Here is a 105,487-nt window from a genome sequence, read left to right on the forward strand (position 1 = left end):
AGCTGACAGGAATTAAGTTGAAAGGAGAGACATTGAGAAAGGGGTACTTAAGACAGTAAAGAGGAGGAGGAGCTTTTGGCTTCTTCCATCTGGTACAGGAGCTGAGTAAGAAAGGCTCTTTCCTCTGGGGTGTGAGCTGAGGGAAAAGGTGAGCTGGGTGCTTCTCTGCCTCTCTGAGCTAGTAGGCTTTCACCCCAGCATCTGGCTCTGAGACTTTATTGGTAAAATAAAATGATTGAGATCTTTCTTTAAAATAACAGCTCTCTGCAATAAAGAGGAGCCAGCTACCTAGGGCTAGATGCAAGGGCCGCTCTAAGGAGCTCTTGTTGCTGAAGGTGGCATTGATCCCCGCTGAGGGCTGGCCGAAGGCATTAGACAAATTCCTAGCTCTTGCTCTTGTTTTGGGAGACCAACTGACACCAGAGTCCCACAACACCAAGGGAAGGGAGTCATTGGTCCCAAGTTGCTGAAGAGCAAAGAGTGACTGAGACAGCAAAGGTGTGATTCTGAGAGGGCCATAGAGAGTAGCAGGGGTCCACTCAGTGCATTGGCTCTGGTTGTTGTAGACAAACAGCTCCTGTTGAAGTAACACCCTCCTCCATCCATGGGGCACGAAAACCATGCTGTCACATGCCAGCTGCTCCGTTCACAATGGGCTCTGGAATCATCGCCATGTGAGCCCCCACATGGTCCCATATTTTAAAAAAAGAAAAAAGGAAAAAAAAAAAAAACCAGGCCAGACACACAGAATAGCTTGCTCTTGGAACCAGCATACATTTCCAACAAATTCATGGGCACGGAGCTAAACCCTGTGACCATACTACACTTTAAGGAAGCCAGCGATTGGGGAAGGAGGCATTCAGGTGGTGTGGTCCTATCGAAGATTCAGGAGAACTGGGACCTGGCTGAGACCGAGTCCTTGGTGCCAGCTGATTGTCATTGAGAGAGAGTGATTCTTGGAATTGCATAGAGAGACTGTTCTGCGAACTAAGTGGCTTCGCTGTGACTTGATTGTGCTGACGCTGTTCAGAAGACTGGATCCTTGCTTTTCGTCTCCCACCTGAGAAAAGACAGGTGGGTGAGTGATGGGCCCCTGAGCCAAGCACACTTACCCATTGCTTGCCCGTATGTTCCTCCCTCTGCCCAAGGTGCAAATGCAGTCACTAGCCCCTACTGTGTAGTTAACTCTTCACGTGTCATCCCAGAGCAGCCAACGGGTACCCACCTCATAAAGAGAGAAATGGCCTCACAGATGTTAAACAACTTGATCCTCGAGACAGAGGAAGCTTGGTCAGGGTATTGCATACCTTTTTAACCAGCTGTTCTGACCTCGGCAACCATGCCCAGTGTTCAGAAGGCTCTTACAGAGCTGTCAGTGGTCATCCTTTCTAAGCTCGGCTCTGCTGGTTCTGTTGGACAGTGTGTTCTACACAGAAGACTACTTCCAGAAGCTCTTCACTGTGTGCTAGCTGGACACGTGTAATGGAGATTGGTTCTCACAGGGATGTTTCCGATCTGGCCCCAGAGAGCAGTTGTGCTCACCACAGCAGGGCGAAAGAGCCCAAGTTCATTTCTATAGATGGAAGGCCCCTCTGTAGATGGAAGCCTACAGGCTCTGCTGATGTCTGTCCAGGGGAGGTCACTAAGAGATAAGACTGGCCTTTTACTTGCTCCATGAGCCCCTCAACTCCAGCTAACGTGAACATCCTGTTTTCTGCAGAAGCTGCAGGTCTTGCCCCTGGGGAACATTTGTGACCACTTCTCTATGTGGCATATTCTTCCTCTCCATCGCTCCTGGCCATACCTTGTAACATATGCCCAGGGTCTGCTTGACCTAGTGGCCTGCATTGCTCAGCCCTATTGCCAGGAACACTGGAGAGGGCACCAGGCCCCACTGAGAAGAGAGACACACACAATGTAGTGCCACTGTGGAATCCAGAGAAGATACAACATGGTCTGCAGGGCTCTGACACAGCACAAATGGATTCTCCCTTCAGGACCCAATTCCTGATCAGGGTTTCCCCCTCTTCTTTAATTAGATCTTGGAGGCAGCTTCCCGGGATAAACATCGTGGGGCTGTTGAGGATGCCCTCTTTCAGCCCATGTGTATGCTCACAGAGCAGAAAGGTCACCGTGTTTCCCTCCTTGCAGAGAAGTGTCCTACGTGATGGTCTTTTACACGCACACATATGTCTGTGTCTAGATCCAGACAGAACATTCTGAGGAAGGAGGGTGACCCTGTAGCCTGTTCCAGGCCATAGCAGCATCAGTTAGCCTCTTCCCAACACCGAGAACTCAGCCAGGCATGCGGTTCACGTCTGTAATCCCAACACTTGGGAGACAGAGGCCTGAGGCTCAGGTGTACAAAGCCAGCCTCAGCTATATAGCAAGTTCAAGGTCAGACCAGACTATGTGAGACCATGACTAAAAATAGGAAAGTAAACTGGAGAGCTTGGAGCCATTTGTAATAGAAGTTTTGGCTTCTTTGTAAACTCAGTTATGTTTTGGAAATGTGTTTTTGTTTTAATCCCATATGTGGGATTTTACTTTGGGCTTTAGTATGCCCACAGCTGATAATTGCCTCTTTCAGGACATGGTCTTTGCTAGCTGGTAACAGCCTGCCTCATGGGACATGGAGAGGGGCGTGGTCTAGGAGGCTAAGGGAAATAAATAGGAGATCCCAGAGAAAGAAGGTGTGGTGTGTGGCGTGTAGCCAGAAACACATAGTGTGGTGGTTTGAATAGACAGAGAGAAACATTTCAAGGCAGAGGCTCAGAGGAGACTGCTTGCTGTGTTTGCTGTTGCTGGAGGTTGGCATTGCCCCCAAAAGAACCCATCGACCCTAAGCAGCCCGGAGAAGTAGAGCGGTCTACTTCTCTCTCTCTAACGTTCTTTCTCATACCCAGGATTAAGGGCTTTCTCCTTCCTTAAGAAGCCAAAGCCAGCTTTGGCCTGAGGCTGCAATTATGGAGATTACATATTCTGAACAGAGCATAGACTTGCTGCTGAATGCTCTGTGAGGTTAGAAGGTATCAGAGTGGAAACTTTAGGCTCATGCCATCATTTCTAAGGCTCATAAGGAATTGAGACGTGCACAGCCATTTCTGCTAGACCACACAATCAGAAATAGCTATGAAGCTGTGTCCATATTACTCATAGAAATTAAAGACAAAATGTACTCACAACATATGTCAGGACCACTTAACAACAAAAGAATATAAAATATCAAAATGTGTGCCTATCGTCTTCACATTCTAGTCCTGTTACTCTTCTAAGCCAGCTTGAGAAATGCCCTTAGAACCCCTCTTGTGATAGCTTCTAGGCCTCTTTTTATCACTAGGTGAAGCGAGGTCCTAGAGCCAAGCGGTGGTACTCTGTCCATGGCCCTAAGGCTCACAGCAGGAGCTCTTCTGGCAGTGCCTCTCAGTCACAGGGAAATGGCACCAGCTTGAACTGCGGTCATGTATGCTACTTATTCCCGCATAAGGCTGTTGACGCTTGTTTTTAAACCTTATTTTATTTGGGATACTGACACCTCTACCTCCCTTCCACCAACCCCCTTAACCCTGGGTACGAGAAGAAGGTTAGTAAAAAGAGGGGGCGCAGACCCCTTCACTTCTCCCGGCTGTTTAGGGTCAGTTGGGTTCTTTCGAGGCAATACCAATCTCCATCAACAGCAAACGCAGCAAACGGTCTCCATCCGCCAGCACCCCACACTCAAACCTAGAGCCCAGGTATCCTGAGTTCCAGATTTACGCCAGACCCGTGCTGAGTCCTGGCTTCCTACGCCAGAAAATACGACTATGAGTACCGAACCAGAAGATGGCGCTAAAGATGCCAAGTGGGCCAGAGCTCTGCCTGCCAGCAGTACCAGGAGGCTCGGCTCAGGGAGGTACTATCTTACCAGCTGCAGGCTTCGGAGCTGGAAGAGGAGGCAACTCAAAGTAAAGCGGCGGCTTCTTGTACAGCTCGAAGTCCAGACGGCGCTGGCTCCAGCTCCACCTTTCCCGGTCCAACACGGGCTTCAGCACATTAGTAAACAGAGCGTTTTCTTGCCACTCCTAAAGAAGGGGAGCAAGTAAGCAAGGTGGAAAGACATCCCCAAGGACCCTCCCACTTGAGGCCCGGCTCCTCCCTGAAGACCTCATTTTTCTCTCTGATGGGTGGCAGTATAAGATCCCGCTGGTGGCTTCCAATGGCACTCTGAAGACCCCACACTTGGAACCCACCGACTGTGAGCCAGGCCTCGTGGGATTTCTTCTGAGCTTTCTTCTCCTCTTCCTTCGGGTCCTGGGGATCCACCATCGCTGAGAGGTAATTCTGGGAATATGTGAATCTCTTCCATGGCTCCTAGAAGTGAAGAGACAAACTTCTACTCAGAGCAGCGTTATGTCGAGCTCGATAGCCATCAAGCTTCCAAGCAGGTATCAGAAACATCTGGGGACATAAGTGCCACAGGAGCTTGACACTATAATGCGCTCAAATTAAGTAAAATGTTTAAGGCAGCCCTGTGAGGGTCACGCACGTCATTGTCTCCTTTGACAGAGCAATTCATTGTCTACGTGTAATGGGTGCTAAAAGCCAAAGCCAAGAATTTCCTGTTAGCCAGCTGCCTTGTCTCTCACCTTGCCCATCTCTTTAAACATCTCCTTCTTCGCAAGCTCGGCAGAATTCAGGGTCTGGATACTGTAGTTGTGGACAGCTTTGTTCTCAGGAATGGCGATTCGAACTGTCTTCACCAATGGCTTCGGAGACTTCTTGGTGAACTGGTAGGCTTCTGTAATGTTTTTCTGAAGAGAGAGATGGCAGCTGTTACCCATACCAGGCCCTTCTGTGTGGACAGTAGATGTTCTCTGGCACAGAAACACTGTACAGAAACTGATCGAAACCCTTGAATACCAATGGGCGTCACCATCACACAGACATGACAAAAGGCCATCTGGTCCAACATGCCCACTGTCCATTAGGAAACTTCCCAATGACACTGACTACATCACACACCAAGCTACTATTCCTCCATCCACCTAGTAGTAAAGATGAAAACTGACAGTTCCGATGGTCAGAAGTGACGGGCACTTTCATGGGATGGGCAGGAGACACTGTGTCCCAAGGCTGCAGGGACAAACATCATTAACCGTACTGACTCTCAGTGTTGTGTTACAGGACATACAGTGTAGTGGAACTGTTGGTGTCTTTAAAAACTCAGCTATATGCCAGGTGGGGCTGGTGCACACCTTTAATCCCAGCACTCACGAGGTAGAGGCAAGACAAGCTCTGTGAATTCAAGGCCAGCCTGGTCTACAAAGCAAGTCCAGGACAGCCATGGCTACATAGAGAAACTCTGTCTTGAAAAACCAAACCAAGCCAAATAAACAAACAAAAACAAACCCAAAACAAACAAACAAAACCCCTCAGTTATGTTATGTAAACATGTTGTTGTTTTAATCCCAGGTATGGGAGGGATATGGTGCTGCTTCAAACTAAAATGCTATCTAAACATGGGCAAAATAATCAAGAAATGTATGGAGAGATATTAAGCTTCATCAGGAAACAGTACAACTTAAAACCTCTATGGAAAGGTTGGGCGTAATGGCGCACACCTTTAACCCAGCACTTGGGAGGCAGAGGCAGGCGGATCCCTGTGAGTTCGAGGCCAGCCTGGTTTACAAAGCGAGTCCAGGACAGCCAGGGCTACACTGAGAAACCCTGTCTCGGAAAACCAAAAAGAACAAAAACCAAAACAAACAAACAAAAACCTCTGTGGAAAACTGTTAAACATCAGAAATTAAACATCTCAAAGTCTGACTTGTAGCACATAACATGGCTGTGCAATATGGGATTTCCCACACAAGACAAGGCTGTGTTTATTGACTTAGTCCTTTGGAAAGTAACGCATAATCTAAACAATGGAGCCGAGCATTCAGCAATTCTAGCTCTATGTGTAGATCCTAAAACAAAACAAAACAAACAAAACCACACACACACAATTTTATCAGGAAATGTATTGGCATATCGTTAGAAGTCCTTCAAATTGCAAAGAATAAGAAACAATACAAGGGGCTGGAGAGATGGCTCAGAGGTTAAGAGCAGTGTCTGCTCTTCCAGAGGCCCTGAGTTCAAATCCCAGCAACCACATGGTGCCTCATAACCGTCTATAATGAGATCCAATGCCCTCTTCTGGTGTGCAGCCATACATACAGGCAGAACACTGTATATGTAATAATTAAATAAATCTTAAAAATAAAAAAAATCTTTAAAAAAAAAAAAAAGAAAGAAACAGTACAAATGGCTACCAATAGGCAGATAACAGTGCCAGCACAGAAGAAAGGGAGACAGTGAGGTCGAGGGTGGGGAAGGCTTCACGAAGAGAGAGAGATCCGGAGCAGACAGACTCAAGTCACACTTGAGATGTTTGCATTTCCAAGATGTTGGGGCTGGCTTGGGGTTAAGGCACGAACCTTGGTCATCCAGGCCACACACCTCCCATCACCTCACTAGCTTCTCCGTCTTCTATTTTCTCCTCTTCGTGGTTTCTCTTCCGGTCCCATGTACTTCTATGCTGCTTAGACAGCTTATGATACTCATGGCCCTTAGCAGCTTAAGCGAGATCTTATACCCATAACAGTTCTTCTAAAATTAAACACTGAGACTGTGCCCTATGCCTAAGCTCACTCCCCCTCACATTTAAGGACAGCCAAGATAAGTGGGACTAGAAACAAATGCTTTGGCATCATCCAGCCCTGCCTCCCAAACTGTTGGGCCTGTCCAGCCCAGCATCCTAAACCTGAGGAGCAAGCATCTCTTTTACTGGGTACCAGAAACCCCAGTGGATTCTGGGAGCCCCAGCATGGAGGGAAGAGAGAACACCCACCTGGATAACGCTATCCCTATGGATTTGGTTCTTCAGCAGCATGTTGCTCCGCCACTGCAGATACTTCTCCTGGTGGGTCTGGATCTCAAGTGGGAGGGTAGAAACCCGATGTTGGAATTTCTCATCTTTGGGAGCAAGCTGGGGTGATGCAGCCAACAGCTTCTTATCTGTGAGTTCTTCCTGAGAAATGGGCATCCCAAACTCCAGGCTCAGGTCTTTAACCATAGAGGCGGAAGGCAGCAGATCTCTCATAATGACCTCCTTGAGCCTGGTGCTGCTGTGGCAGATGTCGTGGATCCTGTAAATGAAGAGCAGCCAGCTTCTCAGCCTCGCCTGCGTAACCATCTCACGTCACAGCAGACATGCGGTGCCGGGTCGGGGCTAGTTCAGTTGTCTGGGCAGGACTCCTGACTTATGCCTCATCCTCCTCTCCTCTAAGCCTGCTAAAGTTAGGGGCTGACCACAATCTGCAACTGAGTGTCTTTTTTTTTTTTTTCTTTCCTGTGACTCTGGCTTTATCCATGGTCTTCGTCAGCCCCACACCCCACTAGGGAGCCACCCCAGCATGTTAGTTAGCCCTCAGCAGGGACATCTCAGGGTCTTCCTGCACCAGAAAGGATGATGCGATCACAGCTCACTCCTGTACAGAGCTCGAGGCCTGAGTGGTAGTCCTACCTCCCGAGCCCCAGGACTTCTTGTTGGTAGTAGTGGATAACACCCAGATGGGCCTGAAGAGGACCCAGGATCTGCACTGACGCTGTCTGGGAACCTCTGTGTGGTACTCGCTGACCTCCCCCCACTGTCTGAAGCGAGATCTGTTACTAAGTCAGTGGACTCTCTTTTACTTGGCCTTTCTGAACCTCTGCTCTCTCTCAACTCTCTGAAACAAAGAAAAGACACAGTCACTGTGGCTGTAGCACTAGATTAGTCACTTCTCTCGTTGCTATTAGCAAATACCTAACAAGAAGCAACTGAAAAGCAGAGGGTTTGGTTTGCAGGGGGATACATCCCTCGTGGCCGGGAAGGCGTGGCTAGCAGGAGCATAAGGTAGCTGGTCACGCTGCATCCAAGGGGCAGGAAGCAGAAAGAAATGAACTGTGGTACAAATTTTCTCTCTTGTTATTCAGTCCACGGCCCCAGCCCATGGGGTGGTGCCATGCACGCTCAGGGCAAATCTTCCCTGCTCAGTTAAATATTTCTGGAGATGCCCTCACAAGCACACTGAAAGATGTTCCCCTGAGGGCTCTCAATACCGTTACACTGACAATCAAAATTAGCTGTCACAAGTCCAAGCCCTGTAAACCCGACTGCTAAAAGCATCATTTAGAAATTATAACAATCCACCCCTTGATCCTAAAGTCTTATTTTTATCTCACCATCCAAAATACATTTAGTTCAACTCTAAAAGTCTCCATAGTGGTTTAACAGTTTTAGAATTGCTTAAAAGTCCAAATTCCAAAGCCTTTTCTGAGACTTGAGGCAATCTCAGCTGTGAGCTCCTTAAAAACAAACAAGTTCGAGGCCAACCTGGTCTACAAAGCGAGTCCAGGACAGGCAAGGCTACACAGAGAAACCCTGTCTCAAAAAAACCAACCAACCAAACAAACAAAAAACAAGTTACATGACTCAAATATATAACGACACAGAATAATATTGACATTCCAAAAGGATGGCACCACACCAAAGCCAGCCCAAATCTAACAGAAAAACAAAAACAAAAACAAACAAACACCATCAAATTCTGAAGCTCGAGCATCTGAAACTTGTAACAGATTCATCCGGGCGTCAAAGCCTCCGGCCGCACCCGAGCACCTTAGAGTGCCTGGGCAGACCCCACCTGTAACTTTCTTAGCCAATATTCTGTGGCCTTGACATCTCCAATATCCCAAGATCTCCACTGAAACCTAGACTTTACCTTTCCAGTCTCATGCAGCAGCCTTTCGGGATCTCTTTGCAGCAACTCCAAACCTGCCACATACTGTCTGGCCTTCAAGAATCTCAGCATAAGCCTCCTTGTCTCCCTTACTCTTGTGTCTTTAATGCCTGCAAATCCAGGACCACATGGACCGTGCTGCCAAGTTCTCCTGCCAGCTCAAGACATAGCCTGCGCCACTTGGACCACAATTGCACCGGCCCCTGTTTGTTGACTCTGGTGGGCAAAGCTACCCCAACGTCCTTCAGTGGCATTCTCAGATTAGGATCCTGCCCTTCAAATGACTTTGCATTTCCAAAAGATGAACCTTCCCCAGGTTGGGTCTGGCTTTTGGGTACTTTTCCTGTTGAAAACAGGGTTTCCCTGTTAACAGAGCTCATCTTCAACATTTACAGCTATCTTCCCAGCCACTCTGCCTGCCGTTTAAAAGTAGTTCCTTTCCCAAACCAAATAGCGCATTTTCATCTTTCTGCCCAACTTACTGCTCTTCCTGGATGTGTGACCCACACGTCCATCCATATCACAGCAATAGCCTCGCTTCTCAGTACCTGACTTTTTCCCATTGCTGTGATCAACTCCTGACAAGAATTAATTTAAGGGAGGGAGAGTGGGTTTGGCTTACACTTCAAGGGGATAGGGTCCACCATGGCAAGGAGACTGGCCATGTCATGTCCACAGTCAGGAAGCAGAGAATAAAAAATGCTGGTACTCAACCCACTTTCTCCTCTCTATTCAGTCCCAGACCGCAACTATGAGGTGGTCCAGGCCACATTCACGATGTGTTTTCCTTGATCAGGTAACCTATCTGGATACCTTAGGAGACAAACCCAGAAGTGTTTCCATGGTGATTCTAGGTCTCATTAGAGATGGTTGTGAGACACTATGTGGTTGCTGGGAATTGAGCTCAGTACCTCTGGAAGAGCAGCCAGTGCTTTTAACCTCTGAGCCATCTCTCCAGCTCCGTGGTGATTCTAAATTTCATCAAGTTGATAATTAAGATCAGCAATCACATGGCAAATGCCTTTAATCCCAGTACTTAGAAAGCAGGGACAAGAGGATCTCTGTGAGTTCTAAGCCAGCCTGGTCTACATAGTAAGTTTTAGGATAGTGAGGGCTACAGAGAATCCCTGTCTCAAAAGAAATAATTAAATAAAATAAAAATAAAAATAAATTAATTAATCATCACAAGCACCTAATACAAAAAGTATTTTCTGATCAGTGGTTCCCTCCAAATATAGATTTCCCCAACTCTATTGCATCATCTGCCAAAATAGACAGCCTAGCTTCGCCTCTAACGCCCAAATGCGTGAGAAGCAAGTGAAAGCCTTCTCTGCCCTGAGCTCTTGTTCCATCATGTCTCTTCCTCCTGAACTTGTACTTCCTTAACTTTTTACTGCCCCTTCTGCTTCCCTAGCTCCGTAGCACTAACTGAGCTCAGAGATTCTTAAAAGGAAGAAGGTAGGACTCACAGCCTACCCCCTGCCTAGGAGAAGCTGTAGGGTAAATGGCCTGGCCTACTGCCTGTACAGCACCACTCCCCCACCCTGCCGCCAAGGCCAAGGCCAGTCTGCAGAGGGATGGCGAGGCCCTTGGGATCCCAGGAACAAGGCAAGGCTGATAGGCAGGCCATAGCAAAGGGGACACTTACTGCAAGAGCTGGCTCTTTAGCCACAGGCCTTCTCTGCGATAGAGGGGGGAGTGCGGGATGGGCTCAGGGTAGAAGTAAAGGAAAGCTCTGGGTCAAAGGAAAGTCTGTGGCTGATACAGCACCTTGCAGGCTTCAGTTCTCACTAGAAATTATGCTTTGACTGCTGCTTTCCTCTTCGGGTCCTTCTAGAACATTCCCCCAGGGGAGCAGACTAAGCAGAGTTGCTCAGTCAGATGTCTAGTCCTCTTTCAGCTAACACGTTTTGATACATTTCAGGAGAAGCTGCATCAGACTCTCCTGGAACATGCAGGACATTCTTGTCTGCTGACCCTGTTGCCCACACGGCCTCCAGATAGTGGGATGTCCCATCCACACTCACCTGGTCAGTGCCTGGAAGGCCATGCGTGGCACAGCCCCGCGGATATAGAGCGCTGGGTACCGTAGGAGCATGGACACAGGCCTGAACAGATGTACACGGTACAGGATGGTCTCCAGGTCGGCATACAGGCGGTTGCGGAAAAGCATCCTAGAGTCATACAGTGCCTTCCAGGCGTCACGACTGGAGTTAGCCACCCTAGAGGCAAGGACGACTCGTCAAGCCCATGGGTCCTGGGAATACTTGGTAGCTTTGCTCTCTCTAGCAGGGGGCTTATTTTAGTCTTGTTTGTTTAAAAAGCAATGAATAAAATGAAATGGTACTAAATGCACTTGGTAGACCCAACCTACGATCCTGAAAGCAGAGCGGTGGCTGTCTCCCTCCCTGTTCCTTTGTCCCTCCTGACCTGGGATTAGCCTTGGCACTCTAGCAGTAGCAACCTGAGAGGGTGCCTAGCTACAGCCCACCTATGACGCGTTGGGTGCTGCTCTCATACCGTGAAACCTGGTGGGACCTGTGCCCACTTCCTGTTCCCTTAGCAACCTCTCCTTGATCGCTGTAGTTCCTCCTTTGTGCAGTAAGCATTCAGGTCATTTGCCAAGCTTCCACTCCAATGTTTGTATTGTCGTCAAATTGTTCAGAAAACTGTCCTTTACGGTCTCTCTTGGCAGCTCAGGATGGCTTCACAGTGATTCCGTGTTACAGCCCCCTCCTGAGTGCTGGACCACAGGCCATGCGCACACCATGCTCAACAAGGGTTTTTTGTTGTTTTTGTTTTGTTTTTTAATGCAGCCAAGATTGCCAACTTTGTTCCATACATTGCAAATATTTTCTGTCTGTTGCTTGTATTTTCACATTTTTATGGTGTTAGCCAAGTGTGGTGGTGCACACCTTTAATCCCAGCACTCAGGGAGGCAGAGATAGGTGGATTGCTGTGAGTTCAAGGCCACCCTAGTCTACAAAGCAAGTTGAGGACAGACAAGGCTACACAGGGAAACCCTGTCTCAAAAAAAAAAAAAAAAAAAAAAAAAAAAAAAAAAAAAAAAACGGTGTTTTGTTGAACAAAAAGTATTCCTTTTAATGTAGCCCCAAAATGGGTCATTCCCTCTCTTAACTCTTTGCATCTCATTGGAGAAATTTTCCTCTAGTCTGATTTCATGAGCACATTTTCTTAATTGTTAGCTAGAATTTTGATATTTTTGCTTCTCAAAAATAGATTTAAAAAAATATATTAGCCTAGTGGTTCACATCTGCAACCCCAGAACTCAGGAAGCTGAGACAGGGGAATTGATGCAGATGTAAAGACAGCCTAAGCTGCTAAATTCTAGAACAATTGCAAAGTGAAACTTTCTCTCTCTCTTCTCTCTCTCTCTCTCTCTCTCTCTCTCTCTCTCTCTCTCTCTCTCTCTCTCTCTCTCAAAAAAAAAAATAGATTTTTTTTTTTTTTAAATCCCAGCACTCAGGAGGCAGAGGCAGGTGGATCCTGCAAGCTCGAGGTCATCCTGGTCTACAATGTGAGTCTAGGACAGCCAAGGCTACCCAGAGAAACCATGTCTCAAAAAACAAAAACAAACAAAAAGATCAGACCATTGTAGTCTAACTAGTTGTGCTTTATCAATCAATAAAGCATTGGAGTTATAGGGCTGGAGAGATGGCTCAGCTGTTAAGAGCACTGGCTGCTCTTCCAGAGGTCCTGAGTTCAATTCCCAGCAGCCACATGGTAGCTCATAACCATCTATAATGTGATCTGATGCCCTCTTCTGGCCTGCAGGTGTACATGCAGGCAGAGCACTGTATACATAATAAATAAATAAATCTTTAAAGAAGAAAAGGAGGAGGAGGGAAGGGAGGAGGGAAGGGAGGAGGGGGAGGAGGAAGTTGTTCTTTAGTCGGCCTGCAGCTGATTTTCATGAAGTGTGTGAACGAGCACACTGGGAAGCCCTGCGTACATCAGGAATGGCGAGACGCTCCCTCCAACTGACAGATGCCCAAGTCTGGACATCACATGTAATAGAGAAAGATGAAATGCCTTCTGCCAGTGAACAACAAGACGAGGCTGTCCACACTCACCGTCCACAGAAAACAGCTGCAAACCCTGCCCAGCTCACCCAGAAACAAAAGCATGCAGACTGAAAGAGGAGAGGTCACCTCTCTTTACATGGTGGCCTGTGTAGAAAACACCAAAGAATTTACCAAAATAAAGGAAAGCAACTCGTTCACTCAACAAGTTGGTCTATGGCCTTATGAAAAATCAGCTATGCTTCTGCAAACCATCAAAGAATACTTGGCACCTGAAATTTAATTGTATTTTCAAAATAATAAAAGTATAGAATGGAACAAATTAGCGATTGCTGGAAATTCAGGACAGTTAAGGAGGGTGGGCTTGGTTACTCTGGCAGCAGGAGGAAAATCTTTGAGGTGACATAAATAATTCTGAATCTTAATTACAGTCGCTGCATAATTCATATGTGACAGTCTTCACACACAGCATGCCCACGTGGCACTGTCAGAAGCGTGGGTTATATGTCACATCAGAAGGGAGCTTGTAAGCGGTAACAGGGACCTCTCGGTCATATTTTTTGAGTGTCTTGTTAGTGTGTAATTATCTCAAAACCAACGTTTAAAAGCTACATAGAGGCTGTAGAGATGGCTCCGCGGTTCAGAGCACTTACTGATCTTGCAGAGGACCAGGGTTTGGTTCCCAGTGCCCACATGACGACTCACAGCCACCTGGAAACTTCTGGCCTCTTGCTCTTAGCACATGAGGTCTGGGCCCCTGAAATGTGCCCTCCTACTAAAAGAGGAGCTTACCCCTTAAGCAGGTTAGACCTAACGCGCACATGGAGCCCTCTCTTGGTACCATGTTCTAAGTCAACCCTAAACTTGTTTCAATTAGAAATGCTTATGCATGGTGATGATGATGATGATGATGATGAAGGTGGTGGTGATGCTGAGGGTGCATGGAGGTCAGATGATAACTTTGCAGAGTCAACTCTTTCCATTCACTATTATGTGAGTTCTGTGGATTTAATCTGGGAAACCATGGCAACACGGAAAGCACCTATAGCTACAGCACTATCTCACTCGCCCAGCCCTAAATTTCCCCTTCCTGCTAAGACAGCCAGGTCTGTCTGCTGTCGGCGTCTAGTGGACACGTGAAGCCGGCCCTGGCTTTGAGAGGCCTGCTCCATTTGGCCCTGTATCCAGAGTGCCGAGGCTGGCAGGGTCTACCTACCGGCTCTGGTAACTCTCCCACAGCCGCCTCAAGCCGTGGTCCGCCAAGCCTTCCAGAATGATAAGGTGGATCTTTCCATCCAGGAGATGGAACCCGGTGAGCACATCCAGGTCCTGCTGTTCTTGCATCTTCACGCGCACTCTGAAGGCCGACAGGACCTGCTGGATGTTCTCAATGGGATGAGCGTCCAGATCCAGGGCTTTGGCGTTGATCTCGGTGATGTCCTGCAGCAGGCTCTGTAGGAGGGGCGGCTTCTTGGTGTGGAACACAAAAATGATGCGACCGAACTGGGTAGTCGTGAGGTCGAGCTCGAGCTCGGGCACTGCACACCAAGTACTCAGGGGCACTGCGATGTCCACTCGGAGCTTGAGCAGGGAGTTGGCCTCTAGGTAGTTAGCTATGGGCATCGGGATGTGCTGGAGGACATCCGCGGGGGCCCAGAAGCCCACAGTCTTCCTGTTCCTGATATCCTGGCTCTGGTTGGCAGACTTTGGCTCACAGTTGTGGATGGGGACAATCAGGTTCAAGTACTTATAGCCAAGGAGGAGGTCAGCAAAACTGACCCGGGCAACCCCGTAAGGGTCCCATATCTTGTTCTGGGACTCAAAGGGGTTATTCTCTGTGTCTTTGGGAGAGATGAAAGGCTGGATGTTGAAGCATGAATCCACGGGGTCCTCTCCAAACAAGGTAGGCTTCCGGGAATGCTCCTCCAACTTCCGGTCCCTGTCATGGACTTCAACCACCATGGGGGGCCCCTCCAGGTACTCTCTCAGGTCACCGGGGTGCATGGCCCCAAGGAAAATGACATTGACATCCTGGAAAAACACATGAGTCCCATGGGGCTCTCTCTTGGTCTCGTGAACTGGGGTCCTGTGGAACTGGTATCTACAGTACACAGGGCTGCACAGCCTCTACGAGAGAACAGGGACAGCAGGTCACACTCTGCCTGTGTGCACAGCATAGCACACTCACTGCCCAAAGCCCCAAAGCCTGAGTTTCCCCTTTCATCAGACATGCCAAGGAAGCCCCCGCTGTGAGGTCAGCAGAAGCCCACAGGCTGTATACATGGACAGGACATGGGCATCACAAGATGCAGGCTTAAGGACTGGTGATCTCCACCCCCTCCCTCCCCAAACAGCAAGTGCCATGAAGACACAGGCCGAATGCTTCTGTAGACACCTGTTTCTAATTCCGGTCCTAATGCTAAGGACAGACAGGGTAAAGAAAAGCAGATTTTAGCAAGGGTGATCCTACTGGGGTGTGACTAAATGGTAGAACAGGCTGCTGTGGTCAAGCAGACTTAGGAGTGGCTTTGGTAATGCTGAGGTTCCCGCTCCCCTTACTCCCTGACCCCCAATTCCCCCACCACCCCTCTGCCACCTCCCACCCCCATAGCCTCCCACCTCCTGTGCAAAGATGTCCAGTTTCTGGCCTGGGAGAACACGAACAAAGCAAAGGCTAAAGCTTAAGAAAAGTGCGAAGAGATGCCTGGATCCTACCTTTCACTCCTTTGGGTTTTGCTTCCGCTATGCTGAGAGTCAAAGCCAGGACATTCTGTGTGCTAGAGCGCCCACAAAAAGGAGAGCAAATCAAGCCAGAGAAAGCCCACAAGGATAAAGAAAGTAGGAGAGGCATCAGAGGAAAAGGTGGAGAGCTGAGCAGGCAAGGAGCTGTGTTCAGAAAGCTGCAGAGCAAGCGTGCAGAGGCAAAGGGCATGCGAAGCCTGTGCCTTCTCCAGAACTCCAGCTCAGCGCTAGGTACTTGGAAGACCTAGAAGACCTCACAGAAAGAAACCAGAGGCCCCATCCAGATCCAGCCAATGGACAGCACGCTCTCCACAGTTGTGTGGAGAGCGGGGACTGACTCTGACATGAACTCTAGTGCCCCCTATTTGACCAGGTCCCCTTGGTGGGGAGGCCTGGTGGCACTCTGAGGAAAGGAAAGCAGGCTATCTGGATGAGACCTGATAGGCTGTGATCATATGGTGGAGGAGAGGTCCCCTTCTGTCACAGACCTAGGGGAGGGGAATAGGGTGAAAGAGAGAGGGGGGTGGGGAACGGGAAGATGCGAGTGAGGGGATAACAACTGTTATGTAATCTGAATAAATTACTTAAATAAATAAAGAAAACAATTTTTAAAATAAAATAAAAAATAAAAAAAGAAAGAAAGAAAGAAGCCAGAGGAGGATGGCTGAAGACAGGAGCATTAGTAAGGGCTGAGTAGGGCCTTCCTGTCTGAGATCTGGTGCTCTGACAGGTGACTGCTCTTTCCTGCATGACTCTGCAGCTGGAGTCTGGAAGTCTAGGACATGGGCCACTCCCACCTCGTCCCCACAAACTCTCTATGCTGTATCTAGACTTCTTCTTCCTCAGGCCAAAAAAAAAAGGGGGGGGGGGTTGTTCTTAGAAAAGGATTTATAGAAGTGAGTTAGCAGTAAAGCCTCTGCTATGAAAAGCCCCCAAATGGCCATGTGCGTGAAGTGGATGGAAAGTTCCAGTTGATGGCTTTTCCCTTAGTTTTGAGTCAGCACCTTACTGTGTACTCCAGGCTGGCCCAGAACGCGTGATCTTCCTGTGTCCGTCTTGAAAGTAGTAGTATGACAGGCCTGTGCCGCCAAGCCACTCTCCATCAACTTCTTTCATTTTAATTATGTGTGTGCATGTGTGTCCAAGTGATGCCCATGGAGGTGTGCAGAAGGCTAGGAACCAAATTCAACACATATACAAATACACACACACATACACAAGCACAAATACACACACACATAACAAGAACACAGACACACAAATACACACACATACACAAACACACACATACATATACACAAGCACACAAAAATATACACACATACACAAACCCAAATATATACACACATAAACAAGAACAGACACACAATTACACACGCAGACACAAAGACAAATCTACATGCACATAAATAAGAACACAGAGACAAATGCACACACAAATATACACAAAAAGACATATATACATACACACACATAAACACAGACACACAAATACACACATGCATATACAAACACATACACAAATATATACACACATAAACAAACATACACAAATATATATACACATACAAATATAAACACATACACAAATACACACACTGATAATTGCTTATCTACTAAGCCATTTCTCCAGCCCCACCTCTGACAACTAACTTTTTAAAAAACCATTTTTAAGAGGCTGGCAAGATGGCTCAGCAGGTAAATCCCTCACCACACAAGCCTAGGACCTGAGTCCAATCCCCAGCAGACACATAAAGGTGGAAGGAAAGAACCAACTACAGGAAGCTGTTCTCTGACTTCCACTTATGCACTGTAGCGTGTGCATAGCCTCCCACTGCAATCACACACTAATAATAAATAAGAAAAGTATATGTTTTTATTAGGAAAAAACAAAGGTGGAATACTTGAAAAACTTGCCTGAGACCCTGGCATGGGTTCAGTCCTTAGCATGGGAAGGAGGGAGAGAAGAAAGAGGGGAGGGAGGGAGAAGGAACAAAGGGAGGGGGAAGGACAGGGGACAGGGTAGCCTGGTGGTGTCTAGTAGGTACCTGATGGATGGAACGGATGAAACATGCGTGGCAATAGCCTTGAGCTAGAAGTTGACATGAGGAGGGACCCAGGACCCTGGGTTTCAGAGGACACAAAAGGGAGGCAGAGTAGGTGACACAAAGGTGGGAAGCTGGAAGCTGGGCACCTGCAGTCAGCCTTGGGTCAAAGATTTGACATCATCATCTGAGCCTTCACACACCTGCGGTCTAACTCACTGTCCACGTGTACAGCCATGGCAACCAGGAACTACGGACCTATTTTAGGATAATTATGATTGCAAGTGATCACAGGTCCCCTGCGGGAATTAGAAACTCTCTCTGAAGGAATTACTTTAAGACCTCAAAGAAGTTCCCCCGCCCCCAGGAACACCAGATCATAGTAAGCACCACATATGCCGACGGCATCAGAATAGACAAACAAATGTGCCATGAAGTATAACAATGATCAGACAGAAACATAAGCATGTTTGATAATTTAAGTAAATAGAACAGTATCATTAAAATCTATTATCATTCTGCTTACTGACAAGGAATAATTTTAATGCGGGTTTTAAAACTGTTATTTGCTTTCAGGCAGGGTATGATAGCATACACGCACACTCACCACAAATTTCTTTGTATCCCACTCAAAAAATTTTGTATATAGAAGACACCAGATTAGGAAAATTTTATAAGACTTTTAGTGAAATAGAAAATAGAGCTGGCCAGGTTACCTGTGTTCGGTTTTTAAAAAAAAATTTTTTTTAAGCAACTTAAAATATGACGAGGACAAGGAGGAGGAGAGGAGGAGGAGGAGGAAGAGGAGAAGAAGAAGAAGAAGAAGAAGAAGAAGAAGAAGAAGAAGAAGAAGAAGAAGAAGAAGAAGAAGAAGAAGAAGAAAGCATGGAGGTGAGTGCAAAAAGACTTAACACATGGAGTTAGTTACAGACACCAACTACAAACAGACCTGAAGGGAGGTAAAATAAAAAGATAACAACAAAGGCCTTTCTTGAAACAGAGTTTCACTCTGTGGCCCTCAATGGCCTCAAACCTCACAGAGCTCTGCCTGCCTTTGCCTCTAGCACACTAGGATTGAAGGTGTGCCCCATACCCAGCTGGACAAAGTATTTTAGGAACATGGCAAAACATGACTCCTTAGACAGAAGAAATGAGCTTTGAGAGAAGTCAGTCTTAACTGAGAAAGAATCTCCATCAGAGTGCCTGTAGGCAAGTCTACAGCCAATTTCCCTGATTAATGATTAATGTGGGTGAGCCCATCTCAGGGGAGTTGAGGAGTGTTGCTCCTGAGCGGGTGATCTGAGCAAGCCGTGAGGAGCAGGGCAGTAAGTAAGCACTCCTCCATGGCATCTGCTTTGGTTCCTGACTCCAGTTTTGTTGTTGTTGTTTGTTTGTTTGTTTGTTTGTTTTTCTAGACAGGGTTTCTCTGTGTAGCCTAGACTGTTCTGGACTTGCTTTGTAGACCAGGCTGGCCTCGAACTTACGGAGATCCATCTGCTTCTGCTTCCCTGCGTGCTGGGATTACAAGCCTGGGCCACATGCCCGGCTCCTGCCTCCAGATTTCTGGCCTTGAGTTCCTACCCTGACTTTCCTCACTGAAGGAGTATAACTTGAGAGCTGTAGGGTGAAATAAACTCTTTCCCAAGTTGCTTTTGGTCATGATGTTTTATCATAGGGAAAAAAATATCTAAGACAGACATGCATATTATTAAATGAGAGAGGGTCCTGAAAGGCTAGGTACTGGATGAATACAGACACATGGCATTCTGGGAAAGAGAAAATAGTTCTGTGAGTGCTCTGCTCCTGTGTGCTCATCTGCAGAGTAGCAGAGAGGCGATCCTGATGCCTTGTGGCTTCTAATGGCCTCGTTCTAACTCACTTGCCTCCACAAAGACCCCTATCCAAATAAGCTCACCTTATGGGGGTACTTGGGATTGGGGGTTCAGTGTATTTTTTTTAAAGGGAACCAATTTAATCCAGAATATTCCAAAATTGGCAGAATTTTTTATAAATGCAAACCAAACTGATGATGAGAGACAGACGTGAGGAACTGTGCTTCTTGATGCTGATGATGCACGCTGCGGCTTTTGTGCAGTGACAGTGCAGCTCACTGACACATGGTAAGGTGCCACATCCTGATTTTGATATTGTGCTTTGAATCTGTACTAGGGAGAACACGTGACTATACATGGGCCTTCCTGGGAGTCCTGACAACTTCTTGTCAAGTGCTATGTCAAAATAAAAGTATAATGTATGTGCTATGTATGTGTGTGTGTGTGTGTGTGTGTGTGTGAATCTACTCACACTAAGATACATAACATATTAGCTAATTTTCTGTTGCTGTGAGAAAATATCATGAGTAAGGCAACTTTTAGAAAGAATTACTTATTTGCAATTACAGCTCCAGGTGGATAGGAACCCATTTAGGGAAGTTTGCCATGGGGCAGGCATGGCGGCTGAAACAGGAGGCTGGGAGCGTGGATTTAAACCACAAGCAGGAAGCAGAAGTGGTGTCTGGAAATGGCAGGGAGTCTTTAGACTCTCAAAGCCCGCCTCCATGCCCCCCCCAGCTCCCCCCCTCCCGCCCGTGACATACTTCCTCTGAGAAGGCCACGTCTCCACAAGCCGGGAACCACACATTCAACTGCAGGAAGACTATGGAAGACGGTTGTTCAAATCACCACACACAATAGTTTCAGAAGACAAAAAGAAGACTCTGCAGTCTTTGAGGGAAGCAACAATGCTTTCAAAACACTGAAGCAACGTTTTTTAACCAAGACGTCTAAACCCAACTGTGCTGGCTAGCTGTTTTCACTTTGGTTGGTTGGTTGGTTGGTTGATTGGTTGGTTTGGTTTGGTTTCTTTTGGGTTTAGCCAAATTGACACAAGCTGCTGCGGTGACAGGGAAGCCCACACACCTCTGAACAGGCCGGTGACCTCCATTTGTAGCACACTTAGGGAGTGGTGAACACCCTCGGGTTTCGTGCCTCCTACTCTTGAGAACCTCGTTCTTTCATGTCTCCCTACAGAACCCTAAACGATAAGCTGTGGTGATCGCCACCCGGGCAGGATAAGGTGGCACTCTTACTGGGGAAGGCAGGGGTTCCATCTTACCTCCAGGTCATGGATGGACAAAGGCTGGGTTGGAAGGCAGGAGGCACACCTGATCTTTATGGTCAGAGGGTTCAGTTCTTGTTTTTGCTCTTCGGTCATGATGGGACCTTCCATTTTGAGAGTCAGAAAGCAATCTAAAATGTTGGCAGACTTTTCGCTGCCACGGCTGATCACCGTTTGCCAGCCTAGAAAGAAGCATATAGAACGTTAGCCCCCGTTACCCACGGCAGTCCAGTCAGAAGCTGCGTCACATCCAAAACCTGAGGAGCGCTGATGATAAAGCTGCGACCACACGGGGTGCTTCGGTACAGGAAGATACTCTTCGGGCTACCCAAGGAGGAACATAAGCACTGACACATCTATAACACCTTTGATTTACAATGGTGTCCTGGCCTGGTGTGGTGGCGCACGCCTTTAATCCCAACACTCAGGAGGCAGAGGCAGGTGGATCACTGTGAGTTCGAGGCCAGCCTGGTCTATAAAGCGAGTCCAGGACGGCCAAGGCTACACGGAGAAACCCTGTCTCGAAAAACAAAAAATAAATAACAAATAATAAACAAGTACAATGGTGTCCTGCCTGCAAGACGCGCTAGTGCAATGGTGGCCCAAATCTTGTAGGAGTCACCAACCAACAGCTGACTTGAAGTAAGGTCCACTCCAGGAGATGGAGCCCAGACCCAATGCTTCTTGGGTAGCCAAGAATCTGAAACTAGCTAGATCGGGGACGTGGGATAAAACCAAATGCTAGTGTTCTAGCACTCCTTCCCAGAGACCCAGCAAACATTCTGTGAACTGGAGGCTCTGGCACCACCCCCCACCCCTCGGGCTTCTGATGCCCTTCAGCCAACAGGCTAAGGAGGAATAACTGTGTTAGGAGGGACGACTGGTCTAGATTATTAAGGGGAGATTGGATTGCTTCCCCACAATGGAGGTAAGGAAGATTATGTCTGAAGTGGAGGAGAGCCTTTCAGGCAGAGCCAATGGGGAACTACAACAGCCTAATCCAGGCGGGATGGCAAAGGGCACAGATGTGCTTCAGGAGTGAAGGTGTGACTCACTCCTCCAGGTAAAGAGTCCAGAGCTGCAGGGTGCTTGCTGAGGGTGGAGGGAACACAGAGCGGGTAGTGCAGGGAGATGGTTATAAGTACCAGCTGGGGCCACTGGCCAGTTGCAGAAATGAGGGTTAAGTATCTGATTTCTTTTCCTCAATTTCTTTATCATGCAATGTAATACCAATTAAGAGAATTGTTGTTCATACTTAAGTTTGCGGCACCAAAAGAATTGCCCTCAAGGGACATTGCCACCTATTCTAAATTTATACTGTTTTGCATTTGTGTGAGGGATAGCTACATCATGTTAGGCATAATTATGACCTGGTTAAATATATACTGTGTTTGCAGTTGTACATGGTGTTTGCAGTTGAACATGTGATAGTTACATGATGTTATGTGGAATTATGTTTTTATTGTTATGTGGAATAGATTTGTCATGTTAGGCATAATTACGATCCAGTTATTGTTTTCACCTGGAAACGCAGCATAAGGCGATGTGGTTGCGTGTCAGTTGGCGAGCGGTGGCCTGTGGTGACCGCTCTTGATTGTCAGCTTGAGCACGTCTAGAATTGACTAAACTCACGTGCCTGGCACAGTTACAAAGGGTTTTTAAATTTTTGTTTATTTTTGGTTTTGTTTGTTGTTTTTCTAGACTGGAATGGACTCTGTAGACCAGGCTGGCTGAAAGCTCCCCTCCAAGGCTGGACAGCAGCCACCACCGGTGGCGGGGACCAGGGCATGGGGAGGCCCGAGTGATGGAGCTTCGGCTACTGGGTAATATGTCCTGCCCACTTTGCATGCTCCCCAGAATTTTTTATTAATTAAATCATTCAAAGTGGGAAGACCCACTGGTCTTTGAGGTGGTGAGATACATAGGCTACAGATTCTACTGGCAGCCTATATAAAGGACACGGAAGAAGGAAGCTCTCTCTCTCCTCTCTCCTGTCTCCATCTCTGTCTCTATCATCTATCTATCTATCTATCTATCTATCTATCTATCTATCTATCATCTATCTATCATCTGTCTATCTATCTATCTATCATCTATCTATCTACCTCATCCCTCCCTCCAGATCAGGGTGTAGCTCTCAGTTATGGCTCCAGCACCACACCTGCCTGCCACCTTGTTCCCTGCCATGATGATGACAATGGACTAAACCTGTGGAACTGTAGGCAAGTCCCCAGTTAAATGCTTTCTTTTTTTAACTTTTTTAACTTTTTTAATAACTTATTTTATTTGCATTTGTTTTTTGCCTACATGGATGTCTGTGAGAGGGTGTCAGATCCTCTGGAACTGAAGTTACAGGCAGTTCTGAGCTACCATGTGGGTGCTGGGAATTGAACTCAGGACCTCTGGAAGAATAGCCAGTGCTCTTAACCTCTGAGCCATCTCTCCAGCCCCCAAATGCTTTCTTTTATAAGAGTTGCCTTGGTCTGAATGCATTTTGTATTATGATATGGCTACAAGCCTTGGGAGGGGACAAGGAATGAAGTGTGGGGGGTTGAATAAGAATGGCGCCCATGGGTGCATCTATTTTATTTGAGTGCTTAATCACCAGGGAGTAGCACTGTTTACCAAGGATTAGGAGGTGTGGCCTTGCTGGAGAAAGTGTGACACTGCTGCGGATGGGCTTAAAAGCCCATCCCAGCCCCAGTCTCTCTCTCTCTCTCTCTCTCTCTCTCTCTCTCTCTCTCTCTCTCTCTCTCTCTCAGTCAGGATGCAGCTCTTAGCTACTTCTCCAGCACCATGCCTGCCTGCCACTATGCTCCCGCCATGATAATGAATTAAGCCTCTGAAACTGTTGGTGAGCCCTAGCTAATGTGACTCCATTTTGTCAGCAGGCGCCATCTTGAGCCTGTCCCTAAGTTCGCCTCTATTGCTGGAAAACTACAAACTGTTCTAGGAAAGAATCACCCTAGGCTAGAACCAATCAAGTACCTACTGTCCCCAGAGGTTACAGATAGGTTGCTTAAGCGCTTCGAGGTCAGGCTCGACCAATGCCCTAGCGCCAACCCAACCTTGCTAAATGCCAACCAATTCTGTAACTGCCAAATGGAAAGTTCCGTTCCTTGCTGTAACCACAATAAAAACCCTGCCTAACATGGTTCGGGGATCCTGCTATACTGATCAGCTGCTTTGGTAAAAACATATGGGTGCACAGGTGCCACTCACACAGAGATAACTGGCCCCATGTGTGGCTTCTACACAGTTAAGTGACTATACAGCCACTGTTTTAGACCTGTACCACCACAGAGGTACCCGCCATCCATGTGGGGCCATTGCAACTTTAGGAAGAGTTACAGGCAGTTCCTTCTCCATACTGGCCCCATATAGCTTAGTGCCTATGCGGCTATGAGCTAGCAGACATGGCCTGACCTTCACTGCAATAGGCATGCTGCAGTAGGCAACTAAATCGACACAAAACACCAGTGAAGGCAACTGATGTCCACGTAGGTGCCTGGAGCTCACGGGTAGGCATCTCTTTAACTGTGGTCCTTAAACAGGTATCTGGAGAGACCATGACTGGCCCCTGTGGGGAGCACCCTACCTCCTCTCCCATGCGGTGCATATGAAGCAGCATCCCTAGTGGGTGTCAGTAGCATCCTGCTCCCAGTCATAATGACCAAAAAACGCTCCCACCCTCACCAAGTCACCCACCCCCATGAGACAACAATTCCCCAGAAGAAAAGCCCTGCTGCTACGTGAAGGAAGGAGAAGTGAGCTCTTATAAATGCCAGCCCTAAATAGAAATCTTTGACCTCTTACCCTTGAGACATTCTCCCGAGGTTGCTGTGCGCTTCACACATGTTAAGTAATCATTCAAGGTCTCTGAATTCTCACACTGTACAGCCAGCAACATGGCCTGGCTGCTCACTCACCCCAGCCCTCCACACATGATCCCCTCCTTTAATGCAACAGTTCACTCCTAAGATCGCGGTCTTCCAACAGTCCCACTGGGACACAAGCCAACTGACATCTCCTATGATGGTATAGAAAACCTACAGCCTAACCTGAAATGGGAGAGGTTTATCAAGCAAAATGGTGCATGTTCTAGAATGGATAATCTCAAGCCATGACTTTATGGTGAAAGTAGCCAGCCCCAAGTCAGGGCCATTCTAATCTACTGCCGCCACCTGCAGTTTCTGTTAGGGGTCATCTCTGCTTTCCTGGAACCACCATCAGCCAATATCTGCTCTCCCAGTAATCTAGCTGTCATCTCTTGCCGGCCATTCTGAGTCCCTCTGTTGCCAAGATCCTGCACTGAGCACTTACACACAGTGTCTTCTATGACACTTAGACTTGATGGGCAGGTGGGCTGATGCCTTCTCAGAACAGAGCCCTGCAATTTTGCAAAGTAGCCAGTAGAGGGCGCACACGCCTGAGTGTGAGAAGCCAGAAAAAGTTTGGAAAGGATTTCCGAATTATACTCTCTAAATGGGGGTGGGGGCGTGGGGGTGGAGACTGTTCTCCCCATTACTCTTTTTTTTTTAATTACATAATTTAATCTAAAATGTATCCTTATCAAAATACACGAATATGATAAACATCTGTTCATTGTGAGAAAGTAAAAGCATAATTCATAAAACATGGAAACTCTAAGGAGTCAAAACAATCCCAATCCTTGCTCCACTACTGACCTGGAAGCACTGGGCAAGTTTCTTAGCATGACTTTTCTTCGCTGGAAAACAATGGTGACAAAACAAAACGAAACGAAACAAAACCTGCCTGCAACACCACCCCAAGTTCACTGAGCCTACGGGGACACAAGCCTGTCATGAGAAGTAAATGACAGGACATGATGGAACGTAAGTGGTCCATATAAACCACATCCCTCCATTCCCTTTGCCGGATGCTTCGGCGAGAACCTGTCGGAAAGCAGCCACTAAAAGCCAGCACCAACAAAACCGTGACCGTTATGGTCTCACGAGTGTCCTTGCACTCTGGAGTCAGATCCTGGCACTACACTTGTAAGGTGTGCGAGATCTCTCCGGGCCTGCATTTCTTTCTCTATACAATTGAGGCATTCCTGAAGTGACAGCCAGGATGCAGCGAGGGACAGAGCAAGAGCTCCTTCGCCACAGACGGCTCACGTGTGAACGTTCTGAGCGCGTGCGCGGTAGCTACCGGCGAGGAGCGGCATGACGGACAGCTGAATGGAGAAGACGCTCTGCTTCCAGGTGGCAGCGGACAGCTTCGCTTCCGGTTCCTCTTCCGTCTGATATTTCTTCACTTTTTTGGGGTTTTTCTTCTTCCCCTCCAGATCTTTCCCTTTAACTTTGGGACCGAATGAAATAAATGTTAAGAAGGAATTTGCCATGCTTGCTTTTCCACCGGTGCCCCGGTTCCCAAAATAACGACTGCAAGACTTTATTACTTATGAACAAATGCCTAGGCTGTAAGCTTTGGCTCATTCCCCGACTAGATCGCAACTTATTTCAACTGATTCTATTCTACTTGTGTCACGTGGCTGGAGAAGAAAGCTCTCTTCTGTTTCATGCATCCATCTTCCTCAGATTTCCCTGTGAACTCTCAGCCATAAGCCTTTTTTTGACAGGTGATGCTTCCACACAGTACACAGAAGCTTCTCTCTATGCTTAGATACATGCATCAGGAAAGTTCTGGAAGCTCCAAGAAATCAGGGGCTATCTTTATACTGCTGTCTCCTCCTAACTACCAGAGAGGTAGCTAGGCTTTAGGTGACACGCGGTTGTCAGCTACAGACATGTATAGACTAAAGGTGTCCCCAACTCCTCGGAGACTGAGGTCACCATGCTGGTGACACTGTACTGCGGTCCAGCTAATGAAGCCACTTGGTCACAGAGTAGCACTGCGCTAGGGCTATGGGGCTGAGCTAAGCTCCAAGGCCAGTTCCACTTTCCTATAGGGCGGGAGGCATTGACCCTAGACTCCCCACCTGTCTAAGGGCATCAGGGTGACTGAGAAGAGAACAGGAGCAAAGAGTAAAATACTCAGCTCAGCTAGACATGGTGGTGCATGCCTTTAACCTTAGCACTTTTGGGGGTGGGGGGAGAGAGACAGACGCAGGAGGACTCTTTACAGAGTGAGCTCCAGGCCAGCCAAGACTACATAATAAGATCTTATCTTAAAAAAAATAAATAAATAAGATGCTTAGCTCAGGTTGATCCCAGCTGTTAGTTTGGGGAGCATGAAGGCCAGTGGAAGAGTCTAGAAAGTACAGGCTCGGGTACATGGGAGAGTTGATCAGAGCCAGGGGTGGCATTTTAAAAGCAGAAAAGCAGGGACTTCCAGCAAGCTGCAGAGACTAACCATTTTAAGCAAATGAAATTGCAGGGCTACCCAATCCAGCCTCTGAAATAAACTCTGGACTAGACTTCAGAACCACCAAACAGATCTCCTGAGCTGCACTGGCATCATCTGCGGGCTTTCCCCAGTGACAACTGGAGTATAAGCTGGAAAGAGGCAGTAAAATGGCTCATACACAAAGCAAGCCACCGCAGGGGAAGTCCAAGGATGTGACACTCCTCTCTAGGACGGGCCGTCCACCACTAACACCCATAATTAGCAGACCGTGGTGTGGGAACACAGTGGCCACTGCAGTGGTGTCAGGGGCAGCAAGCCATAGGGAAATTCAAGTGTCCCTTGACAGGATGGGCTGAAGAACAGAGGTACAGCTATCTGACGGGGTGCTCCGCAATAGTCAGAGTAACGGGAACATCCTTACATACATGGGCATGAGGAAAGCGCAGAAATGAAGTTGAGCCCAGAGAGCAAGGCAGCAGGGGTGGGGTGGGGAGGGGAGGGGAGGGAGTGGGGACAGATGAATGGATGTGTGCAAGAGTGAAAATGTTTATAGTACGGTGTGATGTCTCACATTTAGTCAGATATCAAACAATCTTACTAAAATGCCTTAAACGTAAACACTTTGTAGCTTTTCAAGTCTCGTTGTGTCCAAAAACAGCAAACGCCATCTTAACTTACTTTGAGACTTTTGCTTCTCTATCATGTTTGTTAAGCTGCTCAGCGATGTCTTCTCAATGAGCTCCTTGATCTCCATCATGGCCGTTCCACACAATGAAACAGGCGTCTTTGCAGTGCCCCGTCTAGAAAGTCCTCACAGAGACAGGAGAGTAAAGAGAGAGCATACAGGTGCCGCAGCCTGAGACTCTGCACACTCTGTCTTCCGTCTTAAAGCGGTACACATGGGAAATGGCCTAGGGGTTTTGTCAAGTGCGGATGCTGCCTGCCTTGGGGAGCCCGGAGCAGCTTGAGGCTCTTTGAGTCTACCAATGTCTCCAGGAACGGTAGTTACAGTGGGCACAACCAGGGGGTCAAACCAACTAGAAAAGGTGAAGAAAGAGAATACATCCTGAAAGGAGCTAAAACTATGACTCATCTAAGGACCCACAGGAATTATTCACAACAACTCCAGCAAGTAAATATTACCTCCACTTAAATCTGCAAAGGAGAGCACATGTTAAGTAAAAGGCTATGCCTTGATGGGGGCAGGCTGCGGGGGGGGGGGGCGGACTGCGGGGGGGCGGCGAGAATGGCAAATAAAGGTCACTTTTTCTCAAATTAAAATGCAAATTCAATTAAAAACAACATTTGAAAATCAAAACTGTTAGCTAGGCATGATTGCGTACACCTCTAGTCCTAAGCTCAGGAGGTTTAGGCAGGAGAATGGTTTGAGTTTGGAGGCCTGAGCCTAGCCTGAGCAGTGGCGAGACTCTCCAGAGAAGAAGAGGAAACCAACACTGCCTACAGCGGTCCTGGCTCTTCTTGCCACGCCACAGACCCACAGCTGTGTTTCCGTTCTCCATCCCTGCTTCTCCAGAACCAAGCTGGCTATCTGAGTTCCGGCGGGGCGACAACTTTCTGGAAGCCCTCGCCCAGGCTCCACAGGCTGAGACTGCGGGCTGGAACCCTGGCTGCCCTCAAATTACAGCTTCCTGGCTCTGCGAGACTCCCTGAAGGCACTCATCGCCTCGTGCAGAAAGCGGAGCCTCACAGTCACACCACCAAACACTTGCGGGTCAGCCAGAGGTATAGCACTTCCTGCAGTGAGGGGGTGCCTAGCGCAGCCCGCAGCACCAGCCCGCATTCCTTCCTTGATCTTTCCTAGGTCCTATGGTTGCTTCAGCTCCGCTTTAACGGAGACCAGCAAAAAAAGTGTCCAGTGACTCAGAGCAGGGCCCATGAGGAGGGGGCTCGCCCCGACCCCAAGTAAGCAGCCAGTCCTTACCTAGAATCTTCCATCTTCAGTGACCTCTCACATTCCTCGCTGTTCTTAGGAGGGGTCTCAGGCTCTGCTTGGGGAGAACCAGACATTACCAAGAGCCTGCAAGCTTCGCTCCGCGATAGTTCACAGCAAACGATGCCCCTGCCCATTTCTGTGACACCTCTGCTGGTAAAGGCCCTGACGCGGCAGCCAGCGGCGTTCAGAAAGAAGGGCTTGTTAATGAACGAAAGATACACACGGGGTTGATTCCAAGCGATGGGCAAATGAAGGCAAGTGGCGCCCTGTCTGCCAGGGAGGAGGAGGAAGGGCTACTAAAGGTCAAAGTGTCCACTTCAGCCCTGCTTATGGATATATGTTAACGGGATGCTGAAAGCACTCCGGGAGTCCCAGCTGTAGGGAACGGCTAGCCAAACTACAGTCTTACTAGATAGAAATGCTACGGAGCCACCACAGATGAAGTTTCTAGACAGTTCTTAAGGACACAAGAGATGCTTGGGATGGTGTACAAACCCTCTCAGAAGGCAGAAGTGCTGTCTGTATGTTGGCTAAACCCACAAGCTGAAAACAAAAACAATGTGAGTCCTAGAATAAAAACAGAGCAATTTGATATAACAGGACAACCAAATTGTCTCATTAACTGCAGTGGGCGGTGGGGGTTATAGAAAATACCCTCACTTTTTCTTCTTTTCTTTAAGTGACTGAGTTTTCTTTTAAAATTAACTTGCAAAGCTCAAAACTGTTCCTATTGGTGTGTGTGTGTGTGTGTGTGTGTGCGTGTGTGTGTGTGTGTGTGTGTGTGTGTGTGTTTTACGTCGTGAAACAAATACCCATTCAATCAGCCGCATGCTGGCTCACAACTTCAATTCCAGCATTTAGGAGGTTTACTTCAGATTCAAGGCCAGCCAGGCCTACTGGTCTACATAGTGAGTTCTAGGCCAGCCAGGGCAGCTTAGGGAGACCCTGGCTCAAAAAAAAAAAAAAAAAAGAAAAACAGGAAATGAAAGAGAAGGAAGTACAAGGTGGGGGGGGGGGGGGCACCGGAGCAATGGCTGGACAGGCCATGGGGTGCTGGGCGGGGTGCACATTGAGCTGGTCTCCCAGCACAGTGCTGAATTCAGGCATCCACGGCTCTCCCTCCTCACCTTGTGGAGACTTCAAATGTTTTTCTGCCTTTTCTTGGTCACCTGGTAAGTTCTCCTCTTTCAAGGCCTCGGGGACAGTGTTGGCTCTTTCATTGATACTTGTCGCCAGACTTTTCTGACTCAAAACCAGAAGTCTCACTTCCTCTAGAACGGAAAGGAAAAGAATTTGTCAGTCCAAAATGCTTCCTGGACACCTGCCACACCCAGTCTTCTGACGGACACAGCAGAGGGCAAGAGGAAAATCTGAAACTCAGTCACACGTCTGTTTGGGCCAGGTGGTTTGTACCTCAGTTTCCCCTAAGCGCTACATTTCACTGTGAGGAAGGAGTTGCCATATCCCCATCTCTACAGGAGAACTCTGATGCAGAAGTAACTCATCTATGTCGGGGTCCTTAGAACAGCAGCTCCCAACCTGGGAGTCATGACCCCTTTGCAGGAGCGGGTAGGGGCGTCACATATCAAGGATCCTGCACATCAGATATTTATTTATACTATAATTCATAACATAAGCAGAATTACACTTAGGAATTAGCCAGAAAATAATCTTACAGTTGGAGGTCATCCCAACATGGAGAGCAGTATTAAAGGGTCACAGCATCAGGACCGTTGAGAACCACTGCCCTAGAGGAACCAGGTCCACAAGCCAGAGATTTGCGCCCACAGGTCAGCCTCTCTCTCTCGGCATGGAGCCTCCCACACATGACAGTGTCAAGCATTCTACAAATACATGGAATAAGTGAAGACCACGGAAACTTCAAGAAAGAAGAGAAAAAGAAGTTAAATTTGCCTCATTAAGGGGCAGATAAAGCCAGGCGTGGTGGCACACACCTTTAATCCCAGCACTCAGGAGGCAGAGGCAGAGGCAGGTGGATCACTGTGAGTTCCAGGCAGGCCTGGTCTGCAAAGCAAGTCTAGGATAGCCAAGGCTACACAGAGAAACCGTGTCTCAAAAAACCAAAATAATAATAATAATAATAATAATAATAATAATAATAATAATAATAATAATAATCAGATAAAATTTTTGGAGACTGCAATGAGAATGACAGCCCCTCAAGATGTAGCCAGCAGCCAGAAGGCCATCCTGTCAGAAGCCCAGTGGCCTGAGTGAGAGGTGGGCACCCCAGAAGAACGGAACCACAAGGCCTTCAGTGAAACACCGGGGCCAGGGTTTGGGGATGGGGAGAAAGATGCTGAGAGAGTGGGAACTGAGGCAACTGCCACAGGGCAGAGCCCTGGAGCAAGCAGGTGCCTGGAGACCAGGGTCTGGTAGAGAGAGCATGGGAGGGGCCCCCACAGCATCCGTAGACCCCAAGAATGATGCTGTCTTCACCCAGCACTGAATGCCCACACAGCAGAGCACGAGGGGGCACAAAGGCTAGGCTAGGTCTGCGACAGATGTCCCGTCAAGACCACTGGCCTCTAGCACGTGATTTGCCAAACGAATGTCCTTCCTTCTACAATACAGGACAGGCCTCTTGGGGCATTTCTATACTCCCAGGAAATGAGGTGACTACTACCTATCTGTAAATGACAAGAGACAGATCCACAGGCAGGGTCCTGATAACGGCCACCTCTGGACAGACACTGTGTGGTTTTTCAGTCATTCCTTCTTTTTCCTACACATTTCTGAATGGGTTTTATATAGTGAGTCTACAGTTCCTTTAACGGAAAAAAAATGTACTTAAAATAAGAGTCAGGGACAGTAGTGTGGGACAGAGCCCAAGGAAGAGCTATTGCTGTGGTTCCAAGCACCCCGGGTAGATGCCATGGGCCCTCCCTGCAGGGTCCGGCTCTAAGCACCCTGGTAGATGCCATGGGCCCTCCCTGCAGGGTCCAGACCTTCTCTTCTGGTCTACTGAATCCCAGGGCCTTTCCACCAGGCTATGCAGAAGCCACTGTCCCAACACTTGCTCCCATGGCAGGCAGACATGGACCAGAAATTCAGGTCCAGGCCAGGCCCTGGAGCCCACAGGGACACCTGTGAGTAGCCCATAGCCAGAGGACAAAAATCTTTCCTTTGGTCCGAGTGACAAAAGTTATATATTGGTCCCGTTTTCTCCCATAGAAATCCTACGATTATTAGTTTAGATTTAAATCAGTGACTCTCGATGGGTGGTGTACTGAATCCACTGAGGACACCTGGCAGTATATGAAGGGATTCTTTTTTAATTTAATTTAATTTTATTTTATTTTATTTTTTGGTTTTTCGAGACAGAGTTTTGCTGTGTAGCCTTGGCTGTCCTGGACTCACTTTGTAGATCAGGCTGGCCTCAAAATCACAGCAATCCGCCTGCCTCTGCCTCCTGAGTGCTGGGATTAAAGGTGTGCACCACCACGCCCGGCTTATGAAGGGATTCTTCAGCCTAGGGTGCTAACCGTTCTTTCACTTTCATTTCTAAACCCACAACCAGGGGGCACCAGGCACAAAATGTCAACAAGGATCATAGTACCAGTGAAAGATTACAGGCTGCCAAGACCCAAGACCGAGATGTCAAAACGGCCCTCAAGAAGTTTCCCAGGGACACAAAGCTGGTGTGTGCTTCTGCCACTCCCGTTTCTCTCCAAAGGTGGTCTCAGCTCACTGTAAAGTGGGGTGACTACACTTACCTGAAAACCAACAGCAAAAGCAGCACATACCCCCAAAGATTCCATTTCTCTAACTCATCAGAAAGAGTCTCAGAATCTGCACCCAGCCCCGGCTCCTGAGCTGCGTTCCAGTCATGCTCTCCTATTGCTTGAGTCCCAGGAGGCCACGCTCACCATCCTTGGCTGTAGGCATGAAGGTGGAGTAGCTACTAATTTCTCTCTCTTTTTTTTTAACAGGTGAGAGGGGAGTTCCGGAAGCTCCCTACAGCCTGAAGCTAGAATGAAGAGGAGGAGATGGGACGAGATGGCAATGTCGTCACCGTGGGCGTCTCCCTGCGTTGCTTGCTGCTTCAGAGAGGTTCAGAAGAGTCTAGTGAAGGTGTCTTCACAAAAGTAAACGTCTATGTTGCGATGCATCGCCCTGCAATCCCAGCACTAGGGAGGCTGAGGCAGAAGGAGCACAAGCCCCAGGCCAGCCTGGGCAACTTCCTAATAGCTTGTCTCAAATTAAACTTGGGAGAGGGGTACAAAAAACGTTGTGGTGGGAGCTCACAGGTAGAGGTTCGCCTAGCATGTACAAGACTCTGGTTTCCACTACCACCACCACCACCACCACCACCACCACCACCACAACAACAACAACAACAACAACACTCTCTGAAATGGGTTGCGTACAAATGTCAGCAATGCTGCCCTGGAGAGGTAGGACTTGTGTATATGTGTGTTTGGAAGTGAGAGTGCATGCAGAGGTCGGAGGTCGAAGTTGAGTCCCTTCCTCCATCACAGTCTACCCTGGATGTTGAAATAGTCTTTCACTAATCCTCAAGCTCAGCAGTTTAGTTGGACTGATGGTTTCAAGTCCCAGGGACCTCTTATCTCTACATCCCCAAAACTGTCATTACAGGCATGTGTCACCACATCCATCTTTTCCACATGAGATTTGAGTCCTCATATTTTTGTGTGGCAAGCATTTTATCACCTGAGCTGTCATCCCAGCCAGAGGAGGCAGGATTTTTTTTTTTCAATTTCTTTTTTTTTTGGTTTTATGAGACAGAGTTTCTCTGTGTAGCTTGGCTGTCCTGGACTCGCTTTGTAGACCAGGCTGGCCTCGAACTCACAGCCATCAGCCTGCCTCTGCCTCCCTGAGTGCTGGGATTAAAGGATTAAAGCCACCATGCCCAGCTTTAATAATTTTTTAAAAAATTATTCATTTTTATTTTGTGTGCATTGGTGTTTTGTCTGCATGTATGTCTGTATGAGGGTGTCAGATCCTGGAGTTACAGGCAGTTTTGAGCTACCATGCGGGTGCTGGGAACTGAACCCCGGTCCTCTGGAAAACAGTCAATGTTCTTAACCACTGAACCATCATCTCTCCAGCCCTAGGAGGCAGAATTTTAAACAGTCTGCTTCTTTTTCCTAGTACTACAAAAGAACCCAGGAATTCATACATACCACCCATGCCCGGTACCACTGAGATGTACGCGCGAACCAAACCTTTTGTGTATGTCTTAGTATACCTATTTAATTTTGAGTAAAAATACAATATCAGTTGGAGAGACAGGGCAGTGATGGAAACTCTAGAACTGACAGAGCTGCTCTAGACCAAAGGTCACCAAAGAGAAGGGCGGTGCATAGACACCCAAGGACACAGACACACCGTGACTCCCCAGGTGTGACTGGCTGCATGGTGTACCCCAAGACAGAAAGCAGTGTGTGCACCAGGCCACTCCAATGCAGACACAAAGGAACGCTGCCTTTTACTCTGATGGTAGAAATCTAAAATCCCCTATTTTTTTTTATTTCCATAAAATTTAATTTTTTTACTCTGATGGTAGAAATCTAAAATCCCCTACTTTTTCATTTATTTCCATAAAATTTACTTTTTATACATTATTTTTTTAATTTTTTAAAATATTTTATTAATGTATTCATATTACATATTAATTGTTATCCCATCCCTTGTATCCTTCCATTCCTCTCTCCCTCCCATTTTCCCCTTACTCCCCTCCCCTATGACTGTGACTGAGGGGGACCTCCTCCCTCTGTATATGCTCATAGGGTATCAAGTCTCTTCTTGAAATCCCCTGTTTTAAATGCTTGGGACTTGGAACTTTTTCCAGATTTTGGAATATTTCCATATGCAAATGAAGCATCTTTGGGGAAGGAGCTCAACTCTAAACAAGAGATTTTTCATGCGGTGTAAATGATCCATTCATAGCCCTGAGGAGATGCTATAAGGCAGGAGTCCCTAACCTGTGGCTCGCAACCCCTTTGAGGGTCAAATGACCCTCTCACAGGGGTCACGGGAGACCATCAGAAAATACAGATATTTATACTACAATCCATAACAGTAACAAAATCACAGTTATGAAGTAGCAACAAAAATAATCTATGGTTGAGGGCCACCACAACATGGGGGCGCAGCATTGGGAAGGTTGAGAACCACTCTGCTACAAGGTATTTTGATGAGCCTCTGTTTTGACCTGGCCAGCATCACATGATCTGTGATTTGACTTCAGCCACAGAGTTTCCCATAGCTACTGTGTCATTGCTCAGAAAGCATCAAACCTGATACCACTTCAGACTTTAAATTTCTGAACTAAGAATGTTCAACCTGTAGTGAGAAAACAGAAGTCTCCAGAAACATCTAAAACATAAGGAAAAACACCTGACTTACCGAAATTTTCCGGGTCTTCTACATATCCCGTTGTCTTCACCCGGTGGTACTTGGCTTTTTTGGAAACTTTGTCCCTGGTGTCCCAAAGCCTCAAAGTGATTTTGTGGAAGTTCATTTTCTTTAACAAGTCCTTTGTCATGTTGATGTTAAAAGTTTGGCTCCAGGACACCCAGATTTTGTCATCATCTTTCCACGGCTTCACGGTCTGTGTAAAACACCATGCAGAGGCTGTGGGAACTGGGGAGCCGTCCTACAGACTAGGCACCCCCCACCGGCCTCACTCCATCAGCCACACAGCAGGCGTGGCACCCTCTGTCTCACCGCTTTCTGTGCCTGCCTCTCTCCTGCCTGCCAATCACAGGGAAGTGAGTCCTGTGGACTGGACCCTGTCTGGTCACCAGTTTCTTGAAAACTAAAATCCAAGCAGATGCACGCATAATACCCTCCATGGTCACTTCCAAGCAATGACTCAGAGCCAAAGACTGTGGGAGTCCTCATGTGCGCATGCTTCTTGAACTAGACCTTGCACAAGAATGAACAGTGTGTGTGTGTGTGTGCGTGTGTGTGTATGTGCGCACATGGTAGGAGAGAACCTTCAGAGCTTTGCTCCGTGAATGATGTTCGGTACTTAAAAAAGAAAACAAAAACTTCGTTTGATGAAACATTCTTCTTCTTGCTCATTAGTTCTGAGGTGGCCCCAGGATCCCACATATATAGAAAGCGCCACTGTTGGGGTCAGCTGCAGGTCAGTGGGATCACATTCTGCACCCTGAATTATGACGCTCCGTGCAAACACACACACCACACACGCACAGCACCTCACCTTTATTCCTGACTCCAGAAACACTTTGGCCACACCAGGAAACACCACAACATCAACTTTTTGGGGCTCTATGTCGTCAGGCAGGAAAAAATACTCGATGTGGTAGAATCGACGATTCTTTGCAACCCGGCTGTCCACTCTGGCGAATTTTTTTTTATCGGTGAAATTTGAGCCTTTTCCCTTTTGTCCTACAAGACACAAGTTGAGTGAGCGTTGGCAACATTGTTACGGCTCAGGAACTTCTCCAAAAGCCTGATGCCATTCTTGGGGGGGGGGGGTAGAAACCAAGAGTTGGGCTCCATAAGAGATTATATCAGTGGGAGCACCTCGCCAGAGGGGTCTGGTTTTGCCTCTACCCCACCTCCACCCCACCATGGCTGACATGAGAGGTACAGTTTCCTCCCCAGGCACTCCCACCATAATGTCCTGTTTCCTGACAGGCCCCTAAAGTCACCATGACCCAAGTAATCACGGTCTGAAACAGTGAGCCAAAACAAGGCTTTCCTCATTATAAACTGAGTATCTCTGGTAGTTTTCAGTGACAAAGCTGACTGACGCAAAGAGCTGTGGGAACTGTGCATCATGTTGCTTGGAGAGAAGGTTCAGGCCCAGGCCAGTAGAGGAACAGTGTCTGGCACAAATGCATTTAAAACTAAGTGTGGGGAAAAAAAAAAAAAAAAAACTGAGTGGCTACTCCTTAAGACTTTGTGTTAGCCACCTTGTTTTTCCCACTCCAGGCCCAGCCTTAAAAAGAAGGTCAAAATCAGACACACACACCCCAAAATCTCAGGACAATGGGACTGTATGGCAGGATGAGCAGGGTTCTGAGGTACAACAGGGTGCTAGGAGCAACACCTCCCTGGGAACCTGCCTCCCAGGAGCCCTCAGCAGAGTCTTGTAGGAGCAAAGAGGGCAGCAGACATCCAGACAGAGGAAACAGCCTAGCAAAAACCTCATGAGCGAGGCTGTCCCTGTCAAGTAGACAGGCTGATGAGATAAAAAAAAGTAAGGCTGGATCCAGCCAGAGGCCAAAACCTGAGGGACCAGCAGAGTCTGCCACAAGCTTAAGTGAACCTCTTAGGTTCAGTCCTTTCCTAACATAAGAAGGCACTTAGGAACGCCAGCCACATGTATCTGAGAATCATCTGCTCAGTTGGCTGGGTTTGTTTTGAGACAAGATCTCAGCAGGGTTCCCAGGCTAGTCTGAGGTTCTCGGCCCCATGTGATGCCTCCCAAGTAGTTTAACTACAAACCCAAATATCACAGTTATCTTTAAAATACAAAAGAAAAGAAAAAACAAAAAGAACAAAGATTTTTTTTAAAGATTTATTTGTTATTATATATACAGTGTTCTGCCTGCATGTACACTCGCAGGCCAGAAGAGGGCATCAGTTCACATCATAGATGGTTGTGAGCCACCATTTGGCTGCTGGGAATTGAACTCAGGACCTCTGGAAGGGCAGACAGTGCTCTTAACCTCTGAGCCATCTCTCCAGCCCCAAAGATTTTCAATATGATAGCTTCTCATCTATTTCCTCTATCTCTTTGAGAGAGGGTATCACTATGTTGTCTTGGCTGGCCTGGAACTCACTAGGTAGACCAGGCTAGCCTCAAACTCATAGAGATCCACGTGCCTCTGCCTCCCAACTGCTGGGACTAAAGGCGTATGCCATCACCTGAAGCTTAAAATATGACTACCTTTAAAGCTATCCTTCTTCCCTTTATTTTTTGTTTCTGGTTCCTGGGTATTTGTTTGTTTGTTTGTTTGTTTCTCTTTTTGCATTTGGGTGGTGTTTGTTTGTTTCCAGTTTGGGCTGGTTTGCCTTGTTTTGCAGCACTGGGGATAGGGCCCAGGCTAGACACTCTACTACTGTAGTTCTGTGACTTCAGGTCTCTATCCCAGCCAGCAGTTACTGCTTCACGCCTGTGTGGCACAGTAGTTATCATTAAGCAGTTTGGAATAGCGAGCCACCAGCCAATTCCTGTAGGCGTTAGGATCGCCTGTAAAGGTACACGTACCGGCTAGTTTTCTATTAACTTGAAACACGCTGGAGGCAGCTGAGACGAGGGACCCTCAATGGAACAAATGCCTTCATAAGATCCAGCTGCGGGCAAGCCTGTAGGGCATTTTCTTATTCAGTGTTTGGCATAGAAGGACCCAGCCCATTGTGAGTGGGGCCACTCCTGGGCTGATGGTTCTGGGTTCTGTAAGCAGGCTGAGCAAGCCATGAGGAGCAAGCCAGTAAGCAGCACCCCTCCATGGCCTCTGCATCAGCTCCTGCTTCCAGGTTCCTGCTGTTTGAGTTCCTGTCCTCACTGCCTTCAATGATGAAGAGTGTTATGGAAGGTGCAAGGCAAGTAAAACCGCTCCTCCACAAGTTGCTGTTGGTCCTGGTGTTTCATTGCAGCAAGTCAAACTCTGACTAGGACAGTACACCTGCCCAGAGAGCTTGTTCTAATCCAATCAAGGTAAATTAAAAAAACGAACAAATAGCCAGATACGGTGGTGCACACTTGTGGTGGTTTGAATACAAATGGCCCCTGTAGACTCTTGTGTTTGAATGCTTGGCCCATAGGGGGCGGCACTATTAGGAGGTGTGGCCTGTTGGAGTGGGTGTGGCCCTGTTGAAAGAAACGGTGCCACATCCGGGTGGGCTCTGAGGGCTCAGATGCTTGAGCCCAGGCTCAGTAGCTCACAGTTCTTTTTCTGCTGCCTTCAGACCAAGATGGAGAACTTTCACCTCCTTCTCCAGCACCGCGTCTGCCTGCGTGACACCATGCTTTCCGGCATGATATGAAGGACTAAGCCTCTGGACTACAAGCCAGCCCCAGTTAAATGTTTTCCTTTTTAAGAGTTGTCACTGTCATGGTGTCCCTTCGCAGCAATAGAAATCCTAAAGCAACACCTTGAATCCCAGCATTTGGGAGACAGAGGCGAGCTGATGTCTGTTAGTCTGAGGCCAGCCTGGTCTAGTGAGCAAGTTTCGGGCTGGCCAGAGCTACACAATGAGACCCTATCTCAAAAGAAAGAGGGGGTGGGTGGTGGAAGGAGAAGAAAAGAAATAAAGAAGAAATGAGCAAATAGAGTCCTTCTTTTTCTGTTACCGGGAGGGCAAATTATTATAACCCTTTTAAGGGCAATTTGACAACAGCTATCAAACAATTAAGTGCACACATTCAAAACAACAATTCTACTTTTTAGAATTAGGGGTAGAGGAGTTAAGGGACTCTGGAAAGCTCTGGCCCCATTCCCTCTGCCTTGCTAAAAAAAAAACAAAAAACAAAAACAAAAACAAAAAACAAACAAACAAACAAAAACCTGTTAGAGTACATTCCTAAAGCTAGGCCCCAAGGTCCATTCCCTTATTTGGCCACTTCCTTCTCCTGAGGCTGACTACCAAGGTCCAGCTATGACCGTACTGAGGTCCAGCAATAAAAAGCCCCCTTTGGCTCATCTAATTAACATACCCAACTAAAATAAAAACGCTTCATCCTAACATGGGGTTTGTCCTTCTGCCTTTTGCTATGTGCCACATCTGTCTCCTCTCTATCCAGAGGCAGTCCTTTGTCCCTCTGGGACATATACTCCTTCACCCTTGCTCTTTCCCCTTTTTTTCCTCTCTCCCTTGTTCCCTTCCCCTCTCCCTCTATTTCCTGTCTTTGTCTCTTATTCCTGCCTTCTGTCCCTCCGGGGCAAATACATCTTGGTGCTGAGAACATGGTCCTGGGTGTCCTGAGCCAGTGCTTTTTCCTTTCAGAAGTGCCTACATACATGCACATAAATGTACATATAAGAATGTGTAGGCTGGGCATTGTGGTGATTGCCTTTAATCCCAGCATTTGAAAAGGAGAGGAAGGCGGATCTCTGTGAGTTTGATGCCAGCCCTGGTCTACATAGTGAGTCCCAGGACAGCCAGAGAAACATAATGAGACTCTGTCTCAAAAATTAATAAAATAATAATGATGATGATGATGTCAATGTCAGGGATGGGGAGACCGCTCAGTTGGTAAATGCTTGTCACATAATCAAGGGGACCTTCGTTTTAAAGGGGAAAAAAAAAAAGCAGACATGGTGGCATATGCTTATGATTCCAGGGCTGGGAGTCAGACCAGGAGGAACCTGGGGACTCAGTGTCCAGCCAGCCTATCTCAGTCAGTTGGTTTCAGGCCACATGAAAGACACAGTCTCAGAATATAATGTGACCATCCTAACAAACAACACTTGAGGCTCACCTCAAGCCTCCACATATGCACATGCACAGGGTAGGAGGAGAGAAAGGGAGGGAGGGAGACAGAAAGGGAGGAAGAGGGGGGAGGGAGAAAGAAGGAGAGAAAGGGAGGGAGGGAAAATATCTTTTGAAGGATACTAACTGAAGATTTCTGGAAGCAAGTCCAATACCCACTAATGCAGGGACAGGATGGGACCACACTGCAACTCAGTGGTGGAGCACTTGTTTAATTGCAGTGTCTTAAGGTGTCAAAAAAAATTTTTTTTCAAGGACAGGGTTTCTCTATGTAACAGCCCCAACTGTTCTGAAACTTTCTTTGTAGACCAGACTGGCCTCAAACTCACAGAGATCTGCCTGTCTCTAACTCCTAAATGCTGGGATTAAGGTGTGTGCCACCAATGCTGAGGCCTAAGGTGCTAATTTTTTTTAATTTTTATTTTTGGGTTTTAGAGACAGAGTTTCTCTGTGTAGCCTTGGCTGTCCTGGAGTCACTTTGTAGACTAGGCTGGCCTCGAACTCACAACGAGCCACCTGCCTCTGCCTCTCAAGTGCTGGGAGGTGTCAACTTTTAAAAGCAAGTGGTAGACTAGGATTGCTGGATCTCATTTCTCGTGTGTGTGTGTGTGTGTGTGTGTGTGTGTGTGTGTGTGTGCAAATGTTGGGCATTGATATCTAATATCTAATTATGGCCCCTCTTGGTCATCAGCTTGACTGTTGAGACTCCTGTGAAGGGTTTTCTTGATTAGAGTAATTGATGAAAGGAAATGCACCCCAATCTGAGCAGCACTTTCTGGGAGCAGCCCAGTTAAAAGGATAGAGAAAATTTTGCTTTTGCTCCTTGCTCTCACTCTTCCCGGCAGGTTTATCTGTCTGTCCTGTTACTGTGGCATTGATTCACCAATATTAAAGCCAATGTCTTCAGAATTCTAGCATAGACCAAACTCGCAGCTCTCCCAGAATCCCCCAGGCCTTCGGCATCCAATTAGGAATGCTCAGGCACACAGCCCTATGGAGTGGAAAACTACTAGCTTCTCAGCCTGTCTAGTATGAAACATTCATCACTGGACTACCCCAGTCATATCCTGTAGACCAATCTAACAAATCCCTTATTAATATTTGTATTAAGGGGCTGGAGAGATGGCTCAGCAGTTAAGAGCACTGACTGGTCTTCCAGAGGTCCTGAGTTTAATTTCCAGCAACCACAAGGTGGCTCACAACCTTCTATAATGTGATCTGATGCATACTGTATACATAATAAATAAATCTTTTTAAAAAATATTTGTATTAAACCACCGGGGAGATGGATGGTAGCATTCCCTGACTGGGATACACTGGGCTGTGGGCATGGAAAGGGGGACTGAGCAACAGCACTCCTCCATTGCTCCCTGCTTCCGGCTATGAATGCAATGTGACTGGCTCCCTCAAGTTCCCCCCACTGGGACCTGCCTGTCCTGATGGGCTGCACCCTTGAACTGTGAGTCAGGGCATTTGATCACAGCAACAGCAACAACTAAGGCAAAGGAGAGAGTAATGAACCTGGAGTGTCTTCCAGCCTGAGGCCCGTCAAGGGCTTTGTGACGTTCTCAAGATATGTTCTGCAAATGGTGAAAATGATAAAACAAGATCAGCATGGTTAGCCGGGCATGGTGGCACATGCCTTTAATCCCAGCACTCGGGAGACAGAGGCAGGTGGATCATTGTGAGTTCGAAGCCAGCCTGGTCTACAAAGTGAGTCCAGGACAGCCAAGGCTACACATAGAAACCTTGTCTCGAAAAACAAAACCAAAAACAAGCAAAAAAAAAAAAAAAAAAAAAAAAAAAAAATCAGCATGACCACACCATGCTGCAAGTACATGCAGGCCAAGAGTTGGCCAACTGAGCCCCAGGTTTCGCCAGATAATTTTTTTCCCAGTTTCTTTTGTTTGATAGCAATAGGCCCAAGATTTAGTAGAGTAAAAAAAAAAAGAAAAGAAAAGCGCCAATGGAAAGAAGAGGTCATGGCACACAACAACAAAAGTTTGAATCAACAAGTAGAGCAAGTGTAAGTAAGTCAGATGCCTAACAAGGCAGAGGAGAGGCCGCAGGCACTCAAATGGCATACTTAAGAGGAGGGAGGGAGGGAGGGGCGAAGGCTCCCAGGCTCAAGCCTGTTTCCTGCCCCCTACTGAACCACTGGGCTCACTCTAGCAGGGAGAGAACCCTGGGACACAGCCAGAGACGTGTGCTCCTTGCTCTGGGGTGTCCACTCAGCATTTTACAGGAGTAAGTTTTATTTTGGATGTGATCCACTGTGCTGGTGACGTTATCAGTTATCAGCCCAGGAGGTAGTTGGTCACGTTGGAGCCACAGTCAGAAAGCAAAGAGTGACGAATTTGCTCAGCTCACGTTGTTCTTTCTGTTCACTTCCTGACTGCAGCTGGCAGAATAGCGCTGACTGAATTTAGTCCTCCCACCTCAAGCTAGACCAGGCAATCCCTCACACACACACCCAGCCATTTGTTTCCATGGTGATTCTGAAGCCCATCAAGTTGGCAATCAAGAAAAAACATCACAGACAAGATTGTCCCTGTTTGTACAGGCCTGTCCATACTAAGCAAGTGTCTGGGCTAATAAAACTAAAGACATGAAACAAAGGAAGGAAGGCCACTTGTCCAGAGCCCAGCCTGGGGAAGAAAACAGTGGCTCCTGTTTGCAATCAGTGAGTGTGGGGTCCCTATTGTGTGTGCTACACTATTAAATTGATATACCTCTTGACTCGAGAGGCTTTGATCAATAAATCTGGGGTGTGTTTTAAGCAAGGTCTTGGGTAATGAGCAAATAGTTTATGGGAACTGAGTCTTAACTTTTTCAGAGTTTGTTCAGCGTGGGGTGGGGGTGGAGCATGGAAGGGTGGAAAGGACAGAAGAGGAGGGGAAAAGAGGTGAGGAGAAAAGAGGGGAGGGGAGGGGAGGGGAGAGGAGGGGAGGGGAGGGGAGGGGAAAGAGTGTATGACCTGCTTCTTAGGGCCACTGACTGGACTAAGTGAAAGTCACACAATCACTTTCATGCCTAGCCAATAGCTGGAGCCAGATTTTCGGTTCTTTTTCTTATTTCTGCCCTGGTGAGTGCCAGCTACTCTACCATGGGAGGGGAATGGTGGAGGGAGGGAGGCAGGATGTGTCCCTTCAACTTCCAGAGGAAGCCAGTAGTGTCCCACCTTGTAGGAAGCAAGAGCTCTCTCTGTCTTAAAACCTACCCATCATTGTCGGAAAGGCCAGTGAGATAATGAATCTGCAGGGGACAGCCTGAGGCACGTCAGCATTGAAGGCGCAGGCAGGGCCCTCTGAGGAATGCAGGCTGAAGCTGAACTGGTCCTCAGAGTCCCACACATGGGCTGGGGTCCTGGACTTGAGGTACTCCTCCGTCTCATATTCGCTCGCTGACTGGTAAGCACTGGCCATGGAGGAGACAGGCCCCACACTTCCTCTTTCCTCTTCCTCCCATTCCCAGGTCTGCAGGGACATGTTGCACACGGCACCAGAATGGTCCTGGTGGGAGACAGCAAAGACCCGGGGAGTAAAGCTGCCCGGTGCAGGTAGGCCCACCCTCCCGGTCCCATCTCTCTCCTGTCTCCAATGGGCTTTGGTGGAGGCCCGCTACACAGCTTGTTCTCCATGGATGGGGAGGGGGGAAAATGGATGGTGGCTGCCAGTGAAGATCAGCCTGAATCCAGCTAACTCCTCTCTCAGAAATCAGGAATTGGTCAGCGAGTGCTCTTGGTGTACAGATCCAGGCGAGCCTAGTTCACCGCTGACCCGGGAGGCACGGGCAGATGAGAGATCTGACTCCTTTCAAAAGGCTGCGGCAGAGACCCAGACATGGCACCAGCACAGAACCGGCAGCTGCCACTTGCAGAAAAGGGAACTAATCTAGTCCAGTACACACCGAGCCCTGGCAAGCTGTCCTGAGGCTGTACACAGAGACCTCTGGCTGTGACATCAAGACTCGGAACCCTGGCTGCCAGGAAGTCGGTGCCTTGGGGGACCTGGGGTTATCTGGGATGAAACAGAGGTTGAACCCAAGGCTCGAGGGTTACCTGTGAGTAGGCACACCTGTTAGCTCCTCCACCTGCTGCGCAGTTGCAGCTAGTTAGGCACAGGCCCAAAGGGACTTTGTTAGACGGTTGCCAGGAGACCTCCACGCTGGGGGCGGGGCTTCCTTCTTCCAACTGAGTTCGGCTCCTAGCTGCAGGCTCTGGGAACCAGCTTCTTACAGTTATCCCGGGGGAGCCCGGAACTTTTCAAAGAGGAGCTCACTGCAGCAGGTGGCAGGTGGGGGAAGCCACGAGGAGGAGCTTCTAGTGACACAGCTTCTGCGTGGCCTTAGCGCACCAGACCAGTCAAAAGGGTGGAAGGCAGATTCGGGAAGTGATTGCCTTCACTCGTTCATTCATTTACCCAATATTTAAAAAACAAAACAAAACAAACAAACAAACAAAAAAACACTCTCTGAGCTCCTTAGCTCTTAATGTATCTCACCCTGCGGGATCCTTTTTACAGCTCTGGCCACTCCCACCTCCTACGCTTAAATAAAGCTAAAGGCAGCGATGGTCTTTACGTATTCAGACCCCAAAAAGCCTCTCATTGGATTTTCCGCTTCTGGGGCTGATGTCCTGAACACATCCCCAGATCATAGTAACAATAACACTAACAGTAATAACCCTCACCCCAGGCCTTCAGGGGTAATTCTTCAGGAATATGGCTTAGGGACCAGCGGCAGCGCTGTGTTTTCTATGACTGTGCCCCCTCTCAACATCTCTCACCGTCTTCTTTTGTGTGGTTAACACTCCTCCCATCCAGTAGGTCAGCCAATAATGTCCATAGGATGAAATACCATGTGACCTCTGAAGTCAGCTCCTACAAACCCTGTTGCTGTCTTGTTTGGGGCCACATGTACAAATACAGACACCCCCCCCCCCCGCGCGCCGGCCTCCCGTCCAGATGGCCATTCAAGCATTGTATGACAGCTCCCAGCCAACAACCAGCGTCAGTCCTCAGCCCTACAAGCATACTGGCTGTCACTACATAGATCAGAAAGTCTCCATCAAACCCTTCTGTCTCAGTTAGGGTTCTCCTGCTGTGAAGAGACACCATGACCACTCTTTTAAAAGAAGACATTTAATTGGGGCTGGCTTACAGCTTTAGAGGTTTAGTCCATTATCATCAAGTCAGGATGCGCAGCAGCAGCGGACAGGCAGACATGCTGCTGCTTGGAGTTCTACATCTTGATCTGCCGGCATAGGAGACTTCAAAGCCCACCCCCACAATGGCACGCTTCTTCCAACCAGACCACACCTACTCCTAAATAATGCCGTTCCCCATGGGCCAAGCATTCAAACACCTGACTCTGTGGGGGGCAGAGGGCGTTCCTATCCTAGCTGCCACACCTTCCTACATCGTCGATTCATGAGCAAATTGCTGTCCTCTTAGTTTACAAACTGCAAGTTTTGTCCTTTTAAAGCGTCAGATGTGGGGCTAGCGAGTTGGCTCAGTGGTTAAGAGCAACGTCTGCTCTTCCAAAGGTCCCGGGTTCAATTCCTAGCACCCACATGGCAGCTCACAACTGTCTGTAACTCCAAGATCTGACACCCTTACACCAATGTGCATAAATTTAAAAATTAAATATAAATATTTTTTTAAAAAAGCGTCAGATGTGTTGTGAGCCCCACCACAAAGTAGTTCTATCAGCCCCTCCTCCTTACCCCCCAAAAAATTCTTTCATGTCCCGGTACATGGACAAATCTAGAATAAATACATCACAAATACACTGTGGGTTAGATGGTGGCAGGATCTTGGGTGACTTTTGCTTCTTAACGTATTTTTAGACTTTGAAATGACACTTTGAACACTGTACTATTGGAAGCAGCTCAAACAATGCTGCAGTGACTTCAAAAGTAACTTCTTTGCCAGGACTTCAACTGTTCCCCCACAGACATCCACCCCACCCCACCCCACCCCACCCCAGCCACATACAAAGGAACCCACAAACCTTCTGAGTTTGCATGCTTTGAACCTTCAACAAAAGCCTTCTAGAGCCAAGTGGGATTGTTTCGGGAGCGCCTAGTAACACAGCCCACAGATAGACAGGCCTAACAGCATGCCTTTATAAACCCTTCCCCCACAAGCCACAGGAGGCAGGCCAACAGCACCATGGGAAGATACTGAAAAGCTTTGTTTTCAACACTGTCTGGCCCAGCAAAGCTACTGTTTGAAGGAGTCCCTCAGCTAAACACTTAGCAGCGTGGGACTGGGAAGGGTGTGTGTCACACCTTGGGCCGAGCTACCAGCCTTCAAAACTGAAATGAGATAACACTAGGCTCATCGGCAAAGACAGGACTCTGTCCTAGCCCAGGTGCTTGCCCTCATGCTCACATTAAGCTCCAGGCCAGGACTTCATGGTCCAGCAGGAGGTGCCTTCCACTACCAACATCTGGGGACTCAGGGGCTCCAACATCACTGAGGTAGAAAACATTGAAATCCCACTGATGCCTGCTAGAGACAATTCCTCAGTTGACATTCCCTCTTCCTGATGACTCCAGCTCTGTCAAGTTGACAAGAAACTAAACACGTGAATACGGTTCCTTAACAAGCCGTACACAGCTATGTGACACACTGCAGCTTCCATGACAAAATATGGATTTTGGCTTGTTATTATTTGGGTTTTTTGTTGCTTGTTTTTTCATTCTATTTTTCTTTTTTCTTTTTTTGGGGGAGGGGTATGTTTCGAGGGCCTAGGGCAGATAGGAAGAAATGGGGAGATGAGTGGGATTAGGGTGCATGACACGAAATTCTCAAAGAAACAACAAAAAGTTAATTTTTTAAAAATGAGAAAGCCTAAGATGTCACCTGTTTAAGTAATTCTCTCACTTTGCCATGTGAGTAAGCACTGAATTTGCTGCTTTTAGGCTTCTGTCAATGCAGCAGAGGCCAGCATGTTAGGGAGTGTGAGCATGCAGAGTCTTCTCCCATCAGGGTTAGGAACAACCTGAAGTTCCTAAGTAGCTTAGCTAGAAATGTCTTTGATGTCAAAAGACATTATTAATTTTTGTCTCAAAAATAATGTAATTTTATATTCTAGTTAATATTACCTGCACCTGTTTTAATATAAAAAATGTTTGCCATTGCCTGTTCTTTTTTTCCAAAAGAAAAAAAAAACCCAGTGCCAAAAAGACCACCTTTAATTTGCTCCCTTTTCAGTCTTACGTGTATGGGTGTTTTGCTTGCTCCCTTTTCAGTCTTACGTGTATGGGTGTTTTGCTCCCATGTGTCTGTGTGCCATGTGCATGCTCACGGAGGCCAGAAGAGGGCATTGGATTCCCTTGGACTGAAGTTACAGATGGTTGTGAGCCACGTGGGGGGTCCTGAGAATTGAGCCCAGGTCCTCTGGAAGAGCAGGCAGTGCTCTTAACCACTGCGCCATCGCCATCTCTCCAGCCCCAGAAGGTCACCTGCCATATAATTCCAGTTATATGAATGTCTAGAATAGGCAAATTATGGGCTCAGAAAGTAGCAGTAGCCAGTACCAGAAGACTGAGAGGCAGAGAGTAAGTGCAACAAGGCTTTGCTTGGTGGGGCGGGGGGGATGGAAATGTTGAGGTACTGGATTCTAGCTGTCGTTGGACAACTGTACATACTAAAAACTGTTGACGTGTACCTCTTAAAATGCAATCTCTTGGAGCTAGAGAAATGGCTGAGTGGTTAAGAGCACTGGCTGATCATCCAGAGACCTTGAGTTCAATTCCTAGCAAATGCATCGGAGGCGCACAACCATCTATAATGGAATCTGGTGCTCTCTTCTGTCTGATGCTCTCTTCTGTCGTGCAGGCACACACGCAACAGAGTGCTTATGTACACAAATTAATCTTTTTTTTTTAATGCAATCTCCCATTTAAGCAAAAAGAGCCAGTGCACCAAAAGCAAAAGGGTTCGCCATCACCAGACTAGAAATCTGTTTTGTAGCTGCAGTTACTTATGTGCATCTTGTAGAAAACACCCCATAATGTTTTGCTTGTTGTTATTATCATATATATATATATATATATATATATATATATATATATATATATAAACATTCACAAAAACTGCCTCAGTGTGTTTCCTTATTCATCCTTATTTGGTGATCTGTCCTGGCTGGGCCCCCTGCTGAACAGCTTCTAGCCATTATAATCAACAATGTGGTGAATCAACATGCTGCAGGTGTGGTGTTTTGGTTGTTGTTGTTGTTGTTTTTAAGGTAGAAGCCGAGAAGTGGAATTGTTCTAAACTATTCTACTAAATTGCCATTGGTACTTATCAAAATGCTTGAATGTCAGACTCCTTTTCTTTGCAGTTACAGATGAGCCTCAGAGGAAGTGCTTAAGAATGAATAGGACGAGGCACAGAACGCTGCTCTGGGGTGCCGTAATGCAGGAACAATCCTTCAACTGGCATTTAGCGTTTAAAAGCAGAGGCGTACACAAGACAAGATCTACCTATCTAATAGCCAAGGGCAGCTCAGTTCGCTTTTTTGCTCATGTACTGCTGGGTAAAGGTTACCACGGCAGGTAACAGGAGGAGCCAACACCACGTCTCTCTGTAAGAGAAAGGAAAAGCCAGTTAGCACCCAAGAGGACGAAGGTCTGTTGTTCATCTTCTAGAATGAAGTCTAGGGCACCAGAAAAAAAAAAAATGGTTGCCAAACAACCTTGCTTACTTCATCCCAGACCACAGAAGGAATTCAGGTCTAGCTCCAAGTCACCACCTGGAGCCCAAAGGTGGTGGCTGGTAGGCAGTCACTTTCCTCTCACCAAAACTCTTAACTTCATCCACTTCCAAATGTATTTCCTCCTCTGTCCTAGTTAGGAAGGGGAGGGTGAGTTTAGGAAGCAGTCTGGAGAGGACGCCTCTCAACTCCTGGGACAGAGGACACCAGGCAGCTTGCCCAAGCGCTCCTTCCTCTGGAGACAGCAGCGGAAAGGCCTAAAGAGGGCAAAAGACCTGAGCCAGGGACTGTTACTGTGATGGGGATGCGGCTGGGGAGTGACGGGGAGCGCAGGTCGAGGCTATTACAGCCCCCAGAGTGAGAGCACATAGCTCCAGCGCCCCCCGCCGGGACAAACACAGATGCCCTGCACGGCCCACGCAGCTGCCTGTACACGGTCCCGTGCCTCTCCGGCCTGGCGGTGGCCGCCCGGCTCCTCCCTCCGCGGACTCGGGCGGCTGTCTGAAGGCGCCGCTCTGCGGAGAGGAGCCGCCTGGGTCTGGGCATGGAGGGCGCGGCGGGCGACCCATACCGGCGGCCTGCGCGGCGCACGCAGTGGCTGCTGAGCGCCTTGGCTCACCACTACGGGTTGGACCGCGGCGTGGAGAACGAGATCGTGGTGCTGGCTACCGGTCTGGATCAGTATCTGCAGGAGGTCTTCCACCACCTAGACTGCCGGGGCGCCGGCCGCCTGCCGCGCGCCGACTTCCGCGCGCTGTGCGCGGTCCTGGGACTGAACGCTGACGGGGAGGCGGCCACCGAGGACGCCAGCTCGGCGGAGGGGACCGCTAAGAACCCGGTTGCGGGAATGGGCGCCGGTGGGGACGCGGACGCCAGGGAAGAGGCGCGCCTGGCTCTGCGCGCCGACCCTCCTGAACTCACCTTCCGCCAGTTCCACGCACGCCTCTGTGGTTACTTCAGTACCCGAGCGGGACCCCGGCTGCCCCGCGGAGCTCTCAGCGAGCACATCGAGACACAGATCCGCCTCCGCCGCCCGCGCCGCCGCCGCCAGCCTGGCTCACCAAGCCTAAGCGGCGCCTATGGCGAGCGTGTGGCACATCTGGAAGAGGAAAACAGTAGCCTACGCGAGCTGGTGGAGGACCTACGGGCTGCGCTGCAGAGCAGTGACGCGCGCTGCCTGGCTCTTCAGGTGCGCGGGACGCCGCGGGGTGGAGACATAGGCACTGCACCTTGGCCCACTCTCTCCTCAGCTGGCCCTCTCTGTTCCCTACTCCAACCGCCCCCCCCCCTTCATTCCAACTTCTTCCCCAATTAGCATTCCTTAAGACCCCAGCTTCCCACCCCGGACTCTTCTAACCCAAGGCGGAGCCTGTTCAGGCAGTCCCGTGGTGGTGGGTCCTCAAGCACCCTTCCTCTGGAAGGTTTAGGGAAAACCAAGAGGACTGCCCTTGCCCATGTCAGGCCTGGAGCTCAAGTGAGAAAGACACAGAATGGCTACCACTAGGGGCCAGGTCCACTCTGAACTATTGAGGTGGAGTCATTCAATGAACTGCAGTTCAGCCTGCCCTCTGGGATCAGTCACAAACTCCTGGGCCCTGTGCACCGCTAGGTGTCGAGTGCAGCGCAGGTGGCCAACCAGGGGAGAAAAGAGCCCTTGTTGGGGGAAAGGATCTGAAGACACTGGCGTTAGCATTGGTGTCTCCTGCCTCCTAGATGCTGCAGAGTACAATTAGGTGCCAAGGTGGCCTCGGTGCTTCATATGTGTGGCGTGGGAGCGTTAGACGGGGCATAAGCAACCCTCAAAGTGCGTGGGGCGCCTGAGATTGGCTAAAAGGGTCTCCAGCTTCCTCTGTGCTTTGAAACATTACAGTAAACAAAATAGACCACACACACACACACATACACACACACATTTCCAAGGACAGTTTAGTGCTCGGATCTCAGGAAAGGCAAACACATCTGTCTGGCATTTAAGCTGTGCCTTGAGTTCAGAGAATTAGGAACAGCGTACATTGGATGAAAGAGTTAGGCCTAGAAGTCACAACTTTGGGGATTATTGTCAACATAATAGACGGTGGACTTCTGTCCCAGTTTTCCGTGTGTGTGTGTGTGTGTGTGTGTGTGTGTGTGTGTGTGTGTGTGTGTTTTGGGGGGGTATTGCACACACGTGCCTTATCCTCTCGTGCCCGCTGCTGCTCAATGAGCGAACTTTGTAGTGTAAGGGGACGTCCCCACGGGCACTCATTCTAGCTTCCCGCGGGCAGGTTGGCCTCTGGAAGAGCCAGTCGGAAGTCCCAGAAGCGGCGACGCACGAGCTGCAGCGAGCTCAGGGCGCGCTGGCGGAGGCGGAGGCGCGCGCCCGGCGGCTGCAGCGCGGACAGGTGGAGGTGCGGCTGCGCACCGAGGAGGCCCGGCAGGCGGTGAGGCGCAGCTTGCACAGGGTGCGGGAGCTGGAGGCGCTGGCGCGGCGCGTCCCCCGCATGCAGCGCCAGGTGCAGCGACTGGAGGCAGAGCTTAGACGTTACAGGTAAGGGGAGCAGCAACCGGCGCGGAACAGATGGGGCGGGTCCTGTTCTCCAAACTTAGGCGTGCATTCCCGCCGAGCGCCCTAGTATTCAATCCTGTCTTCAGCCGTTCATAAATACTGTTCTTCCATTTCTTAAGTCACTGTGGACTCCACTACCATCCCGACCCATCCATCTATCCATCCATCCGCTCACCCTCCGGTTCACCCACGAAATCCTTTTACTTGTTACTCATGGATTGCAGCCACTGATACTCATTGTTAGCTCTTCAACGTGATCCTGGTTGTCACTGACTGCACGCTGTGTACGAGCCCTGCGCAAAAGCACTTTATGGGCTTGCTTTAGTTAATCCTTAGGACAGACAGCCCAATGAAGAGGGTCCTGTTATGACACTACTCTTCAGACGAGGAAACAGATTTAGAGTGACCTTTTGTGCTAGCTGGACCAGGGCAGGAAGCTAGTAGACTTGGGACCGGGCACCGAATCTAGCAAGGCTGACAGATGTGTAACTTTGGCAAGTCACCAGCTTTCCCCCAGCCTGTCGCTCTTGGGTGGGTGAAGCAGACTGGAGTCTTTGCAGCGCAGAACGACTGGGAGACTATGCCTGGCTGTGCTGGGTGCTCATGTTTTCACATGACAGGGCGGGCCTGCTCCTATAACCTGCACAGCAGCTGAGACCTTCCCTGGGTCACTGTCTACCTGGGGAGGGATGTGGCTATGAACAGAGCAGACCAAAATCGCTGTCCTGGCCTGCAGTCAGCGAGCAGGAACCCTCCACAGGAACAGATGTGAGGCAGCAGGCAGGACAAATGCCAGAGCCAGGGGTAGGTGTGTCCCTGCTGCAGACTTAGCCTGTCCCCTGCCCCAGAAGTGGGAGCAAAAAGTCGAGAGAATGGGAACAGTATGGGCAAAGCCCTCGGGGCCACCACAGAACATTCCAGAAACTAAACAGGAGTCAGCTTCGCTGGAAAAATACAGCTGGAGACATATGAGAAAAAGGCCAGCCATCTAGATCCTGGAAGGCAGCATAACCTTTATCTTTAGAGCACATGAAAGCATGGAAACATTTCAAGCCAGGATGACCCAAGCAGAATGCGTTTCAGAAAGAAAAACAAGCAAGCAAACAAACAAAACAAAACAACAACAACAACAAAAAAACTACCCTGGTTCCAGCTGTGACAGGGCAGAGAGGAGAGACAAGGAACTGGAGCCAGCTTAGAGGAGCCAGCGAGGACAGCTCTTCTCCCTGAAAGAGGGTGATCTGACCACGGCCAGGGGAGGACAACCCAAAAGGCTGGCTTTGAACTTATGTCCTCAGAGGAGGGGCCTCATCTTTGACTTCTGAGGCACTCACAGCTGCGGGAGGCTGACCCGGGCCAGCCTCCTGCAGCTCCAAATGTTTGCGTAGTTGCTTCCTGTTTGCATAGCTGATGGGCTGCAGATCTGAGCTGGCTGACATACCGTTCTTGTCCATGAGGAGAAACAAATGGTCCCCTTCATTTTGCCTTAAAGTTGCAATGACCTATTTATGCTTTAAGACAATTAGAACAATAGGAAAGAGCTTAATGGTTGGTCGGGAAGGTAAAATCCTATCCATCACAGCGCTGAACAAGATGGAGGGCTCAGTCCTGGTTTTACAGGCTGTGGGAAGGAGTGTGAGGCTGTGAAGAGTTACACATAAATGCAGGCTCTGCCTCCCCACAGCCAGTGCTCTCCTTTCTACTCTGTTTGTTGCTGCTGCTACTTTGTTTTATTACAAGATGGCTACAGCGCCTATACATCTTGTATCTAGCTTTCAGGTGCAATAGCTGGCAACACTGGAAGAAGGGCATGCTCTCCCACCAGGCCACCCCACAATGGTGTCTGATGGTCCTGGTGAGCCCCCAATATACCCAGGGTTCATTCTTTTTTTTTTTCCAAGACAAGGTTTCTCTGTGTAGGCTTGGCTGTCCTGGACTCACTTTATAGACCAAGCTGGACTTGAACTCACAGCGATCCACCTGCCTCTGCCTCCCGAGTGCTGCAATTAAAGACATGCGCCACCACGCCCAGCCCAGGGTTCATTCTTAAAGAAGAGAAAATAGCTGTTGTAGAGGCCTCAGATGAGAAACACCAAGAGTCTGAGAGATGAAGCTGGAGAGACTAGGAAAGGCCAGGCAGCCTAGAGTCTGGACTGAGAAAACCAAGGACCAGAGGGTGAGTGACCCTTTGTGAAAGTCACGTGATGGCGAGGTGAATGAAACCCTCAGGATGCAGCCCTCCTCTGCTCATCTCCTGAAGGCGAAGCTAACAGGCTGTGGACCGACTTACGCCAAAGTTTCCAGTCTTTGAAGAATGAGAAGGGCAAAGAAGCAGAGTGCGCATCACCCTTCCCACGTCAGTGCGGGAGAACTCAAAGCCAGCGTGATGGTCATTCCAATTGTATCACAGACAAGAAAGCCAGGCCAGCGATGTGCTAGGTGGACTCAGTACCAGGCAAGATGAAAGCCCCACATGCCACACTACTTAACTGGCTCCGAGAAAATGCACAGTTCTCTTGGGCTTGTCCACTACTCTCGTTCACCGCCCTCCCCCACCCCAAACACCCACAGGATGTTTTACAAGCTGGAGGGAAAGGGCTATTTTGTATCATGGTTTCAGATGTTACTGTCATAGTCCTTGGGTCCATTGCTTCTGGGCAACAGCTACTCACCTCATGACCACCAAGAAGCAGAGAGAACGAAGTATAGAGGCACCAGGGCCAGCCACAGGTCACAGCAAAAAGCTCCAGTGCCCCACCACATCTCTTTCACCACCTCTCAAAAATGCCACCCTATAGCCGGGCAGTCGTGGCGCACATCTTTAATCCCAGCACCCGGGAGGCAGAGGCAGGTGGATCTCTGTGAGTTGGAGGCCAGCTTGGTCTACAAAGTGAGTCCAGGACAGCCAGGGCTACGCAGAGAGACCCTGTCTTGAAAAACAAAAACAAAAACAAACAAATAAAAAACGCCACCATATTATTAATCCATCAAAGGGTTAATCTATCTATTATGTCAGAGCTCTCAGGATCTCACCATCTTCCCAAAGCCTGCCACCTAGCAGCTCAGACCCCAGTAGATGAGCTTGTTGGGGAGGGGGCATTTCTTATTCACACCACCTCTGCTTCTGCATTGTCAGGCACTCGGATGTCCCTGGGGGTTTCACCTGACCTCCCCTCCTCTGTGCACCTAGGAGGGACAAATGGGAGGAAGGGGCACACTCCAAGCATATGCCTTCCTTGCTTTCCCAGGTGACACCATGCTAACTCATTCCAAGTGCTCTGACCGTGTGTCTTGGGGACAGCATGAAGCCATTTGGAATGGCCTGACTTCATCTTCGAGTTGTCAATGAACATTCCACTCAGATGCTGATTAAGGATGCTTTAAGGTCGGAGCCTTGTGACTTAGGGTCCTGGTGGCTTTATTAAAATCACAGATCAAGGACCCAGATGGACCAGAACTCAGATTGTCCCCAGCTGTAAACTAAGGTCGGCCACTTCTCTTCAGTAACAGCCCAGCTTACCATCTCTAGGACTTCCATTGGCTTCTCTTTCAAGTCAAGCTTCCTCTTTCATCCTGCTCTGCCCTGTGTTGTAGATTCCATCTAATCCTCTCTAATTTTTTTTTAAAGATTTATTTATTATTATGCATACAGTGCTTTGCCTGCACGTACATCTGCAGGCCAGAAGAGGGCATCAGACCACATTGTAGATGGTTGTGAGTCACAATGTGGTTGCTGGGAATTGAACTCAGGACCTCTGGAAGAGCAGTCAGTGCTCTTAACCTCTGAGCCATCTCTCCAGCCCCAATCCTCTCTGATTTTGAGTCAGAGTCGGTCTTCTGTTAAAGAAGGAATATCACTCTATCTTCCGTATTCCATCAACAGAGAACCAGTGAGCCCCAGAAAAAGGCTGTGTCTATGCTGAACACATTCCCGTGGAATGACTGTTTCTATACAACCTGGCGTTACAGCCACGTGTGCAGCATTAACACCACGCTGAGCATTCTAAGCTCCGGAGAGATGACTTAAGGCATGTGATGTGTAATGGTTCTGTGTAAATACAATGCCAATGTCTATAAGAGGTTGAGCACCCAAGGATTTTGGTGTCCATGGGAGGTCCAAGTGCCATTCTCCTGCAGGTTCTGACAGGCCTGCTTTTGTTTTCCTGTAGTGTCTGCATTTCCACAGTGTTTTACATCTGCTGTCTCCGTTGTGATGGTAAGTTCCTGGTACGCTGCACAACTTTTTGTTGAAAGTCTGTCTATGGCAAAGCTGCGGCCCTTGAGAGAACATTCTAGAAGCAGGGTTTTGGAGTTCTCTGCTTGGTCTTCACCACAGCCCGGTTTTCTTTGGACCACTTTAAAATGAGTTTCTTAGAATTGAGTTTCCCAACTTGGCTCTTGGGAGAGACTAAGCCTCGTGCCTCAGGATAAAGCCCCCAGGCCTGCGAGTGGAGTTTTTATCATCTTACTGTCATTTGAACTCTGACTTCCTCAGGAGCCTCTTGCTGACTCAGCGGGCTGTCTACTGAGTTCCACCTTTGTGAGCATCTCCTGCTCCTCATGTGAACTGGAGGCCTCTTCTTGCTTCCGACTTTCCTATGTTCTCTTATGTGTTGTGTTTCTCCCGGGATATCGGTTTGTTGTAGATGGAAGGGTATTTCCGCAATGCTCCAGGCTACCGAGTTGCCCACCAACCTAAAAAAAATAGTGAATTCTTACACAATCGGAGATGTTCATTGATTGATTGAGCTGTACTTTATACACATGCTCCATGGATCCAAACCTATGCCAAATCCCTCAAGGATACAGAAATGGGATATAAACATTCACCATTCTCAGATGATCTCCTAGCCTCGGAGAGCAGGTCCTGGTCACACATACCAGGACATAATGTGCCATGTACAGAGGAGCCACAAAGCTGCCACTGGTACCTTCAGAATTGTAAGACTGCCCCCCCCCATGTCAGATAGAAGACCCCAAGTATAAAAGGGGGATAGAAGTATGCAGAAGCCCACCTGGCCCAGCCCCCTCCTGCTGAGTCTGGCAGTCCTTGCAAGGGGATGCCACCATCCCTATATAGCTCCAGGCCCCAAAGCTAGCCTCCCTCCTGCTCCGCCTCTCGTGAGCCGAAGTCTTAGCCACTTTCTCCAATCAAACATGGCGTTCCACCTGGGCCTAAAAAAGGGTTTTGCCTCCGAGATTGTGTTGATATGGTGAGGGGGGGAGAGAAAATGCATTGTAGTAAGAAGCGGCAACAGAAGGCACATTTGTACCGCCGTTCACAAACTGCCATTCAACCCTACCTGGCCATTGTCCTTCACAGGCTCCTCACCCAGCGTAGACACAGCCATGCGCACACCCATTTTCTCTCTTCATTCCTTTCTGCCAGCCAGTCCTCTCAGATAAACGCAAGAAAGCTTAACTCCAGCTGACTTGCAAAAACAAACTCAGTTCTTAGAGCCACAAAGCCTGGATGTGTACAGCATCAGGGGTAGGGGAGTCCAGGTGCCCAAGCAATGTCACCAAATCTGCCAGGGCGCTGGCTTTCACTTTCAGGCAAGTCGTCTCATAGAAGTCCAGAACTGAGCTTTGAAACATGTCCCACCTTGAGTCCGTTTTGCGGGCCAGGACCACACGGTCGTTAGCCATACCTTAATCACGTGCTTCCTGCTGGAACCACAGCAAGGCCTGCTGCCTCTGGGGTTGGGACCTTCACAGAGAGAACCATGAGGGAGTGTGGACCGATGCTACAAACACCACAGAGCCTCATCAGCTCATGCTTTCACAGCACGAACCCTCATCCTCATCACAGGAGCAGCCGCCCTGGGCCTCCTCAAGGCTCTGGACAGTGAAGCCCAGGGAGAACCCACATGCCAGGTTTCCTGTCTACGGATGCGCTAAGGGTAGCTGGGAGGACTCTGTCCCCCAACCACCTGTGCTCAGTGCTTGTTAGCAAAGGTGCCGGGTGCCAGCATCCCTTCCCTTAACTGTTCCCTCCAAGGAGATAGCAGGCTTGGTGTTTTGTGACCCAGACCCAACCTCGGCCTGACACACCGCCAGATGGCATAACTTAGAGCCGGCAGCGAAGAATGCAGAGCCTCCTTCTCCTCCTGAACACCCAGTGGGGCCCAGGGGCTGGCCTGGCCTCCGTGGCTTTGTTGTCAAGAGGATGAAAAGGCCAGGAAAGCAGGGAAACGGAGGACAGCCCAGTCTGCGGACCACCATGAAAGGCGCACACAGATGAGGTCATTCAGGGGTTAACCTGCTTTCTTCTCACGCACCCAAGCAGCCCTGTCTGACCCAGAAGCCACAGTCAAACAGTCAGAAAGACAGAAAAGGACAAGGCGGGGGCCCAGGGCATCTGTCCTATTGTCCTTTTGGGCCATGTGGGTGGCTGCTGATAGGAACAAAGGCCCCTCTTTCAAGGACAATGGAACAGGCCCAAAGCACAGACAAGCTAGGGAGAGGCCCAGGCTCAGAGGCCTAGATCCGGCTTTTTCTCTGCGCTATGCAGGATCCGTAGGTGTTTTCCCTTCTGTGAGGCCAAGTGGGGCAAAGTTTTATTCTTCCATCTTGGTGTACATGCTGTGTGGGGAGGGGAGAGGCAGGGCTGAGCTGTGGAACGTGGCCTTCGGCAAGTCTTTCTTGCCTCCGGGTGCCTCAGTTTCACGTGAGAACAATACTAACGTTTGCTTCTGGGTGTGTCTGCCAGGATGCCTTGCCCACCACAGGTGGCTCTTCTCTGAGGTGATGCTGACATTCAGATTGCACGTCACTTGGTTCTTTCAGTCTGGGCCACAAGGACCCACCGCAGAACCCCAGAGCTGGTGTGAGGTGGAGTACTGTAAGCACGGGGAGCTGAGCGAGATGAGACAAGCTGGAAGGGGACTGGGCAGAAAGCCCCAGAGGCTGCCTGGTGCTCCCTCCTGAAGGCCAGCTCCAGCCGTGTCTCAGCTCTGTCTGTTCCTATTCTGCCCATCCTGTCCTGGCTCCTACCATGTGCCCAGCTCCCTTATAGTTACTCAGGGTCATGGTGGACCTCTGAGGACCAAAAAGAGCTGCACAGCTTTCCCTAATGACAGCCTATCTGTCATGGTATTCATAGCACCGTGTGATCTGACCTCTGGCCTTAGTTCTGCCAGGCCCATGGCATTGTGTCTACCAACCCACACATCCCTTGAGGCCTCCTTAGCCCTCTGCAGCCCCTAGGTCAGTCTCCGGTGGCCATCACAGGCCTCAGCCAGATACCCCATCCCACTAAAGCAGTTCCCTGCTGTCCTCACTGTCTACCCTTCCCATCATCCTTTTGTTTTGTGACAATTTCCTTAAGTCTATTACCCTGTGGCCAGCTAAGCTATGAGGTCTGGGTCTATTCTTGCTAAGGACAGGGATGCCCCACAATATGTTGTGGGACCAGCTGGAGGGCCACAGCCCCCGCCCCGGAACCAGAGAATGCCCAGCAGAAATACCCAGAAGACTCCTGGGCTAACCCTCTCCCCCCCCCCACTTCCCTCCCCTTCCCCCTTACCCTCCCCCACACCCCTCCCCATTCCTCTCTCCCTTCCCCTCCCCCTCCCCCCTCCCCCTCCCCTTCCCCCTCCCCCCTCCCCTCTCCCTCCCCTCCCCCACTCCCCTTCCCCCTTCCCCTCTCCCTCTCCTCCCCCTCCCTTCTTCATGATTTACTTTCCACTGCTCCCGTCAGCCACTCTGGCTCTTCTTCCTGCTGTTGTTCTCTTGTTTTCACATGCTAGTCTCAAATTCCGGGAGGCTTCTCAGCTCCGGAAATACCTCACAGCAAAGGAAGCCCCGGCGTAGAAGCCCCAGGTCCTCTGGGGAAGGCTGTGGCCTGAACGTCTACACCAGTCCAGCATGGGGACGCCTGCCACCTGAGGGTCCTATCAGCCTTATGGCTTCATGAAGTTTCCAAAGTACAGAGTGGCTCAAAAGGCTGGAGGTTGAGAACATCGTGACACTGTCCCTTCGTGTCAGAAGAGGCCTAGATCAAAAGTGGGAAGGCTTTGGAGTGGCCCAGTGATGCGGTTCTTGATCCCAGCCACAAGTTGCAGTGGTTGCTGTGGAGATGCCTGCAGATTAGGACAGTTTCACTTGCTTTCGGATAGAAGACATGATGCTGAGGCCAGGCGAGCCACCTGTGCCATGCTGTGAACTCCAGGCTGCCTCCACCCCTCCCTTTCAAAAGGCCTCAGCCTTGACTGGCAGGTCCCCATACTCCCAAGACAAAACCTTGCTACAGGCATGGTGTGGGTAAATGGCGGATTGCTAGCGGCAGCCTACCCTCTCCGGCTGGAGTCTGCGTCTGTGAGGCTGAGGTGGGTGGAGGTGGCATGGACACAGGACAGGAGCCAGCATTTGTGAGCAGTTGCTGTGCATGAGGCAGTGTGCCAGAGTTCTCATCTACACACTCTCATTTCACGCACACACACACGCGCGCGCGCGCACACACACACCAGCTTGTGCTGTGTTTTAGTAATAATAGTGCTTCTAGCTGGAAGTCACACAAACCTGACTTAGGACATGTGAAGTCCAGGGGCAAGCGGTTCTGACAGTGAGGAAATGTTATCAGGAACACGAGTCTCCACCTTCCCTAATTCGTCAGCCATCTTGTCTGTGGGATGACCCCCTGGGGTGCTCCCCATAGTCCTCAGCATATCTTTCCACCCAGGTTGGTGGATAGTTTATCCAAGGGCCTCAGGCAACACTGGGCAGATTTTGGCCTGGGGGCCAAGGTGAGGACATTACTGTCAGTTCACTGAACACATTCTGCTTGGCAGAGAGGGTTGGAATCACAGCTTACCTCATCAAGGCAGAGCTGAGCCCCCTTGTCTCGCAAGGGACAGTCTAAGATCAGTTTTCTTTTTGTGATACATGAGTGCTCTACCTGCATGTACCCCCACAGGCCAGAAGAGGGCACCAGAGGTTGCGAGCCATCCTGTGGTTGCTGGGAATTGAACTCAGGACCTCCGGAAGAGTAGACAGTGCTTTTATCCACTGAGCCATCTCTTCAGCCTTCTTTTTAGTTTTCCAAGATGGGGTTTGTTTCTCTGTATAGCCTTGGCTGTTCTGGAATCGCTTTGTAGACCAGGCTGGTCTCGAACTCACAGAGATCTGCCTGCTTCTGCCGTCCAAGTGCTGGGATAATGATTTAAAGAAACCTCAAAATGTATATCTTATGGTGTGTGTTTGAGTGTCGTCTAAGCATTTTTTTTTTAGAACACATTTTAGTAATTCTGCTCCTGCTTTTGTGTTTCAAAGATCATGTACGCTTAAAAGCCTGAAATATTTTCAGGAAAAGCTTGCCAATTTCTGAGTTAAATGCCAGTGTCTGGCAGAGTGCTTGCTCAGCATGTGCAGCCACTGGGATGCATACATGACAACACTCATCACCAGTATGCTGCCTTGGTGTTGTCACACTTGCCATTGGGGGACCTTGTGCGTCCTGAGTAGGAAACTTGGATGGGGCTGGTACGGGCTTTTTGCTTCCCTCTCCAGTCCCCTGCCTCCTGCGACGTCGGTGGTACTACTCACAAACACACACCCCCTCAGTTTCAGTCACCGGTGCCCAATCACAGCCTGAAAATGGAAAATGCTAGAAACAAGCAGTTTCTAAACTTCCCTGTTCTGGAAAGCGTGATAAAATCCCACGCCATTGAGGCTGGAGAGATGGTTCAGAGGTTAACAGCTCTGACTGCTCTTCCAGTGGTAATTCCCAGCAACCACATGGTGGCTCACAACCATCTGTAACGTGATAGGATGCCCTCTTCTGGCTTGCAGATGTACATGCAGGCAGAGCGCTGTATACATAATAATAAAAAAATAATCTTTTTTTTAAAAAAAGCCCATGCCATCCAACTGTCAGCCCTCCCCATCTCCATACCACATGTGCAACCCGCCCACTAGTCACTCCACAGCCATCTCCATTGGTTGATGTTGGGTACCTTTATGTCAGCTTGACATGAATTAGAGTCGTCACTGAAGAGGAACTCTCAATTGCGAAAACACAGCCACCAGATGTTTGTATGGCATTTTCTTGATTAACTGATATAGGAGAGCCCTAATCTCTCTACAGACGATACCACCCCTGGGCAGGCGATCCTGGGTTATATAAGAAAACAGACTGAGCAAGCCATGGGGAACAAGCCAGAAGGCAGTGCTCCTCCACAGTCTCCCCTTCCCTCAGTGATAGCCTGTAACCTGAGACCTGTAAGATGCCAATCTTGGTTTTGGCCGTGGTCTTTATCACAGCAATGAAAACCTAAGACCAGGCTTATTCTCCCTAATTAGCAGCTATTCCAATGTGAGGTAAAGCATCGCTCCTGACCTCTTACTGCACCTGGCTTAGAAACTGAACCGTCTCATGGGTCTGCGGTGCAGGGAAATGCACAGTGAGATCAGAGCCACAGCCGTTGGCAGGCATGTGTAAGTCATGAGGAGGGCCCCCCATCAAACGAAGGGCTCTGCCTTCCCTTGTGTGTTCCTGCAAGGCATGTGTTTTCCTCTCACATAGATGGTACCAGCTACTCGCGTGCTCCTCCTCCTCTCCCTTCCCCTCCCCCTCCTCCCTCTCCCTCCTCCTCTTCCACCTCCCCCCTCCTCCCCCGCCTCCTTTGCTCTTCAGCTGCTCAGCACTGGTTTCAGACCATGTTGCTCGGTCCCTCAGCTCACCACTTCTCCCTTACACAGTCCTCCTCCCATCCCAGGCGGAGCACCTCCTCCTGGGCATCATCCTATATGCCCCAGGAACACCCAAGAGGATCTGCTGGGTCATGGGTGGGGAGGAAGCTCATGCCCTCTGACCGTGAAACACAGAGCGGTCCACAGTGTGCCATTCCCGTGTGAGTTCCGCTTCCCAAGTCAGTTGTCCACCCCTGGGTCACAAACCCAATCACTGTGTGTTGTTCTGTTTACTCTTCCTTCCCAGGTAGATCTTGAGCCCACCCTGGGCCTTCTCTTTGAGGAGGTGTGAACAGGGGTCACTCCGGTTTCCTCCACATGGCAAAGGGTGCTGTCTCCAATTGTGTTTGACTTAGAAGCCCAATCAGCCTTTTCCTAAGCTTTCCTGTTGGTTTCATTATCAGGCAAATAAGTCCTCCCAAAATCTGGAGCTTTCTTAGTTTGTTTTCTGTTATCAGAACAAAACACTCAAGGCTGGGTAGTTTATAGAGAACAAAGGCTCACCTGGCTTGGGAATCCCCAGGATGTGATGTCAGCATCTGGCGGAACCCTCACACTGCAGCAAAGGTGAGCAGGGCATCACATGGTAAGCTCAGTGTCTAACAAAGCCACTGACACACACCCCCCAAGGGGACCCACCCACATGATCTTATCTAATCCTTAACTCCTCCCAAAGGCCCTGTCTCCAAATACCGGCAGCATCCTGGTTTGGGGATTGAGTTCTCAACACACATTCAAACCACAGCAGGGACGCTGCGAAGAGTCTCGATTGGGCCATATTTTGTGTTTATGTGAAGAACAGAGTCCAGTTCTGGGCTCAGATGATTGCAGAAACACAGACGTCTTACTCACCACACTAGCGTAACAGTGGGCTGAGCTCGGTCTCCCGACGTGAGAACTACAGTTCTGGGGGAAATGACTGTAAACTAGCTGCTTACCTTTCAGCCTCTGTCTTCAATCCATGTCGTGACTGGACTGTGCCAACCTAAAAAGAGCGTCCTCTCTTCTCTCTGTGCTTTCTAAAGTGCTGCCAGAGTCATATGTAGCTACCGAGCACTTGGAATGTGGCAGGTGTGGAAGGGTGGCTAAAGAAACGGGTTTGTGGCTTTGTTTGATTTTAATTATTCCAAGTTTAAATAGCTACCTCTGAGTGGCGGCTGCCATACTGGACAGTAGATCAGATTTAAACTGTGGGGCCAACACCTCACAAGGAAACAAAATAAGAGGTGGAGAAGACCCAATAAACAGGAAGGAAGCTGTGAGCCAGTGCGGCGCTGGCATCTGCTAAGTACCAACTGTGTATGGAGTCCACATAGCCCCTGCTCGGCCCCAGCCTTACCCAGAAGCCTCTAAAAGATGGCAAGCTGGCCCCAGCACTGGCCCACAGTAGAGCAGATAGAAGCCAAAACTACTTTTGCGAGGGATCCCACAGGAAAAGGTAGGATGGTGGCAGGCTGTGTGCCAGCAAGGACCTTAGATGGCACCCTCCTAGGATACAGACATAGCCTTATGGCTGAACAGCAGCCCATTTCTGCCTGTGCACACGATGTCCCTAACATGGAACTGTCATGCTCAGGCCCAGGCTGGCCAGAAAGATGACAGGAGGCCAAGACCAGGGAGCAATCAGGAACAAGGAGAAGCCGTCCCCGCCAGGACACTTTGGAGGATGTGGGAGAATGACCAGAGACAGGGCTTCTCACACTCAGGGTCCTGCTAGGAAAACGAGCCTTTGGCACCCACTCCTACACAGCGTCCACACGGCCAACTGGATGTCTGTGCGTGAGACAGTTCCACTGTAATGATTAAGACCAGAGCTGAGCTCCGCTTGATGAGGAAACCCGTTTCTGCACAGTTATAACACGCAAAGAGTGCTTCCAAGAGCTCAAGGCCGCGTGAGGTAAGGCGGTATACTTTGTCTTGTTTGGAATTCCCCAAAAGTTGCTCATAGTTTCCCAACTGTGTCACAGATGGCGGAAGCTGTGTCCTTACCACTGAGGGACACTGTAACCCCCGACATTTATGTCTCCATCAGTCTGCGTGTCTGCCGCCTACCAACGACACCTAAGTAAATATTACCCTGGCCCTTTTAAACTCAGACTCACCCATTATGTGTGGTTTCAGGTATCTGAAAACTTTGTCATATCTGAGTATTTCATACTGGATTGTAATATAAAATTCTTTTCTCCCCATTTAAGGTACTGTTACAGTATCATTGCATTAGTTGTTCAAAATAAAAAGTGGCTATTTATCCACCTTGCTTTTAGATTCAAGGAGAGAAACGCTCCGCAGTGTCTGTGTTGGTTATGAGAACAAAGTGCCTAAGAAACAGCTGGGGTTGGGCTGGGTCAGGAGTAGAGCATGAGTTCCGCATAGATTCAGCTCTCTCTCTCTCTCTCTCTCTCTCTCTCTCTCTCTCTCTCTCTCTCTCTCTCTCTCCCTCCCTCCCTCCCTCCGTGTTCACCAGAGTGGTGCTAGAGCCATGTGTAGCTCCTGAACACTTGGAAGGTGACCATGTGGCACGGTGGCTAATGAACTGGATTTGTAGCTGTGCTTGTGGGTGGGGGACAAAAGTAGACCAGGAAGCAGAGAAAGAAGGAAGGGACGGGAACTCAATAATACCACCCCCTGAGAGCATACCCCAAATTACTTTATCCCTAAGAGGCTCTGCCTCCTCAGAGGCTCCATCACCCCCTAGGAACACAAAGCTGGCACCAAGTCCTCAGCATCTGGGCCTCTAGGGAGCATTCCAGATCTACAGGTGCAGTGTTGTGGCGGCTTCAGGCAGGTAGAGATACCCTGCTCTCCGATGCAGAGGATGCCTGTGTGGGAAGACCCCGCTCTAATGATGGCCCAAACGGCTTCTTTCTAGTATATAAGCAACTGTTGGCCTCCAGCCTCCCCGAGGCCCAAGCCCTGCTTGCCGTATGGATGTAGTGCCTGCTACGTAATTACGACCTCCAGTGAGTTGGCTCCCTCCTTTTTATTCCCCCCCCCCTCTCTTTCTGCAGTGCTGGGGCAGGAGCCAGATCCTCACACATACAAGAAAAATTCTACTCCTGGCTACACCTCCAGCCCAGCATAAGTAATTTTCAAAGGAAGTCATATCACTATTGTAAATTTTAAAAAATAGTAAAGTAAGTAAAATGAATGTTTTACCTACTTTTTTTTTTTAGGGGACATTGAAGTAGATGCTTAGCTGGGTACACACAGCCTCCCCGTTCATCTGGATGCTCCCCTCAAACTCACCCCAAACATTAATGAAGGCAGGCACTCCATTATTTCATTTTGTCATAGGACCCCCCACCCCCACCCCAGTGTCTAACCCAAGGTAGAGAGCCATCGTTGTTCACTGGTAAGCAAGTGGGAAATTGAAATGAGGCAGCTTGCCGGCTTGGGGGGATGAGAGAGCTGTAGGGTTCACACGGCAAATCCATGGTACTGTGGGGTACTGGCAGCTTCAGAGGCCTCTCAACACCACAGAACCAAGGAAGGAGTCTGTCAGAGGAAGCCAGGAACATCTAGGATAGAAGGGAGAAAATGCAACATCTGGCTCCCGTCAGACAAGCCCCTGGGCTGGCAGCCAGATGTGGCCACGGACTGCAGCGTGGAAGCTATCAGAGGCTCTCTGGCGTTCCAAGAGGGTGTGGATGTGGCCAGCTGGAGGGAACACCCAGCAACACAGAGGACTTGGGTCTGAGGAAGAGTGGTAGTTACCAGAGTAGAGTTCGTTTCTCTGGATTGATCTAGCTAGTCTATCTGGGACTAGCCGGGAAGGGTCCAACAAGGCCTTCCGGGTCACGGGCGTCCTGATGTCTCCCAGGACGTCTCCTCACTCCACTGAGGATCCCACAAGACAGTGGTAACCAGTAAAGTAGGGGTCCCCCTAGAGAACACAGGCCAGGAAAGTACAGCATGTCTCCTGGTGACTTAAAAAGGGGGCCTGCAGCTGCATCAACCAGGACTCAGTTAAACCCAACTTAGTACACAAGAGCCACAGGGAACCTCCAGAAAACAGTTCTGCCTTTGCGGCCAACCTGAGGTTCCTGGAAAACTCCAAAGTTTGTCCTTACCTTCCTGCCTTATCATTACCCTGCTTCAGAGGTTTCCTCTTCCCAAATCCATGTATGTGACCCATAGTCCCCTGGAGCTGACAATGGCTATGTGTCCCCCCACCCCCACCCCACCCCCCGGGGCTTCCTTTCCCTTTGGTGAGACCTTCTCTATGAAATGAGCACAATGGTATTATCTGTTGCTACAGTTGAAGTGAGACATGTCCCACAGCCTTATGTTTGGACGTGTAGTCCTAAGATGTCTGAGGAGATTCTGGGACCTCAGGGAGATGAAGCTTAGCTGGAAGAAGTTGTTAGCACGTGGTGTGGGGGGTGGGGCGTGTGATAGCTGGTTCCATGTCAACTTGACCTACACCAGAGTCATTTGGGAAGAAAGAACCTCGACCGAGAAAATGTCCCCAGCTTGTTTGCCTATTACAAGCCTGTGCTGCATACTCTTATTTTATTATTGCTGTGACCCCTGGGCAGATGGTACTGGGTGGTATAAGAAAGGAGGCTGAGCAGCCAGGCACAGTGACACACATCTGTAGTCCTAGCACTCGGGATGGCAGAGGCAAGAGGATCTCTGTGAGTTCGAGGCCAGCCTGGTCTACAAAATGAGTCTAGGACAGCTAAGGCTACAGAGAGAAACCCTATCTCAAAAATAAACAAACAAAAGCAGGCTGAGAGAGTCATGAGAAGCAAGCCAGGAAGCAGTGTTCCTCCATGGCCTCTGCATCAGCTCCTGTCTCCAGGTTCCTGCCTTGAGTTCCTGCCCTGACGTCCCTGGATGATGGACCTTTTCCTCCTCAAGTTGCTTTGGGTCGTGGTGTTTCACCACAGCAGTAGGAACTCTGACTAAGGCACAGGAATTCTGGGATGTAGCCCAGACCCACGTTCTTCTCAGCTTGGCTTCCTGGTCCACGAGACACAAGACACTGTTACCTCACACTGCCACCACCAGGGCCCCACCGCCACGCCCCGGACTGGAGCTGCTCAAGCCCTGAGCTGAAATTGCAGCCTGTGAGTCTCTCCCGCTAGGTCTTCTGTCACAATGACAAAACAAGAAGCTATCCACTGCAATCTGAGGCTGTGACAGAAGTGTGGGCGTGCTGAAGAAGCTCCTGGGGACAGTGGCTGCTCTAAAGCAAGGGGCCAAGGAAGAGCATAATAAAATGCTAGCTCATTAACAAAGATGTTCATTTCGTGACAGATATTTTTTTTTCTCTGTTATCTGACCATGTGAACCACAGGGACATGGAAAACAAATGTTCAAAACATAGGGACCTTGGAGTACTTAGGCAACTGAAGGGGAATGAAGTGGTTTTCCAAAACCCAGAGAAGGGAAATTCCTCAGTTAAAGGCCTTCATGGACAAGAAATAAAATGTAATTAAAAGTATGTAAGAGCATGGTGGGAAAAAAGAAAAACGTCTGTGAGTCTAGCAGGGCTTGGAGGTACATGTCTGTAATCCCCCCATGGACTACGGGAGCAAGACTGTCTCTTTTTTTTAAAGTGAAAGGTAAATTTATTTATTTTAGTTTTTTATTATTTTGGTTTTTCAAGATTATTTTGGTTTATTACTTTGGTTTTGGTCTGTCTAGCCCTGGCTGTCCTGGAACTCACTCTGTAGACCAAAATGTCCTCAAACTCAGAGATCTGCCTGCCTCCTGCCTCTGCCTGCAAGTGCTGGGATTAAAGGTGTGCACCACTGCCACCCACATAGGGCTTGGGGGATGCCTCAGCCTTTGAAAGCACTGGCTGCTCTTCCAGAGGAACCAAGCTCAATTACTAGTACCCACATGGTGCACATGTGGTACCCAGACATGCATGCAGATGAAACATCCATATACATAAAATAAATTAAATTTTAAAAAGTTCACCCACCCAGACTAGAGAGATAGTACAGCAGTTAACACTCTCTGTTCTTGCAGAGGACCCAGGTTTGGTTCCAAGCCCCGACTTGGTGGCTCACAACTATTTGTAACTCCAGCTTCAGAGGTTCCTATGCTTTCTTCTGGCTTCCATGGACACCAGGAATTCAGGTGGTGTACACACATACACACACACACACACACACACACGCACGCACGCAAAACATTCATACACATCAAACAAAAATCAGTCCTTTTTATCAACCATATTAAGTACAGAGTTAGATGGCCACAGTACTGGTTAGCGCAGACTCTAAAGATGTTGAGGCTCTCACCCAACCGCTGCGTAATTCTCTCAGATACTTGCCCATGGTCACAATAAGATTGCTGCAACCCCAAGTTCAGCAACACCATGTGAGTGTGTCCAAAAGCAAGAAAGGGACCTCCTTTCTCATGATTCCTCTTATACGGAAGGAAATCTATTCTGGACTGTCTGCAGAAGACTTTGCCATGCAGCCCATGCTATAAAATTGGGTTTCGTGTCTGTTCCCTATTGGCAAAGAAAACTGGGACTTATCTTAACATTCTTTCTGGCCTATGGGAGGCTGACTTTGCCAGGACAATGGCGGTAGACCACTAAAGGCTTGCCTGTACAGAGTAAGAAATGAAAGAGTGTGGCCCCGCCTCTCAAAAAACACATCTCTCCCTACCCACAGGTCAGAGGGACCTCAGCTCCTAACGTCTCCACAAGCCAGCCCACAGCCAGGAAACAAGAATTGCAAACCTACGGCTAGAGGACCCAGAGATGTGGACACCACTCCGGAGGGATCCCAGAGGTCAGACACCAGTTTAAGGAGCAGAGACACAGATGAAGGTCAGTCCCCACATGCCCAGCCTGCTGCCAGGCCCACGGTCAATGAGGCCATGCCTCGTTCCTGCTCTTAAAGGGCTGAAGCATCAGAGCCACCTTCAGCCTCTAGACAAAATGGCCACCTGCTATTCAGGCTGGCTTCCAGCACCCTCAAAAGCATGTCTTCTGGTGTCCTCACAAGATCCTGAACTTTGGGAACCAGGGTACTCACCTCCACGGAGTGCCGGGCACTGGGCCTCTATCTCTCACTCCCAGTCTCCGAGCCCTTGCACTAGCCCCTGCCTTCTGCACCAGGACAATGCAGATGAGTGACAGGGAGGAGTCAAGAGAGGAAACTATGGAGCTGGAGAGATGGCTCAGGGGTTAAGAACACTGGCTGGTCTTCCAGAGGTCCTGAGTTCAATTCCCAGCAACCACATGGTGGCTTATAGCCATCTATAATGTGATCTGATGCCCTCTTCTGGCCTGCAGGTGAACATGGAGGCAGAGCACTGGATACATAATAAATAATTTAAAAAAAAGAGAGAGAGAGAGAGAGAGAGAGAGAGAGAGAGAGAGAGAGAGAGAGAGAAAGGAAAGCTGGGCGTGGTGGCGCACGCCTATAGTCCCAGCACTCGGGAGGCAGAGGCAGGTGGATCGCCTAGTCTACCAGGACAGCCAATGCTGCACAGAGAGACCCTGTCTCGAAAAACCAAAAAAAAAAAAAAAAAAGAGAGAGAGAGAGAGAGAGAGAGAGAGAGGAAACTATGCTGTCGGTATTAGGAACATCATCATGAAAGTCCTCACAGTGGTTCTGTGTGGCCCAATTGGACCGTGGAGCCCTAAGAACCCCATGGTGAAGCCAAGTGAGGGCATGAGTGGCCGGAGCCAGGGATCCACGGTGTCTATGTCAACAGGTTTCTCGGGTCTCCCACAATATAAGGTCACGCTTTGGGTTTTTTTGTTGTTGTTGTTGTTATTGTTGTTGTTTTATTCATTTATTTTTGTTGGTTTTTTGAAACAGGGTTTCTCTGTGTAGCCTTAGCTGTCCTGGACTCACCTTGTAGATCCACCTGCTTCTACCTCCTAAGAGCTGGAATTAAAGGCGTGCGCCACCACCGCCTAGCATCAGGTTTTGGTTTTAAATACTGCTTCACATGGGGAAGTCTGAGTGTCCCATCAGTTAGCAGCACAAACTGCTAAAGTTAAAAGCAAAGTATGGCCTCTCATCACCTGTGTCCATAGATTTGGGAACCCCCCTCCCCCTGCCAATGCCTGGCCTGCTGCCCCTACCCTGAGATCAGTCACTCTTAGCAGGCATGCCTTCTTGGGCTCCAGCCCATATCCTGGCCCCCAAGCCCAGAGCTGGGAGATAAGCCCTCATCTGAGTTCATTCTGTCCACACTCTTCACTGACTCCCGCGGTGTCTCCTGAGGGTTCCTGGCTCTTCCAGAACCTTCACTGTGGCTGGAGAGGACTGTCTTCGCTTGGCTCAGCCAGACAGCTGATCAGAGCTGGCATAGCAGGGTCAGGGTCTCTAGGAGACTCTGGTCGGCTCCTGGAGGCAAGGACTTTGTCTGGGCATAGGGCAGGGCAGCTGCCATCACCCACTCCTCCGGTTAGGATGGAGGTCATCAATGCTCGGCAGCGTTGGTGACCTCAGGCCACATATTGGACACCCCTTCTTCCACAACCTCCCAAAACTGAGAGCTGAAAGTCTTTCCGACCTAATACCAACATCCCACCAAGCCCAATCCAGGTCACATGACCTGAAGTAGACTTGATGCTCAACCATGACACCAGAAACACATCCTCAGGTGTCACCTAAGGAAACAGAAGAAAGCAGGGTTGTGTCTGGGGGGTGAGGGGTGGGGGTTGCATGCAGTTTCCCAGGGGCCTGAGCCAGTAACAGGAACGGGGCAGTGTTGCCAGTGCCTCACTTCACACAGGCCCCTGAAGAGGGCAGGATGGTCCTCACACTAGGACTCCAGTCCTTAGATGACATGTTTTCCCAGCAGAGGATGAACAGCTGTTCCGCTCCGTGGAAGGCCAGGCCGCCTCTGAGGAAGAAGAGGAAGAAAGGTGGCAGGAAAGGTCAAGGCCCCCACAGGCCCATTTTGAGGTATCCCTGATGCAACCCTCAGGGTGTGTGAGTAGGTAAGTACCTGGAGAGCCCAGGGTTGCCAGACCAAAAGCACAGAGCCCCAGAAAGGCAGCTTCACCTCGCAGGGCCCTTCACACATGCTTCAACAGGAGACACCGACAGTTCTAGGGCACAGCCACACTTGGTCCCTGACAGCCCCTCCTAGTAGTCACAGCTCAGAAGTCGACAAACATCCCACCAAGTGCAAGGATGAAATGGAAGGACCCTCAAGCCTGTGGGTGCCCACCAAGCCATCACTCCCTTGATCGGGGTCCCAAGACCTGCTCCATCCTAGTCATTTTAAAGCTATTTATCACTTCCCACAGCACAGTTCAAAGTCCTCCTCTTGCCCAGCTACCCCCTGGTATCATCCTTGTACCATCTTAGAGGATAATGAAAATGAGCTCAGTATCTATGGGTACCTCAGTATCCACGGGTATCTCAGAATCCACGGGTACCTCAGGATCCATGGGTACCTCAGTGTCCATGGGTATCTCAGGATCCATGGGTACCTCAGTGTCCACGGGTACCTCAGGATCCATGGGTACCTCAGTGTCCACGGGTACCTCAGGATCCATGGGTACCTCAGTGTCCACGGGTACCTCAGGATCCATGGGTACCTCAGTGTCCACGGGTATCTCAGGATCCACGGGTACCTCAGGATCCATGGGTACCTCAGGGTCCATGGGTACCTCAGCATCCATGGGTACCTCAGGATCCATGGGTACCTCAGTGTCCACGGGTATCTCAGAATCATGGGTACCTCAGTGTCCACGGGTACCTCAGGGTCCATGGGTATCTCAGGATCCATGGGTACCTCAGGATCCATGGGTACCTCAGTGTCCACGGGTATCTCAGAATCATGGGTACCTCAGTGTCCACGGGTACCTCAGGGTCCATGGGTATCTCAGGATCCATGGGTACCTCAGTGTCCATGGGTATCTCAGGATCCATGGGTACCTCAGTGTCCATGGGTATCTCAGATTGCTGGTTTTTCTGAGCTTCAGTCTCCTTATCTAAGACTTGAGGCCAGGATGTAAGATGCCTTCAGGGACAGCATGGTTATTACACTGCAGAGTTCTCCTGGCTTTCTGGGGTGGTTGTATCACACATTCTTTATGTTCATACAAGACTCTTGTTAAGTACCTGCCTGTGTGTCCGGCAACATTAGAGACATTGAGAAAATGATGAACAGACGGCTGTCCTGATGTGCTGGGGCCTCTACTGTGGGGAGGAAAGGAAGGGAGTGTGAAGACAAGGTAGGTGCAAGGAGACTTGGAGGCAGTTCTGTTGAGCAATGCAGACAGCATGAGAGGAGTCCAGGAAGAAACAGCAGGCACAGGCTCTGAGGCATCCTGGAGGGCCCAGGGAGTCTATTGGCTGGAGCAGGCTGAGTGAGGTGGGTGAGAGGGTATTAGGCAGGTTGTAGGGGACGCCTCTGGCTGTTCCTCTGAGAAGCCAAGGAGCCAGGCTCCATGACAGCGTCTACTTGCGAAGGCTGGAGCACTAAGCAGTGGAGGGTTGGAGTGGGAGGATGGAGTCCCTGCAGTGTTGGCCTCTCCTTCCTTTGCAGGTGTGACGACCAGACAGCCGAGAAGCTCAAGACGTCCTTTGGCCACTGTGATGGTGCTGAGAACATCTGCACCCTGGAGCTGGAGACCCATGTCACCAGGCTTGGGGAACAGCTGCAGACCCTGGGCTGCAGCAGAGAGACCCTAGGGACACCGGAGGAGGAGGTCAGCAGGGCCCTGAGATCCCAGGTCTTCTAGCTGGAAGGACTCGCAGTCCTATAGCCTGTTCACAGAGATGTGGACCGCACTCAGGAGGTGCGGCTTCCTCAAATTTCTCTTTATGGGAACTTTTGATTGGCAGCTACTGACTGCCATCCTAGATTAACTTGGCTACAAGAACAGAGGGGGGAGCTGGGCGTGGTGGCGCATGCCTTTAATCCCAGCACTCGGGAGGCAGAGGCAGGCGGATCGCTGTGAGTTTGAGGCCAGCCTGGTCTACAAAGTGACTCCAGGACAGCCAAGGCTACACAGAGAAACCCTGTCTTGAAAAACAAAAACAAACAAACCAAAGAACTGAGGGGGACATTTGCAATGACTGCAAGCGCAGCAGTCCAGAGGCATAGGCGTGGTTGTTTCCTGTCTGTGACTCTCTGAAACCTCAGCTTGAGTCACAGACTGAAAAACCTAGGTGTCATCAAGGATGGAGTTTTAAGATTTAGTTTTAAGGTCTCAGTTGGCTCTATCTGTCATTCTAGAACCAGGCTACACTTCAGCCCATTGAGCAGTGAGTGTCCAATGAAAACAGGACACGTCATGCTCCTGTGAGAGAGGACAGAGAGGTGACTGATGGGTAACAGGAAACTACAGATCCCTACAGGTCATGTGTTTTTAGTAAGGATGGAGATAGACAAACTATCACGCCAGGCCCACAGGCAAAGGTCCTCCTTCTTCTCCTGGGACAAACGGCAGCCAGGTCTCCCTGTCACTGTAGGGCTCTGCCCTCAGGAGCCCCACTCTGCACTCTGGACACCCCTTCCCCAGGGAGGGGGGCTAATTCATAAGCAGTGAAAAGTCACAGGTCAGAACCCAGCCCCGCCGTATACACTAGAGCAGGCTGCCTGGCTTCAGTTCCAACTGCAGTACCTGTGTGACCTGGTCAGGATCTTTCAGCATCGCCATGCCTTGGTTTCCCCACTTATAACAGTGCCACTGTGCATGCGTCAAGTGCGTGGATGTGCATAGTGAGTTCTAGACAGCTCGGCTCTGGCTGCCGCTGCCAGAGAAGACCCCCTGGGATTCTAGGTTGACCTGCTTGCTGTGTCTCTATTCTCATGCCAGTGCTGTCCCAAGATCCCAATCCTGCTGCCCGGCATCTCCCCAGGAGGAGAGAGCTGCCGTTCTCAGGGAAGGGCCTCCATTTAAGTGTGAACTGGCAGTCAGGGACCGCCCAGGGAAAGGCACAGCTGTCACTTGTCTAAGTAAACCTCAAAGTGATAGAACAAGAAAGTGCCAGAATGGGCCAGTCTCTAGTCCTGCATGCCATGAGTAGAAGAACAGGGGCCTTTTGTTCCAAAGTCAGAGGGAGTCCTGAGAACCCTTGTACATTACACGCCTGATTTAGGAGGTAAGCATAAAACATTTCCCTTGTCACTAACCCTGGCACCCCGGGAGTACTCCCGTCACTCTGTTGCAGGAAGTAGACAGATGCTCAGAATGTCCTTTCAGTCAGGGCCCCTGGACAAGACAGGATGGTAACTGTCCACTAACCTGCAGTATGCTTCTTCTGTGTAAGCCAGTCACATGGGTTGCCACCAACACAGATTCAGCAAAAGGAAAAGAAACCAAGAGGGAGAAAAGAAAAGAGAGAATGGAGTCATTAGACTGGAGAACAAAACGTGTGTGTGTGTGCGCGCACGTGTGTGTGCGTGTGTGTGTGTGTGTGTGTGTGAGACCACTGTCCTGCTCACTGGGCAGTTTGGGGCAGGCACTTAGCTTCTCTGGCCCCAGCATGGTTTATCTGCATGGCTGCCTTACATGCCGGAAGCCAGACCAGGTGATCTATGCCAAAGTGTCAAGGAAGGCCAGCAAGCTTGCTGGTACACTATGAGCACTCGTCACGAGGAAGAGGGTATAGGCACACACTGAGACTCTTTCCCCCAGGCAGAACTGCAGCAGGTGACGGAGACTGAGCGCCTGAGGCTGGAGCTGCAGATGGTGGAGACAGAGCGGGTGAGGCTGTCGCTGCTGGAAGAAAAGCTGGTGGATGTGCTACACCTCCTGCAAAGGCTCCGGGACCTGGTGGGAACATGGGGGGGGGGTCCTGGAGGGGATGGGAGGGGGGGCTGGAGGTGAGCTGGGAGACCCAGAGGAAGGTACTGATGGTGAGGTGGGCCAAGGAGAGTGCACAGGGGACCTGACGGAGAGGGAGAGCCTCCCAGGGGAGGCTGCGAGGCTGAGGCAGAAGCTGTGAGTTCGAGGACACTCTGGTCTACCAAAGTGAGTCCAGGACAGCCAGGACTCTTTGAAAAACAAACAAAACAAAACAAAAAGGAATATTTAGTCACCATTTTCCCCAGGTGCATCTGCCCTGGTCTTTGGTTGGCCGCAGCCTGCCCACTGCTCCGCTCCTACCCATTGAGAGTCTCTCTGAGAAGCCATGTGGCCTGCCTTGGGGGTGGGAGGCAGGAATGGAGAAGGGGCGGGGGGGAGCAGGAAGCGATGACAGTAAGGGAGGACACGAGGGACAAAAGGGAGGGTGGGGGCCAGAAAGGAAAAATGGGGCCAGGAAGGGAGGATGGGGACAGGAAGAGAGAATCGAGGCATGAAGGGAGGATGAGGCAAGAGGGGATAAAAAAGATGGTGAGGGGACATGAGGCTCCCGTGCCAGCCCCAGGGAGCCTCACAGAAGCCTCTAGGAGTCTCACCAGTCTAGCTGCTGAGCAGCAACACAGTAGCCACAGTCTGATCCAGCCTCTCTCATCTCTCTTGAAGAAGATATCAAAACGAGCCCTGGGGAAGATCTTGCTGAACGCCCTGGACCGGGACCTCTCGCACGGTAGGCAAGGGTGCCTCACAGAGCATGAATGGGCAGCTGTAGGGCATCCCTCCCAGAAAGAAACTCCCGTCTAAGCTCCTGTCTGCAGAACAGCCACTCTGTTCCCACACCGAATGCCGCAGGTCAAAACGGACTTCAGAAAGCAGCCAGTACCGTTTAACTGGAACACAGCACGGGCACAGCAGACAAGGGTGCCTTTGCCTGCTGGCAAGGCAGGCCCGCAAAGCTCACTGAGCTTACTGGGCCAGGACAGGAAGGGCCTCAGTGTTTAAATGCCCCAGCTCTGACAGCTGACCTCTAAGAAAGGAGGTGCCACACAGTCAAGAAGTCGCTCTGCCAAGTGCCTGACATTCACCTAAAGCTCAAGGCCTTGTGGCCCCTGCAGCTGACCCTGTCCCACAGGGCCTCCAGGGGAGACCGATAGGTGAGCCTTCACTTGCCAGGAGGAATTTAAACAGCCCATTATCAGAGAAGACAGGGAATACCTAGGGCAGTTCTCCTCAGCCCTCCTAGTGCTGTGACCCTTTAGTACAGGTCTTCATGTTGTGGTGGCCCCCAGCCATAAATTATTTCGTTGTTACTTCATAACTGCAATTTTGCTACTGTTAAGAATCGTGCCGGGTGGTGGTGGCGCACGCCTTTAATCCCAGCACTCGGGAGGCAGAGGAGGCAGATTGCTGTGAGTTCAAGGCCAGCCTGGTTTACAAAGTGAGTCCAGGACAGCCAAGAATTCAGAGAGAAATCCTGTCTCAAAAAGACAAAACAAACAAAGAAAAAGAATCGTTATATAAATATCTGATATGCAGGAGGTCTGATATGTGACCCCAAGGAGAATCGCTGGTCTTGGAGTTAAGAAGGACTATAAGGGGCGGGGCTGGGTGGGGCTGGGAAAGGCTGGGCAGGGCTGGGCAGTGGTATGGGGTAGGTGGTAGGCAAGCCACGTGGAAGAAAGAAGTGACTCTGTGGATAAGGAAATCTACCCTGACACCTTCCTGACTTTTGTTTCTCTCCAGAGGGTACACATGGCGCCTTGGCCATCCTGGACACCCTGCACCAAGCCTTGGTTGGCTGTGAGCTCCTGCAGAGAAATCCCCCAGCACCTGCATCCACAGCCCCTGCACCCACGAACCCCTTCCTCATCTCCTGCTGAGCTCGCTGGCCCAGTCTTGGGTCACCATGGTCATTCTAAGCGTCGTCAGACCAGCCTTAACCATAACCAGACTAACCTCCACAGTCAACCTAACCCCCACAGGACTAGCATTAGCTGTCACCGAACCGACCACCATCAGTCCAGCCTCCATGGCATTCTGACCACTGTGGGACTGTCTTCCACCATTGGAAAACTCCACAAATGGTCTAACTGTTGTCACTCCCTCAGAACCCTGGTAACCAAGACTCCTTCCAAAACTGGGTCTGGCAGCTACACCTCCCAGGAGCCTCTCACATTCTCTCAGAGCCCCCACGTTGAAACTCTGCAGTTGCTAGATTAGCCAGAACGTGAGGCTGTTGCCTTTATCCTGGGCACAGTACACAGTACATTCTGAATCGCTGCCTTAGAACGCAGCTCCACCCCACCATCAGCACTGTCCTCCTCCACCAGCGTCCTGAGTGAACCCAGGCCCAGCCTCCAGGATGCGCCTGATCACTGGGGGAATTCCTCACATCCCAGGCAGTGTGGACACTAGCCACCAGGAGAGAATGAACTCTGGAGGATTGTGAGTGGAAGCTGGGCTGTGACATCATCCTGGAAGAGAAGTGCGCTGTGAGTAGGCACCAAGAGGAAAGGCACACTAGATCAAAAGCGTGATGCTATCAAGGGCCCACTCTCTCGGGAGTCAACAGCCAAGGCCAGGCACCAAACAGGCGGGTCTGAGCAGAGGGACAGCCCCCTTCTGATCCTCTCTGCTCAGCTTGGACACACCAGGCCCTGCTTGTCCCGACCGACTGACCTATGCTGTTTGGTCTGCTCAGTAAGGTCCAGCTCTGCACCCTGACCAGTCCGTACGTGTACTAGAACTTAGTGTGGACAGCGATGCGAGGAAAAACTCCAGGGGGCCAGGCATAAGGGAACCCCCACTTTGGTAAGTCTAACTTTGTGAGCTCTGCTATGACCCCTCACAGGAAAGACAGAAGGAAAATCATGGAATACTTCTGGGAGGAAGAGGAGCATGGCCAGTGTGGAATATACTAGTGCATTCTGGGTTTTGTTTTCCGATGCGGTGCACCCTCCCCGCCCCCTGCTCCCTCCCTCACCCCGCTGACCTACACACACACACACACACTCCCACCAACCAAGCACACCCTTGGCCTTGTTCAGGTCTTTTCAACAAGATGCCATGAAGAGAAAGTATTTCGCCGGAGCCTGATAGGCATGGGTGTCATTAGAGCCTTGAAAAACTGAGGGAAGGGAAATTCCCACAGCTGGCTTGTCTCAGCCAAGTGAGGGGCGGGGGTGGGGGGATGGGGGGGGTGCTGAAACAAGTTCAAGCTCAGTGAAGCAGCCATGGCCACAGGCGCTGTATTTAGTTTGGTTGTTTTACATTCTTTGAGGAGGGCCCTCCTATATTGTTTAGACTGATCTTAAACACCTGAGTTCAAGCAATCTTCCTGCCTCCCAAGTATCTGGGACAATAAGCTAAGGTGGCATGCCCCGACAGCCAATCCTGATATGACGGAACACCTCCTCCCCTCACACACACTTTGTATCACCTTGTCACTAAAGGCTCAGCTCCCGGAGCTCCCTACCCAGCACATGGAGTCAGCCTCTAGCAGAAGACGACCAAACTGAAGAGATAGATAGCCATCCCTAACGACATCAGAGAGTCAAGAGTCATTTGAAACGACTGGTTGCCAGGCGGTTCTCAGGGAAGAGACCAGCAGCTTGCAAGACCAGCTGAGTAACACAGCTGAGGATGCATTAGTCTAAGGAAGAATCCAGAATTGCTTGGAATAGTACCAGCCGAGCAGATTGAAGAATGCTCTCATAGGCTCAGAGACGGCTGTAGAGATGAGGAAGGGCCCCGCCAGAGCCTAAGTATGTGACCTACAGACTTCTAAAACTGAATGACAAGACAAAAAGACTGAGAGCAGAGAGCAGAACATCCAAGAATTGTTGGACAACTACAACATGTGCAATAAAAACGGGGCGGGGGGAGGGAGAGAGGGAAAGAACACAACCAACGGGTAAAGCGGTAACGGCTTTGAGTGTCCTGCCAACTCCTGTCAGGCACCAATGCACAGCTCCAGAGAACTAAAAGAAGAGAAGCTAAATAAATGCGAGCCAAAAAAAAAAAAAAAAGAAAGAAATGACATCAGGACCAAGCATGAAGGTGGGGAGACAGACGACTGTCAGATCCTAAAAGCACCAAACGTGTTTTAGGTGTCCTGTGAATAAGCCGCATGAGGCAAAGGAAGGGGGCTGATTCCTTGAAAAACACGTAAAAGCCACACACAAGGAACAGACAGCCTGGTGTGCATTAGCTAATATAGTTAATCATTAACAAAACAGAAAAACAACAGGTCCAGGGCAGCTTCTCCAAGTCCTGCTGAGCTGTAAGGAAAAGGCGGAACAGCTGATCTACAGACTATTGCCCTTTGCTCGGGGCTTGGGCTCAATCTCCAGCACAAAAAGAAAAAAAAGAAAGAAAGGAAGGAAGGAAAGGAGGAGAGGAAGGAGGGAAAGAAGGAAAAAGAAAAAAATTGCTAACTTGGGCCTGGAAAGCTGGCTCAGTGGTTAAGAGCGCTGCCTGCTCTTCCAGAGGTCCTGAGTTCAATTCCCAGCAACCACATGGTGGCTCACAACCATCTATAATGTGATCTGATGCCCTCTTCTGAGATAAAGTACTCATATACAATAAATAAATAATTGTTTTAATTGCTCACTTTACCCAAATGGAACTGACACACAGTTCTGTGGGAGGGAAGCAGGACACCGTGGCCTCTTCCACATCCTTACAGAGCATGAGGCTGGTACTCGGTAACTCTTGGGCCTCCAGAGCCTTCCTGCCTTGCAGCCTGGGCTGTCTGTTCCCTCACCCAGTGAACTTGAACTTGGGTGGGACCTGAGCATAAGCCTAATGCCCTGGGCACTTGCCTTTCCTGGCCAAGTAGAAAGTTCAGGGTGAGATGGCCTGACCAAAGACCAGACTCCAACCACTAAGGACCGGTAGCCATTACAGAGATTGGGCCCTGAGACTCCCACACAGGGGAGAGTCTCAGGTGTACGTCATAGGGAAATGACACTGTGCCTCTGAGCTCATGGCTGAGGTCACGTCCCCAGAGAGTGGCTATCAGGAAAACCTCAGTGTCTCCTTGAGTCCAAAGCAGTATATAAGAACAAGTCCACTCAAACAGAACCTCCTCTGACATTTAAACTCAAAACTGGTTAAAAAGAAAAAACAAAACAAAACCAAGTTAGTTGGTGGATAATGAGTCAGAACCCTAACCCAAATGTGCCTTTTCCTTCCTGGGAATCCTGGGAATCACTGCAAACCAATTAACTCCTTGGTCTGTGCTGCTCAATGAAACCGTCATCTTTTTTGTTTAATTGAAAAAAAAAATTAAATAGGCCTTTTAATTTTTAATCCATACTAACAAAGCTTTCTATATATGTATGATAGCTTACAGCCAAAAATTGATTTATATTTTTTCAATTATTTTTCATACCATATATTGCTGAGAACATACCGGGCCTGAGGCATGATAAATCAGTAACTAGGCATCTCTGTGTGATCATCAAACGACTAAAGTTTCCAAGCCAGTGAAATTAAATAGTCATACTCTGTCTGCAGATTTATATTTCTATACTGGTACAATAAATAATGCCAGATACTGAGTGTAGAAAGGCAAAAACAAAAAAACACAAAATCAGTACTAGTAACACCAAAATAGCATTACTTTTATAAATAAGCTGATACGGAGCAATTTCACATTCAGTAACTTAGAAAAATAAAGCCAGGTGTTTTTTTTTTTCTATTTTTCATATGCAAAAGCAAAGTAACGGTTGGAGTGTATGCAGTTTATACCAGCTATATCTTAGAAAAGGAGATAGTGGATAGATGCTTTAAGTTGATAATGACAAGATATGATAGATAGTGATTACATTCAGAATTTTAGACTCACCAAGGTAGGAAAGATACTTCCTTCAAGTCTGCCAAAACACTAAGAATGTAACATTTATAAAATTCCTGATTGTGTCATGGTTCTTCTTGCTATAGGTAATCTATTGTATATATGTGTAATAATATAAATGTACATGTAAAAAATAAAAAATATTTTAAAAAGAAGATAAATGAACTTATTAATCTTTATCACTTGTAATATGTAAATACATTGATTTAAACTCATTGCATTATTTTATAGTACCCTTGTATAAACTAATTTTATTAGTTAGCCAAAGTTCTAGTAAGTATTTAAAAATTTTTTTTTCATGTGAAAATCTAGGATTTCTTTGAAAAAAAATTATGTAATACATTCTGCTTATACTTTTCCCTCTCCCTCAACTCCTTCCATATCCTCTCCCACCCAAATCCATGACCTTTCTTTTTCTCTTTAAAAAATAATCAAATAAACAAAGAATTTTTTTAAAAAATCAAGAAACACAAACCAACAAAAATGGAAACCAAAATATGTAAGCAAAAGAACAATATGACAAAAAAAATTTGCCCAAACAAAGTAATTTGAGACCAAAGAAACAAAAACAAAAACCATTGAGTTTGTTTTGCTCCGGCCGTCTACTGCTGGGCCTGGAGACTGCCCTGGCGTGTGGTTAATATACCCAGTGAGATTCCATCGAAGAAAATAAAGTTTCCTTTGCATTCAGGGGTTCATTGCAGAAAGCTCCTGGGTTAGGTCTGGGAGCCCACGTAGGCTCCCCATCCCATTGCTGTCTGCTTGATAGAGGCCTTCTCAGTCTTTGATTAAAGATGTCTTGATCCCAGTGACAGGCACCTGGTCAGCATAAGTGAAGTCCGGGGTCCATCCTAGCACTAAGATGGGGAGGGGGAGGGCTCATTAGCATATCCACCTAGCCATTCTTCTAGAATGAAAAGCCTAATTCTTTCCTTTGAAGGTGAGCAAGACTAAAGGACCAGCCATACCTGACGAGCAGTGTGTCATGGGAGTTGCCGGTGGGGACACAGACTCAGCCTCAAGGCCTCATGGTACCTTCCTTGCTCTCTTGGCCACTGTGTCCTGAGTATATCCAGGCAGCCCTGTTCAGAGGGCCTTGAGTCATCCCAGTTTGTCAGTAGCCAGCAAGAAACAGAGAGCTCCAGCCTTCAGCTCAGGCACACATCTCTGAAGCATTTGACCAACCCGAGTCATATCTTTCAGTGCTGACAACCCCAGCCCTGCTGAGATCTGATTGCAATGTCTAGACCTCTCCAGCAAAGACAGGCCTTTCTGACTTAGAAAAAACACCAAGAAAAACAAACAAATGTGGGGCTGGAGAGATGGCTCAGAGGTTAAGAGCACAGGCAGCTGCTCTTCCAGAGGACCGGGGTTCAAATCCGAACACCCACATGACAGCTCACAACCGTCTGTGACTTCAGTTCCACGGACTACAACACCCGCGCACAGACATACATGAAGGCAAAACGCCAATGTATGAAAAATAAATAAATAAATGGCAAATGTCACTGTGAAGCTGCTGTTTTGCGGGGTGGTGTGTAGGCTCAAGTTTCTTAACCAATATATTTTATTAACAACTTAGTGACCGAGCATCCATCCCTTATAACCCGACTAACCAAAACAATAGGAAATGAGGATTAATGGACACAATAACAAAACCTTAAGGATATCAGTTCTGAGGAACGATTCTCCGGGCGTGAGCCGCAGGATTTCTTCTGCTGGAACCTGGGGTAACCAGAACCCAGAACCTCAGCAGGAGCCAGAGCCCCGAAGCCTTCCCTCAAGCGAGTCTCTCTAGGAGCGTCTTAAAGTGCAGCGATGAACAGCCAAAACTATCCCTAGTCTCCAAAAAGCCCCACCTCCAGTTCTGGCTCATTTATATATCTCCTCCCAGAGTCTGTTCACGGGATCTTTTCAGCTGGCAACAATCAAGCTCCTGCAGGAGGTGGCTGCTCTTCTAGTGAATTAACCTCAGCTGTTCTCTCACGAGACCATTCTGATCCCGCACTTGGGATCCTAAAAAACAGGTTTATCTCTCCTTCAGTGTTGTGTTACACAGCAGTAGATAACAAACACATTTCCTATGGTAAACTCATGCTTCGTTACCATACGTCATGGGGAAGGGGGCCGGACATTGATCCCTAGGCTGGTTAGAAGTGTGAAGCCAGGTGAGGGGTGCTCATAAGCAAAATGATAATGGGAGAAGAGGAATGCAGGCTGCATCCCTGCTCTGGCCTCGTGCTTCCAATTCACAGCAGACACACACAATGCACCCTGGCCAAAGGCTGAGCTGGGGTGGGGGTAGGATGCAGGAGCAGCCAGCAGTGAGGTGGGAAGGTGATAAAAGAGGGAACCGTGTGCACTGAGACGCCACACGCCCACCCCAGGCACACCCAGTGCCCTACCACTCAGAAAACGTAATTCAAAGATGAATTGTCTCAAAATTAAAAAAGGAAAGTACCCAGAACTTGAGACACTCAGACTAGGGCCCTCGAATGGAAAGGCGGCGCCTTGGATAGCTAGGTGAGGAACAGGGAGTACGATGATTTCCACAAGAGTCCAGAAGCACACACGCACGCACGCACGCACGCACGCACGCACGCACGCACGCGCAGGCACGCGCAGGCACGCGCTTTTGTGTGAGAACAGATGTTCTGTTTCCCACTTCTGACTCTTTCTAAAAGTGCTTCTCTGGAATTTTGGGGTTGCACTAAGTATCTGTAAGTGATTACAAATGTTTTCTGAGAAATTCTAACCCATTTCCTTCTTTCACCTTCTGGCAAAAATACTCCATTGACCTTAAATTGCTTGCCTCTGGGACACTCCTCAACTAAGAGAGAGTAACTCCACACTGTCACCACTAGGTGGGGAACACGCTCACTGGATGAGACCACAGAGGGCAAGGTTTCCAGCTCGCCCAGCCTGAGGTGTGAGTTCAAATTCAACCCCTCAAAAAAAAGAAAAAGAAAAAATACAAATTCAATGCCTCTGAGACTCGAGCCACTCCTTCTCCCCTCCTTAGAATCTGTTCTATTTTTAAACTTACACATGTATAGCTTGTAAATTTACATATCTTACTGCTTGGGTTTTTTTTTTTTTTTTTATTAAATTTTTTGATGTGCATCGTTGTTCTACTTAGATGTGTTTCTATGTGAAGGTGCCAGATCCCCTGGAACTGGAGTTAAAGACAGTTGTGAGCTGCCATGTTGGTACCGGGAATTGAACCTGGGTCCTCTGGAAGAGCAGCCAGTGCTCTTAACCACTGAGCCATCTCTCCAGCCCTTACTGCTTTGTTTTTTGGAGGTGGGTCTTGCTATGTGATTCAGATAGCCTTCAACTCCCAATCCCCCTGCCCCAGCTTCCTGAGCCCCAGGATTACAGGTGTGCCTAGCACAGCAGTTTTCTCTGACAGCACAGGCTGCTGAGATTCAAGAGGTACAAACATCATCTGGCTGAGAAAGCAGAAATGTGAGACTGAGAGGTCTCACTGTGTCGGCCAGGCTGGCCTTCACTCACAGAGATCCGTCTGTCTGTCTCTGCCTCCTAAGTGCTGGGATCACACACCCCAGCTTTCTAGACACAGCAAACAACTGCCAGAGAGAGACACTGACCAGCCCAGAGATTCCTAGGACTTGGCTTGGCCTGAAAAGCTAGAAAACCCAAAAGAAATGGATAAATTCCTGGGAGTTTTGTTTTGTTTTGTTTTTCAAGACAGGGTTTCTCTCTGTAGCCTTGGCTGTCCTACACTTACTTTGTAGACCAGGCTGGCCTCAAACTCACGATCCGCCTGCCTCTGCCTCCCACCCGAGTGCTGGGATTAAAGGCATGTGCCACCACAACCGGCTCCATAAATAAATTTTTAAAAATAAATAAACTCAGCCAGGCGTGGTGGTGCACGCCTTTAATCCCATCACTCAGGGAGGCAGAGGCAGGCAGATCACTATGAGTTTGAGGCCAGCCTGGTCTACAAAGGTAGTCCAGGACAGCCAAGGCTACACAGAGAAATCCTGCCTCGGGGGGGGGGGGGGCGGGACCCAAAAGAACTATACAGCCTGCTATAGTAGCACACTTGGAAGCTCAGTACCAGGTAGGATGAAGAGTGTGAGGCTATCCTAGGTTTTATGATGAGACTCTTTAACACACACACACACACACGCGCGCGCGCGCGCGCGCGCGTGCGCACGCGCACGCACACCTTTGAGGCGGTGTGTATTCCAGAGATGGAAGGATAACTTGGAACATACAAATCATGGTACAACTCAACACAACAAAGGACAAAACCAGATATAGTTCATCTCAATAGATACAGCAAAAACATAGGATAAAATCTGACAAATTATGTACAGAAGAAACATACAGATGGTGTCCCACTGAGGGTCCAAGCTGAAGCATTTCCTCAAAGGTCTGACAGGGTGTCTTCTCCTTTTATTTAATTATAGTACAGGAAGTTTTTAACAAAGCATTTAAGCAAGAGAAAGAAATGGCACGCACATCGGGAAGGAAGAAGTTAAATTATTCACACAGATAATGTGGCTTTGCACACAGACATTACTAAGTATTGCATTTTAAAAGATTTCACAACTCGTAAGCGAGTTCAGTGAAGTTGTGGCCAGGCGTGGTGGCGCATGCCTTTAATCCGAACACTCTGGAGACAGAAACAGGAGCATCTCTGTGAGTTCAAGGCCAGCCTGGTCTGCATAGAGAGTTCCAGGACAGCCAGGGCTATGGTAGAGAGATCCTGTCTCAAGAACAACAGCAATAAAAAGGTAAAGTCACAAATTAAAAAAAAAAATGAAAACATACAAAAAAAGAAGTAGCAAAGACGTCCCCTGACCTGGCTCTGCTCATAACCATCAAGTCGTCTAGAAGGATGTTTGAAGGAGTTGTTGTGGTTTGATTAGGCACTCCTGTAATAGTCAGGGGTCTCTAGAGGAACAAAACAATTAGGAAGGTTGGATAGACAGACAGACAGACAACATAATATGTATATACTATATAATTGATTAAATTAGCTTGCAGTTGACTCACCCGAGAAGCTGAGAACCCCACAGCTGCTTAGCCCACAGAGCTGGGGCCTCAGCAGTCTCAATCTGGCACCAAAAGCCTGGTGGGTTCCCGAAGAGCTTCAGGTCCTCGGCCAGTGGTGGAGCTAGCCACGGTAAGACACAGCTTTTATCCCTGCACTCGGAAGGCCAAGGCAGACAGATCTCTGTGAGTTCGAGGCCAACCTGGCAACTTACAGAGTGAGTTCCAGGCCAGCCAGGACTACATAGTGAGACTTTGTCTTAAGACATAGGAACTAGAGCCCCAGGCCTTAATGGAAGTTTGGTGAAGCTGATTCTTAAATCGGTGGAGAAATCAGCAGCAGCAGCAACAGGAAAAATGAACTCAGCATTGGGAACGAAGGCCAAGAGCAGTCGCAGCATCCAGACCCCAGAGTCCACACGCAAGGCAGGCATACTAACTGACAGCCTCACTCTGGGGTCAGTAAACTGACACAGCAGGGCACTCAGCACCCTTCTCAGGCCTCTGAGTGTGCACAGGCACTCACACCCACATATGTGTGTGCATGTGCCAGACACCTGTAGGCCTTGATTTTGGGCTTTTGTTTGTTTGGTTGGTTTGGTTTTTGTTTTTGTTTTCTTTTTTGAGATAGGATTTCTCCGTGTAGTCTTGGCTATCCTGGACTCACTTTGTAGACCAGGCTGGCCTTGAACTCACAGAGACCAGCCTGCCTCTGCCTCTACCTCCCTGAGTGTTGGGATTACAGGTGTGTGCCACCAAGCTTGGTGGCTTTGATTTTTTTAAACCTACTTTGGGCGGGGGGGGGGGCGGTTTCTTAATGCCTTTACCTCTCTTCCAACCCCAATTCCTTCCAACACCCCAGTACCAGGTAGGAGAGAAAGAAGGTTAATGGGGAGAGGCGAAGCAGACCCCTTTACTTCTCCTGGCTGGTTTGGGCCAGTTGGGTTCTTTGGGGCAATGCCAATTTCCATCATCAGGATATTCAGCCAGGAACAGCAAGCACAGCAGCAGCCTTCTCCTTCCTCCTCCTTGGACTTTTCTCTCTATCTATGATTTTGTATTTATCCCAACTGGCAAAGACCACACCCCTACACGAGGCAGTTCCCAGCAGACAAACATCATGTGCCCTCAGGCAATTATCAGCTGTGGACAAACTGGAGCAGCCCCCATATCCCACACCTGGGGTTAAAACAAAAACGTGTTTACATATCATAAACCAAAACTTCCACAACAGACACCCACACACATGCACATTTGTATTTTAAAAACTTAAATCTTTGAATTTCAATAATCTGTTTACGTTTCACCAACACCACAACTACCACCACCACCCCACAACCTACCACCCCACCACCCCACCACCCCACCACCCCACCACCCCCACTTCCTCCTCTCTGCATGAACTAATAAGCTTCAGTGATCAGGGTCCATGTCTTTGCAAAGGTTTGAAGCAAGTTTCTGCTGAGGGCGTTGCTGTCACGTTTTGCTGACTTTAGCAGTAATTATAACAAATCACAGCATGTGATGCTAATGGTATTGTTTTGCCCTGAGTGCCTCCTGGTGGACCATGCAGAAAGTGAAAGCACTGTGTTCATTGCCATCAGCATTAACTACGGCTGCAAACCCAACATCCTCATCACCGTCCCTGGAGCACTGGCTGGACACAGAGATGCAGTGTTCCCGCTGTACACTTCACCTGTGTGCACAGCCACTTGTAACTCCACCCTCAGGGTATCTGGCCTCGTGGGCACTTGTACTCACATGTGCACTTGCTGATAACATGCACACACAGAGACACACACAACTAAGACTTTTTAAATGAACAAATAAGTAAATACAATAAAATAGCAATTGTTTCATGTACCTGAAGTACAGACTTCGAGGCACCCATAAATGTAATAATAAGCTGTTAGAACCAGTCACTGATAATTTCAGAAGTTCTCTTAGAAACAGCATCATTCAATAAAGAGGATTTTATCATTTTCCCCCATGCTTGTTCCCATAATCGATTTCTACATTTTAGTGGCAGCAATAAACATGACATCTCCTCCTATGCTATGTTGTAGTGTCTTTTAGGTTGTGGGTTCTTTTTTTTTTTTTTTTTTTTTTTTTTGGTTTTTAGAGACAGGGTTTCTCTGTGTAGCCTTGGCCTTGGCTGTCCTGGACTCCCTTTGTAGACCAGGCTGACCTCAAACTCACATCGATCCACCTGCCTCTACCTCCCGAGTGCTGGAATTAAAGGTGTGCGCCACCACGCCCGGCTTTTTTTTTTTTTTTTCTTTTTCAATCAAAGCTTTGCAAATTACAAATAGATTCTGTTGATATTTTCACATTCCGCAAACTCTTGCCTCTTTTTTTTAAAGTTTAAGTGATTCAACATACTCCTTCCGTTTGCTTTCATGTGCTGTGTACTTCGTGTTGAAAGGCTTCTTCACTGCTGGGCCGTGGTGGGGCATGCCTCTGATCCCAGCACTCAGTAGGCAGAGGCAGGTGGATCTCTGTGAGTTCGAGGCCAGCTTGGTCTACAGAGTTTATTCCATGACAACAGAAACTCAATGTTAGAAAATAAAAACAAAATAAAACAACAACAAAAAAAGAACCTTCTTTGTCAATTGTTAAGGACACTGGCACTGGCACATATCACTTTTTTTTTTTTTTTTTTTCTTTTTGTCTGAGATAAAGTCGTGCTATGAACCCTGGATGGCCTAGCTCTTACCATGTAGATCATGACGGCTTCAAACTTTGTGGCAATCCTCCTGCCTCTGTCTCCCAAGTGCTGGTGTGTAGAGTGGCACCATCACACCTGGCATAATTATTTCTTTTCATAATAAAAGACCTGGAGTGTGGTTAACTGTTTGAGAGTACATAAAAGGTTGGCAATATAAATTAAGGTAAAACAAGTAAATGTTTGCATACCTTTAACAAAAACACGTAAGTTCTTCAATCCCTTGTTTTTATGAATGAGTGAATGCAAAGTATAGCCCAGCATATAAAAGTGGCTCACCCCTTTAATCTCATCAGAGGCAGGTGGATCTCTGTGAGTTCGAGGCCAGCCTGGATTGCAAAGAGAGTTCCAGAACAGCCAGAGCTGTTACACAAAGGCCCCTGTCTCAAAAAACAAAACAAAACAAAAAAGTATACTCTCAAGCCTAAAATAATGCCATCAATCACCGTATATAGTTTGCTTTATAACCATTTAGTTACACTTATTTTTACAAATTGTTGTAATAAAAAAAAACTACTCTGCATTAAAAAAGGTAACCGTCCATATGTCAGTGATAAGCTTGCTGAATATTCAAAATAAAAAGAGCGTGGTGAAAGAGCACTAGCTGGTCTTCCAGAGACCCCAGAGTTTCATTCCCAGCACTAACATGGTGGCTCACAACGGCCTGTAAGTCCAGCTCCATGGATCTGATGCCTCTTCTGAACTACGTGGGCTCTACGTGCGTGTGGTGCACAGACGTACATGCAGGCAAAGCACTCATATGCATAAAGTAAACCTAAAAATAAAATTAAATAATTATAAAAGAATATATTCCTCTTTTGTGACAAAATAAAAATGTACAGCTGTAGCAAATAGGAAAACAATGTCTATTTGAAGGATGTTTCATTTCTGCATGACAGCTACTGGATTTGTTTATTGTAAGGTGGAAATTTGGTGTTGAATGCACAGAGAGCCGCCTGTCTGTGCCTCCCAGTGCTGGGACTAAAGGTGTGTGTTATCACCACTCTGCCTTCAGTGCAGTTTTCTTTTTTTTACTTAGTTTTGTTTTCTTTTGTTTTTGAGATAAGGTTTCCTCTGTGTAGACTTGGCTGCCTTGGACTCACTTTGTAGACCAGGCTAGCCTCAAACTCATAGAGATCCGCCTGCCTCTGCCTCCAGAGTGCTGAGATTACAGGCATGTAACACCATGCCCAGCAGTTTTCAATAAAATTAATTGGAAAGAAAAGAGCTGACAACATGTCAGGTAAAGGCAGACTTGCCACCAAGCATAATGACCTGTGCCCAAATTCTAGGATCCACATAATAAAAAGAGAAAACTGACTCCTGCTAGTGGTTCTCTGCCGTTCACAGCATGCATGATACGTGCTTACAAACACATGCGCGCGTGCACACACACACACACACACACACAATATGTGAGAAAGAAAAGACAGAAAAACCAGAAGACACAAAAACTAGAAAGATAGCCCATGTTCATAGATGAAAAAAATTAGTCATGCTAAAAGGACATACTGCCCAAAGTGATCTATAGAATCCATACAATTCCTATCTAAATACCAATGACTTTCTCCACAGCAATGGAAAAAGATTAAAAATCCCTACAAAGGGGTTGGAGAGATGGCTTGTTGGAGAGCACTTGTTGCTCTTGCAAAGCACTGGGACCAGTTCCCAGACCCGATGTGGGGTTCGCAGCCATCATAACCAGGGTTCCAGATGATTCGATGCCTCTTCTTACCTCCTCAGGTACCATGCACACACATGGTGCACATGCAGGCAAAGCACTCATGAACATGAAATAATTTTTCTTAAGTCTTAATATACAGAACTGCAGAACAGAAGAGCCAGAATAGCCAAAACAATCCGGAGAAGGAAAAAAAGGAAGGGACGGGGAACAAAACTAAGAATTACCTCTTTGAGCAGGACGTAGTGGCACACTTGGGAGGCAGTGTGAGATCTTCCTCACCTACACAGGGAGTCTGAGGCCAGCTCTCCCTCTGAGCTGGTAGAGCTCATGGGGACTAGTGAGAGCTGGAGTTGGGTTTTGGCGGAAAGCAGCTGTGGTTGGGTGCAGCTTCCTCAAGGCATCCATTTGTCAGTGCTTAGGCTGTGAGAGCCGCCCAGGTCAACCGCAAGAGAAGAGCTGAGCCACTGGGTTGACAGTCCTCAGCCCAAGGCTGTCAAGAGTAATCCCAGAATTCCGGAGGAAGAGGCAGGCAGATGTCTAAACTCAAGGGCAGCCTGGTCTATAGAGCAAGTTCCAGGACAGCCAGGGCCACATGGAGAAACCCTGTTTTGAAGGGGGAAAAAACAGAACAGAGTAAAGGCCTGTCTAACAGCTCTTGACTGTTTTTATAATTTGTAAAAAGCATTAGAAGAATATTTATTTACTATGGCATCTTATAAAAACTAAACAGCAGTTCTAACAGCGTTAACAGTACTTGTTTGTAATCTTAACAGTGCTCAGCCACAGTTCCAGAGGGGGGCGCACCCCGGGGAGGGGAGCATCTCTGATCCTCTCAGCACCACAAAGACCCTGTGCAAACCAGATAAGAGGATGCCTTAAGGAGGCCACGCCCACACGGCAGTGGGAACCTCCAGAACAGATGTCCTACATGTGGGTTAAGTCATAGTGGAAGCCAGAGAGTCCAGGAAAGAATGGACCCTGAGTGATCCTATTTTGCCAAGAAAAAACAAACAACAACAAAAAACTTATATGTGGTTATACATATGGCTCTGGGACTCCAAACCCAGGACCTTACACAGGCAAACTCTGTGTTGAGTTGAACCCTAACACCTGTCCCCAAAAGGCTTTTTTATTTCATGTTGAGGCTGGAATACTTACCTGGCAAGAGGGATATCATGATCACGAAGGTGGTTTTCCCAGAGCGAGGCTTATCCATTGCACTCTGATGTGCTGACCCCTGTGATTTCCCCAAATGCAGGAAACTCGACGACATAATTTGTGGTAGTGGGGGACTGCGTTCGCTCTCTCCCCTCATCAAAAAAAAAAAAAAAGAGGTTGGAGAAATTTTTAATTTTCTTCTTCCTGTTCTTTTGAGCATTACAATTTTTCCACACATAAAATAAATTATTTGTGGAGGATTTTGTTGGTTTTTTGTGGTTGCTGATACCATAACTGTTACCTGCCAAAAATAAGGAAGTCTTAGAAACTTGAATAGATGAAACATAAGCCACACAGGCCTGGCTAGCAGCATAGACATTAGCTGTCCTGAAGATGAGCAGGACAGTGAAGATTCCTGATGTCCAAGGCTCTACCATAAAGAGAGGAAAGGCTCTACAGAGGCTGGGGCCAGCCAGGGCCAGAGTCCTCACAAGCACATGAAAATAGGCTCCAGGCAGGTACGACCTCAGAGGCAGAGACAGCGCACTGGCCCTGGGGAACCAGAGCTCAGCCAGTGAGTGTTTTGTTTTGTTTTGTGGTTTTGTTTTTGGTTTTTTGGTTTTTTGTTTTGGTTTGGTTTGGTTTGGTTTTTGCTTTGGTTTGCTTTGGTTTTCAAACCAGGGTTTCTCTGTGTAGCCTTGGGCTGTCCTGGACTCTCATAGACCAGGCTGGCCTCGAACTCACAGTGATCCGCCTGCCTCTGCCTCTCCAGTGAGTGTGCCACCACCGCCCGGCATGAGAGTTCTGTTTATATCCAGCCCCTATACCAAAAGCAGAAGTGAAGACAGCACATGGCCTTTATAGCCTAGGGGGAGAGACCCAGTCACTGTCCAAGTCCAAAGGACAGCAGCTGGTCTGTGGAGGTGGGAGAAGCCAGTGCCTGAGTAAGAGGAGGGGCTAGCCGCCTTCCGCCCTGACTCACCTGCATGAAGACTGCTCCGGAACCAGCAGCAGTACATGTTGATGACTTCTGTCCCTCCTGACGTGATGTCTGCCCTGCTGGACAAGAGCCAGTGTGCCTTAGAAGGTGCTCACACCTGCTGGACAAGAGCCAGTGTGCCTTAGAAGGTGCTCACACCTGCTGGACAAGAGCCAGTGTGCCTTAGAAGGTGCTCACACCTGCTGGACAAGAGCCAGTGTGCCTTAGAAGGTGCTCACACCTGTCTGGAGCTCCAAGATCTGACACCCTCACACAGACACACCTGCAGGCTAAACACCAATGCACATAAAAGAAAAAAATTTTAAAGTAAATATGAGATAAATATTGTTCTTTGGTTGCAGGTGGGCCCTGCCTCTGAGAGGCTCAGCCCTGCAAACCTGCATCTCTACTAGAAATGGAAGGAGAAGGGCCCACCAGGGGCAATAGACACCATGGACAAAAGGGAACCTTGCTTGCTATCTTCAGAGGGATGGAGGACTATAAACAGACATCTTTTGTGTTCCACACCACACCCCAGGGAGGTAAGCAGCACAGGGCTATCACCCACATTTATAAAGGAGGAGATCTTACAGCCAGCCATCACGCATCCCCTCCAGGAAGCCCTCCCTGAGGGCTAACACCAGGCAAGGGGGCACCTTGATTGGCCCACAGGCCCACAAGGCCACAGGCCGCATGTGGTGCATAGGTACCCCTCCCTTAAAGTGGGCTCGGCCTGCATGCCTATGTCCAAGGCCCTAGGACCCCGGCTGCCTCCTGCCTCTGAGATAGGCTCTTGGGGCTGTGCTCAGGGGATAAGCCAGCCTATTTTCATCATTTCCTTCCTCCCTTCAGGCAGTGGCCACCACTGCCAGCTTCCCACAGCTTGCACACACTACCATCACGGCCTAGACCATGACAGCACCAGCCCACAGAAGGTGTGCCCCAACCAACGCTTCACCGGTAAGCGCTCTCCTTATTTCCAGCATGGCTTCCTGCCTGGTTGTCCACTCCAGATGAGCTGACAGAAAGAGGGTGGGGGGAGGGGACAGGGAGAAGTCCCTCCCTTGACTCTCTGCTAAAAGATGAAATAGAGGGGTGGAGGGTGGGGGGACACTTGCTCTAAGATGTCACCCAGCAACTTTGACTGAATCAAGCTTTATGAGTCACTCCCTGAAGCCGGCTGTGAGGTGGGCCCTGGGAAGACAGCAAATGCTTGAGAAGGGGAGCCAGTAAGTGTCCTAAGCCAGGAAGAGGGAAGGCAAGAAACCAGGCAAAAACCATAAGGTCCTGAGGCATTTTCTTGACTCTGTACTCTGGTCATGAACTTCTGGGTGACCCCAGGCCTAAATTCATCTGGGCATTAGCCTAAATAGGTGTCTAGGCAGGATCTATTGAGTTCCCCCTTTGAGCTGCTGCCCCGTAAGCCCTGCAGGTTTTTTGAATCAGGCATCATGGGAGAGTGGCCAAAGTGTAGAAAGCATTCTGTCACCTGACTCCCAGGCTCAGGCAAAGGACTGGGTACAGTCTAGAAAGACCTTTCCTGGTCCCTGTGGCCAGGGACTGAGACTAGAGTCCTTTACTAGCCACCTGCTGCCCTAGCTGAGCAAGGGCTGGGATCTCTGCCAGAGACCAGGAAAGCCCTGTCCCTCTCTGTCACACTTCCTGGGCTACACCCTGCACCCTGCAGCAGCCAGGAGAGAAAGTACACACCCTGTCTAGCAGAGGCATCTTGTACACTGACAGGCCCCCCCCGATCTCATTGCTCTGCCCACAGCCTGCCTGCCGGATGACTACCTGGGGCCTCCTGTGTCTGCTCTGGCCTGTGGCCACAGCCACCCGGGTCACAGCCACCCAGGCCTGCCCCAGACCCTGTACATGCCAAGCCTTGGAAACCATGGGGTTAAAGGTGAACTGTGAGGGGCTAGGCCTCACAGCCCTGCCTGAGCTGCCTGCTCACACTCGCCAGCTCCTATTGGCCAACAATAGCCTGCGTTCAGTGCCACCAGGCGCCTTCGACCACATGCCTCAGCTGTTGAGCCTCGATGTGACACACAACCCCTGGCACTGCGATTGCAGCCTCACCTACCTGCGCCTCTGGCTGGAGGACCACATGCCCAAGGCCCTGCTACACGTGTACTGTGCCAGCCCTGACTTGGCCACCAGGCGCCCACTGGGCCAGCTGACAGGCTATGAGCTGGGCAGCTGTGGCTGGAAGCTGCCACCATCCTGGGCCTATTCAGGGATCTGGTGGGACGTGGCACTAGTCCTTGTGGCTGTGCTGGGCGTGGCTCTGCTGGCTGGCCTCCTGAACACATTCAGAGTCCCTGAACTGAGCCTAGCCCATAAAACCAGGCCAGAGATCTAGACCTCAGCGGAGTCCACAGGAGCACCAGCATCAGTCAGCCCATGCCATGAAAATCTCACTGTGGGGGTGCAGACACCGAGGTCACTCAGTGGGTGAAGACACTCGCAGCTCAGTCTGAAGACCTGATCCCCAAGAGCCATATCATAGGAGAGAACCAAATCTCACCTCCACACCCATACCATGCAAGTGCAGCAAATAAATAAATGTAAATTTAAAAGACAACAGTAAATCGCCGCATGGCTTCTCTGTATGAGCTCAAACAGTAATTTCCTTCAGTCTGGCTTCTTCTAAAAACCTGGGTTCATTTTATTTTAACCCGGCATTGAGGCTTCTCTCTCCCTGAGGCTTTCTACACAGTCACCCCAACTCCACAACCTCTGGGCCTCCTGAGCCAGGTCCTGGGATGCCCTCTCATGGTCCCTGCCAACAGCCTCACACAGCAGCCAACTTCACACAGGCCTCCGGCCCCAATCTGGACCCACAGAAAGTTTCCTGGGCAGAGCAGTGGGTAGGGCAGGGTGAACTGAAGATCTGGGGGTGAGGGGGGGCATCCGCATGGTGCTTTCCCTGCCTCCAAATCCTGAGTCCCCTCATGCCCTAAGCAGCAATCATGAGATTTGCATCCTGGACAACTTTTTCTCTCTCTCTGTTCTTTCTCTGTCTCTCTCTGTGTCTCACTCTGTCTCCTCTCTCCCTCCCTCTGTCTCTCTCTGTCTCTCTGTCTCTGTCTCTCTGTCTCTGTCTCTGTCTGTCTCTGTCTCTGTGTCTCTGTCTCTGTCTGTCTGTCTGTCTGTCTGTCTGTCTGTCTGTCTCTCTCTCTCTCTCTCTCTCTTTTGCCCCCTCACTGAAGTTCCAGTTACCTATGAGCTAAGAACTGTGCCAGCCAGGGAGGGCCTATGAGTTAGAGGCTCCAAGGAAAGCCAAGCTCTGGCCCACAGGAGGACTTCACAAGGAGGAGGAGCCAGAAGCTCGGGAGGAGACAATGGGGAGTGGTGTGGGCTGTGACAATCTAGACAACGTGAGGCCCTCCCCCACCCCAAGCTCCAGACATGCATGGTGTTGTCCATATGTTCTTTAAGTAGTGGCAATCAAATCAGCCTTGAAAAAGAGCAGAGCATGGTGGCCTTACCTGTCATCCCAGCACTGTGGAAACCGAAGCGAGAGGATCGCCGCAAGTTCAAGGGCAGCCTGAGCTACATGGCGAGTTCTAGCCTAGCCCAGAACACAGTGCAGTGAGAGACAGACAGACAGACAGACAGAGACAGAGACAGAGAGAAGGGATGAATGAATACGAATGAAATGTAACTGCCCACACGGAGCCCAGGCTGAGAGCCTGTGGCTCCTGTCTTAGATAGCAGTACAAGGGCACTGAGTAACAGCAATGACCTCCGGCATCTGCTTTCCAGGCCTAAGGCCTGTGTGAATCTCATGCGAGGCCTTCTCAGGTGCATTGTTAGCAAGGAGCCTTCCCTAGCATGGACAGGGCCATGAGGCCTGAGCCACAAGCAGACAGGCCTTTATGACCCTTCACAAGCCCAAAGTGGTTCACTGAACACTTCTGAAGCTTGACATGGTAGCGCACGCCTTCAATCCCAGCATTCAGGAGGTGGAGGCAGGCGGCTCCCTGTGAGCACCAGGCTCATCAGGGCTACATGGAGAGACTCTGTCTCACAGACAAGAAAAGGAAATCTCCTGAGCACACGCAGGTCCCAGGAACCAAGGCCCTGGGTCCCCAGCCTCACCATGGGGGTCAATCTAGTTCCTTCTGCCCCAAAATTCCACCCACCCCACCCCTGCCTCCTCCTGGCTCTCTGCTGTGCACATACAAGGCCTTGACCCTGCTCGCCAAGTTGCTCTGTCCAGTGAGAAGCTGCCCGCTGCCCCAAGCCTCATGAGGTAGGAGTCGGATTTGATTTCCCCAGGTTCTCAGAGACAAGACTGGAATTTCACCGCAGACCAGGTGCTACAGATTGTATCTTGGCAACCTCCCAAAGGCCCAGGAATTGGAAGCATGGCCCCAACCTGTAGCACTATAGAAAGGGTCCAATGAGAGGAAGTTAAGCATTGAGGGCATGCCTGTAGAGGATGCGTTGAAACACAAAGCCTCGGGGGGTGGGGGCGGGGGGCAGTTGGGTTGGAGAGATGGCTCAGAGGTTACGAGCACTGGCTGCTCTTCTAAAGGTCATGAGTTCAATTCCCAGCACCCAGCAGCCACATGGTGGCTCACAACCATCTATAAAGTGATCTGGTGCCCTCTTCTGACCTGCATGCAGAACACTGTCTACATAATAAAGGAAACACACAGGCCCTCTCTGCTTCCGGGACCAAGGGGGGAGCAATCCCCACCAGAGGCTCCTTCCAGCACTCTCTACCTCAGCACAGGCCAAACAACTGAAACCATCAGGTCAAGTGTCCCCCTCCCTTTGTGCGTGTGGATACGTGTTTGTATGTGTGTGTGCAGGTACTTGTACAGATGTGTGCACAAGCATATTGATGTCAAGTGTCTTCCTCAGCCACTCTCCACTCTCTCTCTCTCTCTCTCTCTCTCTCTCTCTCTCTCTCTCTTTCTCTCTCTCTCTCTTGCTTTCTCTCACTCTCGCTCTCTCTGAGTCTGGAGCTCACCAGCTCTGCTAGGTTACCTGGCCAGTAAGTCCGGGAGCTCTTCCTGTCTCCGCTCCTCCAGTTCTGGGATTGCACCATTTGATGCGGCTGCTGTCGAGCCAGGCTCAGGACCTCATGCTTTGCAGGGCAAGCATTTTACTGACGGAGCCATCTCCCTCCCCTTTCCTTCTTCTTGAGGTGCTTAGCTCAGGTATTACATCACAGCGATGGAAAGCTGAGGTGGATAGTTTAACTGCTTTCTCACAGCTCAGAGGGCTAGTGAGTCCAAGATCACGGTGCCATGTGAGGGCCTTTTCACACGCCTTTAATCCCAGCGCTTGGGAGTTAACCGGCCAGCCTGCTCTATGTAGAGAGTTCCAAGCTATCCAGAGCTACATAGTGAAACCCGCCCGCCCCCCCCCCCCCCCCCCAAAAAAGGCACTGAATAATCAAGGTGACATAATCCCCAGAGGGGTCAGATTCACAGAAATCAGCGAACTGTGAGAGCTGGGGCTAGCCGTTAGTGTTGGCGGGAACAAAGCTTCAATGTGGAAAGACGGGAAAGTTCTAAGAAGAAAGTATGTTTGCTATACAAAACTTTGCACCGAAAGCCACAGAATCGTACATTTCTGAGCAAATGGGCAAAATACTATGATATGCATGTATTTTTAAATTTATTTATTTTGTGTGTATGGGTGTTTTGCCTGCTCCTGTTATATAGGTTTTACAATAAAATACACAAAAGTACTGCAAAGATGGCTCAGTGGTTGAGAGCACATACTGTTTTTGCAAAGGACTGGAGTTCAGTTGCCAGGTTCATGTGTGGCAGCCCATAACTGCCCGTAACCCCAGCTGCAAGAGACTTGGACACTTCTGGCCTCTTTCGGTACCAGCACTCAGGTGTGCGTGTGAGACACACACACACACACACACACACACACACACACACACACACACACACACACATTAAAAAATGTAAGGGCTGGGAAGATGACTCAGCGGTTAAGAGCACTGACTACTCTTCCAAAGGACCCAGGTTCGACTCCCAGCTGTCCTGTGGCAGCTCACAACCATCTATTATTACTCTAGCTGAAGGGGATCTGACACCTTCTGGTCTCAGAAGGCACGAGGAACACATGTGTGCACAGACATACATGTAGCCCAAATACCCATACATATAAAATCCCTTTTAACATATTTATTTATTTATTGGTTTTTCGAGACAGGGTTTCTCTGTGGAGCCCTGGCTGTCCTGGACTCACTTTGTAGACCAGGCTGGCCTCGAACTCACAGCGATCCACCTGCCTCTGTCTGCCAAGTGCTGGGATTAAAGGCATGCGCAACCATGACCGGCCCTTAACGTTTTAAAAATAATAATAATGTTTAAACACATAAAAACAGTGCGGACTGGGAATACAAATCTGTAGTAGAAAGACTTGCCTAGTGTGGTGGTTTGAAAGAAAATGCCCCCGCCCCCGCCCCCAATAGGCTTATAAGGGAATAGCACTATTAGAAGCTGTGGCCTTGGTGGAGGAAGTGTGCCACTAGGGGCAGGCTTTGAAGTCTCAGAAGATCAAGCCAAGCCTAATGGCTCAAGGTCTCTTCCTGCTGCCTGCAGATCAAGATACAGAACTCTCAGCTCCTTCTCCAGCACCATGTCTGCCTGCACGCTGCTGCCACGCTTCCCACCATGCTGATAATGGGCTAAACCTCTGAAACTGTAAGCCAGCCCCAATGAAATGTTTACCTTTATAAGAGTTTCCTTTATGGGGCTAGAGAGATGGCTCAGTGGTTAAGAGTAATGGAGGACTAGGAGGGAAGAAAAAAACCTCCTTATAAAGGAAAAATAGAATATATAGTTATGGATAAATTGGGGTGCTGAAACAGTGGGATCAAATAGAGAGGGGGTGCAGAGGGTAAGGGAGGGATTATGGGGTGGGACAGCTAAAACTAATGGTCATTTGAGGTGTGTGTGTATGTGTGTATACACACACATAGAGGCACAGGGCCTGCACAGGTCTAAACCAGATGGGGTTCCAGTTCTGTGACAGAAAGTAGACACAAGCTCCCACACCTATCTCCAAATTATAGCCACTTGCAAAGGAAAAACTAGTTTTTTCCAACAGAGTCTCACTGGGTATACAAACTACAGCTAAGGGCAGGCCCCAGGCCCAGCAGTAGATGGCAAACACAATATGAACTCAAAGAGTAGTTTTGGGTTCTTTTGTTTTGTTTTGTTTTTTTGTTTCAAAATCCTTTTGGGGGGCATTTTTTTTAACCTTAGAGGTTTTTTCTTTTGTTTATATATTACTGTTGCCTATTTCATTTTTATGGGTTTTCTGTGTGTGTAAAATTGTGTCTCTTGGTATCCATATATGTTTCTTGTGCTCTTTCTTTGGCTCTTTTTTCTGTTTGTTTGTTTTGTCTTATTCTGTTTATTATTATTATTATTATTATTATTATTATTTTAAATTATTATTATGAGTCCTGTTTGTATTCTAATGATAGAAAGGGTATGGATTTAGGTGGATGGGGAAGTGAGGAGGGTCTGGGAGAGGGGCACCGGATCAAAATATACTATATGAAAAAATACACTTAATTAAAAAGAGATAGACTGTGTGTGAGTACACTGGCTGGCTGCCCTTCCAGAGGACCCAACTTCAAATCCCAGCACCCACATGGAGGCTCAAGACTGGAACACCAGTCCCAGGAGACCCTGTGGCCTCTTCTGTCTCTATGGGCACTGTATGCACATGGTGCGTGGACATACATGCAGACAAGACATCCAAATAAAACAATAAAACAAGAGGCTAGAGAGGTGGCTCAGAACTTAAGAGCATTTGTTGCTCTTGCAGAGGACCTGGATTCACTTCCCAGTACAACATGGAAGCTTACCACACAAAAAATAAAATAAACTTTTTTAAAAATAGTAAGATAAAAGCAAAGATAATAAATGAAAAAAAATGGAAAAAATCTGATATGGAGACTGAGAATCCACATTTTTAACAAGTCACTGGCTGATAGCAACTACAGGCCATAAACCACATGAGGAACAGCAAGGCCGGAGCACACTAGCCCCACTGCTGTCTCTCAGAGGCAGCCATGGCCCCTCACTACCAACCACCTTCCCAATGGCTCCCTGATAAACAGAACTCTGGACCTTCCTCGCAGGTTAGAGGACCAGAATTTGGCGAACTTTCTTATTATCATAAGAAACAAACTTCTCCTGGGTATAGTGGTGCAAGCCTTTAATCCCAGCACTTGGAAGGCAGAAGCAGGCGGATCTCTATGAGTTCAAGACCAGCCTCGTCTACATAGTGAGTTCCAGGACAGCCAGGGCTACACAGTGAGATTTTTGAGTCTGAGAGAGGGGATAGAAACATCTTTGAATCTACTATGGAGGAGAACCCTTTGTGTGACAGCAATCACAGAAGGGCGCCATGTGCAGAGAGTGTTCTCCAAGCACAGAGAGAGTGTGGCAGGCACCAGGCAGATCCATCTGGATGGAGGCAGGCAGAGCGCCCCACAGACCTTTATGTCACAGCTGGGAGCAGCTATCAGGGGCCTGTGTGGATGCACATGGTGGACACCCAGTGACTGGGTCCAAAGCATCACTCTGAGCTAGCTGGGCTTCCTGAGAACCTATAGCCCTGGGCAAATGGGACCCGGGCCTCCTACCCTGAGGCTAGTGGGAGCATCTGCAACATCAGCATCCAGGCAAGTAGTAATCCCCTTGGGCATATGGGATTCAGCTCAGCCTGGGAACAGGAGCTCCAGGCTTGGAGAAACCCATCCTACAGCAAGTGTGTGGGCTGTTCAGCAGCAGGGGAGAGTGGGAGCGACATAGTGGAGAATGGTAAAGCCATGTGGCTGCAGGCAGCCATGTCAGAAGTAAGCAGAGCAGCAGTTGTGCCGGTTACTTCTCGAAGGTACCCAAGGCCATGAAGGATTCTGAGCAAGGAGGGTGAGAGCTAGTCAATGTGCAACGTGCTCTCAGATGCTCCCTAAAAGAAGGGCTGGAGGGACCCATTGTGCTAAGACTACTGTGTGCAAAGGACGGGTTCAGAGTGGAGTTTTGGTGGCCCTCAGAGGCAGACAGGTGCATACTCTGGACACAGAACTCAGCCCAGACCTAGCTCAAGTCAGGCTCATGGGAGAACGCTGGGCTCAGAAAAAGTCCTTATGGGCTCCAGTCTGTTTCCTTGCTCTACATCTAAGCCCTTGGAGGACATTGAAGTGGCCAGTCTCAGACAGTCTGGGCTTGCATCTCATGGGCACAGTGGGCTATGTCACTCCTTGCCCTAAGCAAGTATTCTCTCAGAGATGGGTCCCTTTTGAAAGCCAAGGACTCTTTGGTCTACAGGGTCCCATGCTCTACACTGTCGGGGCTCCTTGGGGGCTTCCTGGGGTACTACTGAACCAGTCAGATGCTACATCTGTGGAAACTGGGGCCTTGAGAAAAGGAATGACTTGCCACAAGCCACACTATCAGGTAGACTGTCCCAGAGCTGGGCTTGGGAGGACAAGTGGGTCCCCTCAGGTTCTTGGAAGACAGGCTAACAGCCAGATGTCCAAAAGCTCCACCAGCAAAGAATCTCCACGCGTGACTAAAAATGGACTCAGGTCATCCTGGTAAGCTCCCAGCTCATGGGCCTGTGGGCCGGGTGCCTGATTCTGATAGTCATCACCTGGGCATCTGCCACATAATGGGGCAGAGAAACACGCAGTCTGGGCCCATTTAGAATCACAGCTCTGCTTCTTCCTGCCTTCTGGACCCTGGCAGGGTCCAGAATGTTAACTCTGTGGTCTTTCAATGTACAGTAAAAAAGGTGTGACCCCTCCTTCCTAGATCCGGCCACCATCACCCAGGAGCCCTCCCTGACAGGATCCCATCTGTGGGATCCAGGAGAGTCCCAAAGTCACCACTTCCCCTGGCAGAGATGTGGCCCAGTTTCTGACTGCTTTTAGCTCAGCAGCAGCCCAAGACGGGAGGAAAGGTCAGTCAGGCTCCTCTCTCCAGACCAGGTCCGACAGTAAGGAGGTGCACCCACCTACCCACCCATCCTGGAGATCAGTCTGGAGACTCCACGAGGCATGGCAGGTAAGGCCACTCAGGCAAGCTCTACGCCCAGAGGTGACAGGACCAAGCATGAGCACTGAGTCAGTACAGAAATGTTTAATGGTTGAATTGTACACTGGCTCCGACATATCCAGAAAGGCAACTTTTCATGTTTCAAAAATAGATTTGATAGAAAGACTTACATATCCATAAATAGGTAACGTGAAAATTTCCCCAGTGTGCACGGCATCCTTGGGCTGGCCACAGTGCCCTTATTCAGGCCATGCAGGGATGAGTTTGGCTAGAGGCCCACCGCTGGCAGCATCCTGGGACAGGGCCACCAATTCACTGTGCACCAGGGGGTTCCTGTAGATTCCCCCAGTTGGAGCCTGTGTCCTTGGGGGTCAGACTTCTACCCCAAGAGACACGAGTCCCTTCTCTGGTACCTTTAGAAAGACCATAATCCTTCACTCTAGTCCTGTGACAGTCACCCTGGCCCTACCAGCCTTTCTGAGGGTACTCCCTCACCCTCCCCAGCAGCATCCAACCTCCACGTGTTCCTGCTGTTGGGAACTTTTAAACAAGAGAAAGGGATTAAACTTCTGTTGCCCCAGACGCGCATTGGGCTGCTGGTGGCCAAGCCTGCCCAGGGGAAGGAAAGCAGCTGGTTTTGTTTCCTGACTCTCCAGCTTGGCTATTTTCTGGTCCTGAAGCCCAGGGCTCCTTCTGACAAAGGCTCAGAGGGCAGGTGCCTTGGCACTACTGTCTGGAATGGTGGCTGTAGCTTCTCCATAGGCGCCAGCTTCAGTCCAGGACTCAGGGGGCCCTACCAGGCCATGGACCCAGGGATCAAGACAAGGACTTGTCCTTGCCAGGATACTGAGGGGATAGGGCCTGTGGCTGGGGAGGGGCCGTCTCCCCTCAGAGATATGTGCTTTGGGGTCACTTGTGGGATTCTGTGCTGTAAGAAGGCAGGTTGACAGAGAGATTTGGGAGAGGGACATCACATTGGCCCAGGACATGACAGTGAGTTGAGAGGTGGGCAGGCTGTGTAGGCCACGGCCATTCACACTGGGTCAAGGACCCAGGTCTGGCCTTCCAACCTGTGTCCGGCAGTGAAACTGGAAAAGGGGTGTGTGGGGGGAATGGGGTGGTTACAAGAGGACAGTGTGGAATGCGGGGCTCAAGGAAGTTGGTGTTTGGGTTAAACTCTTAGGAGCAGGACTGTTCCTGCTCGAGCATAGGGCAGGGGCCTCAGACACACCTCAGCACCCCGGGATTGTGAAAGGGAAGTGAGGTGATCTTCCTGTGAATGGAGAAGGAAACAGTCTTCCTGGTTGCTGGGCTGGGTGAGCCAAGAGACCACCAGTGAAGACGACCAAGCAGGGCTTATTTTGTTCTATCTGTTGCGGCTTAGGCGTTTATGGCAGTGGTCCCCAACCTTCCCAACACTACAACCCTTTATTACAGTTAGTTCATCATGTGGTGGTGACCTCAACCATAAAATTATTTCATTGTTACTTCATAGCTGTAATTCTGCTACTGTTATGAATCGTAATGTAAGTATCTGTGTTTTCTGATGGTCTTAGGCGACCCCAGTGAAAGGGTCATTCAAATGCCCTCCCCAAAAGGGTTATATGATACACAGGTTGAGAAACACTGCCTCGGAGGCTGGGAAGGGAGCTCATGGCTTAGGGTGGTGAGTAAGCCCCATCACCGGTCAGGAGCCATCTTGTGGAAGACAGGGTAGAGATTTGCCTAGAGCAAAAGGCCTCTACCTCCTTCCTCTAAGCCCCAAGTATGGAAGGGTCCCAATGTCCTGGCTGGGCTCGACACTGGTATTGCTAAAGAGTAAGGCTTGCCGGGCAGTCCTGGGTAGCTATAGCAGGGTCAATGGCTCAGATGGACAGACACATCCTAAAACTGGGACTTCCATTTGAACACCAGACACACACCCAGGACCTGGCAAGCTCCTCACCAGCAGAAGACCAGAGCTCAGCAAGGTCAGGGCTGCCTTCCTGCCTGGCCCTGGAAACATCGGCCCAACAGGATCTGCTCATGGAACCACCGATGCCAGAGGACCTCTAACGACCATGTGTAAAGGACACTCTCAGCGATGGGTACTATCCACCCATGGGTGCAGCCAGGCTCTCCAGTGGAGGGGTTAGGGAAGGAATGAGCTCTCCCTGCCAGGAGTTTGAGGCAACTGAAACCAACAAACAGGACCTTCTCAACTGCATCAGGCCCAGGAAAGGCAAGCAGACAGCTACTTGCAGCTCCTACCCAGTGCAGACTCAATGATCCCCACCTGAAGCACTCCAAACAGACCCTGGTTCACTCAGGCCACCTTAGATCCAGTCAGAACTGGCTAATCCTACCTGAAATGGGGGCAGTGGGGCTAGTCCTGGTAATCTAGGTCACCACAGTTCTGTCTCTCTTGGCTGCTATGTAGTTGCCACATGCCCTGCTTCTAGCCCTGCTAGGAAGGGGGCTGACAGACCAGAATGCTTCAGATAGGTGACAAGGGCAGGATGCTAGCGGGAGGAGATGCAGGCAACATCCTGATCCATATTAGATTAGACTGAGCCCTGGAGGCTGATGTGGCCTTCCTGTGGGTCTAAATGCAGTCTCTTTCTTAGGGTAAGGGAGGGGTCTATATTGAGGTGGTAGAAGGAGAGGACAGCCCTGCACCCTAAGAACCACACCTTTTCCTTCTGACCCCAGAGGAAGCACCCGTTAAGGCAGGCACAGGGCCAGTGAAGTGTGTGAGAGGGCCAGGTCTTGGGCCACCAGCCTTTTTGCTTTGAAACTGTAAACCAGA

At 49.1% G+C, this 105,487-nt stretch overlaps 3 protein-coding genes and 1 non-coding gene across 4 annotated transcripts; 3 read left to right on the plus strand and 1 right to left on the minus strand.

The window, feature by feature from the left end:
- Positions 1-758: 758 nt before the first annotated feature.
- Positions 759-44,043, minus strand: Cfap92 (cilia and flagella associated protein 92 (putative)). Its single transcript, XM_051154582.1, has 15 exons — positions 43,719-44,043; positions 36,255-36,442; positions 35,432-35,636; positions 30,166-30,309; positions 29,027-29,090; positions 27,763-27,884; positions 25,927-26,076; positions 20,749-20,933; positions 14,064-14,974; positions 10,832-11,026; positions 6,872-7,169; positions 4,626-4,790; positions 4,144-4,350; positions 3,905-4,061; positions 759-1,060 (listed from the first exon to the last, which is right to left on the minus strand). Exons 1-15 carry the CDS (start codon positions 43,984-43,986, stop codon positions 828-830), a joined length of 3,492 nt encoding a protein of 1,163 aa, XP_051010539.1. The 5' UTR covers positions 43,987-44,043; the 3' UTR covers positions 759-827.
- Positions 44,044-49,503: 5,460 nt separating this feature from the next.
- Positions 49,504-77,210, plus strand: Efcc1 (EF-hand and coiled-coil domain containing 1). The gene is made up of 8 exons (XM_051154862.1): positions 49,504-50,411; positions 51,487-51,749; positions 69,098-69,255; positions 71,247-71,388; positions 72,948-73,110; positions 75,046-75,183; positions 75,877-75,940; positions 76,954-77,210. The coding sequence occupies exons 1-8, from the start codon at positions 49,767-49,769 to the stop codon at positions 77,088-77,090; spliced, it is 1,710 nt and encodes a 569-aa protein (XP_051010819.1). The 5' UTR covers positions 49,504-49,766; the 3' UTR covers positions 77,091-77,210.
- A 14,444-nt stretch (positions 77,211-91,654) lies between these two features.
- Positions 91,655-91,817, plus strand: LOC127197784 (U1 spliceosomal RNA). The gene has a single exon (XR_007831748.1). It is a non-coding gene; the product is annotated as a U1 spliceosomal RNA (small nuclear RNA).
- A 2,599-nt stretch (positions 91,818-94,416) lies between these two features.
- On the plus strand, positions 94,417-95,010 carry Gp9 (glycoprotein IX platelet). The gene has a single exon (XM_051154583.1). It carries the CDS (start codon positions 94,428-94,430, stop codon positions 95,004-95,006), a length of 579 nt encoding a protein of 192 aa, XP_051010540.1. The 5' UTR covers positions 94,417-94,427; the 3' UTR covers positions 95,007-95,010.
- Positions 95,011-105,487: the final 10,477 nt, after the last annotated feature.

This window comes from Acomys russatus, chromosome 13 (genome assembly GCF_903995435.1).
Source record: "Acomys russatus chromosome 13, mAcoRus1.1, whole genome shotgun sequence".
Lineage (NCBI taxonomy): Eukaryota > Metazoa > Chordata > Mammalia > Rodentia > Muridae > Acomys > Acomys russatus.

Excerpts from the sequence above, each read along its gene's own strand:
- Cfap92 (XM_051154582.1), bottom strand. The coding sequence starts at position 43,986 with ATGTCCCTGCAGACCTGGGAATGGGAGGAAGAGGAAAGAGGAAGTGTG. Across the intron at positions 36,443-43,718 it reads GGCCTTTCCGACAATGATGG|GACAAAAGGGAAAAGGCTCA; the intron begins GTAGGTTTTAAG and ends TGTGTCTTGTAG. Across the intron at positions 27,885-29,026 it reads CTGAAGATGGAAGATTCTAG|ACGGGGCACTGCAAAGACGC; the intron begins GTAAGGACTGGC and ends AGGACTTTCTAG.
- Efcc1 (XM_051154862.1), top strand. The coding sequence starts at position 49,767 with ATGGAGGGCGCGGCGGGCGACCCATACCGGCGGCCTGCGCGGCGCACG. Across the intron at positions 50,412-51,486 it reads CGCGCTGCCTGGCTCTTCAG|GTTGGCCTCTGGAAGAGCCA; the intron begins GTGCGCGGGACG and ends TCCCGCGGGCAG. Across the intron at positions 75,941-76,953 it reads GGACCGGGACCTCTCGCACG|AGGGTACACATGGCGCCTTG; the intron begins GTAGGCAAGGGT and ends GTTTCTCTCCAG.
- Gp9 (XM_051154583.1), top strand. The coding sequence starts at position 94,428 with ATGACTACCTGGGGCCTCCTGTGTCTGCTCTGGCCTGTGGCCACAGCC.